Below are 134,692 nucleotides of genomic sequence, written 5' to 3' on the forward strand. Positions count from 1 at the left end.
CTGGGGCATAACAAGAGACCTGAGAGAGTCTGCCTGGCTGGTACAGGTGTAGTGAGGTGATTCACTGTCTCTGAAGGAGGAACTAAATACTTATGTGTGCCCTGGATCCACACCAATGGGAAGCAGAGGACTGCAGCTGGTAGGGAAAAGGCTGCCATGGAGGGGGTGGCAATTGCAGACTCTACATAATACTTTATTGTTTAGATGTTCGACAATGCATTTAACCAGTTTACCAATGTTGTCTGTTTAGGTTGTTCTTTTTCTTTTCATACTCATTTTGATCCTATACTTTCCATACTAGGCTATCTACTTTCTGTGTTGCCCTCTGCTGTTTCCTTCTCTATTAAGATCTGCCATGAGATCTAAACATATAGTTCATATCCCGCTCTTCTCCTGCTATGTCTACACCACTGTTTATCTCCTTTTGATGGCAGCAGCTATGCTCAGATCTGCATATATTTTGAATTCTGTGATTCTCTGGATATGAGATATTAAACACTCTAAGAAAAATTATTTTTTTCTCCAGGAGTAGAAAGGAGACAATGTTCCCGGGCCTTTGCCAATGTTCCTCTTAAGCCCAGAGTATATTTACATCTCCCTGTAGCTAGAAATAAGTCAATTACTCTAATATTCAATAAACCACCCTGAACTTTCACAGCCACTTACCTTAACTAAAAAGATTTCATTGATTTGTTTTTGCATGGTTACCTTTTATTCAGGGATATGATTTTGTTATTTTCTCTAAAATGACCTTGACATGATTCACCTGCTGGTTGATTAAACTTCAGCAGAAGTTAAAATAATGGCACAACAGTTTATCCTGTGACCCGGAACTTTTATTTCTAAGAACTTAACCAAAAACACTTTGATAAAAATACAAATCTATCTTTATTTTATAATAGTACAAAAAATAAAATAAATACAATAAAAAACCTGGAGGCAACTAAATGTCCAACATTGTAAAACTGGCTAAATAAATTGTAGAATATCTCTTCAATTAAGTATTACATAGCCTTTAAACCATACTGTACAACAATTCTTAAGAACACCAAAAGTTTTCCAGGTCAATAAATCAGGTTATCGTTTGGTTATTTCAGAATTACTCCTAGGTTAGGTAGCAAAAGTTAGAACTAGGTAGGATTTCTTGCTCTGGAGACAAAAAGAAAACAAAGCCAAGAGCAAAAATTAGAAATGTTCTTAGGAAAACACTCCAAACAAAGTACATGAAGAAATCCAATAGATGTTTCTATGTCTTATGTATTCTGGGACAAAATTGGTCTTGACACAGTGTCTTATATATTGATAACTTTCAATATTAATGTACCTTTGTAAGAAGAGCTTCCTCATGGCCACTTAACAGGCTCAGAACTTCACCATATTTGGCCTCCTTGCTTGTCACACCAAGAATTCAACCCAGAGCCTTACCAAGCTCACTGGGAGAGCCAGTCTCTTTCAGCAGTGTGTACAGTTTATATTCCTCTTCCCCAACCACCACTATTGGTCAGCTCTCTCAAACATTCTTGCTACCCAGTCTGAGGACAGTAGTGCAACGAAGGGAATAAGACAACTCTTCTTTTCATTTCCTCCAACCCTTCCTCCAGCCCATAGGCAAAGTTGGGATATATCTTATGCCAGGGGCCAAAATGATTGAGTTCTCTTTAATTAGGAAAAAGCTAAATTACACGCTTTGCACATGAGCCATAATCCACCTGGGCAAGGTAAGGAAAAGCAAGGCAGGTCTGAAACACCCAGTCTACACAACCTGTGATTTTGCAAATGATCTTTATGGTTTTTATCTTCTACTTCTAGATGACCAGAGAACAGACTGGTTAGTGCCCTTTCTGGGTAAACATGCAGAGAAAAAGATTTGCTCTAGACTGACTGCCTCACTTATATCTGCTCCTGGTCATGTCTATACACATAGGACATTAGGAATTCCTTTTCCCATTGTTCTCTTGTGTGTTTATCAAACTAGCATTGAAACATATTATTTAATAATTGCCTAATATTTTAAAAAGTACGTCTTGTAGGTGGCCAACTCTAAACGACTTATTGTTTCAATTAGTCATGAGAAAACGAACAGAATGTAGGCAGAACAAACAAGGAGATAGAGTTGGAGGATGAGTTTCAGATGACTTTCCAGAGCTGTGAAACACGTTCATTTCTGCCATTGAAGATGCCTCTGCATATTTGAATGATTACCATCTGGACACTTGTGCTGACCTGCCTAAGGTGAATGTGGCAAAGAAGTTTAAGAAAAAAGTCACTGTAGGCTCTACTGGTTTAACTCTGATGTTCATTCTACTTGTATTCGTCAGTTGCGTTTTCCACGGAGCTAGCTAATTTCTACCACTCTCTTTCCTTTGATTTGCAATTCAGATTTCTAGGTGAAAGACCCTACTGGAGTTCATCTACAATGTAATTCTGTATAATTCAATCTTTAATCCATTCTCTAGCAAGTCTTCAATAGCTGACCATAAAATGTTAACTGACAAATTATAATCAACAAACTCACCTTGTGCTTCCACCTCTTTGCATCTGGCGATTATCTTAAAGGTTATTAGAAAATTCATCTTATATTGTCCATCTTTCCATGTTTTATCAATGGGACTTTCATGGAACTTTGTTGAACTAAATACTGTGGGCATCTGTGATTTTCTTCATCTGGGCAGGTCAGTTTTAAGATTCATGGGCTTGATGTTTTTATTCAGTCACACCCCACCTTTCAAGCTCCAAACACCACTGTGAAGTAGGTTCACTGTGCACTGGTTATAAGCTTGTCTGAGTCTAGTCATACAGAACACCCTCACACACAAGTTACATGAAGAGAGTTTGTTACCTACAGATGGGCAGCAAGGCACAGCTGAAGCCTGAGATTTATTGTGAGCCAGGGGCCCAATGCTCAGGAAAGCAGCCCAGGGAGGATGGAGCCATCTGCACGTGCCCCATTTGCATTGTAGCTGTAGGACCCTGGAAAAAGCCCAACCTGGGTTTTATACCCCAGGGTGTTTGGACTCACTGGGCTAAAGCATTGAAGGACCTCCTGCTCAAAGGAAAGACTGGAACTGAGCTCAGGCTGCTCTAGCCAGAACCTTGCTCTCTCAAGATGTTGCTTTCTCAGCACATTCTACAGTTTTTCTTAAGAACATATAAACAAGAAAGAGGGAGGACTGAATCAGTCCAAGGCCACCCAGAGAACTGATCCACCACCACTACCAACACCTGAATTTGATTTAATTTTATTCACTTATTTGTAAAAGTAGATCCACTTTTTTTCTTGTTAATTTCACTGCTGATGGTATTTATAACTCATAATACAGACTCCATGACTCTGAATAAAATTAATATTAGTAGCCCATCTGGCAAATTCTGTTATTCATTAAAACTGTGGAATTTCTTGACACTATCCCCAGAGGCACCACCAACATTTGAATTTTTACCATACTTCTTAGAATGAGTTGGTCATACTTTCCTCCTTTTAAAATTTTATATTTTGGTGCACCAACTTTGCATGGCCAACCTCAGTTACTTTCCTTAATCCTAGAACTTAGCAAATGAGTCCATTTTTTATTTGTTTCACACCTCCATGTTTTTGATCATGTTTTTCTATTCTATTCATGAATTTCTATTCATGACTCAATGACCAGCTCATGTATTTTCCTCCTCATTAACTTCCAAAGCAGAGTTATTTAGTCCATTTAGTCTTATATATATTTTTTAATATAATTACTTGGCTACAGTACCTCCCCTAATATATTTTAAACTGTGAGAACAAGGACTCCATCTTTGTCAACTCTGTATTTTGAGCATCTAGTACAGTGCATGGCAGAGGGCCAAAGATTCATAAATGTTTGCTAAAAATGAATAGGTGTTCTGTCCTGAAATTACTCTAGAATCAGCTAATCCCTGATCTGAAAGAACACCTGGTTTGGATATTTCTTAGTGTTACCAGTTGCTATGGCTTGAGCGCCCCCACCAAAACACATGTTGAAATTTAATTTTCAATATGTCAGTGTTGGGAGGTGGGGCTTAGTGGAAGATGTTTGGATTAAGGGCACAGCCCTCAGAAACAGACTAATGCCATCCTGCGGGATTGAGTGAGTTCTCACTCTCATGGAAATGGAGTAGTTCCTGAGAGAGGAGGTTGTAATAAGCAAGCCCTGTCTCTCCTGAATGTCTCTCTGCACACACCTGCCTTCCTTTCAGCTTTCTGCCCTAAGTGGAAGCAGCACGAGACCCTCACCAGATGGACTGCCTGATCTTGGGCCATCTAGTTGCCAGAATTGTGAGCCAAATAAACCTTTTATAAGTTACCTAGCCTCATGTATTCTGTTATAGCAACACAAAATGGAGTAATACAACAGTCCACTGAGAGGTACTAAATTTCTCCGGATTTATTTTGAACTTGAATATGCATATTCAGCCTATGCTAATCTACTCTTTAGACTCCTGTCCTGGTCCTACATTGCATGGCTTCTCTTTCCCAGTGGGACTCAAGGATAGAGGTTTGTGGAAGAGAGTGGATCAATCAAACACAGAGACTCTAATTTCTGGTCAGGATCTGGCACAGAGTATGTTCTGAATAAACATTTGACAATTTAATTATATTCCCATAGGGTTATCAAGATGTCTAACAGTGCTTGATATATGAGAAGCAGTTACAATATCAAAATAACACAGAGACATTTGGATGCTACCCTAGCCATACTCATTTCCAAACTGTAGTACTGCTACTAAATAATCCATTATATGTGTGTGGGGGTGGGGTGGGTGGGGTGGGTGGGTGAGTGTATACCCATTTTGTAAAAGAGGAACAGGAAAGTATTCTCTTGTTAATCAGTAATATAAACAGCAGTTGTGATTTTCAGTTCCAAATTGAACTCAAATTCTATCAATCACTAATAAAACACTACTAGTAGGTAATAGACTCATTGGCTAAACTTGTAAACTAAGTTGAAGATAAACAATAAGTTTATTACTTTCTACTGGTGTTTTACTGGTGGCCAGCAGGATCTGAATTCCATTTAGAATTTTAAAATCTTACCTATTCCAGAAATGTCACAACTCAAAATCGATATGTATATCCAGTGCACCAATCACCCATAAAAGGTGAAATTTTTCGGCAAGTTTGTTGATCAAACCCGAGGAGGTGTGGGAATCACAGAAGAGGCATTGTACACACACACGCAAAAAGACATTTTAAGGTAATATAATACTTCATGTGACATTTAGATTTCACTGAAGAAAACTTTTAATATGAGATAAGATGGAAAGATGAAATTTATATCTGGAGTTGATCTATTAAAAAATTCAGCTAATGAATATGCTTGTTTTTGATAAATTTATTTCAAGTGACTTCTACTAATGATTTTCCTGATGCAACAAAACAGGCCTTACCCAGGTCCAATAAACAGCTCTCTGAGTTTAGCAGTTGAGTTCATTTTAACATTCACTTAAAATTTTATTCTTCCTTTTATTTTATCTCTTAAATTTTATGGACTTCACTGATATGAACTAGCAGAGATTTTATTCACAAATTTCTTTTCATGTCTTCCGTGCAGAATATAGAAGAAACTTGATGTGGCCTACCAGGTGGGTTGTCCCCCTGGACGGAGTAAAGAAGACAAAGAACCGGCTAGACTCAACAAGCCCATGACAGTGAGGTCCTTCTATTGCTTTAGGTGTGAGCTCAGAATTCAATTAGAGATGTCTGGAATATCTTTTGGCTACATGTGAAGTTCTGAGTAGGAAGCTAAATGTCTTGGCATCCAAGTGATGTTCTTTTATGTTACAGATAGGACAGGAAAAAAAAGAGGATACTGGGCAATTAAAAGATGATTGTGCAAAAGTTTTGTCAAAGGACAATATTTGGTCTTCTAGGCAATGAACCACATAACTGACATGTGAGCGGAAAAGAGAAAAATTAAATAATTAGTCTCAGATAAACAAAAAGAGAAAAAAAAGAAAAAAATAAAGGTACTTTTCTTAAGAACTAAGAGGAAAGAAACAGCATTATTTATGCTTCCCGTTAATAATTTTAAAATAAAATATTTATTATAAATAGAATTAGCTGAAAGATTAAAATAAAGAGTAAACTCTTTTCGAAAAAAAGTATTTCATAGATGTTAATGGTAGTTGGGATGTCTACTCGTAATGAGGCAATCAAATATCATGACCTTTTCAAAATCAATCGATTTAGAATATGTGTGGATATCCAGAAAAATGAAGGAGAAAACACCAAGGAAAGCATTTGATGAGGACAAAAGAATAAACAGGTTTGCTGCTATTGCCGCCACTGCTACCATGTATCACAAACCTTCCAGAAACAAAAACGGGATGGGTTAGTCTTTCATAATACAAACCACAATCCTGGCAAGGGAGCAACAGATAGCAGTGTTGGGGGGACTTCAATAAGCTGCACAACTGAATCAACAAGCTAAATACAGAGTACATAAAACAGTCTTTTTTAAATCCTTTGAAAGTCTTATTTCCAGTACATAGAGAAAGCAACAAAAGAACAACTACTCTGAATTTAATTAAAATGGTAGCAATAACAGTAATTGCAACAGCTATCATCTGTTGACCTCTTGCTGCCTAGAAGATGCTATGGTAATCCCGTTGTGTACATTTTCTTTACTAATCCTCAAATTCTTCTACAAGCAGGCACTGTTAAAAGTATTTTACAAAGAAATGAAGGCTCAAAAAACAGAGTAATTTAAGTAAATTTGTGATCCCATGTATGCCTGACTTCAAGTCTGTGCTCTTAAGCATTAGGCTGTTCTGAACAGGAAGAAAAGGAATTCAGTGGTTTGAAACAGAAGGAACATTGGGAAGAAAGTGGCAATATTACCCTAGAATTTGTTTTGGCCAAGGAATACAATAACGAGCATGCCCTACAATGTAGAAAGGCTAACTGGGTCCTCTTTGAAAGGTGTAGCTAGATAAAGAGGGTAAAATCACCTGAGAGACATGGCTTTAAGTTAATACGGGCATGGTTCTATATTTATGTCTAAACTTGAAGGGACAATGGACTGTCTACAGTGGAAATGAACATGTTTTCTAATGGCAAAGGCCCATCTCCAATGAACAGCTATGTATTCACAATTCCAATTTCCATATAAAGTAGTAGATATTGTGGTTAGCTACATAGCATGCTTCATACCCTCATCTTTCCCCAAGGTTTTACAGACAGTCAATCTGGTTAGAACTAACCACGTCTAGTCACAAGAATGTACTATAATAAGAATAAAATAATTAGAGAATTTCCTTACCCTTGCCTCAGTAATTCTCTCATGGCAGGGCCTTTGACCCCAGTTGGTCCAGTCAAGCTAAAGCCAAGGATTTGTGTTTGGAGATTTGGAGGGAGAGAAGAGCTCTTTTTCTTTGGACAGTCTAGTGAATGACAGTGAGACCTTGAACATCAGCAGCCATTTTGTTACCATGAGAGATGCCAACTCAAGGACAGAACTAACACGCAGAAGGGGACAGAGCTGGGAGGACTGCAGAACCGTCCTCTTGATCAAATCATGCCTGAATCATGCATTTTCTCTTAGCTTTTTTAGTTACCTATACCACCAAATTGCTTTTGTTTAAATCAGTTGGAATTATCATTTATTTTGTTAATTCGGTCCACCGCACCATGCTAGGAAATCAAGTTTAACACCATTCTACCTATTAATAAATCAAGTTTATATCCCATGATGCTAACTTCTCCCCTTGAGTGTCGATACTCCTACTTGAACTATTTCCTAGAAAATAATAATTGGTCATTTCCCATCACCCAGTGTGGTTGTTGTATATAAATATCAGACATTCTAGCCAAAAATGGGTTGTACCTCCACTGGATGTCTGGTAGATATCTCAAACTTAATATGTCTAAAACTGAATTCCTGATCATCTTCACTCAACAACTCAGTTGTTGGCAACTACATCTTTCCAGGTGCTTACGTCCTGTTGGTCTCACAAAACCTCATTCTACTTCAGCCGTACGGGCCTCCTCACTGTCCTTGAACGGGTGATGCATTCACCACCTTAGCATATTTCCACTGGCTCTTTCCTTTGCCTATAATGATCTTTCTCCTGACATCTGCCTGGTTAATTTACTTTCTTGCTTCAAGTATTTTTTCAAATATCACCTTCTCCATGAAGCCAACTCTGTCCACATTATTTAAAGTTATATCTGCCCCACACAATCACTCCCAATGCCACTTTCTCTGCTCTGTCTGTTCCCATATGACACAACACTTTCTAATGTACTATAGACTTTATTTAGCTATTATTTTTATTGCATATTTTCCATCTCTGTCCACTAGAATGTAAAATCCATGAGGTCTGCATTTTTGCCTCTTATCTTCACTGATGTATTCCAAGTGCTAGAACATGCCTGGCACATTAATAAATCTTTGCTAAATAACTAAAATACTCTGCCTTCAGCAACCTGGCACAGTTATGCAGTCCTAAGAAATGTTGGCCACACTAAGCTTTTACTTAAAGATCTTTCCACTTACACTGATTCATGGTGGTTTCCTGTAGAAATTGAACCAGGTATAAAAAGAACTGAACTTAAGTTTAGAGATTCCAAAATCCCATAAGCAGACACGCTGAGATTTGAATGACTGAGTAACCCTCATACATTAGTCCCTGATGACAGGTTAGTTCACAAGTCCATCTTCTCTGAGTCTAGTGTGTTCTCCCTTCATTTTGGGTTTGCTATAGCAAATACTTTAGGGTTTACAGTATGGGTCTCATAGGTCATGCTAGTACACCACAAATGTTGAGTAATATACAGGATCATCCTGGACAAGAAGTCATGTATTAATCCGTTTCTGTTGCTTATAACAAAATACATGGAACCGGGTAATTTGTAAGAAAATGAAATTTATTGCTTATAGTTTCAGAGGCTGGGAAGTCTAAAGTCCAGAGAGTACATCTGGTGAGGGTCTTGGTGGTAATGACAGTGACCCAGGGGGCTCATATATTGTTTCCATGATTGCAATAAACTTTTTTGAGTTTTGATAAAACTAGCTAACGCATAGTTTCTAAAGGAGAATAATTAATTCATCTTGTGGATATGGTTTGAGAAAAAGTCTAAGGTGTGTGAAGAAAGTCTTGAAAGATAAGCAGGAATTAGGGAATGAAGTAGGAAGAGTTGCAGACAGAAGGAAAAACATGATCAAAGACATGGAAGTGTTAGAGAGAATAGTTTGCACTCAGGGAGAGAGAGAGAGAGAGGGAGAGTGGATGCCTCTAGAAAGGTAGCATAGGTCAGATAATGAAGGACTTTGAATAATATTCTAAGAAGTCTGATCTGGCTTTGGAAAATGATAGCCATTGAAGGACTTCAACAGTGGCGTGACAGGATTACATGTTGACTTTAGAAAAATCTCTGAATGCAATTCTGGAGAACATTTAAGAGGGGAACAAAACTGCAGGCAAGGAGAGCAGTTGGGAAGGTACTATCAGAGAGCAAGATATGATGAATGGCAGTGGAGGGATGAGTGTAGAGACTTTTGCAGAGTAGGTAGGTAACCAACGAGATAAGACAAGAGGGGCTCTAAAATGCTCCTCAGATTTCCGTATCTAGGAAGGGCATGCTGCCTATAGAAAGAAGAGTAAATGTAGGGTGAGGTAGGGAACCAGCACAGTGGAACAAAGGGTGTGTTAGAAGATGGTTGTTGAGCTCTGTTTTGGACACATTAAATTTGAGAGACTTGTGGAATATCTAGTTTGAGATGTCTAGCAGTAAGCTTGGACTTAGTATTTGAAGTAGGGGCTAGGATTTAGATTTTTAGAACACATTAAAATAAATGGTGGTTGGATCCAGTGGCTTGAAAGAGATAATCCAGAGGGAATGCATGAAGTGAGACCAGCAGAAGGCCAAGGATGGCCACCAGAGCAAAAAGAACTTGCACAAGGGACAGAAGGCAGTTACCCAAAAGACATAATGGAAAAACCTGGAAGCCCCTTAAAGGCAGAGAAACCACAACAGATAACTACATTGTGTAATGTTGTATATACTAATTGTCCTGATTTGACCATCACTTACTGCATACAGGTATTGACATTCAATGCTGCACCCCGATGTACCCCAATGTACAATCAGTTAGGTTTCAGTTAAAAAAAAAAGACAGAGGAAGTAGCCAAGTGTTACATAAAGTCTTTATGTGCCTCTAGATATCTAGTCTTCCTAGAACTGAAACTTCTGTAAATCCTAGAAGCACTTTTATCATAACATGCCCTCTCAATGAAGAGAGGAAGTTGTCTCTTTTGTTCTGAAGTATCTGGTGCATGGCAAGTAGGCTCCTTCTGTTTTTTTTTTTTTTCTTGGTGTAAACTGCCTACCTGTGTTGACTCTGGCTATAGTGAAATTTTAGGTCTTGTTATGATCCTTCCTGTTCCACTAGTTCCTGCTCACCTTGCTGATGCTGAACCTTGGCCAGCTACTACTTTCACTTTGACTGTTCCACACACTGTCTGGCTCACATCCACTTCTGCTCATGCTCGGAATGCCACTAGGCTGGAGTCCACTCCTTAACCTTATTTGTATTGAATTGTTGCTGTGGATTAATTTTTTTTTAGTGGCCAAGTTACTTATTCGATGGCAGATCTGTGTTTTAAAAATTGCCACAAGTGATTTTTGTGATCGAACAGTTTTGGAAAATTTTGTCCCATGTAAGTGATTCTTAAACTATAGTGTTCATAAGAACCACCTGGAGGCTCTTGTTATCGTATCCCAACACTTAAGATTCCAAATCAGCACATGGTCCTTGAGAAACATTGTCCTGTAGACTATTATCCCTACTCCTTATCTTGCCTTGGAAGGACTCTTTCAAACTCTGGTCTCAGCCTCTCTCACTAGCCTAGTCCCAGGCATACTTCCTTAAATCTCCCACCCCCATTAGTGAGGTCAATGAATCACCTGTTACAGAATTATGTGCGATTCAGATTCTTGGACCTCACCCAAGAACTGAATCTAAAACTCAGAAATCTTTATTTTAAAATAAAACCACAAGTGATTCTAATGTTAAAGAGTCCAGCCCTAGTAGATGAAAACATGGAGTGGTGGTGGTGTTCATACTGACTGAAGATGCATTAGAATAATCCGAAAGCTTAATCAGAAAGAGTATGCCTCCAGCTTTTCTGTTGTGTCTTTGGAGGTTGGCAACTGGGGAACATAGTTTAAAATAAGTCCCAGAAGTTTCTGAAAATCCCAGATTTTCTCCCTTTCTCATCTCTTCCTCTCACCCGCCAGTTCCAATTATTCACCTGAAATCGTCCATCACATTTATATACTTAGGTCATATATCAACTCATCTATAAAGATGTCTCCATATCCAGATTCAAGCAAGATTAACTGCTCTGATAGCTGTATTCAAATGCTTATTAGATATTTATCATACAAAATTTCCCACATTGAATTATAGTCAGTAGCCTCTGTGTCCTTCTTGCCTCCTAGATCATGAGTTCCTCAAGAGAAGGTGCTGTGTTTTCTTTATCTTTGTCACATCAAGAGCTTGTCCAATAAATTATGTTGAAGTAATTATGAATTACATGTTTTATAAACACAAGAAACTAAATTCTTTAGTAACAGAAATAGAGAAGTAAGTGAAACAATTTCTAGTGTTGCAGTCTTGACCCTCTTGCCTCCAGTAAACTCTGTGAGGCCAGATAAAAAGTAGTTCTATCCATGTCTTCCTAAATTTCTCACTATTGGTATCAGTGTAGTACTATCATCTCCTTTAAAGGTATCATCTCCACTATGGGAAACTTTATGACAAATTCTAATATTATTTGCCTTGAAATTCAATGGGAGTAGTAAGGGTCAAAGCTAAGATTGTTTGCATATAGTAAATGTTCTTTCCTGAAAAAAAGATTACATATCCCCATTCACTGAAACTCAAGCACAGCCATGTGACATTCTATGGCCCATCACTATGAACAGAAGTGCTGAGTGTAACTACAGAGCAAAGTGTAACGAGAGCTTCTGCTCTAGAAGCCAGAAGATGGTTATCATGTTCTTTTCCCCTTTGCTATAACAACATCAATGTTCTGACTTGAGACTGTACCATCAGAAGAAAGATGCCTTCTGGACTGCAGCTGACCTGTGGTGGACAGGTAGAAAACAAAAGAAATTTATTTCTTTACAACCACTTAGCACAGTTTGGTACATCCTGATAAAACATTTTTGTATCATTGGACCCCTGAATGACCATAAGCATCTTAGTGTACCCAAGCAGGTATGAGAATACACCTGAACGTGGAAACCTTAACTATTGGATTTTCTATAGTCAGTGTATTTAGAAATATTTTGAGCTTTTCCCAGTGGAGTGTGTGACCACAGGGACAATTAAAAATGTGTTTGTGTGTGTGTGTGTGTGTGTGTGTGTGTGTGTGTGTGTGTGTGTGTGTTTAGGGGCTTGGCTGTTATAGTTACTGGGTGACCTACTGTCATGTAGTGTCTAGGGGCTATGCCGTGTATCCTATAACGCAAGAGAAAATCTTGCTCAAGATGACTTGTGCAGCCCAAATGCTCATCGCTCTGGTAGAGAGACACTGGACTACATAAATCAGTGAAAAACATGCAGATTCTGTAGTTATGTCCATAGTGGATTTATGAAAAGTATATACTGGAATTTGAACCTTTTTTCAAATAGGTTATTGCATGTATCGTTTGTCAAGAATATTTCATGTTCTTGTCAAACTCTTGTTCAGAAAGTCACTACATTTCTAATTTTGTGGTACATTCTCAAGCCAATTTTTTAATTAAAGGGTGATATCTGAAGACTTTTTTTCAGACATACAGTGTTCTCCCCTCCTGCCAAGATTTTAATTGTTACTAAGGTAGGTGTAAATTTATTCATTCCCAGTTTTTCCAGTTTTGTGTTTTTCCTGCCCTTTAGAAAATATTGATTCTCTTTTGCTACTTACCTTAACAGATGTTATACATCTGCAGTCTGACTTTATAGCTCCTTTCTCCTTTGTTCAACACTACTATATATATAGTTTGATCTTTCATCATAAGCCGATCCTGCCACATCATAGTCATTCTTGTTGCCGTGCTCTGATTTTCCTCTGTACCTTTTTGTTATTCTAGAAAGAAATGTTTCTAAACAGAATAAATTCTGTCTCCCAGAAGGGACTTTAATATTATATTCAGGAACTGATGAATCTTTTTCAACCTTATCTAATAGATCAAACATCATGTTATGTCTCTGGGTGATACCTGACATTGTAAACTCATATGCAAGTTGCTGTTTCCTGTCGACTATTGCATCCACCATTACCGTGGCGCATTTCTCTCCCTTCCAAGTTACTCTTGTGCTTTGTGTTTAATATACACATTTCTCTCTTGTATCAGGGCACTGCTGTAATTTTATTGGCCTCACTACTTTTTGCAGCATCTCCCAATTTAGTAACAACTGTGACTTTTGCTGGAATACTTCTACTCTCTTCTATTTATTTAATTAGGTACACATTTAACTTGCACCTTGAAGGTGATATCTAACATGAAGTATCCACACATTGTGTTGCAATCCAAGTATCCTGAACACTAAAAAGTCAGGGAGCCAAGAAAGCTTGTGTTATCTTCTCCATGGGTTTTTAGTATTTGGCCAGGTAGATTGGATGACTTAAAGAATTGGCTTGTCCTGACACAAAGCAAAAGATCAAATAAAGGTATCCATGACAAAATTTTAGTCCATGAAGTGAATTAATGATCCAATTATATAAATAACTACTGTCCAGAGCAGCAAAAATCTTTGAAGCCAAATCTGTTTTCTACTTTCCCTAAATCTGTATTGATTGTATATGTTATTTGAAGTCTTGTGTTGTGTTCTGAGTTCTTTATTTCATTTCTTTATTTCATCGAGCCCAAGAAAGCTGTGTGAATGTTAATATGTACTGAATAAATCTTGTGATCACTGTAGCACCTTATAATGATGTGTTCTCAAGCTGCCATATCATGGTTGATTATTATTTCTTTCTCTTTGCAATCCTTCATTTTATTTCCATTTCTTACCCTGGCATTAATATTCCTGACTATTTAAATTCATTTTAGAGTTCATGAGATGCTGTATCAAATGTTTTGCTAAATCCAAATGTATTACATTTCCCATATTGTGTTCATTCACTAATCTCGTAATTCAATTAAAAAAAAAAGCAATCAGATTTCTTTGGCATGATTTGTTCTGCGTAAACCCATACTGCTTATTGCTCAATGGTGCTTAAATGAAAAGTAGTGTTCAATGCAGATTTCCTCATCTAACTTCTTGTTTTAGCTCAGAAAAGTCTGCAGTGTTTTTCTTCATAGATTTTCTCCTGGCAAATAGCTGGTGTCTAGGTCCTAAAAACCAGAGAGCAGTAAGAGAAAACTATTTCTATTACAGTACCAATGTTTTTATATTACTCCTTTTTCCATTTATTAGCTCTAAATTTTCTTATTAGATTTTCATTTAGTTTACTATGTAAGTTATCTCTTTATTCTTATTTGCCTATAATATTGTTTTAGAAAAGGTGTTAATCAGTGAAGGGACAAGAAGACTACAAGAATAAAATGTACTCCCAGCATCTCCATTAAGAATAAAGGGCAATGCCTCGGTTATGTTTATATAATTTATTTCTGTGTATTAGTCATTCCATATAAGAAAAATGTAGTTGTAATTTATCTCTTAAGCCTAAATCTCACATATAATGGATGGTAACCATCTTGTTTTTATGGATTTTTTCACTTTCACTTGACCGTAATTTACCTGTTATGGGTTGAAGTGTGTTCTCCAAAAATGATATGTTGAAGTCCTAACCCCAGTACCTCACAGTGTGACTTTATTTGGGGATAGAATCTTCATAGAGGTAAGTTAAACTGAGGTTATTAGGGTGGGCCCAAATTCCAATATGATCGATATCCTAAAAAGAGAAATTTGGACAGAGACAGAAATAAATGCATAGAGGGAAGACCATGAGAAAACACACCAGGAGAAGATGACCATCTGCAAGTCAAGAAAGGAGGCCTGGAATAGATCTGGCCCTCAGGAGGTAGCAATCCTGCCAACACTTTGATTTTGGACTTCTAGTTCTAGAATTGTGAGACTGTACATTTCTGTTGTTTACACCACCATTTGGGCTACTTGTCACGGCAGACTTAGCAAACTAATATAGTACATATTCTATATGTACATTGTTCTGTTCCTATCATTATTCTTCTTAGATTATACTCTCTACAGTGTGAAACATATTTCTGGTTCTTTCTAATCTTTGCTTTTATGCACCTGTACCACATTAGTAGGTGTTAATATCCTGTAGGAATCAAAATCCTCTTGAAGAAAATGGAAGGACAAAAAAGATGTTCTATATTCAGCAGTTTTCCAATTCTGAAGATGGGTGATAAAGTTGTATTTAGTGACTCTGAGAAAGACTGGGCACCCAGCGGGTAGTTTTACTTCTTTTGTAGTTGCCAATTACTCGGGGTGATTACTTCTTGTCCATTGTGCGATGGCTTGATGGGACAGAAAGACAAGCCCACGTATTTTTTTTTTTTCTTTTTTACAGTTAAGAGGTGGTGACATAAACCAAGGGAAAACTCTTGGGTTCTCTCTCCTGAGCTCTGAATCTTGATTGAGGTGACATAAGGATGAAAAGATAGTTGGTGACCATTAACTTCAGCATTAGTGACCTGAATAAACTGATTATTTCCTGCTACTAGGACTTTTGTCAAGCTAAGTTCTTTATCATTTCCACCAGTTCTGCCATCTCTTCACTATCCTTCTACTAAGCTCCTTTCCTATTTAAAACAGGCAGAGTAATGTTGCATTCATTTTCATGAGGACATATCCAAAGTTTATAAATCTTAAAATCTATCCACTTTAGCTTCATACAAACCTAGATGCATGTGTCCGTGATTCTTATAAATTTTTGCCATTCTTTGACTGATAAAATACAAGATGTGGAAATATAAAAAATAAAACTTATGATAACTATTGTAGGCCAGCACAGATACTGAGGTGGAAAATGGTTAATTTTATCAGTTTCAGAAAAATTTTCCTGTCAAGGATATCTGTCCTGGAATGTTGGTATGATGATTCAATCACATACATTTCTCCTGCCAGGCAAGCCAAGAGCATTTTAACCAGGTTTTCTGATCTAGGGGGCAGGTAAAGAGTGAGTTTATTCTTAAAAGTTTGAAAGTAAAAGTGGCCACTGTAAATAACATGCTGGGACAATAGGTATAAAACCGGATTGTCCCAGGCAAACAGAGGCTGTCCCTGACAAACTGGAGTGCTTAGGCAGGAGCCTCCTGCTGTAAAACAGTCATTGCAATGGACAAGTAGATCAATGATTGGAATCACTCGGTGTTGGAAGAATCCTGTGACTCATCTCTATTGCCCTTTCTGAGCATCAGAGGTAGGGATGGGGTCGGGGGCCAGTACTTAGGACATATACCAAGAATAGCTACAGCATCTGCAACATGGGGCCTCCTGGCTTTGAAAACCTCCTAACCAGTTGGAACCAGCAAAATACAATGACCCCTTCACAATATAGAAGGGAATCCCAGTATGTACACTTACACAGCAAGTGGACATTTCATAAACACTTTCAATCAAGATGTTCAGGATCAAGGCAGCGTAGAAGTTAATGAGTCAGCAGTCTGCCCTGCCTTGATTTTTAGATAAATTTCCAACATCTTACTACATTGTGTATCATATAGTCTTTACACTTAGTAATTAAATGCTTCGTTTTATATGGCAACAGGTATGATTGAACTTAAACGCTCATATATTTGAATAAAATTATCCCAGCTTTCCACTGTTACTAGCAGTCTTAGGGCTACTTCTTTACTGTACTCTTTTTGTACAGGGTCTAGGCCACATTATTCAGCACTCAATATTATACCATATCATATGATCATTTGAGTGTGTGTTATCCAGGAGGGTCAGTCTTATTCAGTTTGATGACACGGATTGCTTTTAATAAATCTACTGTATTTTCCATAGAGTATACCTATGGTGTGGAGCACTTAATATGGGCCTAGAAAATACACAATCAACTGATTTTATACTAGTGTTTAATACCAATTTGTGGAAGATTCGTATTTGGGGATTTTGCAAAATCGAATAAATGGATTTCTTCAAATAGAAGAAATTGAAATGAATAATACAGAATCTGTTCTCACATGAGTGAATTAAGATTCACTCAGCGAATGAATCAGTGCACAATGTTTTTCTCCTTTAGGATCTAAATTATCCACATATTTATTTTCATCTTTGCCTTTGTTTTGGTTTTAGAAACACTGCCTCAGGGCTTGTACATAATTACAAATTCTTGTGAAAACAAGTAAACAGTAAATTCTGGGGAAGAAGTCTTTTTTCATTTGATTCTATTTCATGATTTTCTTAATACTAAATTTCAGAGGTAAGCATGTTAAATAATTTGAATGGCAATTTTATAGGTTATTTGTAGTATTTACTATTTACACCTGTAAAACAAGCTCTTCATGCAACAAAAAGTCAAAAACAATGAATACGTTTGGAATGTATCTCATTTCAGCCTGGTATTACATATTTGAGAAAAACGAAACATAATTATAGAATCATCTCTCTTCAGATGCCGCCCTTTCAATAAGAAATCATAAGTTTAATTCATACTGAGTCAGTCTAAATAAGGCACCTTAATCTATATGTGATTAAGTACCATATTTCAAGTAACAGATTTTGAAAGGAATTTATAAGAGATTTGGAAAGCCATGGAAAATATTCAATTTCTGTTTTAATTTAGGAAGTTCTTAGTGTTTAAACCAAAAATGTGGTGACAGGATACTGAAGACAGGCCCAGTTTATCTTGTTATCCTAATTTCACATTGATTATATACTGTTACTAGATCTAGCACATGTTTCTGGTTTGGAATTTTATTCTGAAACATGTTATTGGAAGTTATCATTGTCCTAGAATTTAACTTAATATAACTTCAATCTATTTGTGTCTTTCAGATATGTTAATCAAATTTGTCGATTTACACTAAAATAATCAAATCTGTCAATTTACACTAAAAAACATGAGCACATGAGATCAGATTATTGTTCGATGTTGCTTGTTTTAAGAGGATGTTTGTGTTTGTTAACATTTACTTAAAATACTGAGTGATTTCAAAATATCTAATAAGCTGGTTATTAAATCAACTTTTCCCCCTGCAACAATTATTGAGGCTATGCAGAAATAGTGTTTATATACGATGTTCATCTTTTTTTAAAAAATAAAGCTATTAAGCTACAGTATAAAGTCAAGGCCAACTTATTAGTAAAGGTACTACAATTAATTTAAATTAAATGATTACAAAGCATAAAGTTGCATTTTTTACATTTCAAATTCTAATATATAACAAAGTATCTCCTGAAGTGTTTTTAATAACACTTTGATTAAGAATAAACAATCTAAACATTTTGGAAACAGGTTGTTGCACAACACTGTTAATGTAATTAATGCCAATGAATTATAAAATTAAAAATGGTTAAAATGGCAAGTTTTAACCATTTTTAATTTTTTGTTTTTAACCATTTTTAATTATATGTTTTACCACTAGTTTTTGAAGTATAGAAACAATTGTTTAAAGAATTTAATATTTAGGAATATTTTAAGAATAAAGAAAAATACTTTTTATTGTCACTAAAAATAAAGCATTTTGCAATTTAAAAAGTAATATCATATGCGTTATGTTATTTTGTCTTCTCACCAACCCAGCCAATTAAACTCACACTGTTAAAATTTATATAGGACAAACAGTTTTACCAGCTATTCAGAAAATTAAAATGTATATAAGAATGTCATAGTCCCCTTTGCAGAAATATGACATTCAAAAAAAATTAAGACTTCTTTATGCTTTCAATTTTACTTTAAGAACAATTTTTTGCTTCTTTTGAATCATGTGACTTTGAATCTTCTATGCTTTAAAGTTTTCTGAGAACTATATAATTTTCAGAAGTCATATCTCATAGTATAAATAATGGAGGTAGTGTTTACAATTTTCTGAAGAATTTGATGAACTCATTTGTTTCTTTGGGGATCATTAAGCCGTACCCTTCTCCGATGGGGGGGATAAAAAAAAAGCAAAGTGGTACTTAAGTCATTTTGACTTCTAAATGCTTAAAGATTCTTAAACAAAAACAAAAGCAAAAACAAAAACAACTCATGGTTTGTTGTTGCTGTTGTTTAAATAGTGCTTCATTTCTTTTTAGACTTTTCTATAAGGAATATTCAAAAATGGTAAAAAAAAAAAAATTTAAATAACACTGTTTCAGCAAAATGTGTCACTGTTTTAGACATTTTTGTGTTAGAAATTAGATCACGGAAGTAACCAGGACCAAATAGCATAAAATAGCAGGGTTTATGAATTTGTCTGTGATTACATGACATCTTGACACAATGACATTTTGGTTTTGTTATTAGCCTCAGCTTCTCATCAGACAAAGCCAAGCAATGGTGGAGGTGGCAGCATAGGTCAGGTATCCACGCTGTCTGGCACACGGGAATTACTGAAATAATTTAGATATTTCCCTTCCCCAAATTTCTTCTCGATATCTTTATTGAAAGGATTAAGTGAAATAAGTTATCTAAAGAGATTAGCACAGAGAACTGGAAAAAGATTGATCATGTGTGTTGGTACATAAGTTAACCAGAAAGAGAATGAGTCGAAATGTTGGAAATTCTGCGAAGGCATTATTAAAGTGCCTTGATCATAAATTATTAAAAATGACTAAGATGATTAGAAGGTTGTCAAAAATTTAGATGACATTTATCAGTTTTAGATGTGACACCAGAGTGATCATGACAGTCCAATATTTTCAATTTTCGGGCTTTTATTTGAGATTTAAATCTTGAGCATATTTAATTTGCTATAATCACATGAATCTCATAGCATGTTTTCCCAACCTGTAAGTATAATTTTAATACAAGTGAATTAAAATTTTCTTCCCCATAGAAACATAAATATAATTTTAGAATGGAAGTAAATGAGAATATTGAAGTTCATATGCAAAAAATACCTACCTTACATATGAATTCATAAACCATAGCTATTGTATATACACTTTTAATTGACATTTTAAAATTATCAATATTTCTATAAAGCATCCACTAGCCTAATCAATTCTCTCTTAAACTATACTTTTCCATAAGTGGTTCTTTTTAATATGCCTTTCTGAGTGAGTCTGTTTAACAACAACAACAAAAAAATCAAGTCCTGAAGTACTGGTTGGCTTTTGAACAAATCGGGTCAAATTCTTTAGTATCATATCCCACACTAATACGTTTTAAATACGATTTTATAATATTCTCATCAAAATTGCTCAATATGGAAATTTGCCTTTTTAAATTTTTTTTACCATTATTTTAATCAATTTGTATGTTTTTTGTAACTCTATTTTCTCCCTTCTCTGTACCAAACTGCAACCAGAAAATAGTTTATTTCTTATTTTTAATTTTTGGGTTTTTTCTTTTAAGATTCCAAGTATAAATATTCAAATAGTCTTCTCCTCTGTAATGTTTTCTCATTATAAACTCTGAAAATGCTGCATGATAGACAAAATGGCTCATTTTAGAAACTCCCATGGCCAAATGCTATAATTGTTATGAATCAGGCAATTCATTTCTGTCATCATATAAAGGTAAGTTGACTCATATTTTAGAATTGTTCTTTTGAGTAACAGAGACATATTTTATATATCATTCTTACCTAATAAATAGTAATCACCAGCAAATGTTAAGATCACATAGTAACAACTCATACTAACAGCAAAAGAAATTTATTAGAAAAAATATTTGGCTTGGACAACAGAATCAACTGTGCTATTACTATTATTATCACATCTTTCTTTTTTTTTTTTTCCCCTTTTCTCATTACATAGTATTTATGGTTGGTGAGATTTAAATAGCCTAAAAGCTTTATGTGACTACCAGATGCTTCAGTAGACTAGGTGAACTTTAATATACCTAAGATTTCAAAACTATTTAGGCACAATAAATAAAGTATATCCAAATGATAAATAAAAAATGTTCTAATCCTAGCTCCCTCAACTGAATTTTTTTTTTTTTTGTCCACGGGTAAATTAATTAGTATTTTTGCTCACAGTGTCTTCATTCACGTCCTAATCCCTAGAACCTGTGAATAAATTATCTGGCAAAAGGAATGTGGTACATGCGGTAGTTAAGAATTTTCAGATGGGGAGATTATCCTGGGTTATTTGGGTATACCCTAAATGTAATCACAAGTGTCCTTATAAGAGCCAGGCAAAGGGAGATTTGACTACAATAGAAAAGGGAACGTGATCATGGAAGCAGAGACTGAAGTGATGTAGCCGAAGGCAAGGAGTGCAGCAGCCTCCTGAAATGGAAGAAGGGTCAGGTTCTTCCCTGGAGCTTCCAGAAGGAACCAGCCTATGAACATTCTAGTTTTAGTCCCTTAAGGCTCATTTTGGGCTTCTGAACCACACAACTGTAAGAGGATAAATTTGTGTAGTTTTAAGTTACTGAAGTTGTGGTAATTCATTACGTCATCTCTGGGAAACTAGACCTCTAAGATTCTTCTGTGATTTGAAAAAAATGTTCTGCACTGTCAGCTTGTGGATTCTTACTTCGAAGCAATTTTTATAAGCATAACTTAAGAAAAATCATTTTTCATTGCTTATTTGGAATGCAATATTTTTGCTGTAATTTATCTGTGGAGTATATTAGCATGTCATAATCAGGAGGCAGCAAACAACAGTGGAGATATTTGTTTTAGTTACTTTTATCAAGTGGAAGGAAGATATTATATCATTAATTGATTTCTACATTTGAGTAGCCAGCTCAATTAGAAATTAAAAACACAAGAATCTTGCAGAAATCAGCTGCCAGATTTATTTATCTACCTGAAAATAAAACCATAAAAATACAACCAAACAAAAAGTGGAGTAAAGCAGAACTTTAAAAAAAAAAATGCTTTTGATACATTTCCCAAAAGAGTTGATAATGCAATATTTTGAACCCTTCTGTATTGAAAATATATTTAATGTTGGCCAATTACTTAGTTCTGTGAGTCACTACCTTAAACACCAAAATATATAGTTTGTCTTTAAATATTATATAATTAATACCATTTCTTTCTTTGATCTCTTAAGATACCTCATGGCCCAATCTTTTCTCACTGACTGACTAAACCTAGAATATTTAAAAAATAATAAAAAGAAGAAAAAAAAAAGAACAAAGAAAAAAAGAATCCTCAATATGATCTTCATTTAGAACATATTTTAAAGACCCACTTAACATTTCTCCTTCAATTTCACCAAATATCTCAATCATATATCTCAATTCTCTTTCCAATAAAACTTTCAGTGAATATTTTAAAATCTCTTTTTATTCTAAGTGCTGTAAATGGCCACATGAGCATAATCGGGGAAAAAAGTTCTGATTCTTAAGGCATACTTATTAGCCCATAAAGGGCCAAATAATACGTGATGTATATGTAGAATAATCATTGAAATCACAGGTTATATACATACTTTGAATGAGAATATGTTTTTTAGCAAGATTAAATGTGAATAGCATGGATTCTGGTATGTGGGTTTCCTAAAAACTATTCAGTTTGGAGAAATGAGCTGTGATCTGTGTAGTGTTAGAAAAAAAATGAGTAGTTGGGGTGAACACCTTTAAACAATCTTTGCTGTGCTCATCATGGAATGCTATTATAGGTTTATTTTGGCTTTGTGTTTAGGATTTTTTTTTTAACATTTTGCTAGAGATTAAAAAAATGTTGCTCCTGTAGGGTATCGATGAATTAAACAAAATTCACATTCTTTGCTTGAATCTTGTTCCGAGCTATTCAGAGATATTATAACACCATTTACTTATGGTTTTTTCAAGGTGAATGGAACAACATATCCTGCTTTCAATATTTTCTCCAAATGCAAAACAAAAACATAGCAAAAAACTTTAAAATTCTAAACCTTTAAATCTTCTTTCAAACAATCCAATCACATTTACAGGAGTGTCCAAAACAAGATAATGGATTATATCAGTGCCAGCACTATGTCATAGAGCAACTTCCTCATATTCTTTGACAGTTTGTAAATGATTTTCCTTTTCACCAAAACTTACAAAAGTTTCCACAGTTTTCCTTAGCAAGCTGAAGCTTACTCTTCATTTGTCAATGTGCATAAAAGCTGCTTATAGCATAGCATGGTGTAAGCTGTTTTTAAGCAATAAATGGTTTGAGTCATCTATTTTGTCCTGAAATGCTATCTGTAGTTAACTGCATTGCTTATAAATGGTCATAGTAAATTCAGCATGAAAGAGAATATTACAGAAAAGACAGCAGCAGAAGCATTAGCATTATCTAATATTTATATATGTTATCAACATAACACAGCAGTAAAAGGTTTAAATGCATATCAATGGGTACCATGTCTAAAAATTACTATAGTACCTATTTAGTGTATTGGATATTTTTCTTAAAGAATGCTTGCTGTAACTAGAACAGCATAATATGTGATTTAGTACAGTTAATTCTTATTGATTAAATAATGTATTTATGTACTGAAGGAACTGAAAGGAGACAGATTTTTTTTTGCTTCATCGTGATCCCAGATTTAACATTTAAGTGAAAATTCCAAAGGACCATGACATGTCATTATTTAACTGAAATGGGTTTCAAAATATTTAAAAGACAATATGATCTGTATCTGAACAACAAGGTGGCACCAGATATGTGTAATGCTACTGGCCTGTGACTCAGTTGGTAGCCAGAGTCCAAAACTGTGCCCCTCATTTACAGTTATAGTGATTACTCAACTTCAGAGAGAATTACTCATTTTATGGTTATCCCCTGCAAGTCATATATAAAGCAAAACAAAACAAAAACCGGCAAATGCAATCGCTAAATATCTTTTTACAAGAGGTGCAAAAACAGTCATTTCTAACAATTAAACTTCCATTTACAGTAGATTGGGTTTTTTGTACACCTGCAGAGACTCAGAAATGACGGGGGAAAATGCCCAAGGCAAATAGTCTCCAAGTGGATATTTACACAATGTGAAATTAACTGTACCATAGACACCCAGAGAAAATGAACATTATCTTATGTTGTTATGAAATCAAATAGACATGATATAGCTTCATCATACTTAAAACCTGTAGGACCCCATCACAAGCTTAAGTAAAAAGTAATCCCCAAATCCCTCTGCCCATTCACCCATTATCTTCCTGCTACATAGAATAAATGTTTAGATTACTCCCACCCACCCTCCAATAAAGTGCACAGTCCATGGCAGACCACAGAATAATGCAACAGGAAAAGCCCCTTTTTGTGTATTATTATTTAAAAATAAAATACAAACAACAAAAATAAAATAAAGATTGAAGAGAATCAGAGATACTCCGTATCTTGCAGAAAGAGGAAAAGCACGAGGACACCCTGCTTGACTGTCACTTGTGTTAATACACATAGCCTTCGTTGTAGGGGTGGGGGTTGCAGCAGCCCCCTTCTGGCATGTAGGCCATGCTCTCATCAAAGTGAGACAGAGGCACCGTGTCCTCCTCGTTGATGTGGCGTTCCATATCTGTCTTCAGCAGCGGGCGCTGATTATCTGGAAAGGCCATGGAGAAAAGGGCTTCTGGATCACACACAAATTTGTAGACATATCTCTCTCCAGCCACCTAATGATAACATGGAAGAGAAAAACCCATCCTCACCATCCCCAGATGGGGAAGGACAGGAAAGGAAAAAAAAAAAAAAAAAAAAAACATAAACATGGTTTAATATACCAGAAAGGAGATAACAAAAGAAAAAAAGTAACCAAGTAATAGATACACAGAGAAGAACAAAGTCCTCACTTTGTGGAATAAACTACAGGTCAATCAAGAGAAATGCAAAATGCTGACCTTGAATAATAATTAATTCATTCCAGGTACAGCTAGAAAGCTCAGCAGTTTGCTTGCTTTTATATAAAGGTAAATCTACACTGTTATTTTGAAAAAGAAATCACTGATTTAATTCAGGTACTCCACATCGACATGTTTTTCCTCTGTTTTGAAAGGGAATATCTATACTTGTAAAAACCTGGAGCTTTAAGGCACAGTGTCTCCTTAATATGACATTTCTGAAATGGTAGAGAAAGTAAACTTTCAAACCTTAAAAGAAAAATGTGTTTTATTCCTAATAAGACTAGGCTAGTGATTCACTAATGCACAGGGTGAGCTGCTGCTTGCTGCTGCCTTTTTTCTTTTTTTCCTGCACTGTTTTCATCTAAAAAAAAGATACATAGCCTTATTCAAATGAAACATGAATCAAGAGGACAGACAGTATTATCCTGGGTACATCACTTTTAAAAATGAAGGCAAGATGCATTAGACAGAACTTAAGGATGTGTGCAAAGCATCAAATTGAAGTAAGAGGTGTAAAAAAGTGAACAGAATTTAAAATACACAATGTGTAGGGAGGAAATGAGAAAACGATATGACAACTGCCTGAAATAAAGGAGGAGTAGCATCATTTGTAGGGAATGACATTCCCAATCTTAAATTCTGAAGAGGAATGCTTTTCTAGAAAATGATAAACAGTTGAGTGAGCCAAATCTCTCTCCCATTAAAAGATAATGCTGAGAGGCTCAAAACCCATCGGGGTGGTGGACAGATAGAGTTCTTTGCATTTAGTCTGATATAACTCTGTGTGTGTGTGTGTGTGTGTGTGTGTGTGTGTGTGTGGTGTGTGTGTGTGTGTGTGTGTGTGTGTGTGTGTGGTGTGTGTGTGTGTGTGTGTGTGTGTGTGTGTGTGTGTGTGTGTGTGTGTGGAGAGTTCTGTAATTTTAGAAAACACTCAACACCTCTGTGTTTCCTCATATCAAAAAGGCATTGCTAGTTGCTAAGGCATTGCTAGTTGCTCTGTGATGTGGGGGAACAGAGTGCTCATGGTTTATAAACTGTCTGCATACATTTGGCAAGAAAAGAACAACTGCCAAAGAACACTGCTGCTCTGGACTCAGATTTACAGCATTTTGGCCCTGAATTCGAGTAAGAGGAACCACTTCCGAGAATCCAAATAATATGGATATTTTTGGATTTGAAAGAGTCAGACGCTTAGTGGTTTTTATGAATTCGAATGTGTTTCTTAATCTGCCCCTCAGTTCTCTGTTTTGTGAAATGGACACAGGAGTGGCTCGTGAGAAGCCTGGAGAGAGACGGAGATGGAGTCTCCAGCACAGCCCATGGCTAATGGAGGAGCCCGATGGAAATCCATCGACTTTAGTCCTTTGTACAAAGGAAAGTAAGTTCCTAAAGATGAAATGGTGAAATTACCATAAAAATAAAAATAGGCAATATCAGAAAAAAAGCTGAGATAATACATGCTAGTTTTCCCTTGTTCAAAATATTTTGAGAAATAAAATGAAATAAACAGCCTGCATGCCTCTGAGCGTTTTATAACCTGTTTGTGTTGTTTGGGGCTTCAGAGAGAGAGACACTGCTTTTGGTTCTAGATTTTTTTTTGTCCAACCTGTTGCTACTGGCTATAATTAGAAATGATGTGATAAATGAAAAACTTTTCACTGTGGGAAATTAAAATATATAATAAGCAATCAAGATTATAAAATCTCTTAGACTCTGCCTTTACTCACTGCAACCTTCTGTTTTTCTTTTGAATAAACATTTTTAGGGCTGCTACTATATTTATTAGACCATGTTAAATACTGCTGGGTTTAGAACAAGGACTGAAAACCAACCAAGGGAAATAATGTCTTCCATTATTAGTAAAGCAGTTACAATGCGGAAAATGCTGTACACTAAGTATTCCCAAATTGAACACTGAGATAGAAAAACAGGAATTTTAGAGGGAAGATGAATCAGAAGTAAACAAGGAGGTAGTTTTTCTGCTGTGCTTTCAAAGTCTGGGTATTTAAATCATGTTTTAACTTCTAAAATTTTAAAAGTAACTGAATACTAAAATTAGGAATTATAGATTATATCATCCAAAATATAAATACTGTGAAAATATTGGTATATATTTTTCTAGGTATTTCTAAATTTTGAAATAGAAGTACACACATGCATTGCCCATAAGGTATAATAAGCATTATTCTACCGTTTCTTATTTCTTTTATAACTACTGAAATTAATTACCACTTTTTAATTTTTTTACATGTTGAGACCTCCTACTTGGTTATTTTTTTTTATGTGCTAATCTTTTAATTTATATTTTTACACCACATACACCCATATAAAGTCTTAAACCAATGGACAAATTCGTTCATACAAATATTTTCCCCTACATGTTGAAATATATAATTCCATATCACAAGTTTTTTTTAAAGAACTGCATAGTATTCCTCTGAATGATGATAATAGAATTTACTTAACAAGCAGACTGGTGCATATGTTAACAGGTAAAGATGACTAGGGCTGGGCACTCTGCGAAGAACATGAGTGGTGCATTGAGTCAAGGTATGCCAGGGAACAGCAAGTAGAATGCTCCACACGTATCAACAAGAAGAGTAAACGTTGTGAGGGGCGTTGATTGTTGTTCTAGGCACATTTAGAAAGCACGTTTGCATGTTTGGCTATAAAACAACCTGCCCTTTCTTACATTACACAGTGACATCCCAAAAGGTCTGCCACACAGAGCATTTTATTTTCCTTTATTAGCTGATAAGTGAGCTGTAAATAGTTTCCTTTGGCAGTTACAGCCTAATAGAGAGAAGTGTGAGGAGCAACATTATTATCTGTAGTTCAGTGTCAATGTCATTATGTAATAGCATTTTGCCTTATTAATTTATTAAAACAAGAGGATACATAAATGGAATATGGATAAGAGAATAAATAAATGGGAATGTGGAAGTGGTGATAATAGTAGTAAGTTTAAACACATTTGAGAATATTTAAGTCTGGGCATGACATCCTGGAGATACCCTTATCAACCACTTTATCTAAAAGGTGAGGTATAATAAGGAACTTTATAATTCTTAGCTTTCTGTGAGTGCTCACTTTAATAAGGGACTTACTTAACAGTCAAGACACACAGGCCAAATATGCCTTTGCTTACCCTGACTTCAGGATGTGAGATGCATTAAGAGATACTATTTACTGGAGACTTTTATTGTCCCAGTATAACACAATGCAGCTCAAGTACATTACTTCATTTTAAAATCACAGAAACTTTAATGAGGTAAGAATATCACCATTTAGGAGAAGAAGAATCTGTTCAAAATGTGAACCCGTGAGAAGCTAGTATTCAAACCTAACTCATGATTGCATTATCTTTTACTGCTGTGCAATATATTGCTCAGGGAAACTGCTGAGAACCTACGGTGAGAGCCCAGCAGGTGTGTCCCTGCACTAGGAAGATGCTGGTGAAAATGAAGGAATGGGAGGTATTTGAAAGGATATGGCTACAAATGAGTGTGGAGTGTGAGAAAAAGAAAGGAATTAAAAGTGAACCCAGGGTTGAGCTGGAAAAGACAAGAGGAGCAGGTAGTGTACAGTTACACGTTTTGAAGGTGAGACTCAGGCAACAGGAAGCAATTGAAAATCTAGTTCAACTTTATCTTTCAAGGATCTTGGAAGTTGAAACATCTGAGCTGGCAAATTCCAGAGCACTGTGATTCCTTATGTTCCAGGAAACTCAACAGTGCTATTTCCCTCTGTTCTATTGTTTCATGTGGCAACTGGTCTTGTTTTTCTTGGTATAAGTATGGTGACATAAAAATATGTCATAATCTATAACACATAACTATGTTCATGAACCCCCAAATAAACAAAGGATACATAATAAAACTGTAATGTCTGCAATGGATAAATTATAAACTTGTTTCACAGTTAAAGCAATTAGATTTTAATACCCATACAAGCCTAAAGATATAATAATAACAAATATTCATGTGTTTTTATTTATTCACTGATTCACTGTCTTCTTTAAAATTTTATATTTTATTATAAGTATAATTCATTTGTTTTATCTCTACCCTTTCTTAAAAAGCTACTTTCAAATACTAAGGGAAGCACATGTGAAATAAAATATATTGAACTTTGTTCTACCAACCAAATAAGATCAAATATTTCTTTTTAATAAATGATATAAATGTTAAACTGTCAAATAAAAGATTTCAGGCAAGAAAAAAATGTTTTTACAAATGAGAATAAGAATGTTATAAGAGTCAGAACAAGAAAAAAATAAGAATTAGTCTAAGATTCTTTATTTTCATTGGAATCTATAAACAAAAGCTTTTCTAAATTATATAATTGTGCAACATGCTACAGAATAATAACTTCTGGAGATACATAGATTAGATGCAATATTAATACTGAAATGACTTTTTTCTTTAACCATGTGCAGCAATGGAGGAACTTCCAAAAAGCCTGGTATTCTGTACTGAATATTATTAACCATTTGTCTACAATGTCCATGAACTTATAAATAGAAAGGCTTGTAATACCAAAACCAAAAGATAAGCATTTGTTAAGATGAGATGTGCGGATTAATGTGCAGCATTTTAATGAACTTTAATGCTGTATTAGCTGCTCACCTTTTGCATGATTCCCTTCTCGTAATAATAGCGGAGTGAACGGCTAAGTTTATCATAGTTCATAGCTGGCCTGTTTTTCTGAATGCCCCAGCGCCGGGCCACCTGTCACCAAAACAGAATTACACTGTAGTGTTAAGTATTAACTTATCAGCATACTGTATAAAAAATTAGTTAATTAATTATTTCCAAATCCTCCAAAACATGTCCAAATCAAAGACATAAGAAAAGTAGCAAAAGCTTTCGTGATCTGAATTTCCTGTGTCCTGGTTTGCTTTTGAAGCCAGGCGTGCAGTGATCATTCTCAAACATCACAATAGAATTCTTTGTCACTATTGTTTTGGATACAAAATTAAATGGAAATAAGGGAATGTGTTTACAACGGGAATGAACAGGCTGTGATTCACCAAAATGTGGCAAAAGTTTTGTATTCTGAAATATGCTGTAAAGCTGGAGGGGATGTTTTCGCCTTCTTAGTTTTTTAGACAAAAGCTATATATTAAATACAGCTTAGAGATCTTTTTGTAAAGTAGTTGTATTGAGGTTACCATAAACCAAAGAAAAAAGATACCCTGCTCCATACTATATAAAAGAGTAAACAAGTGGTGGAGTGTGTCGCAGAGGAAACAGTATACAAATTAAAAAACTGAACTGCAAATAATTTTTATTGCCTGCAGCAGCCTCAGAATAAAATTGTAGCCAATACTAAACTGGAGAATTAAGCATTCATTTAGAGAACAGTAATTGGATGCTAAAAATAAGAAGGAATTAGAAAAGGTCATCATGTATAAGAATCTACAAACAAAAATCTCTGAAGCAGAATGTCTACTTTGTTGTTTAATAAAAAAAAAATCTGAACTTTTTATTATGTGGCTTTTGAGGAGCAACATATCTGGCTAAGACAGAGTGCTTTAATAGAGCTTTAAAAAAACCTCCTCCCTCAATGCATATATATATATATATATATATCCCTACCTCATTACCACCCAGGGCTAGCAGAAGCATTATAAAGAATAGTGTAGCTGGCTTTTATGCTATCCCAGCTAAAGTCACGTTCTCATTAATTTCCACTTTTTATTAGTCTGAACAGAAACTGCAGCTGCCATGCAAACCTAGGTAACCCCAAGAGAGCATTATCTAATAGGGTTAGTGTGTTCCTTCATTTCCAAGAAAGTCCAAGTTGTTGCTATGTCACATACACTAAAATAGAATACTTTTCAAAGAGATCATTCTGTCTCTCTCTACTTTATTAACAATAACCTTTCTCCAGGGATTTTTTTTCTTCTTTTAAAAATACCAATCTTTGCTATTTTTCTCTCTCACTAATTTGGATTCTCTGAATGAAGATACAATGTGCTTTAGTCACATGAATCAGTATACTTTTTTAAGAGTAGAGAAATGTGACGTAACAGAGACAAGATTATATATCCAAGCAGACAATCACAGTGGCAGGTACATCTTAACTTTCCAAAGATAAACTTCATTTTAATGTAAATGTTTGGAGCAATACTGAAAAGAGGAGGGGGCCAATAAGAAATGAAAACATTTTCTGAATAAAACGTCTTTCAAAAACCTTACAATGGACATCAGTGAATCTTTAATAGACATGGCAGCTGAACAGCATGCAAAGCTGGAAGGGAGGTGAAAATAAATTACTGATATCTCCTTAAATTAAACAACAATTTCTGAATATTTATTCATCTCTAAATGATTCTTTTCTAGAAACTCACCAGGATGTACCTAGAAAACAAAATGCTCATAACTAACTTTAAGACAGCATTGCAGAGGCCACTGGGGTGAGAAATATGATTTTTCAATAGCATAAACAGAGTTAGACTCTGATGATGCCAGTTAATTCTCAGCATCGTGGCTATTAGTAGACATTCTAAGATGATAAAATGTATTCCTAGAGTTGTTTCAGTGTCATGTTCCTGATAAAGTTGAGGGAAATAGAACACAGCTATATGCCTGTGAGATGCAGACAGAACAGAAGTTTAAAATGAACAGGTGACATAAATAATTGCCAGGCCACATAGACCACACACCCACTAAGAAAGTCCTTTTAGCCCTCACAGATGACCCAAATTGCCACTGTATCCAGCATCCGTCAAAGCCAAGGCACAATTTTCAACATGGAGTGGGAGAGATCACGGCAACACCTCCAGTGACTTCCTTATAATACTCCTTCAAATGAAAGATCAGGCTGTGAGGAAGGAGAGTAAAAAGATGGGTGGCACTGTGGCATTCCCTCTTCCTGCCAAATGAATTAAATGGGACAGTGTAACAGTTCAAGCATTATTGAACTTATTTTTAAAAATCATGCTCTAATATGTAACAGTGAACCTGGAAATTATAGTCAGAGCCTGGATATCAGACTTCCTGGTAATTCTTCCAGATCAACAACGTGAATATCATTTTACACTGAGTTCCACAAAACATATATGTTAGTAGTTGTTTCCTGGAATAATTAATTAATTAATATGTTAGTAGTTATTTCCTAGAATAATTCCCAAGCATTCATGGTTAATTTGAAAACAATATCTCCTTATCACAAATAAATCAAAAAGAGAGAAATTAAAGAATATATGTTTGCTAAGTTTCCCAAACACACTGACCAGATAATCAGTGCAGGTCAGGGTCTCACTCAGTGACATTTTTTTTTTTTTTTTTTTTTGGCAGTTGCCTGTACAGGGAATTTTGGTGTTACAAGGTGATGGAGTTTGGATGTATTGTCCTCCCAGAACTCATGTGGAAATTTGATCCCCAGTGTGGCAGTTTGAGTTATAGGGGCAGCTCCCTCATGAATGGGTTAATGCTCTCCCTGGGGGTGAGGGTCCGGAGTGAGATCTCGCTTTATTAGTTCCCTCAAGAGCTGGTTTTTTAAAAGACCCTGGCACCTCCTTTCTCTCTCTCTTGCTTCCTCTCACCATGTGATCTGCTTGTACCTGCTGGCTGTCTGTCGCTTTCCACCATAAGTAGAAGCAGCTTTAGGCCTGTGCCAGATGCAGCTATCCCAGAATCATAAGCCAAATAAACCTCTGTTCTTTATAAATTACCTAGTCTCAGGTATTCCTGTTACAGCAACACAAAATGGACTAATACACAAAGCCACGCTCTAAACAACTGAGCTAACCAGCCAGCTCCTCAGTGCCATTTTAAACTGCAAGACGAAATATAAAGAAATGGAACCCATGAGTAATTCCAACAAGAGGGCTTCAGAGACATCTTTATGAGTTGTGTTGACACAGACACCCAGAGTGCCGCTATGTAGTAGAGGGTGACCATGGGCCAGATAGGCTGAAGACATTTCACAAACACTTTCCAAAGAAATTTAAATAAGATACCATGGTCACTGCTTGATGGAAACAGTCACAACAATGAGCATTGCAGCAATCAGAAACGGGATGTTTCATTTTGAACAAAAGCCTCAGGAGACATTCAGTGCTTATTACACAATTCCCATTGAGTTAGTGACTATTTGGAAATGGTCTGCTGACTCTGAATTACCCAGCCCTTTTTTACTTTACGAGTCTGCTACAGAAAAGTTGTCTAAATGTCAGTTTGTTGTATGGAACAGATGTAATTGCCTGTCTTTCCTGCATTTAAAAATCACAGATACTCAGAATTTGATGGAATTTAATAGTCATCTGGTCAAATCTTCTATTTTACTTATTCAAACTTGATCATCATAAAAGTCAACAGTTACCATAAAAAGAACTTATTCACTTGAGGAAGAATTTTTACTCTTCTGAGTGGATCAAGAATTACTGACATAATTCAGCAATGTCCTCTACTTAATAAATACATGACAAAAATAAAACATTCTGTTTCTGCTCAGTTTATTTTAATCACAGGTGGAGGGAAATAACTGTTTTGAAGGAAGTGCTTTTTACAAGGGTATAGGGAAAATACAGCCAAAAAGTCAAGTTAAGAAACAAGGGGAACAGAGTCAAACAGGATATCTGTGGTTATGCACCTGGGCCCCGGCCCGAGGCAAAGGGCGGATAGTTCCCAGAAATAGACAAGTCAGTTAAAGTTTCAAGAGTGCCCCTCAGCTGTTTCAAGGACTCCCACTTGACCGAAGTTCACCCCTGGCTTGATTTAAACTAACCAATTACCTTGCTTCTCGCTTCTGTACCCGCGCTTTTTGCTATAAAAAGGACCCAGGAGCTCTACTCGGCGCGCCAGTCTTTCGAAAGACTGAGTCGCCCGGGTACCTGTGTGTTCAATAAACCTCTTGTTTTTGCATCCGAAGCCGTGGTCTCGCTGTTCCTTGGGAGGGTCTCCCTGAACTGACTGACTACCCACTGCGGGAGTCTTTCATTTGGGGGCTCGTCCGGGATCGGAGACCCCCACCCAGGGACCACCGACCCACCAACGGGAGGTAAGCTGGCCAGCAGTCGTTCTGTGTCTCGTTTCTGTGTCTCGTCTCTGTGTCTGACTCAGTGATTTCGACTGTCTTTTCTGAGCGCGCGCATTTTGGTTTCAGTTTGTTCCGGGTTAGTCGCTCTGGGAGCGAAGTGCGGGTAGCGAACAGACGTGTTCGGGGGCTCGCCACCCGGCAATCCTGGGAGACGTCCCAGGATCAGGGGAGGACCAGGGACGCCTGGTGGACCCCTTGGCAGAGGATTATTGTGTTTTGGTCTCACCGCGTCTCGGGAGGCGCGCTCTGCCATCGGACTCTTTCTTCTATTTCTACGGCACTCGGTCTCGTCGCCGTTTCTGGTTTCTTTTTGTCTTAGTTGTGATAGGTCTTTGCGTCGTCGTTCCCCTATTGGAAATTTTCGAGATGGGGCAAAGTGCCCTTACGCCCCTCTCCCTTACTCTAGATCATTGGAAAGATGTCAAAGCCAGGGCTCACAATCTGTCCATGGAGATCAAAAAAGGAAAATGGCAGACTTTCTGTTCGTCTGAGTGGCCCACATTCGGCGTAGGTTGGCCGCCAGAGGGAACCTTTGATCTTACTGTCATTTTTGCAGTTAAAAAGATTGTTTTTCAGGAGACCGGAGGACACCCGGACCAGGTTGCCTGTGTCGTGGTATGGCAAGACCTCGCCCAGAATCCCCCTCCCTGGGTGCCACCCTCCAGCAAAGTCGCTGTTGTTTCGGGATCAGAAAATACTCAAAGGCCACCTACAAGGAAGCCTTCCGCCCCTCCCCAACCCCCCGTCCTCCCGACACCAGATGACCTATTTTCTCTCTCTGAAACCCCACCTTACCCGGCGGCTCCGCTGCCCCCTCTGGCCCCTCAGGGAAACAGATCGGCACCAGGCCGAGCGCCCGGTGATCCTAGCCCTGAGGGACCGGCTGCGGGGACTAGGAGCCGCCAACCTCGCAGTCCGAGAGACGGCTCCGGTCCTGACTCCACCGTAGCTTTGCCCCTCCGAGCCATAGGGCCCCCAGCTGAGCCTAATGGCTTGGTCCCTCTACAGTATTGGCCTTTTTCCTCAGCAGATCTTTACAATTGGAAGTCTAACCACCCGTCTTTTTCTGAAAAACCAGCAGGACTCACGGGACTTCTTGAGTCCCTTATGTTCTCTCACCAGCCCACTTGGGACGATTGCCAACAGCTACTCCAGATCCTCTTCACCACTGAAGAGCGAGAAAGGATTCTTCTGGAGGCCCGCAAGAACGTTCTCGGGGACAACGGGGCCCCTACACAACTCGAGAACCTCATTAATGAGGCCTTCCCCCTCAATCGACCTCAATGGGATTACAACACGGCCGAAGGTAGGGAGCGTCTTCTGGTCTACCGCCGGACTCTAGTGGCAGGTCTCAAAGGGGCAGCCCGGCGCCCCACCAATTTGGCTAAGGTAAGAGAGGTCTTGCAGGGACCGGTAGAACCCCCCTCGGTTTTCTTGGAACGCCTGATGGAGGCATATAGGAGATACACTCCGTTTGACCCCTCTTCTGAGGGACAGCAGGCGGCAGTTGCAATGGCCTTCATCGGACAGGCAGCCCCAGATATCAAGAAAAAGTTGCAGAGGCTAGAGGGGCTCCAAGATTATTCCTTACAAGATTTAGTGAGAGAGGCAGAAAAGGTGTACCACAAGAGAGAGACAGAAGAGGAAAAACAAGAAAGAGAAAAAAGAGAGACAGAAGAGAGAGAGAGACGGCGCGATAGGCGCCAAGAAAAAAACTTGACTAGGATTTTGGCCGCAGTGGTAGGTGAAAGAGGGTCTAGAGATAGGCAGACAGGGAACCTGAGCAACCGGGCAAAGAAAACACCTAGGGATGGAAGACCCCCTCTAGACAAAGACCAATGCGCGTACTGTAAAGAGAAGGGTCACTGGGCAAGAGAATGTCCCCGGAAAAAGAACATCAGAGAAGCCAAGGTTCTATCCCTAGACGACTAGGGGAGTCAAGGTTCGGACCCCCTCCCCGAACCTAGGGTAACATTGACAGTGGAGGGGACCCCCATCGAGTTTCTGGTCGATACCGGGGCTGAACATTCGGTGTTGACCCAACCCATGGGGAAGGTAGGGTCCAGGCGGACAGTCGTAGTAGGAGCAACCGGCAGCAAAGTCTACCCCTGGACCACACAAAGACTTTTAAAGGTTGGACATAAACAAGTGACCCATTCCTTTTTGGTCATACCTGAGTGCCCTGCTCCTCTGTTGGGCCGGGACATTCTGACCAAACTAAAGGCCCAAATCCAGTTTTCTACAGAGGGCCCACAAGTAACATGGGGAGATCACTCTACCATGTGCTTGGTCCTAAACCTAGAAGAAGAATACCGGCTGTATGAAAAGCCGGCCTCTCCCTCCATCGACCCATCCTGGCTCCAACTTTTTCCCACCGTATGGGCAGAAAAGACAGGTATGGGACTGGCCAATAACGTCCCACCAGTAGTAGTAGAGCTGAAATCGGGTGCCTCACCGGTGGCCGTCCGACAGTATCCAATGACTAAAGAAGCCCGGGAAGGCATCAGACCCCACATCCAAAGGTTCTTAGACCTAGGGGTCTTAGTGCCCTGCCAGTCGCCCTGGAACACCCCTCTGCTACCAGTAAAAAAGCCAGGGACCAATGACTATCGGCCAGTCCAAGACTTGAGAGAAATTAACAAAAGGGTGCAAGACATTCATCCCTCAGTCCCAAACCCATACAGCCTCCTGAGTTCCCTTCCGCCTAGTCACACTTGGTACTCAGTCTTGGATCTCAAGGATGCCTTTTTTGCCTCAAACTACACCCCAACAGCCAGCCACTGTTCGCGTTCGAGTGGAGAGACCCAGAAAAAGGTAACGCTGGTCAGCTGACCTGGACACGGCTGCCACAGGGGTTCAAGAACTCACCCACTCTCTTCGACGAGGCCCTCCACCGGGATTTAACTCCTTTTAGGGCTCTCAACCCCCAGGTCATATTACTCCAATATGTGGACGACCTCCTAGTGGCAGCTCCCACATATGAAGGCTGCAAAAGAGGGACACAAAAGCTCTTGCAGGAACTGAGTAAGTTGGGGTACCGGGTATCAGCTAAAAAGGCCCAGTTATGCCAGAAAGAGGTCACCTATTTGGGGTACCTGCTCAAGGAGGGAAAAAGATGGCTGACCCCGGCCCGGAAAGCTACAGTTATGAAGATCCCTACTCCCACAACCCCCAGGCAGGTCCGCGAATTTCTGGGTACTGCCGGATTCTGCAGGCTCTGGATTCCTGGGTTTGCTTCCCTGGCTGCACCCTTGTACCCCCTGACAAGGGAAAACATTCCTTTTACCTGGACTGAGGAGCATCAAAAGGCTTTTGACCACATAAAAAAAGCCTTGCTGTCTGCCCCCGCCTTGGCTCTCCCAGACCTCACCAAACCATTTACTCTATACGTAGATGAAAGAGCCGGTGTAGCCCGAGGAGTGCTTACTCAGACCCTAGGACCATGGCGACGGCCAGTAGCTTATCTATCAAAAAAACTGGATCCAGTGGCCAGTGGGTGGCCAACCTGCCTAAAAGCGGTTGCTGCAGTGGCACTCCTCCTCAAAGACGCTGATAAGTTAACCTTGGGGCAAAATGTGACTGTGATTGCTTCCCACAGCCTCGAAAGTATTGTGCGGCAGCCCCCCAATCGGTGGATGACCAATGCCAGAATGACTCATTACCAGAGTTTGCTGCTAAACGAAAGGATATCTTTCGCGCCCCCTGCTGTCCTGAACCCAGCTACCCTACTACCAGTCGAGTCAGAATCCACCCCAGTACACCAATGCTCAGAAATCCTTGCTGAAGAAGCTGGGACTCGACGGGACCTGAAGGACCAGCCATTGCCCGGAGTGCCTGCCTGGTATACAGACGGTAGCAGCTTCATTGTGGAAGGTAAGCGGAGAGCAGGGGCCGCCATCGTAGATGGCAAACGGACGGTATGGGCAAGCAGCCTGCCAGAAGGGACATCAGCCCAGAAGGCCGAGCTAATCGCCTTGACGCAGGCATTACGCCTAGCCGAAGGAAAAAACATCAACATCTACACGGACAGCAGGTCGCCATTATCCACTGCCCGGGCCACCAGAGAGGAAATAACCCTGTGGCGGCCGGGAACCGGAGGGCCGACGAGGCTGCAAAACAAGCCGCCCTGTCGGTCAGGGTGCTAGCAGAAACTATAAAGCTTCAAGAGCCAATCGAGCCTGCTCAAGCTAGGACCAAGCCAAGAGAGCTCACTCCTGACCAGGGAAAAGAATTCATTTAGCGGTTACATCAGCTAACACACTTAGGACCAGAAAAGCTCCTTCAACTAACGAGCCGCACCAGCCTCTCCATCCCGAATCTCCGGTCCACCGTTCAAGAAGTCGCCAATCGGTGTCCGGCTTGTGCCATGACTAATGCGACTACCACCTACCGAGAGACCGGAAAAAGACAACGGGGAGATCGACCCGGCGTATACTGGGAAGTAGACTTTACAGAGGTAAAGCCTGGCCGGTATGGGAACAGGTATCTGCTAGTATTTGTAGATACTTTCTCTGGATGGGTAGAAGCTTTCCCTACCAAAACTGAAACGGCCCTGACTGTATGTAAAAAGATACTAGAAGAAATCCTGCCCCGTTTCGGGATCCCTAAGGTGATCGGGTCAGATAATGGCCCAGCCTTTGTTGCTCAGGTAAGCCAGGGACTGGCCACACAACTGGGAATAAATTGGAAATTACATTGTGCGTATAGGCCCCAGAGCTCAGGTCAAGTAGAGAGAATGAATAGAACCATCAAAGAGACCTTAACTAAATTGGCCTTAGAGACCGGTGGAAAAGACTGGGTGGCCCTCCTTCCCTTAGCGCTGTTCAGAGCCAGGAATACCCCTGGCCAGCTTGGTCTGACCCCTTATGAAATCCTCCACGGGGGACCCCCCCCCATACTTGAGTTGGGAGGAACACTGGGTCCCGATGATAACTTTCTTCCTGTCTTATTTACTCACTTAAAGGCTTTAGAAGTTGTAAAAACCCAGATCTGGGACCAGATCAAGGAGGTATACGAGCCAGGTGCCGTGGCCATCCCTCATCCGTTCCAGGTCGGAGACCAAGTGCTGGTCAGACGCCATCGACCCAGCAACCTTGAGCCTCGGTGGAAAGGCCCGTATCTGGTATTGCTGACCACCCCGACCGCAGTAAAAGTTGATGGCATTGCAGCCTGGGTACATGCTTCTCACCTCAAGCCTGCGCCACCCTCCGTACCAGATGAATCCTGGGAGCTGGAGAGGACTGATAATCCTCTTAAGTTGCGCATTCGGCGGCGGCGGAGCAAGCCTACCAAGTAATAACCCTAACCAGCCCAACACCCTCACCTGGCAGGTACTGTCCCAAACTGGAAAGGTTGTCTGGTTCAAGACAGAAGTCCACCCCCTTTGGACTTGGTGGCCCTCCCTTACCCCTGATATATGTGCCCTGGCGGCGGGTCTCGAGGCTTGGGATATTCCAGAAATTGATGCACCGGCCTCTAAAAGAGTCAGGCCTCCTGACTCAAACTATGAAAATGCTTATAACCAGATCAAATAACTCCCCTTGGTTGACCACCCTACTGTCAACCATCGCCGGGCCCCTATTACTCCTCCTTCTGTTGTTCACCCTTGGGCCCTACGTCATCAATAGACTAGTCCAAATCATCAATGATAGGGTAAGTGCAGTTAAGATTCTGGTCCTTAGGCAAAAATACCAAACCTTAAATGGCGAAGATAACTTTTAATTCCGCTCTAAGATTAGAGCGATCCACAAGAGAAATGGGGGAATGAAGGAAGTGCTTTTTACAAGGGTATAGGGAAAATACAGCCAAAAAGTCAAGTTAAGAAACAAGGGGAACAGAGTCAAACAGGATATCTGTGGTTATGCACCTGGGCCCCGGCCCGAGGCAAAGGGCGGATAGTTCCCAGAAATAGACAAGTCAGTTAAAGTTTCAAGAGTGCCCCTCAGCTGTTTCAAGGACTCCCACTTGACCGAAGTTCACCCCTGGCTTGATTTAAACTAACCAATTACCTTGCTTCTCGCTTCTGTACCCGCGCTTTTTGCTATAAAAAGGACCCAGGAGCTCTACTCGGCGCGCCAGTCTTTCGAAAGACTGAGTCGCCCGGGTACCTGTGTGTTCAATAAACCTCTTGTTTTTGCATCCGAAGCCGTGGTCTCGCTGTTCCTTGGGAGGGTCTCCCTGAACTGACTGACTACCCACTGCGGGAGTCTTTCATTTAACTGATACAAATCCCTGTTGAATGTGCTCAGCTCCAGCATGAACCAACTCTTGCAGCGATTATTAACATCTTCCATGAGGGGAAGAGCACATATTCCCATCATGTTAAAGGGCTTTCAGATTACTTTGCTAAGTGTTTCTAGTCTCAATTTGTCAGTGCTTCACATTTCTGTGGTCCTATCACTGAATGTCATATAAGTACATCTACAGAAAAACAAAATTTTTTGACAGCCAAATTAAGCTTTAACATACTACAAATGTTCAAACATCCACAAATTCAGCTCATACTCAATAATGGGTATTTTCAAATTCCAATATTGAGCCCTCTGTATAAATGTGTTTAGTGTGTGTCAAGGGAGATACTGCAAAACAAACCCTCTGGTGCTACTAGAGTATTGATATAAACTGGAGGAGACTTAATTGAATTAACCAGCTCCTTTATTTCATACTTCTTTTAGTACATTCATGAACCAGATAATCTCTTAATTCTTAATAAGTTATGTAACCTTATCTTCTGGACATCAAATTAGGTCCCATTATCTGATTACGATTGAATAAATGGTTTAATAAGACAGAAAATTTAAGATGTATGGGCCCAGTAGCCTAGGTTGTAGATATCCAGTGTATATATATTAAACTAATAACTTTGTTTCAAATATTTTTCATCCTTACTGAATTTTTCAACTTTACTGAGTTGTTTAGTTCCTATAACCCATATAATGAGTCATAGGCATGTTAGCTAAAAATCTTCTATGACTTCCTTGACTTACACTAGTTTTATATCAATTTTAATAGTAGCAGAAAAGAGCATCTTTAGTATGATAAAAATTTCCTATAATAGTTACCTTTCCATGGAAGTCTAAAATGTTATCAATGGGTTATTTATTGTAACAATAGTAGCCTTAAGGCTAAAGTTAGTCCTGCAAAAAATAAAAATTGAGCTGAGAAATTCTTCATGGAAATTCTCCATTTGTATGTGCATTGGGAGGTGGGGGAGTGCAGGATAGAAGCGTGTTCCATTCAGCCATAGCCTCCCCATGGGCAGTCCTCTCAGTTTAATAATTTCTTATGGACTATGGCAATGTTTTAAACTTCATCACTACTTTCCAGTAGAGTGTATATGGTCCAGCTGATGTGAAACAGACGTCACTAACAATCAAAGGGAAACACTGTTTCCACCAGGCCTGTGTCTTGTAAGAGACACTTCAGGACTGAGAATTTTCCACCGTGGCCCTTGCACACCTTTATCCCACACAGCTGTTCCTCCCCCACCCTTTCAGCACACGACTTTGGTCCCTAAATATTTCTCTCCAACCCTCTTGACAAAATCCAGATTGTCCAAAGAATGATGCTAATTTCAAAGAACAATTCCTCCATCCCCAAATCTAGCTGAACTTTGGCAAGTCATTCTTTCCTAAGGACCATAAAATCTCCCCCTCTTTTCCCAACTTAGGTGCTCCTTTAAAGACTTTTCAAGTCAGGCATTTTTGAATAAAGGCTTATGCTAATAATGATCTGGTTAATTTTCTTCAACATCAATTCTACAAGATGGTGGTATGCAACTGGAAGGACCATAAAATACATTCGTGATTTTACATGCAGACATGCTTTTTATTTGCACACTTTCTAATTTAAAAAGTTTCCCTTAAGTTTCACAATAAAAATGTACACTTTGGGCACATTAATCAAATATATCAGTTTCCTTATAAACCAACCTCTTCAGGCTCAATCAGTTTAAATTCCATGCCTCGACCAGTCCAAGCAATGAAATGAGAATTTGAAGGGTCATCCAGAAGAGCTACCAAAAACTGCCAGAGCTGAAGTGATCCCCGCCGCTGGTATGTGGGTCCTTCCCGATACATTCCTGGCTCTTGTTTGATGTCCCCTAAATTAAAAAAATTTAAAGTTTCTATTATTAGCAATATCATACTATTTACATAAAATTTACATTAAATCCATCACTAAAATGATTAAACCACAATCACTTTACGAGTTTCTATGAAATAATACGTTACCATTAAATAGAAATTAAAAATAGTTAAACAGTGGAATGTAAACCAGCAATATGTACAAATTTACAGAAAACTATATATAACATATACAGGTCAATATAAATGCACACAGGTGCAGAATAAATCTCGTATCAATATAAATAACATGCAGATGTTATTTACTTACAAGTTTTATATTAACTATCTTTTTTTTCATTGATTTCGTTGAAAATCATAGTACCCAATCACATATCTTTGCTTTTACTGTTGGTGCCATTACTTACTATTCTAAGCAACACTGAAGAAGGATAATCAATTTTAAGCTCTGGGCATTTTATCTGTACAAACTAAATTCTTCAAACTAAAATTTGTAAATACCTTATTTACATGCACATGACTCACTATTGAAAATTTTAATGCAAATATTTCAAAGCTAATTTAATAATATATTAAATTCGGAGTTACGTAATTTGCACTTTATATAAATTGGAAAAAAATCGTGGGTAATTCAAGCCATCTTGGATTAACATTGTACCATCTTTCCTCCACACCTTCATATACCTTCATACTAGAGCTACCACTTTTTCAACTAGCATCAAATGAAAATTGTTTGTTATTTTCTATACCTCTTGTTTGTATTTCACTCACTTGAATTTAGCTTGCTATTCTTTTTCTATAAGTCCAGTTTAAAAATGTATATGCCAGAGCTTTCTGTAAATCGAAATTCTTAAGCAAGAAAGGTTTGTCTGTAGTACATTTATTTGGTATTAATATGTAGTGTAAAATCTGTTAAATAGATTATGACAATAAAGGTGTTAGTGTCACAATATTTTTGGTGTAAATCTGATCAGCTATCTTGATTAAAAAGAAAAAAACTCAGTTTCATGACTACTGATTATTTACTTCTATCTGCAGCCAATCATCTCAAAAAAATGTGGAATTGGTCACATTGGGGATTGAATGACTAGGTGCCTACAAGTATATCATTGTTAATGCATGAAATTCTCTTCTCAACTAAAGAGACAATTCAGACAATATATTCAAGCTAATCTATTTATGTTAAGTGAGGATTATAAAGCTTTCTAAAACTTTCTTTGTAAAGTACAGAGAAATATACCTCTTAAAATAATTACAGAAAGAACAACACTAAAAACCTAAACCAAAATATAAAATTATTCAGTCAATAACTGCTAAAAGTCATTATGTTTGGTTTTAACTAGAAGTGTACCTTAATATAGAAGGGTATATTCATATTGATATAAATGACAGTTTTATTTATCTCCATTTTTCCTTCTGAGATTTACAAATTTCTTCATGGAGGTAACTGAGCAATTATGCAGACAGAGTGAGACAGTGTTAAATTTTATAGTCTCTATATTGCTTCTGCCTATTAATGTAATAGATCGCACTGGCCACGTACAATGAAAAAGTACCTCCCTCATTTTTCTTTCTTCTTGTTTTCCATTACTTATAAAATACAAGACAAAGACTATCTTCCAAAAAATGTTTTCTTAGTATAAAATTGAAGAGTGTTTAAAAGTCAAAGGGAATAAATAATCAAGACAGCTAGTTCTCTAAACATTAGTGAGACTATGGCCTGCCAGATTATATCATAATTCTGTCTATAGTTTTGAGATATTTTTCTTCCTTACATACACTTACTAATTTTCAAGATTTCTTAAACAAGAAGCTCACCAAAAATGAGAGAAACTGATGAAGATCATTCAAAGAAGTAGAGAATTTATGCTTTGTCTCAAGAAAAAGGTATATTTTAAGAACTGTGATAATCTGCTAAAGGTGCTAAATGGTACAGTTCACACCTCTGAAACGCAAAAGTTAAAGCTAACATGTATTGTAGAATAACGCCAAAAGTGACCCCTGTTGGCATTTTAACCCTGTAACCTTGCATGAATTTAGGAATTTAAAGAGAAGCCAAGGAAGCAGATCCAAGACTTACCATCCCTTCTGAGAAGTATAAGAGTAGCAAAAAGCTCAGCAACATAGGATAGTCTTCAAGCAACTAATTAGAAATTGAAAAGCAATCTAAGCATGTACTTTGGTGTTTAAATAATGACAATTAAAAACTTCTGAGAGCTCCCAAGTCATTATAGCCATGATCCCCAAAGTTTGTACAATCAGCTAATCAGAGGGCCCTTGCTCATTTCCTGTTAAACAATCAAAGCAGGAAATATGGAGCCCATTCTGAAGAACCACTAAATCAATTAACTATTCACTTTCTACCCAAGCTTCCTTGTAGATGCCAACTCTTGCCACTCTTGTCAAGAAAAGATTCTATCTAAGTTGACACTCTTTTCTAACATCTGGGACCTTTTCATTGCAATAATGAGTGATATTAAAAAGGTAATGCTTTCCTAACTCCCTTTTAAGCAATTATAAAGTAATGCTACATTAGTAATATACATCTGCCTAGGGGGGGAAAAAAAGGACTAACAAACACTAACTAAATGGGCAGTTATGTTGTTCCTGTGTTCCATAATGCATCACTTTTCATGAACAATGAAAGAAAGGAGGCTGCATTAGTCATCACGCATCCATAGTAGCATGCTTTCTTCTCTGCTTTGTTAATTACAGGATCAGCTTTCAATAAATCTCAAATAACAAGCTGCATGTGCTCAGCAGGGCAATGGAAAGCCCCTCTTATTCTACATAAAGCCCAGCTAGAATGATGCTCTTTGACTATATCTCCAAAAATTGACTCTCTCATAGGACAAAAGAAAAACATTTCATAATGGAAGAAAAAATTTGTAATAGGTCAAGTTTAGCTAGAATTGAGTGTATGATAAATGATGTACATAGAAATCTTTCAGTGTTTTTAACTGTTTTCAGAAGAGGCAAGGGTGATCTCTCCACTCCCTCTTACAAAAATCAAAACTTGAAGTACAGTGAAAAACATACCATCAAATTTCTCTGGGACAACACAGGTGTCATCATAAAATTGCCGGGGGCCCTTTTCAAACATACAGCCTGTGGGGGGAAATGAAATGTATTTATTTGTGATAGAAATAAAGCTCACAAACACTTTAAAATAAGCCATTAACACTGAAATTGACCCTGGACACATTATTTAACTTCTGTGCCTCAGTCTCCTCATCTATAAAATAAAAATGACAGTAACACAACCTGCCACTTTATAGGGTTGTTGTGAGGATTAAGTGATTAAAAATATGCAAGTTTAGAATATTGCCTAGCACACAGTGATATAAAGTTAGTTATTTGTATTCTTACTAACCCAAGCACCACAGCTCGAGTAAACACAGTCAAACCTAGGATTTATAATGTATCACCTCCTTTTCCAGTTTCTTCTACGTTTCATTATTCAATGAGAAGAAAGGGAAATCAAAATGAATTACTGGTATTTACCACGCATTATTACTCTGATGCTAGGAAACAGATTTGTTTTACCCCCTTATTTCCTTGTAGAAATATTTAGGTAGGCTAAACTTCTCTTCTTCAATAGCAAAGATGGGGGTTGGGGGAGCTTTTCTTTTTTTTGCTGTAACATAACTAAGTCCACAGAAAAAATGCAAAATAAATCAACAGTTTTTTACAATCATTTTGTCCCCCAAATATCCTTGGCTGTGGACCTTAATCTAATTGTTATTATCTTTAATTACCGGGAAGAAATTTCATAGTTTTATTTCTCAAATGAATTGGTCTCTATGGTACGTATATAATATAAACAACAGCAGCAACAGTAATCACATTGCATTTGTGCAAAACTATTGATCTCAAATATTTTGGATTTAGTATCTTATACTATCCTTTGAACTTCTACTAACACCATTCATACAAAATAATATTAGACCTTCCTTAAAAGATACATTTAAATCAGTCTTACCAATAGAGTGTCTAGGTCAAGAATCATGCACCTATTTCCAGAAATCTGTTAATGAGGATTTTATCCAGATGAAATCATTTTTATTTGTTACTTTGCAGGTATCAACATCTGCTAGAGCAAAGCCTTCCCACCAGGGTTACTACAAACACATCCACAATAAAAACATCTTCTCTAGGCTTCTATGTGAAATCTCATTTTTAACAATTGTCCCAAAATGTAAAATCTAGGATATTTAAAGGCAAAAACCTTTAACTCTACTGTGTTTTACTTCAAAACTACAACTTAGCCTGTAAAAGTGAAACTGAATATTCCTCGAAGATACATTTCAGTAGAGGGCAGTGAGGTGGACTAATCTATAAAGCATATATTCTAGTTTAAAAGAATGTGGTTGTTGGCAAAAAAGAACACAGAAATCCACTTTTCAGCTTTTTCTATGCATATGACTCGTGTTAAAAACTAGATATAAGATATCACGAACTGAAAAATCTTCCTTTTACTTTAAAAAGATAGTTTTAAAATAATGGATTAGGGAACATAAATTATCCCCCCCCAAAAAAATGATTAATTAAGTGACCTCATACTTGGTACGCCTGATTATTTTGAAAGGTATTTACAAGAAATTTCAACAATGGAAAACTTAACTTCTGTCCTGCTGGGGTGAGCCAGGAAGCCTTCTTGCCTCATGTATATGGAGTGGCAGCTAGGCACTTCTGAAAGAGGAAACAACATTGGTCAAAGAAGAGTCCGGAGTGGAAAAGGTGCTGTTATCAATGGACAGGGTGTAGAAAGAAAAGGTGCAGAAACTGACACTAGTTCCCATGAGGGGAACCTGCTAATGTGCAGTTAACATTTCAGGAAGGTCCCACACAAGACATGGAAGAATGGGAACTATATTATGGCAAACATCATTTCTCTTGAACAGCATATGAATTCAAAGTTTTACCCAAATCAACCTTGCTAAGGTCAATTGTAACAGCAACCCTACATGAATGTGGTGTCCTCGAAACAGCATCATGTATTAGAAATATGTTTCAAGAAATTTCAGAATAAATTTGTATATGCCATGGCATTCTATGTACAAAGCAAAAATCAACAAAGGCTCATTCATAGTTTATTTCATGAACACTAACAAATTATGATGAAAAGATAAATAGCTAAATCTCTTATATTACTTTAGCCTTTTAAGATGATTATTATTTCTTTTTTTTCTCCAGATAAAAGCATGTCTGGATTTTTATTTTGTTAAGCACATAGGTCATTTTCAAAACCAATGAGGATCTCAAACAGAAATCCAACAATTCCATAGTAGACACTGTTATTGTCCTAAGAGTAAGGGCTTGTCTATGTGACCAAATTAACTCATCCCTGAGAAAATAAACTTAGTTAATGGTAATACTTGACTCATAGTGGTGGCTCTGTATAGTAACTTAAGAGATGGGAAAAAGGAAGGAAATATGGATTAGGAGACAAAAGACTAAAATTCAATTCCTTCACTTACTACTAATTAGGCAACAATTTTGGACAAATCATGTTATATCTGTATTTCTACAAAAAAAAAAAAAAAAAAAAGGATTGGGTCAGATGTTCTCTAAAGTCTGTTATAGTCCCAAAGTTCCTTGACTCTGAATATAGAGGTTCACTCACATAATCTGAAGTGGATGCACAGTGAAGCCAATAAAACTTAAACTCACAGTGAAGCTAATAAAACTTAAACTTTTAAAGTTTAAAAAGTTTAAAGTTTTAGAAGTTTTTAAAGTTTAAACTTTTAAGTTTAAGTTTTAAGTTAAAGAACTTCCACTTTTGCAAGAGTACTTTCTGAGGCCCTGTACCTAATTATGTATTTGCAGTTTCATTTTCTTTTTCTTTAAGAGGGTTTGACATATTTTAAAAGTTTCAAGTCCCACAACTCTGGTCCAGAATCTGCATATAACATATATAGGTTTTGCAGAAAAGTATAAATGCATAAGATCAAGTTCATTCTATCATCTGTATATATTCCTAAGGTCTTTTTTAGCAACATGTACAAAAATAAATTCATAAAATGCATATGACAAATGTGCTATTTAATATAAGAACATCTCCTTTCCACCACTTACAGTAAGCACATGACCCCTGAAGAAGTAATAAAGAACACTTAAATGAATTGGAATTTGAAGACCCTAATCTCTTCTTAACTATATCCATCTATAGACTTTCTTGCTATAATAGACAATGAGCAGTGTTTACTTGGCACAGACATAGTTTTCCCTTGGTCTGGAATGTTCCACCTTTAAAGTCTATATGGCTTTTATTTTATTTTATTTTTTTTGTAATTAGCCTCATGATGAACGTCAACTAAAATACGAGGCATTTTTTTCACAGTAGGAAAAAAAAGTTTATCCTACATGGTTTTAGTCAAAAATATCTTAACAGTATTCCATAATGGCAATATTTAAAAGTGTGAGAGAATTAATAGCTTACAAATAGAAAATAGTGTAAAACTTCTTATTTTATTATACCACGCTTTTTTTATATAAACTTTTATGTAGTATATGTAACTCTGACCCTACAAAATGTTTCCTGAAATCAGCATTTATAATAGGGTTGCAATGGAGTTGATCTTCAGGTTACCAAATAGTTAGCAATCCACTTTAGCTCAACTTTTTAACCAATGGTACTTCAAATTAATTTTTAATGTTATTTTGATTTATCATCAGTCATAAGGTTCCTCAAAACAGCTGGGCCTGGAAGGGACAGTGTTAATGACTCTGCCATCAGCTCAGCAGCTGCTTGGAGGCAAGCATTTTGTTGTACCAATGTTGACACCCTGCCACAAAATGCTTTTACTGACTGCTGCACACCTGGAGAGTGGCTGTAAAAACAGCTGGCTGGCTCTGGAGGCAGCTAGAGGAAAACACATAAGCTAAATTCTATTACATGTAAGTGTGACTAAAGTCAGGCTTTCCTTCCCAGAGGGGAAGAGAAGGAAAAAGAGAAGAAACATAAACATTGTTGAGAAACTCACTATTCAAAGATGAGGGAACACCTTACAAAAGTGCTCTAGCATAATATGGAATTAGCATAATCACAGAAAACTGGATAAAGATAAGACTTATGGATAATTTCACTAATAGGTACCTATTGAAATCACTGACTTGTTGTTTATTGCTGTACTTACTCTGTAATATCTTCACAAATTCAACCTACTAATCTATGATATTTAAAATATACTAATTTAAAATTCATAATAAATTGATGACATATAATAAGTTTAACACCAGAATTTCCATTATATTTCCAAGGGCCCAATTTGTGATCTAAGTTCTAAAAAAACAGCTATGAATGACAATTTAGAAAAGAAATACATATGTGATAATATAACTGTGTTTTTGCCAGTTCCTAATACCATTTATTACACTCTAGAGTAAATAAAATTAACATCTAGCTCTTGAATTTGAGAACACTTGGCTAGCATCGTTTAAATCCAGTCTATCTTTAAAACTGGTGTTCTTTATACGGTCCAGAGAAGCCTGAAAAAATATGGCTAAGAAGAGTTTATTCCCATAAAGCAACTAAAGTCATGTTATCCTAAAGTGATATCAGTTAATTTATGACTATCAGAGTGGGTCAGACTCTAATCAAATTGTAGAAACATTTCCAAAGTGATTATTCAATCAAATGACTAACATGGTTAATTAGGAGCCATAAACATTGCTCTGAAGTTCATCAAAGTAATGACTTGCCCAGAAAAATTACTGCTAATTAAATTGCCTGCTGCTTTCATTTCTACCTTATCTAATAAAAAATCCAACCAATGAAGTTTGGCATTACATTTTAACTCTTGCTAAATGCTCAGCTGAGATCCAAACTAGCTGAGCAGTGGCTTCAAAGGCAAACGGCAACTTCAAAGGCAAATTGCATTGTGGCAGGGAATGGAGGCATTGCATATGTATTCCCTTTTGTCTTTCCATGCAATAAATCTTACAAAATTCAGAAACAATGATAAACTGTAGTTTATTCTACACAAAAAAAGTTGAGATGACAGCATATTTACATTATCCTATTATGCATCTATGGATAATAATTTTAGGATCTTTAGAATAGCACAATGGTTACAAACATGTACCTTGTCATCAAATAGACCTGGTTTTGAATCTCAGTTCTGACATTTTGTGGGTGCAGCACATTTTGTTAGTTATTTAACATCTCTCACTCTTAACCTCTTCATCTGCAAAATGGGAATAACAATAGTGATATCTTTCAAAGAGCTGCTGGGAGGACCATATGGGGTAAGTCATGTGCAACATTCCCACAGTACCTGCACCCAATATAAGTCAACTTACGGTACTTATTATTAATAACAATCTATTTTTAATTGATCCTCACAAGTATTTAAACTGAGTGAACCACATTTTTTAAAACAAAAAGTAATCATGTAACTAAATAAGTTACTTTTATTATCTTAATTTGCTATTTTTAAATCACATATCACATGACATGGCTGATTTGTTCCTTATTAGTGTATTTATTCTGGAATGTTTTTCACAAATCTGTCTATTATAATCTATGACATTTCAAATATACTGATTTTAATTCATTATTAATTTATGATTTATAAGATTTGAGCTAGAATCTCCATTAGATTTTTTAAATACTTGGGGGTACATCTTTTGGACTTCTTTTCACAATATTACCCCCTGATTTTTGTTCCTAAATGATACTGGCTTAAAAAGTTTTAAATTTAATCTATAAATTGAATTATGTAAATTTGATTTAGGACAAAGGATTTTTATTTACTTCAAAACCTGTGGATCAAAGAGCTTTATAACATGATGTTAGTACTGGCCAAATCAGCTTGCAGAAATTAAACTGCCTATAATTTGTTACAGATGAGTTCATGGTGATGAAAGCTGATCTAATATACTCCAAAAATTCAAAGCATCAAAGCACTGCTGTCATTTTGATGCACTGGCCAATGTAGGGGAAGTCAAGGAAGAAGAAGAAACTAACACTCCGAACTACCCAATTTGATTAGTCTTTACCTTTAGTAACACTACTAAAGTTCTCTTCAAATTAAAATAAGTGGGCAAAAACAAAAACAAAAAAAAGAAAAAAGAAAAAAGAAGTTGCTTTCTCTGTCTCTTGACTTGCATTTTAAAGTTGTGCTGGGAAACATAATACTGATTTGGGAAGGTTTACCAAGGGTTTAACCACAAAGTGCAATTTTGAATTTGCACATGTGAAACTGTTAGGCACTCTCTGATTTGCATATTTGCTGCACAGTTGGACAGAATGAAGATTCCCCTTTAGGACACGGTTTGCCTTAGTTTCCAGGAGCTACATCAGACCAGAGCAGAGAGAAAAGGTTTGCCACGATTGTCTGAAACATCTCTAGAGATTGTTGAAATGCTTTGTTATCAAATAATGTGCAAACCTGGAATTATTTCTTGTTGTAAACTCTAAACAAGGGGGACAAAAAAATAAGCCTCTTTCATTTGTGCTTCTCGTTAAATTCCTGTAGCAATAATCAGTGTGTAACTTAATTAAACACTCAAATCTCTTAAAGTTAACAAGAAATCCAGTAAAATAGGAATAAGTTTGATGTTGTATTTTAATGTGATTTTGCTTTCATATAAGTGTACAATGCAAGTTTGGATTGACTATACACTTGACTAACTCCTTGCAGAGGTGATATGACAAAATCAAGTCCATGTAAATTTGTGTATTATATATTGATGATGGTAAAAAGGTTGGCATATTAAATATCCAGAGCCAAAATGTGTACATAAGCATACAAGGGTACTTCAAAAAGTTCATGAAGATATTCATATTATCTTTCAATTATATTTCTCCTGAACTTTCTGAAGTACCCTGGTATATCTTGAAATTTTCATGTGCTCAGTAAAAATTGAGAGTGTATACATGTGCATTTGTGTGTATACTTCAACGCATACATACCTAGTAGTTTCAACACATTTTCTGAAAACATGTATCTATTATCTAAAGAAATATTCAGTTGTATTAAGAACCAATGACACCAATCTCATTCAAGAAATTTGAACATTATGACAGATTTTATCTTTAAGTGTTTTATCGCTCTTAAACTTTGTTAATTGGGCTTTTGTTTGTCTGTTTGTTTGTTCTCATTGCCTGATAATCTCATAGTTTATGTTTAAAATCCAAAGGTTTTCTAGAGTGCATAAACAACATGAGCTTTGTAAAGATGTCTTTAAATACAAATACAGTCACTTAAATGCTACCCATTTACTCTGCTTTGGCCCTTGCCTCATGAATAGATTTGGTGCAGTCAATCGTGAAAATTATATTTTATAAAGTTTCTTAAAAAGAACGCTAATGGGAAGAAATATTTTTTACACCCATATGATTACTGAATTTTAGAACAAATCTAAAAGTAACTAATTCCAAAAATTAGACCCAGTATTAGTATGTCTGAATTCACATGAGAAAGAAAACACGTCGAACAGCAAAAAAGTCAAGTTTTATAGGATTTATTTTGTCAGCTGCAAAACTATGTGAACATAACATCTTAGTCTCTGAACCTCATCTGAAGAAAGCAGAAAAATTGGAGATAGCTTAAATTTTAAGAAAGGAGTGATAGATTTAGTATTACCTCATTCACACTTAGATGGGATCCCTCTCTTTAGGGTTTTCAGTAAACTGTGAATATAAATAACATAAAATTTGCAGAGTTATTTCTTCTGCCATAGCTCAGATATACTGAATCTATTGTCGATAGACTCTGAGGACAGGGAGAGCACTGTGTGAGTCTTTATATGCCTACCAGTGCTGCAAAATGTATAAGTAAGGGAGTGTGAAAGAAAAAAAGGAAGGAAGGAAGGAAGGAAGGAAAAGAAAAGAAAGAGAAAAAATACGTATGTAATGTAGTTACTTACACTTTTGAAATTGAGACACTTTTGAAACTTTAAGGCTACATCATGTCAAACAACAGTATAGAATTTTACCTACAAAATTACAAACTTCTCTTGTAAGCATCTGGATTGTTTTTGTGGAGAGTATCCCATATAAATAATGACCAGATCCAAACAGGATTAGCTTATGTTCTACTAAGCTCAAATTTTACAACTTTTATAAACCTGTGATGGTTTTATTAAGCTGAGGTTAAAAATAAAGTTGAAGTGACAGGAAACATAAACATGATTTCAACTTTGAGTATTTATTAGATATTACTATACTCTGACAATTAACAGAGGCTTAAAAGAAAATAATGATGCCATTAGCTGCCAAAATGAGCCACAAAAAAATTCTGAAGAGGTGGAGCTTTTAGTGTTAGGCTTAATTCTGAATTGGTCTCCTCCTGGAATCTACGTGATTTGTAAAAAACACACCACTGCCAGCTCTATCCTCCTGCCTTCTTCTCAGTGGATCACCCCTTTATAAAGATGGTTTGTTGTATTTGCTTTGAACACGTATAATTCTAGTAAGAAGTTCAGCATGACTGTTTCCCTATGTCAGAAATGGCAAAATAGTCTTGCTGGACTTGCACAATATGATTGCTTTGATATGAGAGTATTTTTCTTCATCTTATCCTCTAGCCCCAAATAGTATATTTCAATTATTAGAACTAACAATGGCTTATTAAAGGATTAGCAGTCTTTCAAGAAACCTCTAGCAGTCAAGACAAAACCATGTCAACAGAAATCCTTTCTTATTGTCTGTACACTGAATATGTGTTAGACACTGCATTGGTAACTTTACAAACATGATCATATTTAATTCTTACAAAAATATTAAGAGATGAGAGTTATTAGCCCTTTTTTATGAATGAGGACAAAAGAGGTTACAAAGCATACCAAAATGACACAAACAATAAATAGATGTCAGGCCCAGAATTTAGTATAATATTTCCATTGTCATACAAAGTGAGTGGTTTTATTTTTTTAATGCTAAGAATAAATAAAAACAGATCATGCGGATAAAGCAGTAAACTGTTGGAATCCACACACTAAAAAAAGAGTCAGCAGAATGGAGAGATTAAAAACACTTTTCCAAGTTAAAGAAAATAGTTAAATAAATCAGGATGACACATGCTTACCATTCTTTCAGTTTTGTTTTTTGTTTCTTTTCATATTTATCATTGAATTACCTATCCTTGTAAAATTTTCAAGACTGCATTAGAAACAACTAAATAGAAACTTCATACACGTACACACAAACTACACACACAATAAAAACAATAATCATCTATTTAATCTTACAAAAATTCCCTGAAAATTATTTTAAGTTATTCATATCCTAGATGAGAATATTTTATGAAATAAAATGCTTCCTTTTTCCTTTAAGCTATTAGTGAACTCACTTAAGTACAGACACCCTTAAAGTATAAAACTATAGCAGTATTCTAAACCCAAAACATACACTCAAATACATATATGCACAGACTTAAAAAATGTTATATTTTCTTTCCACTTTTGTTCACATTTATGAAACACAAACACATACATACATGGAGATAGCCAAACATGCATCTTAAATCGTGTCATTCAATTTCAAATCTCAGACCCACTTATAAAAACAGTTGTATGTTCATTTCACCCACTGGCAATAAGCAGTTCGAGCCCTAAGTGTCCTGCTGGTTGTTTCGCTTAAAAAACTAAAAATCCCACACTTTAAAGTACACTCCATCCTTTCTAATTCTTTTCTTTCCAAGCTAGTACAACTCACAAGCAGATTATTCCCCCCTTCCCCCCTTCCTGACTGTAAAATCCAAGTTAGACAAACACTGTGGCACTGAAGTGACATATCTGAATGGAATTCAGACCCACCAGTTCCTGTTTATGTTTCTGATTTGAGAATGTTGCCTTCTCATTCACTATACATTAGCAACACTGCAAGGCCATAAATAGTGTCGAGTTACACGCAAAGCAGGACCAATGAGCATTAATCATTATTTCCAGTCAACTGGCAAAAGCAGCAGCTGATGGAACACTACACCCTTCAGTTCTGTATAAATGGACATTCCAGAGAGCAAGCAAGCTAGTGAGTGTGTGTGTGTGTATGTGTGTTTCCTTTCAGTCTCCATTTTATGAATGAAACTCCAGGCTCTATAAGAGTCCATTCATGTAAGAGAAATGCTTACAGGGCTCTGCCCCCAGGGATCAATCAGTCATGGGTAAAACTGATATGATTGGTTTAAGACAAGCCTTCAGCCTTCCATTACTGACTTAAAATGCAGTCCCTGTCCATTTGACCTGTGTTAATGCATAAAGAGTAAATCCAGACTGTAGTCTCAATTCTCAAATCAAATCACTAGCCAATGCCACTTACTGTAACTGTAGATTTAGAGCATATCTAAGTATTTCTTAGAAAAAACTGATATAGTGAACTAGAGCACTGGTTAGAAGGATCTGCTCTTTTAACTCAGAAATGAATGAAACATACTAAGCAATAAAAAGCAAAGTCGAATTATGAGGCCAATCCATGAACTCTATTATAAAAACAAAATAAATTACGAAGACATCACTGTCACTTTTCACAACTGAAACACCTAAAATTCAAGAGATTAAGTGATCCAGTCCACAAATCACTGGCTGAGTAAAAGAAAATTATCTTTGGATGTTAGAGAAACAGATAGGATGCTAACATTTTCTGAAGGATCAATAACTCACTCTTTAAAATTCCCAAGTGATTCTCCACTTGAAGTTCTTCAAGCGATAGTTTTAGAATTAGGAGGGAAAAACATGTGCTGTCATGTTTCAGGAGAAAATTTGGCCATAAACAAATGATGCTTTGTAATGGCATAGGGCTAAGGCTTGGCCTTAGGGAGGGTTACATAGCAGGTACAAAAAGCCAAAGTTCATGGAACCATAATCATCACTGCACTGGAAATTACTAAAGATGGTAATGATTAAACATATCTAGAGTTTTTAGGGAGGAAAAAGCCACTTATGAGCAATTATGGAAATTATTTTTGAAGAATCAGTCCTATCCTGAACAGTGTTAAGTAGATAATGGGTTTTATCAGCTATCTGTAACTTGGTCCTTGACTTTGGAGGAAAGAAAACACTTCTCTCTTTCAGTGACCTGAAGTCATGTGGGAAAACAGTTGTGGTCAACAGTCCCTGTGTATATTTCTAAGCAATTGATCAAGGGATCATCACCATGCCTGTAGAAGAAGAGAAGAAGGGAAATATGAAAAATTGCCCAGTCTTTGGTTTTAAAACTGTGGAGGATTATCTGCTATGACATTATGACAATTTAATATTTAACTTCAATTTCTAATACCTGACAAATAAATGGTAAAGAATAAAAAAAGTTTTGGCCATATTTTAGAGCTCAAGATTGAAATACTTGACACAGGCAGGTGGGGAGAAGATCTATAAGCCAGCATCCAGAAAAAATACGGAACATAGCAAAACCACTGAAAAGAACATACCCTGAATTATTAATTCCTAACTAACATTCTTTCTTACAAAAAAAAAATTCAGTATTCTTTTAGGAATTACTCTTCAAGGTGATTCGGGGATATGTAAATAAGAATGGTGAAATGAAGCCGAATATATTAAAATGTAATATTTCGTGTCTTAAAATTTCTTAATATGTTGCATAAGTTGTATTATACAATGTGTTTAAAGTCTGATGACCATAATACATGGAATACAACCTTATAATTATAAGTGGCTGGATGTAAAATTCATGAGACTGATTTGAGAAGTATGTGCAGTATCTATACTAAAATAGTTTTTTAAGTGTTTAGAGTTCTAGATGTTCTGGTTTTTATGGTTTTAGGCCTTCCCATTTACCTGTATGAGGCAGGCAGGCCTTGAGATAGACTGTTGTAGTTGCTGAGAAGAGAAGACATACACTGGCCAGGACTTGGTGACTCTTCCACACTTCTGAGGGAATGTGAGTAGAGAAATACTATCCTACCTCCTTCCCCCCATTAGAATCCCAAATTTGATACAATTTAAACAAAATAACTAAAATAAGAAAAAGTGTTTCTTCAATGTGAAATCATCTCATTGTAAGTAACATTTGAATGTTCAAAAGGGGGAAATTATCAATCACAGGGCCTTCCATTTTGAAAATAATGAAGCCTGCAGGTTTATGGCAGGCCTGGGATGTTCAAAATAAATATTAGTTTCCTGTACTTTCTCTTCCCTGTGTTCCACCTGGCTCTAATGAGCATTTTTCAACAGTTTCCTTTTGTAATCACTGCATTTCTTGTATTTGCTGGACAATAGTTTTGGTTGTTTACATGTGTCACAATTGTCCAGAAAGCATGTAAGGATATCTATTGGAAAATATGTAGAAGGTCAGCTTCCCTGGAATATATATCTCCTCTTGTAAGTAAATAATAACAAGTCATTTTTTAAAGTAATATATCCTAATGACACAAATTCTGAGATATTGCTATACTACTAGTAGTAACAAATACAACAGCAATAGTTTAGAGATAAACCACTGGGTAATTTTAGCCTTCTTCTGAATTGTGTTATTTTTTTCCTAAGTTTTGTGCAAGTTTAGCCAGTTGATAAATTATCTCCTAACACATAGAGCACTATTTATTTATTTATATTTCTATATGGATACACAGAAGAATCATTTTGTTCTTGCTCTGTTACCCAATGATGTCATTCACTTTAAAGCCATATTATAAGCTCTGAAAGAAGCCCAAGCCATGCTTACTAGAGGCAGCATTAGGAATGACTTCACTGCTTTCCCTACTATTTGACTACGATGAGTATCTGCAACACAGCAAAACACAGAATGATATTTACAACATAACAATCTTCTCTTGCCATTTCAGAAACCCAAGAACATTTAAATCTCCTGATTAAAGTGCCAGCTTCGGCCTATGTGAATACCAGACATATTTGTCAGTTCTGATAGATGCAAGTTAAGCATATTCGAGTCTTAACAAAGCCCTTAGGTGATAAAGAAGTATATGGGAAACTTGGGAGGAGTTGCTGCGGTGAAGAATGAATGGGTTTAAAACGAAGGATGGAAAAGGTGCACCTTATTCTTTCAAAATAGCATTCATTACATCTGCTAAGATACTACAGTCCCTTATAAGCGTCCTTGTGAAAAATGGATTTAGCTGATGAAAGATTGAGAATGATGTTCTAGTTAAATTGTAAGCCACTGAGCTGTCAAGGATATTAAGAAAATAAGAGTGAAATCCAATATGAAGGCTAGGACGATTACTCCATCAAGGAATTTTAAAGTTGGTTGTTAATTTGCCGCTTTTTCTTCTAATTATTCAGCCTTTTTCAGAAGAACTATTGTAAAAGGTCAATTCTTTATCATCTCAATTCTTAACCACATTGTGGTATATTTTTACAGAGAAAGAACTCATCTTAATCATTTACTATGTCATCTGAGGTCTTGTATTTTCCTACCTCACAGCAGTGAATGCCTAAACATTAGAGTAAAATTAGGGGGCCATATGTGAAATGTACTCCTCCCAAATTAGGGGAAACACAACTAAAATTTTAAAGCTGGTTCTCTTATTGCCCTGGATCATGTGCAGCCTTTTAAAAACTTACAAAATACTTAGTCCAGATTAGAATAAAGGATCAATCATATACACAACAAATTGTAAAGTATTTCCTTTTATTGTGAACAATTATGTAGAAAGACACAACATGAACTGTGCATCAAACTAAGAATTAGAAAATCTTGGTTTTAGTTTTGGCTGTTTCACAAAATATCTGTGAAACTGACGGTAAGTTTCTTAACTTGGATTAGCCTCAGCTATTTATCTGAAAAACTTGGGTGTGGAGAAGGAATTTGAAGTAGGTGATTTCCAAGATCTTCCATGAGTATAAGGATTTATAATTCTATGAAACATCTACCTGTATCAATTTCCTCATTTAAAATAGTGCTAACAACATTTGCCATCAGATAAGTGGTACATGCCTCCAAACCAAAAGAAAAGTCTCAGTAGTAGCAGCAGGAGTAGCAGTAAGAACACAGTTAAAGAATGCAGAAACATTTCCTTCCCCAACCACATGACACCAGGCTCTCTCCCCTACTCTCTACTTCTACTTTCTCCTTTACTTAAGCTCGAGGCATGCAGCACTTTACCCTATTATATTATTTCAGTAAACTTCCTCTTGCCCCTTCTTTATTCCCAACTCTTAGATTAAACTGCTCCACCACATGTCTGGGAAGCATCTTTTAAACTAGTTAAAATAATAGAATAGCCCTCAAGGGCCAAAACCACCTTATTAATGTACTACCCCTCAAACCAACTCCTAGATTAAGATTTTGAGTACACCCCAAGTGCAAAGAAACATAGTACTAAAGGTGGAATGTGAAGCACTTGGGAAGATAAACATGAATCCCACCAAGAAGCATACTAATTTCCCCTCCCTCCTCTAAGGCAGTCCTGGACACAAATTAATAGAAAGTTATTTAGGCTTGCAACATTTGAGACTATAATGTTAATCTGTACTTAGCATTCTTTTCACTCATAGGAGTGATGTAATTAATTTGGACACGTCTCTTCAACTCTAAATGGGTTGATTTTTAAAAATAGAATACAAGTTCTGTCTGATTAGAAAAGCAGTATGTAAGCATTGTTAAATACTCTGTAGACAAAATAACAATTACCTATGATATCCCCACCCATATATAGCCAGAGTATTTCTGTACTGGGTCTTATTTTGCATAAGTCATGTATTGCATAGTTTTTTTCTTTTTCCTTTTGAACTCAGTAGTCTCATTTCATTAAATATCTTTTAAAAACCTTATTTCCAATGGCTGCATAATATTTCTCTTATGGGTATCTATAACTTACTTTACTGCTCACTTATTGTGTATTTACAACACTTTGCTCTCTGTCTGTCTGAAGCTCTCACTGTGCATGTCTCACTATTTCTCAGGATAAATTCCTGAGAGTGAAATTACCCGACAAAGCAGGTGAACATTGTGTACTGATATTTTAAGTCAAACTTTAGATTCACGTGCTTATTGTCCCACTAAAAAAACTACCCTAAGCTGTCAAATACAAAAAGCGAAGCGAAATAACAAAACAAAGCAAAATACTAACCAATCGACCAACACATACAACTCAAATAAAGTATATAGTTGTAATTCTCTAAAATATCTGACTCATTGGACATTCTGAATATGTAAAATCTCATATACAGGCATGAAAATGGTAAAACAGCCATGACTCTATGACAATGGGATATTGCATAAAGGACACTACTTAAGGCACACCAAATGAAGCACTGAACACACATTTAACCTTTTTATGTGGTCACTTGGCCATAAGGGTACAAAAGAAAAAATCATGTTAGATTCAGGAAAACCAACCAACCAACTAGAAACCTGTGTACTGCTTTGTGCAGCACTATCCGGCTAGAGAAGAGAAGAAAAACGATAAGGACAGATGTATTATACTGGACTTTTTAGGACTTAGTATCGTGATAGAATCATGTCACACTGTACTGTTTCACCAAATTGGCCCTAAATATCTATTTCTTATCTCATTACTGTCTTCTGATCCAAGATTTTCTCTCCTCTCCTGGATAAAAATATCTACTAACATAGTAGTTTTGTATTTTTTTTTAATCTTAAATATTTGGCAGTTGAAATTTCATTCCTGTAATTATAATTATAACTAATAGACCTTCCATTTCCCGTGTCATAATTAATGTCAGGTTTTATTAGAGCACGATCATGCTGCCTTCTCCTTTACAAGGCTTATTTTATTTTCACAACATTTATGGTATATTGAATTAAGCAATAAAGAGTTCTAAAGGCTTTCTGACAGAATAACCTTTGGATCATAGATGCTGAGTTAACTGACTTAGAAAAGACTTTTTGCATTGTTTTTAAACCACATATAAAATATTTCCTAATCTGCAGTTTGTTCAACATTAATAGATGAAAAAAGAAATTAGTGATTCAGTGACAAATACATCAGATTTCCTAAAAGGTTATTTAATGTACTCTCAGGAAGGATAAAAAGAACTAATGAAAACAAAACAAAATGTTTAGAGATCATACTTGTTGATTGCAATGCATGACATATACAGATGTGTCAGCTTAACTGAAGCAATTTGGTGGTCCCCACAGATTAGTTTTTCATAGGCCCTGGTTACACTGTTAGTACATTTCCTTTAAACTATACTCAAAGGACACAACTTTACCATTTAACGATTCAAGCAAAACAGAACTGTACCCTATTGTCAATACTGAAATTAGAAATATAAGTGATGTACAACTTTGGTGATTCAAAATATACTTTAGAGGAGAGAAGGTAACCTAAAACTAGCAGCTTCTCAAATATTAAAAAAGTATTTACAAGTCATTTGAGAAACAGATGACACACTTGAAAAAGAGACCTACATACCTTTAAAATAGGATGCTAGACTCTGCTTTTGAAAATGATGAGTGATTTTGTGCTTTTGAGGATTGGACAGTGAGTGACTCTGAAGTCCCTGTTATGTATGGCCCACAAATAGTACAATTAACTCTTACAGCAACAGCTCCTGTATTTTGTCCTCCTCAGAATCTTTAAATCTCTTTTCGGTTTGGTTCATATTTCTTCAAGAAAAGTTAAACATCCTTAATACCATGTTACATGTAATTGTATACATAATGTAAATATGAGGAGAAGATATACATAGAGCAAATCACAAGATCAAGAAAGTTTCGATGTCACTCTTTTTGGTATTATACATACAAAAACCATTCTAGAACACAGAACACACAAAGAAACTTTTTAAATGCTATTCTATAGAAGTTTTTTTGAATGATTATTTGGACTCAATTAAGTGACTTCCATGTAAAGTTTCTTGAAATAATGAATTATAAAACTGCAGCAAATTAAAATGTGGTTTGGGGAACAAGGATAATAGCAGTTTACAGGAAATGAAATTTAAAAGAGAAATGTATCCTATCTATAATAAAGTCCATTGTATTACAAGGTTCTTAATTATGGGCATCAGTGAACAGATATAAAATGTTCTGAAATTAAAACACTATGGGACATTTCAAGATAGTACTCAAATTATAGACCTTGGGGCAAAAATTCAAACAAAAGCCCTCATACGATATGTTTAAATGTTTAAAATTATAAAACAGTCAAACAAGTTGATATATATGTTCTCTCCTTCCCATCTTTGAAAATATGCCATAATAACAACCTGGAAGGCCAGGTCAAAATTAGCATTTGAGGAAATCTCTAAGATTAGCCCCAAAATAGGATGGTGTAGAGAGAGAACCAGTGTACAGTCTTCAGATCTTAGCCCACCTCTTTTCCTATCTCTCTTTCTATCCCTCAGTCCAACATTATACCACACTGTGGGGGCCTCACACACAGGCTATAGACACATCCAAGCTCTATCCTCATCCTCTCACACACAGCTGCCCCTTGGCCACGCCCTTGGACCTATGGGTATACACAGGAGCGGTGTGCTCTGACTATGGAAAACAGGGCCTGGGATGAATCTGCTCAGGCCCTAGAAGTGGACCTGGGGCCAGATGGGCAGGGAATTCATGGGTCTTGAGGAGCTGGCATGCTTTCTAGAAGTTTGAGACATGCCTCAGAGTGGTCAATTCCCTTTACCCTTGAACTTCTTGCACAATACAAAGGTGAGTCAAAGGATGGCCAGAGGGAGACACTCTAAGTTGTAGTACTCCCTCTGAGCAGTTAATTTTATGTAAGTTGGAAACTCAAGACCTGGAGACAGTTTTCTTTCCTCTAGAAGAACTGATATAAAAACCGAGCAGTTATTACTAGGGAAGCAATAGTCCCTTCATAAAGAATGTTCATAACTTTGCATCCAGACAAAAGGAAATTACACTATTCTCAAGTATTTCTATGTCTACAACCGTCTATTGACCACAGTTATAATAATGTTAATTTAATAATAATATTTTGCAGGAACATGGTGCCCTTCTTGTAAACACTAGCTTTTATTTCATACATCTTTTCAAAATACCTCAGACATGTGGAAAGCACATGTCACAATTCCCCAGACCACAGAAGAAAAACCTCAGCACAAATGAATTAAGTAATTCTTGTAAAGTCCAAGGTTCAAATGTTGGCAAAATTGGTGGTACCATTTGGAAGATATTTGAAGCCCTCCTTACTTTTGGGGAACCCCCCACCACTTGACATACTTCTTTGTATTACTTTCTAGCTCATTGAGACAAAGCTAAGCTCTATGAATAAACTGTGATTCTGTACTTTGTTATTCCTTTCCTAGTATGTAAGAATTCTTACTTGTTGACCCTTGGAATCTTTGCCACCAATAAACTTAACAAAAAAAGTTATAAGCAATAAGTACCCAGTATAAAATAATATTATTTTCTGTAAACATTGTTATTAAATAGCACTGCAGTAGCAAAACAAGCAAACAAATTTTTATGACTTTTTTTTTTTTTTTTTTTTTTTGTCTTTTTCGTGACCGGCACTCAGCCAGTGAGTGCACCGGCCATTCCTATATAGGATCCGAACCCACGGCAGGAGCGTCGCTGCGCTCCCAGCGCCGCACTCTCCCGAGTGCGCCACGGGCTCGGCCCGCAAACAAATTTTTAAAAAGCGAATCAAGAAAAAATTCCAGTGTTACTCTCTTAGGCTGTGGGTGTGCATAACTTTGTAAACTGAACTTTTCTTTGGGCTGGTTTCATTTCCAGACACTATTTTGACTGTCAGTTCATGACAAAATGGTTTGATAGTCCAACCCTTCACATCCAGAGATAGTTTCAAATAAAGGATAAAATCAGAATGATCCCACAAAAAAATGGTTAGGTGCCATACAGCTTGATACCCACACTAATCAAGGTGACCAGAGAGGTAAAACAATGTCTGAAATGTAATTTCATCAAAGCATGGGCCTACCTGAATCATATGCAAAATCTCTGGGCTCCTGTTTAATCATCAGAGGAGGTGGGAAGCTTTGGCTGGCTGCACCGCCAACCATGGTGTTGTGTTCATACACAGGGTCATGGTACTCCTGCTTAAAGCCTTGTGGTGGGAAGGGGATGTTTGGCTCAGACATCTGGCGTTGGTACATAGGACGTCCTTCCCTTGGCATTGTCGGCAAAGGAGGAAAGGAATTACAGGGTTCAGAAAGCTGGCGGCGAAATCTGGAGAATAAGAGAGCGTGTTTCAGATAAAATGGTAACATAAAACATTCTCTAAAACACTGGTACAATTTTTAACTGCTTACTGAATGAACACAATACCAACTGGCCCAATGTATAAATCTTTGATGAATACTAGATTTCTCTTAGTAGCACTATGTTTTTAAATCATGTCAAGAACTGTTTGGCTACTAATCAGTCCCTTGAAGCACCATTTCAGTACATTACATAAGTTAAAGGTGTACTTTGAATAGAGATAGGAGAGCACTGTACTCTTTTAAGCAAATGTGTACCCTAATGACTAAAATGCCCAATTATAAATCAATTGGATTGTTCACATAACTTCAACATAAAGAGAGTCTCAAATAATTATACTCAATAAAAAAAAAAAAAAAAACAGAAAAAACAGAATCTGATCTCAAGCTGCATCCTTTATCTTCTAATTCTGTTACCAAACTAATCAACAAACAAACATAAACAACCAAAGAAAAAACTATTTATTGTTTTTCTTTCCATTACCATCAGTTACTGAGGGAGCAAGAGAGAAATGACTCTCTTCTCAAATAGGGAGGACTTTGAATTCCTTAACAATGTCCTAATTAACATTGTGCTCTAGTGAGAATGTAACCGGATATTATAGGGACTCAAACCCGAGCTGGTTTTAAAAAGACCACCTTTTTTGCTGTCAAACAGCATCACAGAACACACTGGCTTCCAATAGCTGCAAACAAAATATCAGGTTGATAAAAATAAGCATGAATGTACAGCTGACCTCCAAAGATGAAAATAACATGTATGTGTTGCATAGATTTGGGGCAAGTCATGGTGTTAGGTCATGAGAAAGTTCTGAGACCTTGGCAGAAGACTGAAAGTGAGGCCTGTGTATCTTTGTTCTTGGTTATACTGTGTAAGATTGGCTAATCATGTAATCATTCTGTTCTGTGTTCCTCATCCATAATATTATTGATGCACCACAAAGATGTGGATTAATTAAAGATTTAAAAGTGCTCTAAAAATGCCCTAGGAGTGCTTAAAAATAACCTATAAAACATTACTATGAGCAAATATAAGCCCATTATCCTCCCTACTAAAAGCATTCCTAAGACTTTAATTTTGAAAGTTAGCATTTAATTTTGGTAATGTTAAATGAAAATAAGGTAGAAGCTAAAGAATGGCAAACCAATTGCTTTAGCATTTCTAAGAACGCTCCATCCTGTGATTTAACTCTAGGCTCACTTTTGCCACGGAAAACACTGAAATTCCACCTACACCTGCAGAAAATAAACTCAGAAACTCAGATATTGCAAAACAGTTAGGCTGACTGGCACTGCATTCATTTCCCTTCTCTTGCTTATTTCATTAGTCAAAAAAAGAAACAGAAATTATCATTAAGAACTGTCAAGGAGTGAATCAGAAAATTATAACTTGAAGTTAAAATAAGAAACCAGCTCACTTGTGAAGCCTTAAAAGGAAGTTAATAATCCTGGTACTGAAAGCTTTGTAAGGAATCAAGCCATTCGTTCTTACGAGTCAACCTGATTTCAGTTGGTACCTTCTGGGGAACGTGTACATAGCAAACACACATGCTTCATAGGAAGCTGCAAGATGTGGGTGCCATTCCTATGAGCCTCTGACCACTGGTAAGGAGAAATGATTCAAGAAGCTTCTGGAAGAGAGTTAATGAGTAAGGAGAGAATGCTGATAAACTCTTGGATAAAGAAAAACCGGGTGTAAGTGGTGGGAAATACTGAGAAAAATACAGGGCTCCTACACAGTGGGTTCAGGAAAAAGTGTCAAAGGGCTGGCCCAACGAGCGGAGTGAGGCTAAGGAAAGGAAGCAAGGTGCAAGCCAGCTGGCCATAAGGCCTTCCCAGAGTGAGGTGGGATGCCTGGGCTGGAGGGGGCTATCTGGAGAAAGGATCTGTTCCCAGAGCAAATGTGCCATTTATAGCCGAGGGACTGTCATTTGTTGGCCAGAGCCCTCTAAGAAATCCTCCCCAGAAACATACGGCTTCAGAGATTTTCCTGGGATTGGCCAGCTGGTACTGTCCTCAAAACTCAGTCGGAGGGCAGCGGGAAAAGACCCTGAGCTTCCCTCTTGTAGTTCCGGGCCGGCTGTTCTCAGTCTAAAATATTTGACTTCAAGTAGAGAAACTAAAATGAATTTGGCTAAAGTATTTCAAGTTAGGTCACCTAAAAACAGGCATACTGCTTATTCAGCAGTGATTTTCCCTAAGAAATTACTATGTCTGCACAAAGGGTAAACTATACAATCTAATTCTGCCACTCATTCGAAGAGAGACTCGATTAGCAAGAACTCTGGGAAGTCTCCAGGAGTGCACAAAATAAAGCTTGCTTTTTTTGTTCATCCTTTTTTTCCCCTTTTGCCCTGCACAATGTGCATCTGTTTAATGGCCCACCCTGTAATAAGAATTCTTTCATCTGTATTTACAAAACTGTTTACACAGATGCACATACCATTACGTTCTGACAAAGTCTCAAGTCCATGGGGTGAGAAGAGAAAGACAATAGGAAGCATTTAATAACTAAAGCACAAGAGGATTTATTGATGGAAACAAAGGTAGAAAAGATACGGTTTAGTTTCACATTAGAAATAACTCTTTCATCTTATCCCTTTATAACAAAAAGAGTTACTGACTTTGAGATTGAGTCCCATAAAATAAAGTATAAAAAGCAGATCTGAGTGCTCTTTTACTTTCAGAAAGTTGCCAGTGGCACATCTTCTGCTGAGCTAGAGGATTACTGTGGCTGAGTTATTTTTATAATGGCGTATCACACAGCCAGTTTGCACTGGCTGATTGTTAAATTTTCAGGAATTTTTCTGAGCCAATTGTTAAACATAGCCATTATTAAAAATTAAATTATATAACTGTACAATTAAAAAATATATTAAAAGCAAAGGCAATAAAAATTTAAAACTCATTACTTCCTAATTATTTTACTACATTTGAGTACCAATTATGTTCTTGAGGTTAGTCTACTGTATCTGTATGACAGAAATACTATATACCAGTCTTTTTCCAGCTCCACATACAGGGTTGCCACAGTGATAGCTCATAGTCAGTCATGGAGGAAGTGTTTACATCATAGACTCAATGGATGCTACAGAGAAGGCCTTTAAGTTTTTCTCCCATAGGGTCTGTTAAACATTTACCAACACATCACTAGTTATATATGCATACAAGGTAGAAGGGAGAAGATGGGATGCTGTAATCAACCTGTGTTCTAGGTTGTGTATGAAAGCAGTATCTCAGGATCTCTAAAGGTCTTCCATTACTTAATTTAACTACAAATTTCTTTATCTCTAGGAGTGAAGAATTAGCCAGCAAAGCATGGCTCTCTATGTCTGTGCTCTGGTTCTTGCCTTACTCCTTTCTAAGAAATACTAATTCGGTCTCTGTCTCTTTAACTGTATATTCTCAGTGTTCAGGGTCATATGTCTACTGACATTAAATACTCGTTGCTTGGAAAGGATGGCGAATAGTTTTAATCAAATAAGTTATACTCTGCAAAACTATGTACAGCTAAACTATTCAATATAAGGTAAAGAACCTAATTCCATAAGCCACCTACTAAAATTAGTCTCCTAACTTTACAGAACAAGTACACACATATGCTCATAAAAATGGGATGATCTGATTTAAAGTTTAAGTGAAGCAATTTAATTCAAGCAAAGCTAAAGGGAAATGTTCAAATGTCAGTATATAGATTAATTTTCCATCTTAGCAACCAATTTAAATGTTTATAAAAGAATATTTATAAGTGACCTTCTCTACAGATTATTTATAAGTCTAGATAGATCAAGATCTTTCTAAAAATATTTTGCAAAGATGTGCAAAATTAATACGCTCACCCTAAATCTATTATAGGTCTTCAGAACTGATAATAGGAATTTCTATCAAGAATGCTAAAACCAGTTTTTTGAAAAAATGGTGTCTGCAATTTACCTGTGGTCCATGGGGTAGCTGCTATCTGGTATGGACTGCGACGGAGGGAGGTGAGCTGGGAAGGCCCGGTCAGATTTTGGAGTGTGAGTTGAGTTTGGAGATGCATGATGTAGAGGGGACACTGGAGTGCTGGATGGTGTAGGCGGATTGGAGGGCCTCATTCCCACTTGTGGCTTCTGATCATAGGCACTACCCAGAGAACAAAAGAAAAGAGAACATTTGTTTCTTTGGAGCAGTCAAAAAGTTTCCAACCCAAGGGAAGAAAACAATATTTTTAGCTTAAGTCATAAGAAAGTTAAAATTTTATGTTTTTTTAAAAATTCCAGAAAATGCAAATTTCAAAATCCACACCCTTAAACAGAAAATACTATAATTAAAACAAACCTTATACCAGCATAAAAATAAAACATGTATTATATATATATAGATATATATAGATATATATATATTTATATGTATGCACAAATTAGTATAAGGAAAATCACTGTAAACAAAAGCACTAAAATTATTTCTATCTATTCTTGACATATCTCTTTGAGAAAGTGAGATAGCTCCTTTCTGAATCATGAAATGATTCTGGTATTGTAATTCTTCTGTATTACATAACATTTTAGAACAAGAACTAATATCAGCTTAATAAGATGGAGACTATATCTGGCTTGCCTTTATTTGTGGTGGAATTTTAAAAAGGCAATGCTTTTGCTTCATTTTCATTTTTTTATATTAAATAAATGATGCTTGGCATTAACTTCCTCATATGAGAATGAAGATTAATGAGGCCAATTAAAATGTCTCTGATATATTTAAACTTTCTTGGAGTATAAAAATGAGTATAAAATAATGTCATTAAGAATAAAATCCTATTATACTCTAACTTCTAAACACTCAGAATTACAAAAGAATAAAATGAGTAAGCATTATTCTATATTATGAATTTAAATTGTTTTCCTATGTGTAGCTTTTGGGAATGTGATTTAACTAATTTTTGTAATCTATGAAATATTTTACTAAAAACAAATTTTATTTAAATCTGAACAAAGGGACATTTCTAGGTTAAAATGCTGTATTTACTTTTAAAATAAAACACATTGATCAATATACATTTTTTCTTTAAAAGATATTTCTTTTTCAAATTGAAATATGTAATAATTTATCCTGTTACTCCATTAATACAACAGAATTATATCTTAATGCAAAAATACTTTACAAAAGTGAAGGAGTATGTGCAGCATAAGTATACTCTTGCTTTAAAGAAAACAGTAGTCATATAAAAAAACATGTATGGTTCTACCTATGTTCTTGACATATGTGAGTATTTCTGAATAAAAAGCCACTTCTTTTATAAAATGGTTATCTTACTCATTCCCATGAAAAAAGAAAATAAAAAAAGATACATTTTTTTGTCCTAAGATATTACTTTTTCCTCCATGAAATGATGTATTAAATTATATTGTCTGTATAGAGATGGAAGTTCCAGAATTTATTGCAGATACTATATGTCACTGTGGGAATTATTGGTTCCAAACAAGAAAATAAAAATATTCAGGCAATTCTTCTACTGTTAATTTATGAATGTCAGATATGTCATATAAAACAAAAGTGATTTCATAGACACAATTCTGATCAATGCTAAAATGCAATGTCAATTCTATATCAAACTGATTAATTGATTAGAAATTTCTCAATACATTAAATAATTATGCTGTGGATACACAGTAATCATAAGGAGAAAATGTAAAAATAAAACCAAACTATAAAATAAAACTCAGATTGATTAATATTGTCTTATCTGAACCCAGAATGTTTTAATAGCTAGCATCTACAAAAAGATCTTTTTTATGAAAGCTTTGCAGTTTCAACTGAGCTGGCTTGTAATTTCATGCTCTGGTGAACCTCTTAGAAAGGCAAATACAAAAAACAAGTTTGCAAAAACAAATAGTAATAGAACATCTCAGCAATGGTCAGCTGCCGTGAGATGGTACAAATCTAAATTTCTTGGATCTTATATATCTTAGATCTAAAGAATGTATGTAGTAAACTTATGAGAAAACAGAAGAACCCTTTGGATCATAATGTATTACAAGCCTGAACTGATATAACTCATAAAACAGAGTACATATTTGTAATCATTTCATATGTTTCCAAACTAACTCCTTTTAAGAACTAAGTTTCTACTTATAATTGAAAGTAGTAATATTCAATAGACAGTCAACTTTATGCAATTAGAGACCAATATGAAAAGTAACAGCATGCAATTTACTGTGAAGGGTTTTTAATGAACATATATGTTATCAAATTTTCTAACAAATGAACAATATACTTTTACTGCACCATCCTTTATTATCGTCAGAAGAACAACTGGCTTTTTAATAGATAATAGCCTCTGCTAAGCCTTATGAAATTCCGTTTTATTGCAATTGTCCATGAACTCACCTTATAGATCATCTGCAAAGCTTGTCAGATAACTAATGTACTGCTTAGACCTGCCAAATGTCTCATTTTTTTTTCTAGTAATTCTCTATCTAAAGTGTATAATGTATTCATTCTAATGGGAACTTTCAAAACTGCTTGTGCCAAATAAGACCCCTTTTTCAAATCCAAGATGCATCACTACTGTAGAAAAGCAACTAATGATCTGGATGAAAATTACTGCCTTAAAATGATTCTAAAGGTGTGTGATTGGATGGTAAACAATTCTTTAGAGTTCTGCTAAAAGCATTACCTAATTAGTTTGTGACATACCGAAGATGGAATGCATAAAATACAACTTAAGATTTTATATTAATCTGGACTTTTTGTTCCAGTAAGAACCACCACCTTATATACATATACCTGGTTACTTTACCTGACATTGTACAGGCACTTTTCTCCATAGCTGAATTTAAAGGGCTGTTCTTGACTGCAGGCAGAGCCAAGTTCTGAACATGGACTGTGGGGCTCTTTCTTTATTTTCAGTGGTAGGCCATGAAAAGCCACTAGAAAATAATACAAAAATATTCACAAAAATGAAATGCAGTTAGGAATTAAGTAGTCATCCGTTCTTTTCTAACTTAAAATGTCATGAACATTTCTTATTGACTTACATATATAAGAAAAATCACATTTGATGAATTTCAGTGGCAGAAAAGATTCTGGAGAATCTTTGTATGCTCCCTTTCTGCTTTTATCATACAACACAATGTATCTTAAATTTTCTCTCACTACTTTTAAAGTGAATCACTTGTAATTTGCTTAGCCAATATTAACAATGCTAGAGGCTCAGTTTTGAGAAAGTAAGCTTTGAAAACATTTCAGAAAGATTTCCAGTGTCTAAAGCAGAAAAAATAGAACTGATTATCCAAGAATCAACTGAAGACCAGAATATAATTTTAAGCATTATTGAAAGGAAAATATCTCAAATGCATCAGTAGTAATGGTGTAATGAAATGACAACGGGACAAAGAAAATCCAGGTGCAGATCCAGGGTTATCTGATGACACTTTGGGCAAAAAGCATCTTTGAGGCCAATGCTCATTTACAAAATAGAGAAAAGTACCTGCCTACCTACCTACCAGAATTGTGAAGATGACATGTGAGAAATATGCTAAAGTTGTTTGTCACATGTAACTCACCATAAAAAAAAAAATTCTATATCAAAGGATGTTTTCTCCCTTTTCCTATGACTTAATGCATGGTTATGATTATATTCATTTATGCTTAATGTAATACAAAGGTTATATCATAAAATAAGAATACTGGAAGAAATATATATATGGGAGGACGACAGCTTTAAAACCAATAAATAAATAACACAAAATATATATATTTCATCTTTCTATATATGACTGAAATAGATAAATATTAAGACCCTATAAGAATAACTGAAGTGCCAGTATAAATGGGGAATTGGTTAAAAAAAAAAAAGGTAAAATAGACATAAGAATGGATTTTATTTTTATGTACATTATCCACAAGTATGATTAACGAAAGGATAAACACAGAAAGGACACATGTTCAGAAGATTTATTCTAACTCGTAGAAAAACTGGAATTAAAAGACAATATGATAAGTCTGAATTCTACAGAGGAAGATATAACAAGAGAAACATTGTGATTTATGCCATTCGATCTTGATTATGCCATTACAGCATCATAAACTTGTATTAGCTGTAATGTCATATATAATTTTTAATATAAGAACTTGATAGCACAAACTACTGAACTTCAGGAAAATAAATACTAGTTCTTTAAATACACACACTATTTTGATAGAAGTGTTCAATGGCACTCAAGAGCCATCTGAGACATCCTCAAAAATAAATTTGCTAAATAAGCAAATTTTACTTAAAGAAGTTGTCTAAGGAAAACACAAATAATAGTAAAATAATCATACAGGGTGTTTTATTTTAAAGTATATTCTTAATGTAAAGTGTGTGTTTGTGTGTGCACGCACACACATTTAATATGCATATTCAAAGTAGAGAGAAAAGAAATAGAAACAAAAAAGAAAACATATGTATCTCCAGGTGTCAGGGATGCTTATGTGCATTAACTGTACCATGCCAGAAAGTTATAATTAATTATCTCTTCAGGTAGAAGAGGCTTAAAAACCTCAAGAATCAATTATAATACAAGAACTTGTTTGGACACTGACTTGAATAAACCAACTATAAAAAGACAATTTTGCAATAAATAATATATTTGCATATAGACAAAGTATTAGATAACCTAAGAAATTATTTTTAATTTTATCAGATGTGATAATGACAAAGTAGTTATACAAAAAAAAAAAAAAAAAAGATTTAGAGATTCACACAGTATTTACATATAAAATAATATGTCTGGAATGTTCTTCAAAATAATCTAGAAAAAATTACGTATGGGGGAAGGGATGAATCAAATTACAAAAAAATATTGATGAATGTTACAAGCTGATTGATGGGCAGATGGAGATCCATTACATTATTCTCGTTATATTTATCTATGTCCTAAATTTCCAAGATAAAGTTTTCAAATTGTGTGTGTGTGGGGGGGGATTTTAAGTAGTATTCTAAAAGAAAATTGTCTACCTGTGTATATGTGTTTGTGGTGTGTGTGTGTGTGTTTGTACGTGTATTATGCTTAGAATAACAAATATTAAAGACAGATATTAAATGTTGTTTTTTATTTCCTTAAACAAATAGTTTTCAACTATCTATTACTTTTGGGAGTATAGAGAGCAAAATGCAAAATGTTTATACCCAGGTTTTAGCGCTTTGGATTAAGTATTGAGTTTTACATTTTCCTAAGAAAAAGTAGTCGCAACACATAAGGAATTTAATTTTTTATTCACAGAAGTAACAACTCATATTATACCTGAGATCAGATCTAATTTATATGAATAAAAATTGATTAAGACCTTTGTAGTTAATAAATATGCAGTATGAGGCAAAGCTTATTATATTTATCAAAATATGAGGCATATCGGAGACTATCATGTTTAATATTACCATATTTTAAGTCTTGGGGATGATGGGTAGGAAAAGATTAGTAGACAGGATATAAAATGGACTAACCGTAAATGAAAAAAAAATTGACAAATTAGGCTCTATTGAAATTAAGAACTTTTCTCTATCAAAAGACATCATTAAAAGAGTGCAAAGTAAGCCATAAGTAGATGTTTGCAATAGAAAGATCCGACAAAGAACTCATTCTTCATATAATGGGAATTTAATAAGACAAGACAGATGACTCACTTTAAAGGGCAAAAGAGTTGAGCGGGCAGTTGTTTAAGGATATCCAAATGGCAAAACAAACAAATGGACAACAATAACAAAAATATATGCAAAGTTATTCAAACCCTTTACTCATTAGGAAATTGCAAGTAAAACCATGAGATTATCACTATATACCCCTAGAATGGCTAAGCTGCAAAAGACTGACATTATCAAGTTTTGGTGAAGACATAAAGCAATGGAAAATTTTATATATGCTGCTAAGAGTATGAATTAGTATAATCACTTTGTAAACTTATTGGCAGTATCTACTAAGGGTCCACATAAATCTACCCTATGATCTAGTAATTACACCTTCAGGTATATATCCAAGAGAAAGGGGCACATACGTTCACCAAAAGACATGTGTAAGAATGTCTGGAAAAGCTTTAATCATGATAGCAAAAACTGGAAAAACTGAAATATTCATCAGCAGGAGAATCAATAAATAAATCATGGCATACTCATATAATGGAATGAATACTATGCAGAAGTAACGAGACAAATTACCTACTGACACATGCAAAAACATAGATGGTCGCACAGGTGTGAACTTGAGTGAAAGAAGACAAAAGCAAAAGAGTATGTAGTTGTCCTTGCTCATAAGTGGAAGCTAAGAGAGAAAGAAGGAAAGAAAGACCACAGTGGTGTGTTGGAGTTGCAGAGAGAAAGAGCATACCTAGGGTTGCAGGGTGGGGTGGGGGAAAGAGGAAGTGGAGGGAGGTGAGAGATTAATTGGATGGGGGTCATGGGAATAATTGCAATTTGTGGTAGTGGGCATGTTGACAGTATTTGTCTGGCCATCACATCTTGGGCACAAGTAGTGACAGTCAAGCTTTGTACCCATGAATATGCATAACCAATAAAATAAAATAAAATAAAAAAGAGTATGTAGTATATGAATTTCAAAAACAAATAAAACTAATTTCACTGAGAGTGAAAGAATCCTCTTGTATTAGTGGATGAGAGTATTATGGACTGGGAAAGGGCACTAGTAACCTTCTACAGTGCTGGAAGTATTTTATATCTTACTCTGTGTGGTTGTTATACAAATATATACATTGAGTGGTCTTCAAAAATTTAATGGAATGTTTTGTATTAGCTCTTAATTCCATTTTCCACAATCTTTTTGAAGTACTCTTGTAGTGGATTGAACTATGTCCCCTCAAAACTCACTGAAGCTTGAATTGTGTCCCCCAAATTTTATGTATTAGAAATTTAGGCCCCATTGTAACTATTGAGGGTGGGAAACCCTGTTACAGTAATTGAAAGGTGGGGCCTTGAAGAGATGATTAGATTGCAGGAGCACACCATAGTGAACGGATTAAAGATGGTGGTGATGTGTGTGGTTTGGAAGGCTTTAAAAGGGGAGCACGAAGACTCTCTGCTCTCTGCTTCCACCATCTGGCAATGTGAAACTACCAGGTCACTGCTGCCACTACCAGATGGACTTTGGATTTCCCAGCCTCAGAAACTGTAAGCAGTAAATTTCATTTTCTTTATATAATACCGAGTTCTGTGTATTTTGTTATAAGCAACAGAGATAGACTAATACAACCCTCAGATGTAAAACTCATCAAGTTGTATACTTAAGATTCTTGCATTATAATAAATGTATATCTCAATAAAAGGGTTTTAAAAAATCTGATTTGCATCAATCAAAGCCATTAAGATATTTCAACATGTCTGGCTTCCTAGTCCATCAGAGACATCTGAGAAAGTGCTTCAACTTAATGGGAGAAATTATTCCAAATGGGTTGAGGTCAGAGATGGGAGAGGAATGGCAACTCTGGGGCACATCAGGAATGGGTGCTAGCATAAGAGTAGCCTCCTATCAAAATGTCCACTGTGGTTGACCTATAAGCAAAAGGCATGATCCGTCCTAGTGGATTTGCTATTTGGAGATCTACTGCTTTCAGACTGGCCCAGTGAGCTTCCTGAAAGAACCTTAGAAGAAAAGTCCGTTCAGGTGGCTACAACAAAAATACCATAGAATGGTGGCTTATAAACAACAGACATTTACAATTCATGGTCCTGGAGGCTGGGAAATCTAACATCAAGGCATCAACAGATCTGGCGTCTGGTGAGGGTCCTCTTCCTGGTTCATAGATGGCCATCGTCTTGCTAACACATCACATGGAAGAAGGAGCAAGCAAGCCGTCTAGAGTCTGTTTAATAAGGGCACTAATCCCATTCATGAGGGCTCCACCTTCAAGACTTAATCATGTCCCAAAGGCCACACCTCCAAATACCATCATAGTGGGTATTAAATCTCAACATCTGAATTTGGGTGGGAGGGCAGGGGAGAGCACAAACAAGCAGTTTATTGATGGCATAAGAATTCCCAAAGTGCTATCAGAGGCAAGTTGATCCCTGAAAACAGGACCCCCAAACCTGGCCAATCATCAAATTACTCAAGGAGATTTGAAAAAACACGATTCCCAGACCCTATGTTTTATAAGTTGACTTGAATTCCCTCAAAATTTGTAAGTTTAAGTTCTAACACCCGTACCTCAGTATGTGACCTTATTTGGAAGATTAGTTAAATTAATATGAGGTCATTAAGTCAGGCTTTAATTCAATATGACTGGCCTCCTTATAAAAAGGGGAAATTAGGATACAGAGACACACACTCAGGGAGAACGCCATGGGAAGACAAAGGCAGAGATCAGAGCGAGGCTTCTACAAGCCAAGGAAAGCCAAAGATTGCCAGCAAATCATCAGAAGCCAGAGGAGAGCTATGGAACAAATTTGCTCTCATAGTTCCAGAGCTCTACTGACACCTTCATCTGGGACTTCCGGCCTCCAGAACTGTGAGACAATAAAGTTCTGATTTTGACCCACCCAGTTTTGTATCAGGATTCTATGTCTTATATACATTTCTAGGAGATTCTCATAATTTGGCAAATGCTGAATTCACTGTGATGCTTGGCAACACCTGGGTCTAGTGTGTACTGCATTCAAATAGATCCAGTACTTGAAAAGACTTTTTTAAAAAATCTAACAATGTCTTCTTCCTTTTCCTTAGATGACAACAATCAAGGATTCTCCGAGGTTCTTGAACTCTAGTGGTTTAAAGCTCTCTCTCCGTAACATATTCGATGTGCCTCTTAATCATTATGGGCCTTTGGAACTGACTTTTTTTGTTGTTGTTGTTCTAAACATAAGCCAAATAAGTAATTCAATGAATCTGAGTTGGCAAGGACTATTATTATTATTATTATTATTATTATTATTATTTAGTTGCTGCGTGTGAGGAAAAAAAGAGAATGCCAACCTGAAGATCTTCAACTTTACGTACAAGAACTACGTGCTTCTTTATTTCCCTCATAACTTTCATGCTTCTTGGAGATTATAAGTCACAAAAATGACTTCTCTTATTCATTCTTAAGTAAGAGTGGGATAAACAGTCCCACCAGCGGGGACTGAGTCGAAAACGTGTTGGGTATTTCATCACAGGGCTGAGTCTGAGACTGCTAACAGGCGGCTTTCCAGCTCATTGGCACAGGCACGAGTGAAAGCAGCACATTCATTTTGTGCAATTTGCTTTACCTTCCCACATGGAGTTGGTGCATGTAAAAGGCTGTTAAGTACTAAATTATTCCTTATCAAATCACCATCATCTGGAGTCATGATCAACACTAATTAAATTACTTTCGCTGAACACGGCTCCAGCCTGCTGCCGAGGCTGCTAGGTACATTTCATTTCACTTACAGTACCGTCCATGCGGGGTCTGGAACAGAGAGCTACAGGAATCTGCATTGTTTGTAGTTTTAATTAAAGTGAATCTTTCTTTCGTCAAGTGTATCAAATCAAGTGAGTTAACTCCTTCATTTCATTTACAAACAAGTGATGGTTCAAAATGATATTATATCTTTATCCCTGACTTCAGACAATTCAGATAATTTATCTATGAAATCCACAGGCTTTCTTAGGCATTTCTCAAACACATTTTCCATGCAAACTTTTGTGATCCACAACAATCAGATCTTTGAGAAGAGAAGGAGAAAGAACACTCAAGAGATGTGTCTTGCATTTATTTCTTTGATGGAAGCTTGACCTTTAAAACCACATCTTGAGGCTGACTAATAATGACTGAGTTCTTCTAATGGTTAAATGTAAGAGTTACAAAATACCAGGATTTTAAAAAATGCACTTTCAAAATAAACTTAACCACTTCTTAATTCAAAAGTTTACTTGGGGTTATAGTATTCATCATTAAGTGTTTGTTAAATTAGTAATTGCTTTCATTTTAGAATTATGAGCTATGAGACATCATTTTGCTTCCACTTTTTCCACCTACATTTTAGAAAGGGGGCAGAATCTTGTCATCTTTCTACTGGAGCACGGAAATGCCCTCAGCTTTTCAAGAGCAACAGTACTGGTACACAACCACGTCTTTAGCTGAGGGGAGACACATAATATAAAATCATATTTGAACACCTGAAATCTAGATGGACATAATGAATTTAAAATTTGCTCAAAGGAGAATACTTACCTAACCAATCATGACACTGGAGCATTGTTTGTATCATTAAATTGAAAACAGACCATATTTGTTATAACTGACTAGTTAATGTTAGTGCAAAGAATGAACAATGACATCTATGAATCAAGTTTCTGTCTATATTTCTATAGTGAAGATGATGATGTCTTATAAATTTAAGAAAGATAACATGTTTGACTTTAGGTGTTGACTTAAAGAACTGTGGTTGAGTTTGGAATCCTAATAGAAAACATTAGCTATAAGGCTTTTTAAAAAATCAAATTTACATAATATTTTACAGTTTACAAAAAAGTCATCGCATACTCTATTTGATTCTCATCATTCAAGATAGGGACATTCATTATCATTCTTATTTTGCAGATTTTGTAAAAAGGCATAAAGAAGCACTATGTTTAACTAAAGACTTAAGACTAAATTAAAGCCCTGAGCCTTTGACTGCAATTCTTGAATCCTTGAACATATAATTCAAATTTATGTACACACACACAGTTTCCTTCATGCACGGGCACCACTATAACATTATATCAGATGTTTCTTTATCCATTCATTCCTTCACTAATTAATTCATTAATTAATTCTTCTATTATGCTCCAGATACTATGGTAGGTACTGAGAAGGAGAGGAAATATGGAATTATGGAATGAGGATGATGAACAGTGAGACATAGTCTTTACCATCAAGAGCTCACAGAATTTTAATTAGAGCTTTATTTAGAATTTAAAAATATATATTTTCCCTAATAAAGATATTAGTACTCTTTAAGTTGGATTAATTCATGTGTGTGCAATACATGTATCTGCATACATGACTTTGGTAATATATTCTTGGCACGTGTATCTAAATGAAAACACTTCTCAGAGCATTCATGCTTGCTTTTAAGCATTTTGCCTTCTTTCAATTTATTACCGTGACCAAACACATTTAAAAATTCACCCCACTCATATTCCACTGAAGAAAAAATGTTGCTATCCACCCTCTAAAGCTTCTCCTAGACCCTGATAACTAAAACGTCTCAAGTGATGGTGGGGGGGTCTCCTATATGTGGACAGTGAATGTAAACAGTGCTAAGTTGTCTTGGCTCTGAACTTTCACTCTGTTTTCCTCCCAACTCTCACCATAAGAGTGAAATAGAGTAGCAATTTCTGTGAGTATAAAACAATTACCCCGGGAAGAGAAACACTTCACATTTTTAATTCTTTTCTGAGAAGAAACAGGTCTTTGAATCAAATCTGCAGCTTTTGGAGGAATCCTAGCAAGGAATGAAGAGCCTTGATGAGTGTCTCCTTACTTTGATGATAAGATTTCTGGTCTGCTCAAAAATTCTGTTTTAGGTTAGTTTACTGTATGCCGTTCTAGAACACGTGTTGGCAGATTACAGCCCATGGGCCAAATCCAGCCTCCCACCTGATTTTGTAAATGAAGTTTTAGTAGAACACTATCCCACCCATTCATTTAGACATAGTCTAGGCTACACTGAGCTACACCAATCAAACTGAGCCATGGTGACAAAGATCATATGACCTGCAAAGCCGAAAACAGTTACCATCTGACCTTTTGCAAAGAAAAGTTTGCTGATCCCTATTCCAGAATATTGTCTACAATGAAAGAGGAGGAAGAAAAAAAAAATATATGAAAGTGGCTGATGGAACAATGACACCTGCTAGTGATAGGGTACAGCTAAACTAGTCAACAAAGTACATAATTTTAATTTATTAACTCTTCATTTACTGTGATTCTCAAAACCAAAAGAGTGCAGGTTTGTGTAGCCAATTTACAGGGATATACACAAACTAGCTGATGAAAAATGACACAAAATTGAGACTCTAAAACACTACAAGGTTTTGTGCTTTGAGAAATTTCAAGGCATTTACTTAGACCAGGGTGATGTATAACATGGAGAATTTCTTACACCTGTCTAAAAGATATAACTGAGAAAGTCAAAACAAATCATGCTATGGACACCAAAGAGCTTGTTAAAAAAAAAAAAAAAAAAAAATCTCTGTAAAAGGGGAGAAAAAATAAATGGTGTACATAAATTAGATTACTTAATACCAGATACAAGCATGGCATGAAAAATGCATGCAGCCTTTTATACAAGTATATGTAGTTAGAAATACACTCAGTAGATGAAAAGCATTCACTTTAAGTTACTATCACTTCAATTTCAGGTGATAAATGGATGGCAATGACCTCAATTAGTGCTCAGTTAAATTCCAGAAGCAAAGGGGAAGGCTCATGTACAAATAAAGACAATAGTGTCACACGCTTTGTAAATCCATCTTCCAAGACACACAGAAAAGCAGAGAGCACTTCAGCTGCATCTGAGCCTCTTGAAGGTTCTTTTCCAGTACATTTCCCTCTTCAAGTCCTCCCCACCCCCACTGGGTACACACACCACTCACATACACACCAACATCCATTACTAAAGGGCCTAATCTCAGCTATCAGCAGAGAGCCTTTATGGGGCCATTAAACCATTTCTCTTGTTTACAGTGCCTGAAGAAAGATGTGAATTATGTCTGTGACAAAACAAGCGATAACATTTCTAAACTGCTATCAAAATGCAAACTGAAACACATTTAAAAACAGAGACCCTGATTCGAGTTTTCAGGATTTTCCATAATTTGCAGCATCTGGAAATACATTCACCTATAATATTTCCGAGACAGGAATTTAGACCACGGCACAGCAAGGTGATATTTATTTTTTCTTAAATAATATTCTTTAAGTTGAGCAGCTATAAAAAAAGATGACACAAAGATTTTAAAGAAATATTATCATTCTGTGGAGATCCCATATCTAGTTACCCCTTGATGTTATTTTAGCCACACAAAAGATATTGCTTAGCAGTAAGGACAGGGGCAAAGTAAGGGAGATCCCTCCCTTGTTATAAATCTCAGAATTTTTGAATTGAAGCGGACGCTAGATATGATCAAGCTTTAGGGATTGAGCCAGTGTTTACTTTAGCTTCAGGAATCTTTGTACTAAAGGAATCAAAAGTGGAAGCTCAGTCTGTAAAACAGATGAAAGTGGAGCTGTTTTTATATTTTTAAATGGTGGTTAATATGCCCCTACCTTGCTCCCTGAAGTAAATCCTTAGCATCTGCAAGGAGCTTCCTGTGCAGTTTAAAAACCAGTACTGAGTCTTAGTGAGCACACCCATTTCTTGGAAGAGAGTGTCAAACTGTGTGTGTGTGTGTGTGTGTGTGTGTGTGTGTGTGTGTTACCAAACTCCTTGCACACCCATTTCTTGGAAGAGAGTGTCAAACTGTGTGTGTGTGTGTGTGTGTGTGTGTGTTACCAAACTCCTTGCAGTAACAGTCACTGCACACTGCTACAGGGATTCCTAAATGATCTTGCCAGGGAGATACCTGAATAAAGGACGGGATAAAGCTTGAAAAAGTCCTGGAGGTGACCCTGGACTCACCCCCATCTAGTATCAGGTGTCTACAGACTTGGAAACTAGTGCTAAGGATAGATCTGAAATCAGAAGCCAGGATCCCAGTCTGCAGTGTGGAGCTTTCTGATGATGCCATAGCCTCCTGAGACAGATATTTCTCAAAAGGAGACCTAAAAATTCAACCTTCTCTATTCTGCAGAAGACAATTATAACATCTTAAAAGAACAGACTGAATAAGTATTCTGGGTTTGTATCTGTCTTTTGTCTCTTCAAAGGTCACTTTTCCACCAGCCCTGATGATCTACATCAGAGGTTGCCAACTTTTCTGTTTGGTTCACAGAGTGTTTTCAAATGATTTCAGTTAGTTACAATCATTTAAAAATTAGCTTCAAAACATTTTTCTAGTTTAAAAATACAAATCCAAACTTCTTGCTTCTCTAAAAAAGACACAATAAACAGAGACACTGGGTCCACTTTCCAGCTTGAAAAATAGGTCAGCAGTTGGCTGAGCCCATTATCAGCTGCCCCTTTGGCCACAACCTGTGTTTTCCTATTTGCCACAGTCCTCACTGTCCCTACCACCCCACTCCCTGTTGTCATTTCCTCTAAATTCACTTCATTCACTTATCTGCTTGGCATATGGGTATCCTATTCCTTATCTAACACAGAACTAGGGAATTAACAGTAAATATGTGTTCACATGTGGACGTGCATGTGTATGTATCCCCCCCCCAACACACACACACATACACACACCACCTCTGACTGGCAAAAATAAATACCATAAAACTCACATTACACTTATGGCTTAGACACTAAATTACTCATCCTCAGGCAATAAGGCACAGTGGCAAAGCTGGCAGGCACTTCAATCTGCCTGTTTTCAACCTTGCCACTGCCACTTACTAGCTGGAAGATTAGGCAAGCCACTTATCTCTTCTGTGCTTCAGTTTCCTCGTCTATAAAATGGGATGATTATAGCACCTACTTCATGAAGTTGCTGACAGGATTAAATGAGATACTATGTGCAAAGTGTATAGTGAATCCTCAATAATATTAGCTGTTGGTGGTGTTGTTATTCAAACCCAGAAACATTGGGCATTAAAGCTAGAAAAGAACACATAGATCACCCAGAAACACAAAAGCAGTGATTAAGAACATGGATTCTGAGTCTTGGCTTTGCCACTTACTGGCCAACGGACCTCTCGTAAGCTAGGTGACCTTGATGTTACTCAGTTTCTACCTGTGTTATATAGGGATTATCACAGACCATCCTCACAGGGTTTGTATGACAATTTAACAAGGTAATGCACATGAGAACTTAGAACAGTACCTGGCATGTGATAAGTACTCAGTAAATATTTATTATTACTATTATTAGTCCAACCACTTCCTTATACAGAAATTAAATGGAGACTCAAAGAAGTATAGTGACTTGTGGTTAAAAACAGGGCTTCTGGCTATCGGACTGCTACTTCAATTCTTTTTCCTATTTCATCTTGTTCTCAATGTCTCATGTTAATCAACTGCACATTAAGAGTAAAAAAATTAAACATAAAGAAGAATCTGTTAGGGAAAGGTATCCTGGCAGAAGCAAAAAGCAAACAGCACCACCTGGTAGAATGAGAATGAGCACCACATTAGGAGACGAGGAATCTCTACCTAGTTCCTACCCTGCACCCCAATAGCTGTGTGACCACGGGCCAACTATACAACCTCTCTGAGCTTTTGTTCCTAATCTAGAAAATGTATATATTAAACTAAGTAATCTTTCCTGATAGCTCTAAAATGCAATGCCTGGGTATAAGTACCTGCTTACTGATGTAAAAGAGAAGAGAAAAATGGTAAAGTTCTAAGAATGCCAAGGGCATAACATTGTGAGACCATTTAGTAATAAGGGCACACAGCTTTATACAACTCAGTAATAACTGATGCCATTGCTACTGCATTTCAGCAAAGAGTGGTAACTGACATTCATAATAATGACCCTTAATCATCATGAAAAAGCAAAATCTGTTGTAAATGCTATATTTAAAAAAGGAGGGTACATAATGCACATTAGAAAGAGGTACATGAAATATGCTTAACATTTTAAAACACTGGATGCTTTAAAATTTGATTACATGGACCACCTACTTTCTAGTTGATATGGTAAAGTAAGATGCAATTATATCAATAAAACAAAAAGCAGAAAAGGCAAAGTTATATTACAAATTTTAAAAGCATCACAAGCACCATTAATTGAAATACAAAGAGACAAAATACAGAATGTGTTGATTCATTCCTCTAAATTTTAAAGCCTAAACTTAATATAATAGTCCTTCAGCAGTAGTGGTACTAAATGATCCTCATCTTCACAGTCTAATTGCCAGGAGAAAGTGCCCTGGGAGGAAAGTGGTTCTTCCATCTGGAAAAGGGTAAGAACAGAGAAAGGAAGCCTAATGTATGAACAATCCAAATCTAATCAGTTTTGCATTTTGCATTGGCTTCAGATCAGATCTTCCTACCCCTACTGGTCCAGTAGATGGAAAGCAGCACGACACTATTTTTTTGGAAACAAATTCTGTACAGTGAGCCCAAACATACAGTACTTCATATCCAACTGGCAGGAATAAAACCTGAACAAGCTGCAGCTATACGAGAAACAGATCTAATAAATTGAAATAAAGATCCTAAATCAAGATACCCATCCAAATCCACATCTCTCAAAAATGACTCTACTTAATAAATTACCTAATTATGATCTTTATGAATATGGAAAACATCTCTTCTATAGAATTGTCTCACTTTACTTTAATATGGATACTTTTTAAGCCCTGCAAAGTTGCACAAATAAAGATTATTTCTCTGCCTAGTAATTCTGTAATTTATTTCAAATAATGGACAACACGTATTTGGAAAAGACGGGACAGTATCTGTTATTATTCCTAGCTGAGTAGGGACTGAAAGATCCCAACACTTCCTGATGTTTTTCGGTCCTGCATGAAGAAGTTCTGAGGAATGCTACAACAATGATGGGCCCTGCAGAATATCCAGACACCAACAGTCCTCTTTGCTGGCTACTGATTGACCACAAAGACAGGTTCCTCCCACAGGAAGAACATGTCCAAGGTGGGCTTCTTTCCCTCCTGCCTCCCTGCCTCCTCCTGCACTCCAGAAAGAATCCCTGAGTATGAACCTCTGTGGATGATCTGAATAGATCTCCAATGAACAGTTCAAAAAAAGCAGAAAAAAGTGGTAAAAATATTCTTTGAAATTTAGTGCTACAAGAAAAGAAAGCAGATCATAAACAACAGGCAACAGTTGGTGCAGATGGTAGCATCTAAAGATATCTTTCTTAAAAGTAATAAACTATAAATGTGATCTTTAATTTTCCTTTTTTATTAAACCACAAATACAGAACCTCCAACCTAAATTTTACATTAATTATTTTAACTATGGGCCATAGTAATATACAAAACAAAATTAAGATAATACTGCATTGCCACAGACAACTGCCAAATATTAATAAGCCTTTCATCACTTTGGTATAATAATCACTAAAAAGCAGTTTCTAAGATTTGTAAGTTTTACTCACTGAGAACAAGTAGTCAAATAAATACATTTTTATGAAATAAAATATAACCATTTTCTCCAGCAGTATTTTAAAAGCATTGAAATAAGTAATTAGTGATTCAAATACTTGATTAAATAAATTTATTACTATGGTCTTCAGATCTAGAGCAGTACAATGCTAAATTTAGAATTCATCTCGCATGCATTAGCATGATCTAGGCAAGTCTGCAAATGAACCTAGAGGTAAGAAAAATGGTACAAGGCTTACAGAGCTGAGAAGACCCTTGCAAAGACAACTGAAACTCCAAATCTACAAACTGCATTCACGAGTCTAGCAAAATCCTATCACTGTTCCATTTCTTCAAATGTTTGTACATTACCTGTTTTAATATTTATGCTCTGGAGAGAATCTTTCCATTTCAATTTAGTGACCCTTTACTGATTGAAAAATTCTATTTTCTTTCAAGTTATTAAATCTTCACTTTTGATTCATAACTTCACATACTTTTCCTCCAGTCCGTACAGAAAAACAGCCTATAATTGTAATCTGCATGGTCTTAAACTGACCACTCTAGCACCAAAACAAAATGCTGGATAAGTATGAAGCAACCCTCAAATGGTTGAAGTACACCTGCAGCATTCCAATGTCACCCTACCAAAGGCATGACTGAGATCAATTCAGACATTATTAGTCACTTGGCTCCTTGTTCAAAAAGACCCCATCAGTAGACAATCAAAGCTGAAAATATGTTCTGAATACCAGAGCTAGGAAAGTTTGTCCAAAAAAAGAAAGCCAGCTGGCCAGGGCCAAAAAAAGTACCTTTTAGCAAATGCCAATAAAACTTTACAGGCTGCCAAAATAACAAAGATAGAGTAACTACAAAGGAAACTTTGCAATTTTCCTGACAATAAACACCTTCTTAAAAAGAAATTATCTGTCACCTGGCCTCAATTGTTACAGCTGCTAATATTAGCTGGGGTAAATCATGAAAGCACATTTTCTTTAAACTAACTATTAATCTTGCACAAAATTTTTATAATTTCTACCCCAAAATAAATTTGGGAAACATCCTTTAAAAATATCTTGTAATGGCCTAGATATTCTGGTGTTCATCTTAGGGGACTCAGGGTTCCCAGATTTAAAAAAGAAAAAAAAAAAAAAAACCTTGTAATATTTAATGTATATTAGAACAGTTTCCATGAGGAATCACCACTCTTACAGAAACATTTTTACCCAAAGTATTTCACCAATCAAAAATTTTCCTTTAACTCTATCAGATTAAGAATCCTTCAAAAGGAAAGGAAGGATGTAGGAGATATAAAAGTAAAAACTGTGAATGAGGGGCTCATATTTTGTGGCCATTCAAGCCCTTTTGTCATTTCTTAACAATAATTATTAACTTTAGAACATCTACAGCACAAGTGTGACATCAGAACAACGAACTATGTGTCTCTACCAACACAAGCCCAGCCTTCACCAATAAGACAAAAAGCAAACAAGCTAAATGCTGATAAAGGAAACCAAGCAAGAAAGCCCTGGGCAGACTTAAGCACGACCATGAAATAAACACTCAAGAAACAACATGTAAGATACCTATATGAGGAACTAATTTCACTTTGCAAGTACTGTAGAAACCAAATGTAAATGATCAGTGAATACAGAGATCACATTTCCATGGCTAAAGGATATAATCCCAAGAAAACTATTATTGGAATAAAGAACTTTAGAATAATATTAACATTTTTAAAGAAATTTTTGTGATTTCTTAACATACACTTTTTTTCCTTCAAGAACACATCTCTAATTTTGAGTTGGAATTCAGTTGGGAGTTATGAATCACAAATGAACCAAGTCAGATTACAGTATTTCATAAGGAGGTTAGGACATTACTCTTGTCTACTTTCACAGTCTTTACAATGAGCAGTCACTGAGAAGTACTTTAATCATGAATATACAGCTTGTTACATCTGATTTCAGTACTCTGCAGCCAGTTTATACTAAGATATATGTATACAAAATTACAATTATATTTAACTTAGTTGATATGATCTAGTAACAAATTGTTAGAATAGCTCAATATATAAAATCAAGTATTATTCAACTATTCATTAATTACAAACCTAAGATACATTCTTAATTTTCACCCTATTTATAGTCATCCAAAAGGGCTTTTTAAATGTGTAGAAAATTAAATTTTTATTACATATTATAGAACTGAAGACATAACTTCCCAGCTGCTAGTTAAAAAGATTTCTATTGTTTTTTAAATTAGTTCTAGAGTCTCCCTATTACATTACTCCTCAAGCAAAAACTCTATATAACAAAATCATTCTGATTCTCCAGGAACCAAGCCCTGTCTGATGGGATCCAAGACATCTCAACTGTTACTAAATTTGGCTCCATAGCAGTAGTGTCATGGCAACTTTCCAATGTATATCTTTTACTTTGAATTGCTAACTGCAAATAAGGGGAAATTAGATTACCACATTAAACATAAAATGTAGGGCATAACTAGATAGCAGTGGTGTACAGGTGTTATCGGAAATAGAAAATCGAAACACAAAGGCAATAATATTTGAACATTACAAATCTTTTTACTTCTATCTTGGGCAGAGCATTTTGTGGTAACATCAAAATACACATCAAATCCTACTAAACCTTGCACAATGCAAGTTTTTACGTTATTCATCATATACACATGAACTAATGTGAAAGAAGTTCTGCATTTGATTTTATTTTCACATAAATTTCACTTAAACAAATATCAGTTACTAATCCTGTAGGCTTTTAAGAGTTAAGATATGGGGCCGAGCCCGTGGCGCACTCGGGAGGGTGCGGCACTGGGAGCGCAGCGACGCTCCCGCTGCGGGTTCGGATCCTATATAGGAATGGCCGGTGCACTCACTGGCTGAGTGCCGGTCACGAAAAAAGACAAAAAAAAAAAAAAAGAGTTAAGATATGATTTATTATTATTATTATTATTTTGTCATTTTTGTGACCGGCCGCACCGCGCTCAGCCAGTGAGCGCATCGGCCATCCTTATATAGGATCCGAACCCGCGGCAGGAGCACTGCTGCGCTCCCAGTGCCCCACCCTCCCGAGTGCACCACCGGGTTGGCCCAGTATGATTGATTATTAAGTAAGGTCTATATAAATTCTGTTTGCTTATTTTTTATTTTATTTTATTTTATTTGCAGCTGGCTTATACAGGGATCAGAACCCTTGACCCTCGTGTTATAACACTGTGCTCTAACCAACTGAACTAATCGGCCAACCCTGGATCTCTATTGATAAATGAGGTAGTATATCCAAATACACTCGAGTATCCGAATGTCTAACTGCCTTCTTTTAAACTGTCAAAATTATACACTGTAAAAACTAAAACACTTATTTAAATGTAACCTTTTGAGACTCTTACATGTTAGTACCATGCCCATTTGAATGTACAGATATTATAATGCCAGCTATAGATCACAAATTAATAACAGGGATAATCATTTATCTACAACTTAATGATGAAAGAAAATGACAGACAATACAACAAACAGCACTGTTGTTTACCAACACAATGCAATGTAGATTTGTATGTAGAATGGATTTCTTTTTTATATTCCTCTTTTATTTTCTTAATTATAATCTAATTCTTTAGAACATAGAGCTCTACCACTGTGTCTGCTATAACTACAGGTGTAAGGTGGCTATTAGGTGGATCAAATACTGAAGCTGGCTGATGTACTCAGCACCTTATATTAGCACTTAAACACATAAAGAAGATTTATACAGCCTCCCTTTGTAATTGATAGTTCCAATAAACAAGAAAAATATGAAGATAAAAGAGTGCTCTCCTTCCCAGTGTGCAAATAGAAAAGATGAGCTTTGGAGAAACACATGGATACCACCTGCAAAACAATCATATGATCACAAACATAATAGGCCTGGTTTGCATTCTCCTCCCCGTCCCTTTGAAGTAAATAGGAGCTTTGTAAATTGAGGGTATGTGTAGGGATAAAAGTTAACTCAGATAAAGAAAGCCTGATTCTCCTCTTCCCTTACAATGCATGAATAAATTATTAGCCAGTGCATATTCCTTTAAATTATCACATTAGATTCCACTGACATAATTATAAAATTCTGATATATATGCAACCATTTGGTGCATATTTGTTTTAAAAATTAAGTACAAGTATGCCTACATGCTAAAATACATTTACAGAAAAATATACATTACACTCTTTTGGTTTTTTCTCTCCACTTTCTCCTCCCCAATAACGTGATGTCTAATTTCATCCTTAGAAATTTCCAGGCTGTCCCATTTGTGCTTCAGATAAACCCTAAATAAATGAATTGACTTTTTTCTTTCTTTCTTTTTTTTTTTTTTTTGGTGGCTGGCTGGTATGGGGATCTGAACTCTTGACCTTGGTGTTATAACACCACACACTAAGCAACTGAGCAACTGGCCAGCTCTCTGACTGACTTTTGCTAATCCACAAAATTTGCCTTGCTTTGACATATCAAATTTTATCACCACCACTATCCAATGTACATTTTTATCTTCCAAAACTGCTGCCATTCTCTCCAACGGACAGACAATGCTCATTCCTACTTCAGAGCAATTAACACCTGGTCTTCACCCAACCTAACAGACTTTCCCTTCATCACTGGGTAGATCATACAAATCCCAAAAAGCCAACTGATGTGTGATAAGCACAGACATATTGAAAATTAGGTACCAAGGAGAATCAAGTACCACTTCTGTCACTAACTACTTGAGCACTATTTGTCACCTTGGGCAAACTGTTTTGCCCCGACAATAGCTTTGGCACACAGCTCTGTCTGAGAGAGTGCAGAGCACGGTGGTTAAGAATGAAAACTCAAACCAGATCTACAACTTGGTTGCTGTGTGACCAAGACAATCCACTTAACTACTCTGTGCCTCAATTTGCTCACCTGAAAAGAGAAGATAACAATAGTTCCTACTAAATAAAGTTGCTGTGAAGACTGGACACATTAAGGTATATAAGCACTTAGAAGAGGAGTTAGCACACAGTGAGAACTATGCAAGTATTAGCTATTATTATCCATCAAATACAGAGGTATTGGGTGGATAATTTCTAGGTTTTTGTCATTTCTAATATTTCTTGAGTCTGGGTTGCTAGTTCCAAGTCATGATTCATTTTTTTCTTCAGGCCTTTCTCAGCTATTCCAATCTGTGTTGATCTCTCACTTAAAAAAAACAAAAAACCAAAAACACTATAGGATTTAGTGTCTGTACCTTCATTTAATTTGTAGTCACATCTTTTTTTTATTGTTAATACTATAATGGTAATGGTGTTAATAATAATTATGAATTCCCTGACTTATTTTACCCTCATTAGACCTCTACAGCATCATTATTATTCCAAGCCCCTCTGGAAGAGAAAGAATGGAAGTATAGGCAGATTAAGTGATTTACCAGGTCACCCAGCTAGGAAGGAGTACATGAGGCACTAAGCCTAACTAACAGGAGTTAGAGCCTGCAGAGCCTTCACTCTTAGCTACTAAGTTAACTCCCTCTTCTACTGGACCTCAATTATTCCCAGCACATTTCCTTTTCTTCTTCTAAATTTCCCAGTATGCTTTTTGAAGGCAGGAATCATGTCTATTTTTAAGTATTTTTTATGCATAAGAACTGTATCTCAAATAATACTTAAATATTTGTCTATCTTTATCTTGGCATTATAACTATGCAAGTTATCCATATAATTTCTAAAATGAAATGACACTCAAACTAAAACTAAAACCATGGCTTAAAAATGGTTTGATCTTTAGATCCATCATTTTTTTTTTCAGTTGGAAGCCATGAACACATTATTGATCTTTCTTAAAGGAAATATTTGAAGCACTGTGCATGAACAACCCACCACACAAACTAGAGAAAGAGCAGGGTCTTCCACAAATTCGTAATGTATGTGCTGCTACATCTGCAGGATTTTCTCCTTTTGAGTTGGTAGTGGAGCACAATGGGAAGGAGGCTGATGTTTACTTTTTGGAGAATGAGTTATAATAAATAGTCACATCTATTTAGAGAAGAAGTATTACTAGATTGTAGTACCAGGAATGACATCACAAATCAAACTCTTTCATTGCTAGATCAATCAAATACAATCATCTTAAATTCTTTTTAACTGTACCTTTGGCATTACTATTCCTAATCTTCATTACTGCTACTGTAGCTTATGAATCCTCTGGTCTCAAAACAGTATGTGTATTAAGTAGATATTGATATTGTCTTACTTCTGTAGAGCTACTGAGTTATTCAATATTCAACTATATGCCAAAATCTGACATAAAATATCTCATTTAATCATTACATCAACCCATTTACTTTTTTCTTTTACTTATGAGGCTCAAATAAGTTAAGTAATTAGCTCAAAATCACAAAAATAGTAAAACCTAGACATATAGGTTCATATAGATTTGAACCTAGATATGATGGATGCCAAAGCTCATGTGTTGCCTTGTGAACTTATAGTTAGCTACTTTAATATCTTTATTTCAGTGCTGAATAATCCTCTGATGCTATTAATTCCACTTGGGGAGTGGAGGAACTAGAATATTTTTCTTAAATTTAGCATGCAGAATCCAATTGTTGAAACTCTTAAATTCTAATTTGTTTTCTTGTGGTAGTCGACTTTCCTTGGAACCTGAAAATATAAGAATCTGCTATCATATAAGAATGATTATACTAACACTTGCAGAATACTTCGAGTCAAACATATCTGCTTCTGCAGAAGCCCAACCACTGCCTAACACTTGATTCATTGGAGAAGTAGATATTTTATAAGCATGATCTTTGGTCATTCACAATTTAAGCAGCCAATTACTTTTAAATGAGCTTCAGGAGGGCCATATCTGAAGCCGAACAACACTTCATTGCAAGTAGTGTTACAGCAAGGGTCCCGTAGATTCATTTTTATTATTTAAATAGAGATGATCATAAAATTAGCACCCTTCTAATGTAGTTCTCATCTTGATTATTGCTATTTAACTAGTGAAATTTTTTCTTCAGGCTGAGTGAACACTATAATTATTATTGCTCTGCATTGTAAAGGTTGCATCTTAATTGAAAAATCAACACTTTTTTCCCTTTCAATGAATATATCAACTTCAAAATCAACAAAAACATTGAAGATGCAAGCAATTTTGCTAGACCCCCAAATTAGGGTGTTCTTGATCAACCAGAATTCATAACCCACAATCTTAAACATAAGAGGCTAACTGATCCTATAAATGGGTCTGTATTACATGTAACTGAATATTTCCAGCTCAACTTTTTGTTTTTGAATCCCTACGGATGAATCCCATTCATGTTTATATCGTATGGCTTTAGAGTCTACACATCGATACTATAAATACCATGAATGAATATAAAAAAGTAGTATCAAACAAAATTTCTAATGTGATGTTCAATTAATTTCATCAAATGTTAGTTAATGTTTCTTGCCTAATTATATGTTGCCCAGAGATAAAGTGGCCAGACCAAAATTTAAAAATTGTCTTTTGGAGCATCATTATTTTGTTAAGCAAACTTCAGGATTCCTGAAGCTGAAGACCTATGTATACGTAGGACTTAACCACACTTCTGCAAGTCAAAGCACAAGGATAAAGATTTTCATAGAGTAATGGGAATTTAGAGGATTGCCCACTCCACCCTTGCTTTCCATATATGCATTAGTTTGTGCATTATGTTCTAAATTAGAAGAATCCAATAAATAATAAGAAACATTTTGTATGCTTTCTATTTTTCCTTTATTGCACTATGCAACCATTCAAATTTATGCATGCATACATGCATGTGGCAAAAATACTTACATGTATTTTGTTCATTTGTATAGTCATAGCAATTCGATGAACTACAAGTTAGCACATTTTGCTGGAATGCGTACAAGAGAAAACATTTTAAGACGAGTCTTGGTTCTGCCGTTCACTACCTATGAGACTTTGGCAACCACACTAAACCTGCTTGAGGCTTGTCTACTCTGCCTACATTCCAGGGTCATTGTGAGAAGCAAATGAGATGTGGATCTGAAAATGAATTCTAACAAATATAAGAGATTAATGTTATTGCTGGTATTGTATTTATCTTCCAGTGCGTGGTACTTCGCACAATGCCTGGCACTATGAATATTTGTTGACTTAACTTATTTCTCATTACAAAAAAAAGCTATGGTGGGAAATTTAACCAAAAGGACAATCTGCATTTTACCAAAATAAAGATGGCAAATCTTAAGAGTCTAAAATTGTTATCCAGTGAACAATATAATTGATATGAAAATAAGGGCATATTTTTTTCCAATTTTATAATCACAGCATTTGTGTCTATTTTACCATGTTTACAATGACTGAAGTTTTACATTAAGGGTTTAGGAGGCATTTTAATACCAGTCTTAACAAAAAAAGACTGGTACTTTATATATACAGAGAGACAGAAAGAAGTTTACTGAAGATTAGAATTTGACAAAAAATTTAAGAAAAGTGAAAATGTAATATTTTACATCAAATTTAGATGGATCCAATTGCATATAAGGGTCTGCTTATATGTACGTCAGGCACATATAACTTCATATATTCACCTCTAAATACACTTAAGAGGATAGGTCTATACATTCCATAAGCACATTATCTGAACCTTTAAAAGCCCAAGGGCCTAAATTTCCACTTTGATCAATGGGACAGTTTTATCACAAGATGGGAAGACTGAAGTTTATTGATTAGCTGATAACCTTTTAATGCACCAGCCTTTAATCTGCAATAAAACCATGAATGTAAACAGACCTTTCAGATAGGGTTTGACTATCCTGGAAGAAAACAAGAAGGTGGAGACTCTGGGGAAGGCAGTAACATCCAGAAACACAAGCAACGACATCCAGTTGCTGGAACTTCCCCACATCCTAGTGAGCTAAGACAAGGGCAAAGCCTGATATTTTGGCCCCAGTGCCAAGGACTATGGAGTCAAATCACACCAATATAATGAGGCTGTTGTGTCCACGAGGATAGAGAAAAACAACCTCAAACAGCAGTAAACTTTCCCTTCACAGCATGACGGCCATTGCAAAGGAAAAACTAGCACTACTGAGAGGTTTATTTCAATACTATCCATACATTTTGACAGGAATGAGCCATTTTTTAACTGAATCGTGTGACCTTCATAGTATTTGACAAAACTTTTGCTGGCAACCCTGTAGTTGGAAGGAATTGTAAGAGCCTCTTATGGTTTAGGACTAAATGTCAGTGTTGAAAAGTTCAGGGGAAAAGTGGAGAAACGGGAATATATATTTCTTTCTTAATGGAAATTTATCCAGAATTTTAAAAAAATTATCCAGAATTAAAAAAAAAAAAAAAAAAAACCTAGGATTTGGTACTGGTTTATAGATCTTGATCATGAGAAATGGAAAGACCTAAATAACAGTAAACTAAGAATTACCCATAGATACATTAAACTTGACAAGGCAGATAAAATCTTGGCATAATAATGTATTAAATTGAATTCACTCATTCACCCAACAAATATATATTGGTGCTAGTGAGGTAGCAGTTTACAAGTACCTTCTTTAACAAGAATTTAACTTCTTATTTCAGTGTCACTAATAGAGAATCTGATAAAGAAAAAGCCTCCAATAATCAAAAGTATATAGGTCATATTTTTCTTATTTCCTATTTTCCTGACACACAACTAAGAGCATACAATCTTTCTTCTTTTAAAATCAGAAAGAACTCAATAATGTTTACGGATTTCAGTTTTTCAACTTCAAATTAAAGGTGTTGATACCATTAATCTATAATGTCTCTTCAAGTTGCAGCCTTGGGATTTCCATGAATATTTACTACTACACTGGAAATGCCATGAATACTACTAATACCACTAGTGCTATTACTGATAGCTCTGCTGCTGCTACTCCTACGATCACCTCTGTTACCCCAACGGCTCTTCTCCCCCAGTGAGGAAAATATGCCATATCTGAAACATTTCTGAGGTTAAAATCTGTGTACAGACAACATGCAAATGTGTTGAGTCATGATAAACATCTCTCAGATTCTGAATAAATAAGAGAAAATCTTTGAGGCAGGGAAATACAAGCACTGTAGCTAGACGAGAACTGGAACAGTTCCACAGTTCCCAAATACCAAGTCCTTCCATGTTGTTTTCCCACAGCTACTAGCTCAAATGAGTTTACACAATATCGTTCTTGGGACAAACCCCTATCAAGTTTTTTTCATCTCTCATAATCCATCATACTTTGGTGAGAAGAATTTTCAAATACTATCAATGTCCTGTATGAAGAATTTTCTTCAATAGCCACATAGATTTGTTTTTTAGAGTAGAAACAGTTTGAAACTTTCACAAGTGGTCTGATTACTGGCTGTCAAGGATTGAAGTTCTCCATGGTCAGGCAATCATGAGCTGGGGATCTGAGCTGTGTAATTTCAGCTATTGTATGCCTTATTTAGTTATTTTATGACCTGGTTTCTCCTTATATAAAATGGAAACAATACCAAGTTATTTCAGAGTACTTGTGCTAAATACGGATTATTGAGAAATGTACTGTGAGATAAGAGTATCAAATAATACTTATTACAGAACCCTAATCTGATAACTGAGATTTAGCTCTACTATTACATAAATGTAAACAGTTTTCCATTATCCCTCAAAGAAAATGAGACTGGGGAAAATCAAAGCAGATATTTGCATTAGATTTCAAACAACTCAAGCCACCTGTGCATGAACATGTTTTTTTAAAAAAGATTCAAAATACCTAAGAAGCTATTCATTCAATTCAATGTTCAGTGAACATCTACAATATGCAAATCATACAAAGATGAGCAGGACATGATCTGTTCTCTATAAGCCTATTGACATAGGATTAATATTGAGATGTACATAAAGCATTTATTGGCACATAGTTGTTAATTGTGACAAAGATAGTCAAGGAATAAGTGACATCTGAACTAAATATTAAAGAACAAATATGATCTCAAGAAATAGAGTAGGACAATACTTTCTGTATAGCAATAATTAACTTCTAGAAAGCCATAGCATATTCTTCTTAGTCTCCCATCACAGGAATTTTGGCATAGGACAAGGAAATGTGAACATAGACACTGACAGTCATCCACTGGGAAATCCAGTAGCCACACCTTTGGGCAGAGTGCATTTTGTGGAAATAAACATAAAATTAAAGAAACAAAACCTAGGCACATTTTCTTCAGAATATAATAGATCAGAGTTTGAATACACAATGAGTATGCATAGATAGTGACCCTCATACAATTTCACATCACTCAACATGGGATGAGTACAACTTCAATTATTTGTGACATGCAGGAAGAATGTAAGTGTCATGACAACAGCAATATTTTTCAGGCGAGTCCAGTACCCAGAACAGAGACAATGTGCTCAAAATGTATCTGTTGAATTAATAAACTTCTAGAGTCTTCTAAACCTACTTAGCATCTGTACAGACTACAACTGTATAGCCATATGTACTCAATAAATAAGTTAGCTGGCCAGATAACTCAGTTGGTCAGAGCGTGGTACTGATAACACCAAGGTCCAGGGCTTTATCCCTGTACCAGCCACAAAACAAATAAGTTAAACTAAAACCTCATAAGTAAAATAAGAATCGTTACATCATTAAGATTTATTATTCATATTTAAAATCATAAAAATAAGGATAATAGATATGGATCTCATTTGTAAGAATGCAATCATTCCAATTTTGTAACCACTCCAGTTCAGAGATGTGGACATAGTACTACCCTTGTCACTCGCAATTTTAACCATCACAATTCAAACCTCTTCTACAGGATCTAAAAATCGCTCATAACAAGATTGTGAAGCTAAACATAAACACTAGGAGTTAACTATGAAACAAATCTCTGAATAGTTTAATAATGTTGCAACTAAAGCAAAATGAACTTCTTTGGTAAACCCTAGATTTAAATAACATTCAAAAACTCGCAAAACCATCACACAAAAGTACTTTGCTTATCTTAAAACTTAATCAGACATTGTATAAACAGAACTTTTAATCTAGTGGTTCCTGATATATTGTCAATAACAGTTCTTGAGTTACCATCACCCTCAGCTACTGTCAAATGCAAGTAGTGCTTGTTGGGGTATAATTCATTATATTTAAAAAAGCAACAACATCAAACCAACATTTTTACTTAGTGCGACACAGCACAAATTGTCATTAGGAGAAAATTCAATAACAGGAGCAAATATGCATTGTGCATCTTTACACGTGTACTCATAAAAAGAAAAAAAGGGAAAAATGATACAAATAAAAACTCATCATAAACACTAAACATACAATTATAATATAAAGGCCCACATATACTAGTTTAGGTCAGATTATTTCTTCTTTATATCCGAGTTCATGAAATTTACATATTCTATGAAATGGTGGCCCCAAAATATACTTATTTTCATGACTGCTTTGGCCTTATTTTCAGATACTAATAAATGCTGTGTTTGCTTTTTTACACTTCACAATATGTAAATATATGTATATATACTAAAAATACTGAAAGAGAATACAATATTGGGTTCTGCAAATAATTTTCCAGCCTTATCCCTTACCAAGATTTTTCCAATAAACATAATTTGGTTCTTACCCTCATAGGTCCAGTCACTGCATAACAATATATTTATTCAATATTGAGTAAAGTTCAACCAAAGATAGCACAGATCATTCTTCTAAAAATAATTTTGTTACTAATTATAGGCAGGGTGACTGGAAAATATTTGTTAAAACACTTCCTTTGAGCATGTTTCAGAAGTTAATTTCTAAGATATGTTGTTATACTAAGGGCAAAGTTAAAAAAGGATAAATAAAATAGGAAAGAAAAAGCTACACACCATGATTGAGATATATTCTTTTTGCTCTCAGCTATAATGGAAACGCAAACCCCAGTTTTTTAGGGTTTTTAATTTTGTGTTATTTTTTGGATTTCACCTTGGCGTTAAGTCTGACCTACCTACCTTAAGAACAATGAATTGGTAAACGAAAATTATTGAAAAGTATCTACTAGAACAAACTTTATTAAAACTAAGACTGATGCAATTTTCAAGCTATAATTTTCAAGCTATAGACCTTTATAATAATTTCTACTCATATATTATTCCTCCATTAATTATGTCTTTTGTAAAATCCACTTATAAATTTAAGCATGCATTCACCATATTTAGATGTTATCCTTTCTCTTTTCCTGAGTGTGAAAAAAAGTGCCACAGTATTAGAATGTGGTCTGGACCTGAGAGATTATTTATTTTCCTGCCATCTTACAGATAAGTAAAAAAAGGTTAGGTGACATGCCCGATATATATAATTTAGATTTTGTGTCTTCTGTTGGACTTGATGGATTCCTGGGAGATTACCTAAAACAAACAGTTTTGCAAGATGGATTCTATTTTTCACTGGATTTCTATTTTGATTTAAAAAATTTATTCCTTGTGAAACAATCAAAGATGAAACTTCCTTGCTGAAAGGTGGCCACTGGACTCTAAACTATAATAGACATTAAGGGCATGAGTGCACCATGGAAGAGTAGTGCACCTACTGACATGAGTCCTTACTTGGACATACACAGAACAGGGTGGGGCCATCGATGCCTTGGTTCTCTCTAATCAGCATTGGGAAAATTCACTATCTACTAGATGTATTACTCCGTTTTGGTTGCTTACAACAAAATATCTGGAACTGAGTGATTTATAAAGCAAACAAAATGTATTGCTTACAATTTCTGAGGCTGGGAAGTCCAACGTCCATCTGATGGTAGTAACAGTGACCCAGAGATCTCACATTGCAAGATGGTGGAAGCAGAGAGAGCAGAGAGAGAGAGAGACAGACTCTCTTTTAAAGCCCTCAGAACCATGCCCCTGACCACCATTTTTAATCCATTCACTACTACACAGTCCTACAATCCAATCACCTCTTTAAGGCTCTACCTTTCAATTACCATAATAGGATTTCCCACCCTCTTGACAGTCACAGTGGGAGCTAAGTTTCTAATACATAAAACTTGGGGGACACAATTCAAGCTTCAGTAAGTTTTGGAGGGACATAACTCAATCCTCTGCACTAGGTATGCTTCTAAACTCAAGTTGATTCTGGTATGACAGAGATCTATAATCAGCAATGACTTTCCTGTGGCTACAGATAAGAGAAAATAAGAAGAAAATAGTGTTTGGAGTTGGAAAATACACATAACTCCAGCAAAGATGGTAAAAATAAGAAACTACTTAAAATATAGACTTCATTTTTTGATTCCTTAGTATGTTTAAACAATAACATGACAATGTATTACTTACACAAAATTTTTCAGAGACTGATTGTATCTATTACATAATGAATTGTATATACGTATGAATAGCAGGGTGTATCTTACAGCTTAATTGCAAAAGATTGATACTGCTGTCTTTATTTTACAATTAAGTAAATGACAGGATAGGCAAAATATCTAACCTTGTGTTCCTTGGAAGGCCTGCATCAGAATCATCTAACAGCTCCTTAGAGAATTGGGAGCTCAATTCCAGAACTACAATGTCAAACTCTCACAAGGTAGAAAACATGAAACTTCAAGCTTCCCAAATAATTCCTCTTCATGCCCGAGTGTGAATAAGATTACTGGACTCAAGTGGAATTATATAGCTGGTTACTGGCAATAATATAATGAAAACTTATCCAAAATGCTTATCTATCTTAACAAGGCAAGGGATAAATTCTAAAACTGATCATCAAGAAGTTACAGTACAAGCATATTATTTAATACATAGAAAAACTAAAAGAGAAAAAAAAATAAATGATTGTCTCTAGAGAGAAGGACCATGAAATGTGAAATAGTAGGAATAGGGAATGATTTTGTGGTTTTTTTCCTACTCTACGAATATATATCTTTGATAAAATATTTAAACTATAAAAAAGAAAAAGCAAAGGACATAAGAAACCCAGAAAACAAACCAACAACAAAAAAACACACACAAAGGAAACAGTACCTTCAAGAACTAGCTATTGCTTAGATCTCAGGCATACTACCACAGGTGAGAAGGCATACAGCGATTCATCTTTGAAATGGATAGTTTGAGTCTGACCACGGTGACATGTTTACATATGCATCAAAAAATTTAAAAATTTAAAAAAGAAAACACAACACAGTAACAAACTTATATTCTCAAATCCCAGAAATGTAATTCCTTTTTGAGTGTGTACTCTCCACTGGTAAAAAAGTCAGAGGAATAAAAGATAAAAAATTCTTCCTGGACAATCATATCCAAAAATTTAACCAGGCAAAAAAGTTTTCAAAATTAATAAGAAAAAGTAAACTTTTATAAAGTACTCATTGATTGTGTAGAAAGAAACACAATGAAAGAAGGTAGCTTAGTAGAAAGGCAGAAAATTAAGAAACAATTCATAAATGGAACTTTCCGATCCTATGCAAGCATGTTAATATAATAAATTATTCAGTCACGGTCTGCATAGACCTATCTGACTTCAGTTTTTAAGAAACAAATTTGTAACAGTAATCTCTTAAGGCATTTCTTCTTTCCACTTTACTGTTAAAAAAATTAAAAAGTAAAAATACTATCCTTTTTAAAAAAGATTCCTAGAAAACGAAGTGTAGCTATGACTTTTATTTACTTAACGTGTCACCCATATAATAGTGACTTTAAGTTGAGTCCAACACAATGGTTTGTCTTGATTATTTTTGAGTGGTCCTCTGTCATACTACAAATATCAAATAAGGGGAGAAGTTTGCAAAAGATTTACTTTCATAAACATATTAGAATAGAGTCAAGGTTATTATTCCTTCAGTAACATCATTTTAATTGACTTGCATTCCAGTGTGTCTTCCTAAGCGTAAGAGAAAGGAGTAAAGTTACAAGGAAATTTTGGAATATACTGGCTTTACTCCTGGGAGTGTTCTGGGAGAATGTGAAAAGTAAATGTGAACATCATCTACACGTGAATCACTATAGAGAATAAAGACTAAAATGCACTTATAATAACCAAATGCAAACGAACTAGTTATAAAAATACTACATAACTTCATAATGAAGAAAATGAAAGGTGGTAAATTTAAAATGATTAGTGATAAACTAAAGTTAAAGCATATAATTTAAAATTTAAGATTATTGATGTAAGGGCTGGCCAGTTAGCTCAGCTAGTTATAGTGTGTTGTTTATAACACCAAGGTCAAGAGTTCAGATCCCCAAACTGGTCAGTCACAAAAAAACCCCAAAAATCCCTGATGTAACTAAATTTCAAATACATGATTTGCCACAATTTAATTTACATACTAATTTGTATTTATTTCAGAAAGATAAGGCTCATCTATATTCTAAATACTCTTTGAATTATCTTTTCTCAAGAGACCTTCTTCTTCTGGACTAAAGCATATACTAAAGTAATCTGAATTATGAAAAGATTTATTCCTAAAAAACAATTTGTTAGAACCATTTAACTGTTTCTCTTAGATTTCATCCCTTTCTCGGCATGGACTTGTAAAAAGTATGTGTTTTGTTTGCTTTTTTTCATGTTTTTAATGACTACACTTGCTTCAAAGTTTAGCATCGTTCAAAACTTAGCAAGCTATAGTGTAAAATCATTAGATTCCAGATTTCAAATTGAAATATTTTGTAAATAAAAATAAAGAATGTGCAGAAAAATTTTCAGAAAGTTCCAAAGTGTTATGACGTAATCAAATTTTCACCATGTTTGAATATTCTGTTCTCAACTCTCTACGTATATTTAAACATGTTACAGTGAAATGGATGTTCTCTAATGCAATGTTTAGCAGAATTTTGTTGTTCATTCTCCTTACCTTCATTTGCCAAAGTACTAAAGCAATAAAACAAGAACAGAAGCATCTTATTTCACTGAGGTATATAAGGAAATTTAATTATTCACATATGAAAAAAATAGCCTGTAGAATTTATAGACGGGCCATACAGAGGAGATGGCGTTTCTTTCCATTCCTAGAGATAGGATCTTTCTGCCCACAAGCATCCCCAGGCACACAAGTATCGAATATTTGTAAAAGGCATTTTGGAGACCATATAACCTCTCCATTCCAATATCTCATAAACTTCTTCATTCAGAAATCCACCTTAGAATCTAATCTGAATGTCCAATTCTTCCTTTTAAATCATCTCCCTCTGAACTCTCTTCAGGGACCTGAACTCTCTTCAGGGATCTGAACTCTCTTCAGGGAAGACTGAAATTAGCTGGTCACCATCATCTCAACAACAGCCATTTCGGGAAGTGAAAACTTGAATAAAAGCACACTTTGACTTTCTTTTTATGAGACTATTTCAGATTTATTTTTATCTTTGTTTATAGGTTTATTTTATAATTTGGTGTTTTACTCACAAGTCCCAAATTCGTATTTTTTAAACTGCAAATATTCACTAACTGAAGTGAAATAAAACTTCACCATTTTGGTTAAACTTTCATGTTTTCATCAATTTTTCCCAGAATGAAACCATACATATTGTTTTAAGGCATGATCATATGTCTTTACCTAAAAAAAGGAATTAAGACTCTGAAAATACTCAGAAGATAATAAGCACTAAGAAGCTGATTATGATCACAATGACAATTTCATGTATTGTGCTTCTAGAACACGCAAGCCATGCTGAATGTGACATGCTCCTATCTGCAGGAAGTCCACAATCTTATTGAAGACAGACATGCACTTAAAATACTATAATATAGTAAATGCAAGATATAAGCTGCTGTAGGGTCCAGCTAACTCAGCAGGGTAAGGGGGACAAGAAAAGACTGAGAAAGATTTCAGTGAGGCGAAGCCTAAGCTGAGTCTGAAGTAAGAGGTTGACCAGACTGCAAAGAAAAAGTAAAAACTTTTAAGGCAAAATGAACATGTGAGAGGACAAAGAGACATAAAACAGCTCACCCTACCTGAAGAGTTAAAAATTAGAAGGGTTAAAATGCAGATAAAAAGAAGAGACAGGGTGCTGGAGTAGCAAGAGTTAAAACCAAAAAGGTGGTCAAGGCCTGGGTTATAGAACAATTTTCTGTACAGCTAAAGAATTAGGACTTTGTTCTGCAGAAAGTTGAAGGAGAAAATTAACAAGGCTAGAGAGCTGTATTAATACCATTGCAAAGGGTGAACTGGAAGGAGGGAAAATTAAAGGCAAGAAAACCAACTGAAAGTTTGATTCAAGGCAGAAGGTGGGTGAGAAGTAAAGCAGTGAAATAGAGTTGGGGTAGAGGCCATGAAATTAAGATATTTTTGAAAAGCAGAATCAACAACTTGGTTAGCAATTGGAGGTTTCTGGTAAAGAACTGATGGGACTGAGAATAAATCACAGGTTTTCAGCCTGAGTGGTGATGCCACTAACTCAGAAAGGCAACAGAAATAGAAGAGAAATGTTGGTCAGGAAATATATGATTTCAACACTGGACTTGCTGAGCATGAATTGTCTATGGAACATCACACTGAAGAATGGGTTTGGTGTGCAAATGGTATTTTACACTGACGCACAGCTGAGGGCCACAGAGGTGAGTCCAAAGATGTTGCTTTTTCCTAATTTGCACAGTGGCCCTAGTGGTGGATCAGGTGAGGATGTCAGGTGAGCTGCAGAGGGCAGACCCAGGCCAGACATAACAATGTAGAGACATCGCTCCTCAGAACTGTGCTGGCTAATACAATAGCCAATAGCCACAAGTCTAAATTTAAAGTAATCAAAATTAAATAAAATTAAAAATTCATCTCTTCAGCACCATCAGCCAATGTGCTGATTGTCAATGTGGTTAGTGTCTACTTTATTGGAGTGCAAAAACATAGATTATTTTCAGCAACACAGAAAATTCTCTGGACTGAATATAAAATAAGAGGAAAACTTTGGGGACAGAACTCCAGGGAATGAAGAGATACACAAGGAGGACCAAGAGAAGAGAATTCAAAGAGATGAAAGAGTCAAATAAGAAAATGAGTAAAAAAAATTACCTCTACAGAGTTTATTTTACCTTGACATTTGGTATAGTATTAAAATTGTTACCAATTTCTTCAGATGTAAAAATGACTCAGTAAGATTATTTTATTCAGATAGGTTTAACTTTTAAAAAGAATAATTTACTGCCCCACAGGAAGGGAAATGTTGGAAATATGACCATTCTCTTCCCACACTTTAATCAAGAAGACAAGGCTTTGCACAGCACTCATCCTTAGCCACGGTCCTTTTGGGAGTGTTTCTAAGGGTCTCTAATTAGGGTCTGTATAATTGCTGAATAGGGTTCTTGAAAACGTGTGTCAAATACCTGTATTCTGACATCAAACAGGCCACAAAAGTTTCTTCTTAAATCAAAAATAAAGCTGATAGAATAGTAGTTACCAGGGGATAGGAGCATGGGGGAATGGGCAGTTATTGTTATATGGGTGCAAGATTTCATTTGAAGATGATGGGAAGTTCTGGAGCTGGATAGCATGATGGTTGCCCAACAATATGAATGTACTTGATGTCACTGACCCATACACTTAAAAATGGTTAAAATAATAAATTTAATGTTATGTATATTTCACCACAATCAATTATTAAAAAATAAATAAGGCTGAACTAAAACATGTATCAAGAGAATATGGAAAAAACCTCTCACGATCCTTCACACCTGGGAAATTTAAGATACCAAACGCAAAAGTTGAAAACATTGCCATAAACATGTGTTACTTGAAGTAATATAGGTATTTGTATTAGATTTATGATATTAAGGTGTGAAAACATGGATTTCATAAGTCGTATTAAGCCTCACTTGTTACTGTTGATTTTGCCTCCTCTGATACTGTCAATGGTCTGAAAAAATGAAACAATTTAGAGCTTTAAATGGCACTAACAGAACAAAAATGCATTAGGCCAGTTTCATAATCAAGATGGTATTTCCTTATTATTTGTTCCTTGGGTCAATAGCTGCAGCTAGCTGGTAGAATGGCAAAGTATAAATATCAGCAGTAAACCCCGAGGCAACCATGTTTGTAGAGGCAAAATGCTCACTCTGCAATTAAGGGAGGGTGAGTATCCCATGAATCATTCCTCATGCATTCTCTGACAGTCGAGCCCTGGAGCAAGGCTCAGGGAAAGGAACACAGAAGGGACCCTAAGACAAGACAATGGCTACTTCCATTTGTGTCATTGCAACTAGGAAGCAGAAAATTTCAGGCTCAAAATTAAATCAAAGCAGGTGACAGTTCATGAATATAAAATAGTACAATAAGCCAATGAATGTGTGGTCTAGAATCTTTTATAATTTAGACAATAACTAATCTCATATGGATTTTAATTCTGACTGTCTCTCACCAGAATCCAGACTTTTCCTTGTGATCATATTAGCAAACTGGAAGTAAATACTTGCACGTTCATGGATCACACCTGGTTTTCCCTCCAAGGATATTTACCAAATACGGAGAACAGGACCATCTTGTAATCAAATCAGTTTTCCTTGCCTTTACTATTTGTAGCTCTGCTCAGATCTAGGATTCTGCTGATGTCATAGCCTGAGAAATAAAATCCTCATGACTGTAAGCTAAAAAGGTGCTGGCACAATGCAGGAACAGACACTAGAAGCGGAAACCAACTAAACCGAAAGAAAGAAAGAAGAAAAGACAGAAAAAATATGAGAGATGAGTCATACTATACTTACAACTTTCAGCCTGATAGTCTGGCACAAACTGCTCATCATTGTCAGGTACCTGAGCTGAAGAAGAAAAAAAAAATTAAAAAAAAAAATTAAGAGAGAAACTGCCATGGCATAAGGAATGTCAAGTAAGATCTTTTTAGGCTGAGATCAAACTGATGATTATTTGCCAATGAGCTCCTATTTAAAATGGTATTGACAGCACTGCTTAGGAGAGGAAGTAGAAGAAATCACTGATGTCAACTAGAAAACATATATATGTCAGAAATATGATGGTGGCAGTTATCCCTCTGAATTCTACCTGCCAGATGGAAATAAAAGAGACACAAAATAAAAGCAACAGGATTTCTATTTCCTGCAGGGTTTCTCTTGCATGAAAGTAGCAAAAGGTATTTCACTTCACCCACTGCCACTGCCTAAGCAGCCCACCTAAATTAACCACACCATTCTTTTAAGTGATGTGCAGTTATCACACAGGCCCCTCTGCTTTTTTAAAATGTCTGCTTTTGTTATGTTCCATCTCTTGTCTCTAGTGAATGAGACTACAATAACTAAAAACATTTGTCCTAAATTTGGCCAAAGTATGCTACAAAGTTTTTAAAATGAAAGAACCGTCATTGAGTTGAGTCATATATAATAAAGTGATATATTTTAATGATTACACTCATAATAGTAAAAATAATGAACAATAAAACAAATGCCATCTCTTTATGCAAAATATTTTCCTGGCAACTACTCAGTACTAACAAAAAGAATACCGCTATTTAATCAGTCCTAATGTCAAATGACCTCCCTATTTTTAGTAAAGGAAAAAAAAAAAAATACTGAATAGCAAGGACTTAATGCATTTGGCAGCAATCAAAATACAAGTGCACTTTTTCACTTCTACAATGTTTTCATCAGTTGATTTAGACAGGGAAATAACCTATTCCAAACTGATAAAATATTACTAAAAAGAATTTTCACAAATACACACAAATATACACACTTACATACACAGAAACTACATAAAATAGAAGTTAGGTTACTTTTAATTTGATGAAAATATAATGAGTTATCCTAAATAACTTTAGCTATGATTTGATTAGCTAGTATTACTTTACTAGTTTTATATAATACTGAAACTTTTCTATCTAGTCAAGTAATATTAAAACAGATGTCAAATTAATTTTTAAAAACAAACCTATTGTACATGGGGAATGCTTTTTAAACTCTATACAAAAAAGAATTAAAGTTTCTTTTTATCAGTTTATCTAATATTTTTTAAAAACACAAATATTTGGTCAAATAATATTTGTTATATCATTAAGAGAATAACTGTCCAACGATAATCTTGCCTATTATTAAAATATATCCAGTTTGACATTCAACTGTTTTCAAATAACTTTCTTCTGCACATCAATGCTTAATGTTATTAAAGACACACTCTTTCCCTTGCCACCAAATGAAACCAAACAAACTAGGAACTTTTTCAAGTTATATCGGATGCCTATTTGATCAGTCTATACCAGAAGAAGTTTTTTCTCTTCATATTCCACTAACACCTGATACTGTGGGTAACAACTTTAAAGTCAGATGAACTTCAAATCATAGTTCTAGGACTTGCTAACTTTGTAACTTTGGGTAAGTTATTTAACCTCTTTGAAATTCATTTTACTCATCAGTTTAATAGCAAAATACAGGGTTGAGGGTGTTTTTCTTTTTTTTTTTTTTTTTTGGCTTTTGGTGTGGTTTTTTTAGTTTTTTAGTTTTTTTGTGTGTGGGGGGGGGGGGGCGGAGGCTTAAATGAAATTATCTAACAATTCCAGTCACCCAAGAAATGTTATTTTCTTCTTTCCAATTCTCCACCCTCCACCCTTTTCTTTCAAGTCACACACACAAAAAGTACTTCAATTACATTCAGTTACATTCACTACAATGTCCAGTTTAATATCTTCTAATTAATTTTATTGGAGAGGGGGAAAAAAATCTAAAATTTGTGCATTGCCATTCCCTGACCTATTAACACAGGGTATTTTTTGACATTGCAGTAAGCTTTATTTTTCTCATAGATTCATAAATTATAAGTGGAGGAATACATTTTCAAAGAAGTTTCACACCAAAAAAAAAATTACAAGTGTTTTTGATATATATTTAATACATAACAGCAAGTAAACAGAATCAAATCCTGTACATTTTTTTCATCGTATCCACGTTTTGATTTTTCCTCTACATTAATAGCTAAACAGATACAACTATTGAGATGCAAAATTATCAACCACAGCAATTACTGTGCTTCTAAAAAGCCAACATTTACAAGAATCTAATAAAAATGTAATATCCCTTTACAGGAATAGTTAAAAATAGCTGGTGAGCAACAAAATTGTATTTGTAACTGAATATGCTGATATGAATGCCTATAGGCCGGATTTTTTTCTTTAGTATCATAAGACCAAGTTTCAATTGTATAATATATATCACTGCAAGAGCGATATAATAAAAGTCACTGATGGGTGTGTGGTGTGTGTTGTGATATGAGAGAGAAAAAAGGGTAAAACTTTAAGAGCAGAAGAATCTAGAAGTTATACCTCGCAAATATAAAGGAAATAGCTGCATACTAACAATTTGTGTAAAGTATAAGAATAAGAGTAGCTATTTCTGTTCTAACTCTTTAACTTACTGAATAAATACTTCACACTTACGCCTGAACATATTACAGGATTTTAACAAAAAACATATGACTCACATTTTCACAGAAACTAATCTTAAGAAACTGAATAGGCCAAATGAAGCAGCATGCTACTTAAATAGACAAAGGCTTAAGTATACCTCTAATTTCAAGTTAGAGTAAAAGGAAGGCAGCTAACTAAAAACACAAGTTGGATCCAGGCAAGGAAAATATGACAAAGTACTGCCACACTTCTGTCATACATGTCTTTTCCTTCGATTCACGGGAATTCTGTGAAGGAGCAAACTACTGCCTGAAGATATGTGGCAAGCCATACCAACTCCAAAGTTGAAAATTAACAACAGAGGCCAACTTAAAAAAAAAAAAAAATGTTTTTTTCACTACTCTCTGTTATAAACTATGCTTGAAATGATCACCTTCGGGGAATGAAAATGCTTCTCCACAAAAGTAATTAAAGAGGAAGGGAAAGAAAGGAGAAGGAGAGAAAGTATATACCAAAAGACCAATAAAAGGCTTTCAAGAAGCTTAAGCATGTGGATTTTATTGGTAATAGCTGGAACAGCTCTATCAGTTCATTGCATGTTAATAGACAAGTTGCCATCAAGTCTCAGGATATCGGCTTTAAAAGGGTAGTATCTGCATTCTCAGCTGCTTGTTTTACCTAGATTATTATCCAAAGTTGTTTTTTGTTTGTTTGTTTTTAATTTTCTCTCTTTTTACTGCATAGCAATACATATTATGGGAAAGAAATTCATAAAAATATTAATCATTACCTAGTCACGGAATCACCAAATCTTGTTTTATATCTTATTATCCCCTTCCTAACTAACATTGCCTTGGGGTGAGCGATTTTAAATATATCTTGCCTTTATTTTATGCTAATTTTTAACTTACAGGTAAAATAATAATCATTACTCCAGAAAAGGTGAGAGTTTAAAAATTTTTCCAAGGTTGGCTGCAGGCAGGTAAAAACCCCTTTATTCTTACAAACTAGGTGCCTGTTGGGTTTTCTTTTAAAGCTAGGAAAAAAGTGGAAAAATTACAAATAAAACAAATGTCAAGTATAAAAGGGGTTAATATTTAATTAAAACCAGTTCTATCCACTGTAACAATGACCTGGAGCCAAACAAGGCGGAAGATGTATGAGTCATTCTTTCTGCCAGTGAATGAGACAGCTGATCTCCTCAGCAATTCCTCAAGACAAGCAGGCAGAACTGGAGTTCTGCCTTCATTCACAAAAAACAGTCCAGCATGAGCCATGTGGCCCAACCGCAATCTTTTCATGTCACACCCTTCCAGAGAGCTAAAGCAAGTAAACTTGAACTTGCAATATAAACACACCAACTTTATTGCTCTGCCTCAAATAGAGCTTAGATCCATTAAGGAACACATTTAAACATACGACAAGTCTACAAAGCTAAATACATACATACATATATATATATATATATATATATATTTTTTTTTTTTTTTTTTTAACCTATTCTACTTTACAGGGTAACTTGTTATACAAAACTAAGGAAGGAAGGAAGGTAGAAAGGGAGAAAAGAAGGAAGGAAAACCATTAAAGAAATGCCTTATTTTTTTTTGCCTATAATTCAAATGTTCGATCATAAGACTATATTAGATTATTGCTAAACTTTGTAGTATTTTACTTTAAGTCAAAGGGTCAGAAACAAATTTCTCTGGAAAAATTTAAATTTTATTTTAAATAAAAGCAAACCAAGAAAATCAGCCATCGTACAGTGGTATTCTGTTTAATCCTAAAATGAAGCTTCAAGCCATGGAACAAAATAATCATGAGTCCACTAAGCCTGGTTTTATACCACATCCGCTTTTAACATTAAAATGATTGTGCCAGTGTAAAGGATTAATTAGTGCAGAAGCATAAACATATTTAAACTGACGAAAAAAGGGGGCTATTTCCTTATGATAGAAACACCTTTGATACTTGATAAAGACATTCTTTCTATACCCTCTAAAAGAAAGAAAACAGCAAGTCTTAGTTGTCTTGAGTCTCAAATCAGCTTCAATTCCTAACTAAATTGACCTGCAGTGACTTCAAAACTTAAAGCAAGCTTCAGAGCCAACTAGCTGTTGCTCCCAGACAAATATTTTCTCTAATGCTACACAAGTCTGACTCTATTATTATTATTTTTGATTACAAGACTGTACACAAGTCAAAGGGAATAAAGTTATACTATGAAATGCAAGAAATTACACATTTCCTGTAACTAAACTAGAAAAACTCAGCAATATTTCATTAACATTTATTAGGACCCTCTGGGAAAACTATACTACGCTACATGAAATTCAATTTTTCGACTTTAAAAAAATTTCTGTTTTGTAAATTGACCATAAATGAAAAATATTTATATAATTCCTATTAATATTTAGAAATAAAATACAAGCACTCTACCTGCTATCTTTAAATCAAGTTCAAATGAGAAGTCTTTCTTTCATATTTTAGAGTATTTCCTGGTACAAGAAAAAGAGGGTGGTAGCCTCCCCTCTCACACACACACACACACACACACACACACACACACACACACACACACAAACGATAACTGTTGCTCAATTCTAAGAAATTGCATGGACTTCTGTAATTTAATGCTTCATTCTCCATTCCTGCTTTATGTAAATCACATATAATAATGTAATTTTCAAAGCCTCAATTCCTTACTGCACCTCTACATGGGGAAAAAAAATTCATGAGCACATATCCAATTTTATGTTCCATTTTAAAAAGAAACCAAAGTTTTGAAAAATAAAAATGAGTGCATTATGACTACTGTGTATTGTGGATTACATTACACATAGCGAGGAACAATAGCACATATTACTTAAGAAACATTAGAAAAAACGATTTTGAGCACAAATTTAGCATTAGCAAATAGAGGAGAAAGTAATGACATCTCTACTTTTAAGTCAGCCCGACTATTATTTGAAGTTCACATAAAACCAAAAGGGAAAAAAACCTTATTTGCAAAAGGCAATAACCTTTGGTGTAGAGGGATGTTCTTGGAGATAAAACTGACTCAAAGTGTGGCTGCAGCATGAAACTTGACTTAACACAACACCACTGAAAAACATTTACCCTGATGGCAGCAGATCATTGTTGACTTTTTCCTTAATATTACTGATGAAAGGGTAAGAACAACTAGACTGACAACAAAAGAACAGTCAAAAGTAGCTATGTATTTATATTAGATAAATACTGAAATGTATTACTTCTCTTTAAGTTATGTTAGTAGGTAAGCTTTCATAAGCAAGTTTAGAAGAATCCAATAATCCTTTTTTAACTCAATTTTTTATATCTTTTTATTTCTGTCCCACACACACCTTTTAGAACACCCGTCACCAAAGCACTACTTAAAACATGTTAAGAATAAGACGTTGTTAGCATGATCTTGATAGAACTGATATTTGAATTCATTATTTCATGGGATCAAATAACTGCAATTGTCTTTCTGTCAACAGCAACTTAATTTAAAAGATGATGATTCAATAAAGAATTGCACAGTAAAATTACAGAATAAAGTACGTATGGCAAAGTTTAAAATAGGCATATTCTATGACTTTTTTTTTTTTTAACTGCTAGTGTGGTCACTGAAAACATTAGCTTTCCAATTTTCTTCAGAATAAAATGATTATTTTAAATGATGGTATATATGTTAAAAAAACCTTTAAATTGCAGTGTTAGCACTTGAAAAGTGATATTAATGTGAACTTATATTCTTCACAAACATATTTTAGATTCTTGTATGGAAACTAATTTTGGGGGAGAATGCTATTGTTAGAGAGGACTTTAGTGAATTGAAAATACTGGTTCCATTCCCATCCTCAGATAGTCCTGCTTTACCTATCTCTACTTCGCCTTACAGATACAACACATTTCATAATCCATAACGATTTACCCATGCCTAATTCATATGTTGCATTTTGCATCTCATTTAGGAAAATTCTTACAGAAAAAAAACAAAATAAACATTCTAAGATATATCATGTCTCAAATATTTAAAGACTGATAACTGTTTAAAAACACGATTATCTTATCACATATAACAACTAACTTGACTCTCATGTCTAATAAGATTTTTAGACCTGTTTAACTTCCCGTGGTATTCTAAGTCATGGGAAAAACTTGGTTAATTGCCAAAGATCTTTTTTAAAAGGGTCAAGATGCCTTAAAATTCCATGGTCACTTTCTCGGCTATGGAGCATTATGAAAAGAAATATGTAGACAATTCATAGTTTGCCACTGTGGCAATGTTTTAATTTCTGGATGTCCAGAAGGACATTAAGTGGATAAATCTAGCTACAAATAAACCTGGGCAAATTTGGGATCTCTTCTTAGCTAATATTATTCAAGATGTGGAATAAATTAAGTTAAAATGTTAGTGCAAAATAATTATATTTAATTGTTAAAAGGAAAATAAATGTGGGCTCTATTAACAGTAAAAAAATTTTGTCTCACTATTAGATTTCTAAAAATAACAATAACAACCTTTTGCTTACATCATGATTAGATGAAGTATTTCAAAAATGTTTAAATTATTCTAAAATGCAATCTTATCATAGTTTGTAAATAGTTGCCCACCTGTGTATTCAATAAAACACTCAAGATTAATTTCTGAACTTAATCAAGTTTATGAATTCCTTTCTAAGCAAAATTCCATGTTTCTCCAAATACATGGGTCATTTTCCAGGTTTTATTTTATGTAAAGCTAAATCTTCAGGTTTTGTTAAATCTTCAGGTATGTTAACAATCATGGGTAAAAATATTCCATGCAGAGTTTTAAAAGATAAACTTGAATAAATTACTCAAATCACTTATCTGAGCTACAAAACACAAAACAAATCAAAAGTAAAAAAGAAAAATGTACTGAAACTCATTATAAAATAGGAAGAGTCTGTCACAGATTCCACATTTTAAAATTCCAGGAACAGAGTTGCTATGCACATTCAAAATCTGCCAGCAAGTGCAATGACTTGGAATCAATGAGATTTAAACATCTTAAGAACCAAAAACCTTCCAGAACAATTAAAATAGATATTTTAAGTTATTTTGGATACGTGAATAAATTCCCTCTTAAATGTAATGTCTTCACAACCTTAACTTTGCAAAACTAACAGATAAAAGTTAATACAAGAACCTCTGTGCAAATTTTTCATGAAAAAGTTACCTTTGAATATATGGGCTTATGTTGCAATAATAAGTAATCTACTGCAATAGGTTTCATTTACAGAGACAAGCAAAATGACCTTTTAACATAATTTAAAACTTTCACTAATACTTACCTTTCATTAACAAAGAAATACAATCACTTGTATTAAAGACTATTAGGAAAGCTATTTAACTTAAAAGATTCATAAAGATTGCAAAAGCTCTTTGGAGAACTACAATATCAGCAAAACAAAGAAACTTATTTTACATGCTAACAGCAACTTGATCAACTGCATACAAGACCGCCCGATAAAACACATCAGTCTGCCTCAAAGTAGTTACAGCAACACTTCAGTTCCATAGAGACCCTCTCTCTCCTTTTAACCATCTTAAAAATCTGTTCCAAAAATTACGTATTTCCCATATAATGTGAACACAAATAACAAGTTATCCTCAATGCTTAAATAACTATAATTTTTTCTTTGCATTCCCCACAAAACACATCATAAAATTAATGTCACATTTATTTTGCCAAATCCAAAAGAAAAATTTTAGATTATAGATGCCAACAAAGGTCCCTCAACAGTAGTCATTTCTGAAGTTGTTTAAACCTTTCTGAAGCAGTATCTCATTGTTCCTACAAATAAAGTTGCACATAGTAAAAGATATAACAGATTGCACCACAAAATTTCATCAAAAAAACCAATTCAAAATAAAAGTAATGCCTTTAAATGTCCCCTTGCTATATTAAATAAATCCTAATAAAAGTGACAAAATAGCAAAGGTCAATTTCAACAAACATCACATGAATTGTAACATAAAAAACATCTGAAAAATTCCCAAATCCCCCAAAGATTTATCTTAAATCCATAGATTTTCTCAGTACTGGATACACACCTAACGTTCTGTGTTGTGAACAAGGTGGAAAGAAGACACTTGCACTTAAATCTTGAAGCATCCCGTCCTGATGAACCCAGAGAAACTAATTTCTGCCATCAGAAAAGTCCTCCACCAGAACACCAAATAATGATATGCGCTGCTCTAAAGGAAACAGCAAGCCAGCCGGGTTCTGGCTCTAGGAGGTCTCTCGAGGTACAATAATATAAACCTGATCAATTGCAATTAAAATCTGAACAGAGGCTTAGAACTTGAAGTCTTGGTGCATTAGTTCTTGCCAAAAGCAGATGTGATTGTGAGCTGGAAGCAATTTCTCCTGGTAATTTGTGATGACACTGGGTAGTGCAGCCCCAGAGTCCCCAAAGACAAACTCATCAGAGGCTCTAATGTATGCATGACACATGAGGTGGCTCTTTTAGAGCTCAATTAATTGGGCTGAACGTTAAGACAGCAAGTTCAAGACTTTTTTATCCCTGCTAGAGTTGCTTTTTCCCCTTTTTAAAGCAATTTTTTTTGCCTTACCTTCTGCAAGCCACGTTTCCTGTAATTGACTTAGATCTTGAAAGAGTTCTAAAAAACAAATCAAAGACAAAAACATAAGATTTGCAAATCTTTAGGCTCCCTTAAGTAGAATTGTCTGTTGTGAAATTGATATTAAGTAACAACTTAATTTGGGGAGAGGGAGTCAAAATAAAAAGAAAATAGGATTCTCAACTTAAACTCTCAGTATTTCTGCCTACTTTAATGCCTATTAAGCAACACTTTAAGAAATTCTTTTACTCAGCTAAATAATAAAGTCAATCATCTTTTTTTCTCCCTTTTCTAATAAATGGCTTATTAAATAAGCTCAAAGGACACCGAACAACACACATACTCTAGGATTCACAAAAAAACTGAGGTGAAGGTGTGCCTAGTCACGGAAACCTTTCTTAAACATATTCAACTCTTGCTAAAATAGTAGCAGGGGAAAGAATAAAAAGACTGAAAAGCAGTTTATTTATATCTTCTGAATCTTATATAAAAGATGGAACAGTATAATTCTCAAAGTACTATGTTTTCAGGCTTAATGCCTCAAAACTAAAAGGGACAACTACAATACAAATTTTTAGAGAAAATTTTCTACATTACCAGGTTAACAAAGGTCAAAGACATAATTTCCTGGCAACAGTTTTTAATCAAGTCCAAAACTGTGTATTTTGTCATGTTGGGGAGGAAGGGGGGTGACTAATAAGTATGAAGATCTGAGGAAGTTTCAGAATTCAGTATTCCTCATTTAAACTGCAAACTAAACTTCGATAATTACGTCTAAGTATTTTAAGTTTATTATCAATGCTTCCATATGGCCAAAATAATTTATAATATGTTGACCTTTTATCAACAGTTCATAAAAGGAATCTGCAACCAAATTCTCCAAATAGATTTATACTTATTATGACCTAAATATGATCCAGTGAACATTTTAGGACCTATAAACAAGATATTATGACCCCACAATGTAGCCACCAAAATCACCCATGAAAATGATAATGGTATACATATTATTTATATTGTTTAACTTGTAATAAAGTAGAAAGAAAAAAAATAAGCAGTGTACATAGCTGCTTAATTTGTCCCACTGTGTTGCATATTTTAAAATTATCTTAGTGTATGGGATTAGTTATACGCCATATGGACAAGGGCATTTAAACACAAAAGAATAATTAAAAGAGGGATGTCACTGTTAAGTTTTTATTTCCTTCTTTCATTAGTTTGTGACAGACCATAAATATATTCTCCAATGTAAACTATCACGTTATATAAATTGCTCCCAGTAAAAGTCTTAGTAAAATTCAGTAATTTCAAAGTTTATATTTTTAAAGTAAGACTGAAGTGCTGCTCGTCCTTATGGGGGTGAAGAGTGTGGGTAGAGAGTGGGGATTCGGCCCAAAATCAAACCTCACCTTCTGAATCATGAGCCAGATCTCTGTTAATGAATTTTCTTTTCCTGACATTTGTTGGTTTCTCGTTACAATTTCTCCCACGCTGACTCTACAAAGGGAAAGATAAAATCCTTTAAAAGAATGTAAATCTCAGATGTCATACACACACACAAAAATACATGCATACATAAGTCTGCTGGATCCTCTCTGAATAGAAAAAATAAAAGTCCAAAGTATCAATTCTAATGTTCATTTTCTGCACGTATTTGACAGTGAAAGCTTATGCTGAAAATCCCACAGCCAGGGAGAGTTGCTTCCCAGTGCCGATCCTAACGTATTACTATTTATCAGTCACATATTCATGGTATCTCAGCATCAGAACAACATTAAGCAATTACACTTAAAGTCGTTTTTTAGGCTGGATCAATGCTAGATTAAAATACAGTGAATGTTATTCTCTCTCAGGCAGTCCCCTTCCCCCCTCCCCCAAAAGCATAAAGAGAGTGGAGAAATAAACAAAAGAAGAGAGAAAATTAGGGGAGAAAAAGAAACAAAAACACCCCATGTAAACAAAAAGTGTCAGCATTTGTCTCAACTTCATTCTTTTCAATGTGGCAGACAAACCCAGCCAAAAACTTTGAGTGCAGCAGCTGCTGCTGCCCTCCATCTCCTCTTCCACTCATCTTGGGCACTTTAATCAGAAAAAGGGGTCTTAAAAACAAAACTATGCCTTATCCAAATCACTGAAAGGTAAGCTCATTTTGAAGATTGGGCTTCTAGAAGCAGAGTCGCCCTACAGTGGCAACAAAGCAGATAAAGTATCTGCAATCCCAACCCTCTTGCCCCCTCCCTTTCCATTTTCTCCCTCTCCCCACCCCCCGCCGGAGTCAAGTTTATAAACAGCAACTTTCGAACTGATCACTCACATTGGTGACCATGTAAGGCACTTGCTGGTCATAAAATCCATCCATTCTGCTGCTCTTCGCAAATCTCAGCTCAGTATTTTATATTTTGAGCATTTAGCTGGAGATTTCCTCGCGATCTGGACTTCTATCAACCTAGAGGGGAACAAGATGGCTTTTAGGTTTAAAAAAAAAAAATCATGAATGAAGCTCTTGAATTTGCATAGCTAATTACCCTCCGACAGTCCCATTCACAAAAATAACCCTCCCTACACCGCCTCCTTCACCTGGATCCAAAGAGAGCCAAGAGAGTTCACAATTTACATATTTTCGGTAGTAGCAAAAATCCGAACAAGAGGCGATGTATTTATTTACACTCTCGATGTTTCCCTGCGCGGTCGGTGTACCCCAGGCAGCTCTGATTCGCAAACGTGTGCAAAACTAGCAATGGCGATCAACGAGACTCGCTTTGCACCTAACGGGACTAAAGAGACGGAGACACCGCTTTCATAAGGGTAGTTTTTGCAACCTACAACCATGCAATTATCTGGAGAGACATAAAAAGTTGTTGGAAAGACCCACCTGAAGGCCACGCTAGGCGAACAGCTGCAAAAAATTCCCTCCAAATTTAATAAAAACATTAATTACTGCCCAGCACTTCCCCCTTGGAAGCCGAAAGCGCCTCTGACAGAGCTCAATTCGGTGGTTTTTCCTCTACTTCTCCTCCAGGGGCCTCCAATCCAAACTGATGGATCGCTGCCTCCCATTGGCTCCGCGTCTCTTTCACAAGATCAGATTTCTGGCTGTCAATCAGGCGGCTTGTTGCCCCTGCCCGAGGGTCTCCCGCGCCCCTCTGCCCAAGCGGGTGCTCGGTCTGCAGGCGCTAGGTCCGCAGCCTGGAAACGCCACGGAGGAAATCGACTTCCTTCCTAACTCGCTGTTTATTGTTAAGGCGCCTGCGGATACTGAAACCATGTGTATGGAGTCACCAGTTCTCATTACTGGTGTGGCTGGTACACTACTGGGCTGATTTCCTTATGGCACTGTTGTGCGGCTCAGGTATATACTCTGAAGCGCGGTCCGCCAAGCCCGTGCCTCCTTCCCTCCTGCCCCTCAAGCTCTCCAACCCCCTCTACTCTTGACCTGACAAGGAGCCCACCGCGCTCTCTAGGCTCGTTCCCCCTAAGCGTTTGGCCCAAGTTTTTTTCTTGTTTTTCAGCACCCACCACCACCATTATGATTTATCGAAACATTTTTTTTTTTTTTTTAACTGCTAGCTTCAACTAAAATTAGATCCTATCGTTCAAGGGACGGAAAAATAAAGCATCTATGAGGAAAGCACCTGGAAGAATCTTGCCGCAGAATTGCTAATAGGAGGGGTTGCTTTGGAAGAGAGAACTGGGAGGACTAAAGAGCAATCTAGGTGAGGAAAAGTATAAAGATCAGATTTGTCTCTACGTGTGCACTGGGAAAAAGGTAGTTCCACTCCACTGTGGAGGTGGGAGGAGCAGGGAGGGGACGGGGTATCTCGGATATCCTAGGGACCCACACGTTTCCTGAGCTTTTGTTATGTATACACGGAGGCGGAGGGTGTCACTTACTGTACTTGACGCTTTCACTTCCTCTCGAGCTTTTAAACAGCCACAGCCCGGAGTTGGGGGCGAGCGGTGAGGGCTCGGATTTCAAGGACAATAACTAGGACGTTAGTAAGGGGGGGCTGCATATTGCCACTTGCCCTGACCCTCCTTTGGAGCTTGAAGCCGTAAACCGTCACTTAGGATGCCACGGTCCAACAAGGGAAGGGAGGCCGCGGGGATGGGACCCGGAGTTCAATGGTGTGGAAATTCACTTGTGATCCTGGTGGCGACCAGAGCTGGTGACCAAAGGACGTTTCCGGCAGCTGTTCCGCCCACTGAGAAACGATCTACAGTTCTCAATTTCTATTTTAAACTTTCCTTCCTTAAGTGGAACGTTATGGAGATGGGTTAAAATGGAGTTTGGGCGCACAAGGCTCAACTCTGGACCCACTGAGGAGGGGAAAAGTCTATGTCAAAAACAAAAAACAAACAAAACATTTATAACTGGGGGAAACAACCAATTACTGTGGACAGCAAGAACGTACATCGTGCATTCCCTCAAACTAGCAAATCAGAGTTCACAAAGCGCGCGCCTACAAGCATTTTTGAGCGGGAACTGCATTTTAAGCCTGCCAAGGAGGGTTTCCGGGCGCAGGCCGGGCCTCACGGCTGGAACAGTGAGGCTCTCGGGTACTTTCTGAGGGTGCATCCAAGCGGGGGGTCAGTAACAAGGGTATCCCGCCACCTTGCAGTCCCGGGACAGCCCAATCCCGGTAATCCGAGCAACAGTTTCCAAAGACTTTCTCTGCGGCCGGAGCTGACGGGTATCCAGGGTAACCACGAAAGGGCGGAGCTTTGGGTTAGGCCCCAGCGAGGTTCTTCCCTCAGCCAATAACGAACCGTAAATTCCCAGCCCATTGTTGTTTATTGCTGACCCCGCAGCGCTCCGCCTGGAGATTGGCCGCTTCGGGGGAGAGGGCGGAGCCCTCCCGCCCCCGCAGCTACTTTTCGGCTCCATTCACAAAATTCCGGCCTTTCTGGGTCACGTGGTTGGGGGCGTGGAGGGGCAGGGGAAATGACACAACAAAGGCCCAAGTTTCCCAAACCACAAAACTTTTTTCTGCCTCGCTGCCTTCTCTTTGTCCCGTCCCTGAAACAAATACTAGATGAGAAAAAGGAGCTTTGGGTCTGGGAGCAATAACAAGAAAGGAAAGAAATTACGTCCGAAGTTAAAGGAAGCCTTGCACGGGGATAAATCCTGGGTGCACTGCTTAGTAGAAAAGCTACTCAAGAGAGAAAGAAGAGTTTTAAGAACGGGGAGAAAGCCTTAAGAAAGGACTTGGTACTTTTGCTTGCTGCTTCAAGTCATTGTTTTTAAAAGTACAAACAATTCGATTGTAGATGGATTTCAGTTTTCTCACTTAACTTTCTGTTATTTTCATTTCTACTTTTGATTTATTCTAAGGTTTGTGGTTAGTTTTTTTAAAGCGTCTTTAGAGATACTGCATGTTTGCGCTGGCTGGCAGTTTCAGTTTCCATTTCCATAGTCCTCTCTGCTTTACAGGCCCCCACACGCTTCCGAGTCCCTTCTCCCTCCCAAGGGTGGACTGGCAGGCAGGACTTGCGCGTTTAGCCTCCGATTCTAATACATATTATGGGGGCTCCATATTTTCCCTTTTGAATTCTTTAAACGAAGTCATGTCTTTTAACTATTTGAGCTTCACAGCAATGGGATGATATTATGTGAATAAGCAGCCAGTCTCGCTACAACTCAGTTTTGCTGAAACAGCCTGAAATTTTGAGATGAAAGTGTTCCTCTTGAGAGAGAACACGATTCATCCATGCTCCTTTCTCTCTCCCCCTTTTTCTGGTCTTTTCTCTGCCTCGATACTTAGTGAGACACTTTCTCTTCGGTCCTTTCTGTGCCTTGATGTTCACTGAGACACTCGCTTCTAGTTTGTTTATCTTCTATGGTTGGCACTGGGAAAAACCAACAGACCAGTGGCTGAAGACATCGGAAGGGCTGAAAATTTGTTTTTCAGAAAATGTTATGGTCGTGGAAATTGTCTACAGAGGCAGCTGTTCTATCCACAAGAGAGGAACGTCAAAAGTTGCACAAAGTTTCCACTACTTTTGAGAATGCCTTTTAAAAATCAGCTTAGTAAATGCCAGTCCTTTCTGAATGGAAAATTTCATCTTGGCAGGATTTCAGGCATAGAATGGCAGAGCAGAGGCCAAGAGGCTTTGACATTTATTTACTTGTATTTTGAAATCCAAATTGGGTTTTGAAACAGGAGCATCTTGAGAGAGAATACCACTTCCCCTCAAAAAGTCCATTTTTTAGTTTGGAATGTTTTTAACTTGCATATAAAGCTATTTAAATCTTTATAGTTCCTTTGCTGTTATTTAATAAGTTAAAATAGTATTCATTAGTAGCTTTTCTGCAGTTAATTTATTATGGCATTACAGTGAAAATGCATGTTGTTAAATAAAGTGAATTTCTAAAAGCAGTTGAAAAGGAAACAAACTTCACATAGTACTGCTTGTTGTAAATGGTTAATATGATTAAAATCAAATGAAATATGCTCAAAATTGGGTAGATTATTAAGTAAAATAGTAACTTTTATAATTTCTTTCATTAAAATACTATATATGGGGCCAGCCTCGTGGCTCACTCGGGAGAGTGTGGTGCTGGTAGTGCACAGGCCACGGGTTCAGATCCTATGTGGGGATGGCCGGGTGCGCTCACTGGCTGAGGCTTGGTGCTGTCTGCATGATCCCCTTACCGGTCAAAAAAAAAAAAAAAAAAAAATACTGTATATGGCAAATTGTTAATGGCCTAGCTTGTACAGAAATACATCCAATAGATAAGGAAAAGATAGACAATTAAAGAGTAAAATTGGCAAAGGAAATGAACAACTGAAAATAATTCTGAAGGAAAACTTAGAGCCCTAACAGAATGGTGAGAGATAATTAGTGGCTTTAGTGGGCTCTCTGTAGGAAGGGAAGCAGGAATCTGAGAGAAGAGTGGAGCCTAACAAGAAGATAGGGGTATCAAAGAAACTGACACTGTGTAGAAAGTGTTTCCTCTCCCACTCCCAACACTGTCATTGTCAGCTGGTGAATATCTATAAACTCCCTCCAGCAGAGGAATTGCAAACAGCTTATGAACATGTGAGAAAAAATTTCTTACTGCACTAGAAGCCAGGGTTATATGTTTAAAAAATAAAATCGTGTTTAATGCATCAAGTTGGAAAAGAGTTTTCTCAAAACTGGAGATTTGGGTGTTAGGATAAGGGCAGTCACATATATTGCTGGTTGGAATGTGACTTTCATAACTTTTTAAAATAAGTTTGTACAATATCTACTAGACCCTAAAATTAGACCCAATGATCTTCATTTGGGAAATCTATCCTACAAAAATAAAAGCAATGGTGCATAAGGATGTTTATTGAAGTATTATTTATAGAGAGAAAAATCTGGAAGCAACTTCAATACCCACCAATAAGAAAATGGCTTTAACAAAGGATGATACTCTTATACTTTGGAATTCAATTATGGTTATGTAGCTGTTAAAAAGTGGCTATATCCTTGGATCTCAAATTTGAAATTACATAAGAAACTTCTTGTTAAAAAATATCAGATTCCTGGGTGGATCCATAGAGTTTCTGAATCAGTAGGCTTGAAATGGGGTGCAGGAAACACATCACATGGGAATTCTGTTGCAGGAGATTTTGTTGCAGTTGGTCTGTCAACATCTCTTTGTGAAACCCTGGGTTGAACTTCTACCAGAAGTCCAAAGGGAGGCCTGTGTGCTATGTCCAAAGGGAGCAATGTGTGCTAGTGTAGACGTGTTTTGCTTGACCCATGTAATGTTGACCCTCATGTGGGACTGTCAACATTTAACATTCAGATTACACATAAAAATACGGACTTCCCATATCATTTGCAAAATCAAAGAATATGATAATGCTGGGCCTAAAGTCCCACATTGCAATCATCAACTAGAGCTGATGTAGAGGAGCTGATGCTCCTTGTAAAGGAGCATGGGCTCTCAAAGTTTCCAGGCTCCGCACTCTCCCCCAATCCCTGTTTTTCTTAGGTTCCTTACCTGATTTCTGTAATGATTTGCATGTCAGGCATGATTTACATGTGACACAGCATTTTAAGCAAGAAAACCAGGAGACAGAATATACAGTGTCATATATCTTGTTTTTGTTAAGAAAAAGTTGTATACATGAAGGTGTGTGCCCCATATACATACACATATATATACTCCCAACCTTTTTTTCATTATTGCCTCCTGTATTAGCCTGTTTCTGTTGCTCATCACAGAATACTTGAAACTGGGTAATTTATAAGGAAACAAAATTTATTTCTTATAGTTTTGAAGGCAGGCAAGTCCAAAGTCCATAGGGCACATCGGGTGAGAGCCTTCTTCTGGGTGGGAACTCTCTACAGGGTCCTGTGGCAACCCAGGTATCACATGGTAAGAATGGCAAGAGTATGAGAGAACAAACCTTCTCACTTGTTCTCCTTATAAATCCATCAGAACCACACCCATGACAGCCCATTAAATCATCAACTCATTACTCCATGAATGGATCAATCCTCATGATCCAATCACCTCTCAAAGGCCTCACCTTTCCAATATCATGGCCTGATTACCCACCCGCCTAACACTGATATAGTGCGGATCAAGTTTCTAACACATGAACTTTTGACGCATAGTATCCTGAAGAAGTTTTTCAGACTTTTTTTTTTTATTCCTAATTGCCTCCCTCCCATTACATTTTAATATCGCAGTTATACTGTGTATCTGTTTATGTTCAGTAGTCCTTTGCAGGGTCACAAACCATTGTAATACCTAACATCCATCTCTCCAAGAACCAATTGTCAACTCCTGGGGGCAATATCACCCCCACTGGAAATGTATGATATATATCTATACATTTTTTTTCTTTTTAGAGATAATATACTTACCTATAAATATTGATTTTTTTATGATCAAAAATGGCATGGAAGAATGCAAAGTTATCTTCCATCATAAGTTATATTTACCTCTAGTCAGTCTGATTGGAGGTGGGAAGTAAAAGATAATTAAATTTTTTTAGTATTTGAAAGGATCTGTTACAACATGCATTTTTCAGTCATATTTTTTTAATCCACTAAAGAGAGGAACAAGTTAGTAGTTTAAATTAGAATAGTTTTCCAAGGACAACAGAAAACTTTATTTATAGAACAGTAATATATCTAGGTGGTCATGGGTCTTAATTTTTGAGTGATATATAAAGTTTGGAATAACTAACAAGCGAAGAATAAAACATCACTCCTCCACATTCCTTTAGAAAGGATCATTGGCATTTCTTTTAGAATTGAAGGTATGAGGTTAATAACTTTAAAATAAACAGTAAAACATGAACAGATTTCACCAATCTCCACTTCTTATAGTTGTTTTCTGGACAACCAGAAATACCTGTAAAAGATACAGGTGTGGTTGCTATGCTTTCTTCAAATGTGGAAGACAGGTTAGCAACAAAGACAAAAACAGGATTCCAAAGTCTGTTTTAGAAATAAAATTTTATTCTCCTGAGTTAAACTTGATTTAAAGTGATTTAAAGCACTAACACTAAAGTTAAGATTTTATGTGTCTTAAACGTTAGGATGAATAATATTTCCAGGCTAGCTTCCCCAAGTATCTCCTTGGTAAGGTCTTCCTGGAAGAATACTGCCTTCGTCTTCTTCAGTTCTGAAACCCAAACTAGCATTAGGGAAATTCCCCCTTGTGGGCTCTCAGAATTGGCATTTCTCCATAGCCTTATATTCTGTGTAAACGTATATTACTGTCTTTTCATTCGTAAACTCCTTACACCTTGTGTTCTTAGTCACTGGCACATGAAAGGTGTTTAATGCATGTTGTCGAATGAATTAATGAATGGATTGCATGCTTCTAAACTGCCTTTCTGTACAGATATAAGCAAATTTCAAATATTAATTGAAGCAATACTGTGGGCAATGACTGTTTTGAAAACAAATAAACAAAAAACTTACTGGACAACTAAAAGGCCTCAATGTCTGAGTACAAATAACTTTTAGATAAAAGTTTGTTGTTCTTTAGAGTAGATCTCAAGTGTTCTTAACACACACACACAGAAAAAGGTAAGTAGGTGAGGTGCTGGATATGTTTATTCGCTTGATTGTGGTAATCATTTCACAACCTATACATGTATGAAAACATCACATTCTTACGTATGTGTAATTTTTATTTGTCAATCATACCTCAATGAACCTGGAAAATGAAAAGAAAAAATTTTGCTCTTAATGTTGTTAAAAGAAAACTAAAGGCTGCACTGAGCTAAATATGAGTGTCATTCAAAAAATTCATAGAAAGGTTTGTATTATCTTTTAATTTTACCTTTCCATGAAGTTTCTGAAGTACCCTTGTATATTTCTCTAATACCTAGGTTTAATTTTCTTTTCTTTTTCTTTTTGGCATGGAAACACATTCTTTGTGATTTCTAAAGATATGATATTTATGTGACCAACAGCAAAGTATACTAAGTATGTAATTCAGAATCATAGCTTGTACTAAGGTGACTTTTTTTTCTCTTCCTCTCTCTGATTTTACTTTATTAAATGAAGAGTTTGTACCAGATGCCCTTGAGATCCCTTATAAAAGAAGTCCTCTGATTTCCTTAGTTTTAACCATTAGCTATGCTGAGTTCGCTCAAAAAAAAAAAAAAAATAGTGTAGTGGACAGAAGATTTGGCATCAGATAATCATGGATTTGAATGCTGGCTCCAACACAGACCAAATAACTTCATCAGTCTGAGACTCAGTTTCCACATCTATATAATGATTATAAAACCTATTTCCTAAGATTGCTGAAAGGATGAAATGAACTAATAATAATATATTTAAACTGCCCACAGGGTTGGTACTTTACAAAAGTTGCTGTTCTTATTCTTTAGAGCTTTTCTCTAACATCTGACAATAGACTTCTCCTCTCTGGGTCAGCCCTCATTGGTCTGATGCCATGGAGAATTATCCATATGACCTACCAGATGGCTTTTAGGACTCTGTCCTTGACACCTGGTAACAGCCTGACATCTTGCTCATGTTTAAAAAAAAGTCTAGCTTTCCATCCATGTAGAGGATAATTCCTGATCTCCAGTTCTTATTCTGATCAGACAGGGGATTGATAAATTAGAGTCTTCTCCCTGGTCTCTGGTGGTCAGCCAATGTAAGGCCTGACAGCATACTAATTATCTTGCAGTTAAGACCTCCTTACTGAGTTCAAAAAGTCTATCATAACAGGAGAATTAGTCTCAAGAAAATGAAATAAAATAGTGATCCAAAACCGAGCAGTTTCTATAAAGGGTGGAAAAGAATGGCCTCGTGTTCATCACTTCCTTAAGCCCTAGATCTCCCCCGAATAAGGGTCACCAATGATATTTAAGTCACCTTCTTGGTATTTGAAGAACAATGTATCTTTGAACTTTGTAATAGTCATTTCGCTTCTTTGTGATCTTCCTGAATTCCCTTTTATATTTAAAAATGTTCCTTTTGTCCTGAATTTCTTCTCAAGTTTAAAAATAGCCATTTGACTACAGGAATTTCATGTGGGCACATCAAAGAAAGCTACAAATCTTTGTATCTGTATGACACACTCTAAATAAAACTAAGGTTTTTGTTCTTGATTTACTTTCATAGTGCAAGTTGAAATTACTCCCTATTTCTATTGTGTCAAATAACGTCAATGCTCGTTGGATTGTTAAATATATCTGGGAGCAGCATGGTCCACCCAGAAAGTAAGTTATTTATGAATGAGAGTCTTACCCTTGGTAGGAAATATTTGTATGTGACATTGTTGACACCATTTGAGTGAATAAGGAAGGCAGCATTATCAGAAAGGCATTCAGGAAGCATAATACCATTGCTTCAGATATGTGTATGGATGTAATCTAAAAATAATCTTTGCATTTAAACTTAAACAAAGGTATTCTTTTCTATATGTAAACACACTGTCACACTCACTCCTACTGAAATCTACTCAGAATTCTTTTTTTAAAAATGTGTTAGTTAAAATAGAGGAAAAGGCCATGACATTTATTAAAAACAGCTCTTGTTATGTGACTCATTCTTGATGTATTTGGGGATATCAGCACTTGCATTCTGGATAATTCAATGTTAGAACAAGAAGAGGCATCAATAGTTCATCTAGTTTGTTATCAATGCCGTAGTACTCTTCCCATTTTCTATCACATACAGCCATACTTAATAAAGCTTGTCAATTCCTACTTAAACCTTCACTATCTGATCATTGCTCAAGAACACTCTAAATTATTGTTTCTCAAACTATTTGCAATGAAAGATCTGTATTAGTTAGTTATCTATCACTGAGTTGCAAACTACCCCAAAATGTAGCAGTTTAAATTAACCCACATTTATAATCCCACAGTTTTCGTGACTCAAGAATCCAGGAGCAATTTAGTTGGCTGTTTCTGTCTCAGGGTTTCTCTTGAGATAATAGTCAAGCTGTCCAATAGGGCTGCAGTCATCCAGGGCTGGCAAGCTCCAGCCCAGATGCTCACTCGTGATAGTTGGAGGAATCTAAGCTAACTCGTGGTATTTGGCAGGCCTCAGTTTCTCATGAACTATTGGCCACATACCTCAAGTTTCTGCCAGGTGGGTTTTTCCATAAGGCTTCTGACAACATGGCCTCTCCAGTAGAAGTAAGACAAAAGAGACAGGCCAAGGTGTAGGCCACAATCTTTTACAACCTTACCTAGGAAGTAACCTACCATCACTTCTGCCATAAGCTCTTGATCATACACACCAATCTCCCTACAGTGTAAGAGAGGGATGGCACAAGGGTTTGAATACTAGGAGACTGGGATCATTAGTGGCAACCTTGGAGGTGGGCTACAAGAACTTGTTTGTTTTTAAAATGTCCAATCCATCACAGATTGAATAAATTTATTTGCTGTCCTTATTTCCACAAAACTGCTTCCACACTTAGACCTAAGTTTCCAGGACGGGGTTTTTTATCTTATTCATAATTGTATTCCCATCACCTAGCAGAGTGGTTGCCACAAGGTAGATATCCAATAACTATCTGTGGAAGGAATTAATAAATAAACACCTTCTATTTTTGAAGCTGCTGAAACAGAGGAAATCCAGAACTTCAAATTACAATATCATTTAGGGACTTAACAACTTGGGGTGAGGATATGTTTAGTTGTAACTCAACTAAACACATTATGCTGAAGTTTGAACTTATTTCCTCATATTAAATTTTCTATTCAGTATTAATCATCTGCAGTGTTGCAGGCATTGTGTTATATTAGGAATACACAGGTAAAACAGCACTCACCACCAAATCAAGAGCATAAACCAAAAATAGAGACATAGTCACTGCAAAACACCTCTTCAGAGGGGCCTTCCATGATTCCCCTCAAGTTTCCCCAGCTTCAGAAAGACAACAGGCCCAAAATGGAGTCACTCATGCTAAGGTTCCAAGTCACCAAACCAAAATCTAAATAGTTTACTTGTAAGATTTGACCTTCCCAGAAATCAGGAGAGATGATAGCAAAATTACATTAAGCCAACCAGACTTTGCTTACATCCCTATAAGAAATGTAACATTGAAATGACCGATCCACTATTTGTTCCTTTTTCCTGCTTTCCTTGGCTTTTTTACTGCCTATAAAACACCCATTCAGTTTAGCTTACTGGAGCTCCTTTCTACTTCATAGACTGGATGCTGTCTCACTCACGAATGGCTAATAAAAAGCCAATTAGATCTTTGAAATTCAATTTGTTGAAATTTTGTTCTTTAACACACCTAACTCAGTCACTATCTAGAATATTAATCTTTTTTATTTTTGTCATAGGACTTAGCTTGTTCGAGGGAAGAGTGAATCTATTACTCTTTTCTATAACTCCTGTCTCATACTGTCCATGACAAGGTGTCCAATTCTGCTCTGTTTCATTTATACTTTCACCTCCCAACACTTTGATCATTGCTTTATTTTCACTCTAAATCCTCTCTGTCTTCCTACCTTATTATTTAGGTTGTGAAACCACAATATAAGCACAATATTCTTGTGTTCAGTGATTCTGCTTTTATAATTTACATTACCTAATTTAGTTTAGAACTAAGTGATTTAAATGGAAGTTTTACATGAATAAGAACTGCAAATGAATCTGTTCAAATTAAATGGAAATTAAAGAGACATTTTCAAGGACATATATCTAAAAATGTATCTGCTTTGCAATTAGTATTATGTGAAAGTATTTTTCAGTAGTCGTGGAAATAGCAGGTAGCCCACCAACCCAAGATGAGTAAAAGTAGACCATTTCCTTGGAATTTTGAAATATTTGGATAGGAGAAGCTTTAAAAAAAATTAGACTTTTTAAAAATTAACTTTAACTTTATTTGTAATATGTGGGAAGTGGGGAAGAGCTGGGAAAAGACATTTTTTGGAGTTCTTGTTCTGTGCTAGGCTGCGCACTGGACACTATATACTGCATAAATTCTTTCACTGGATCTTTAGAACAATATTGCCACAGCCGTACTGGTGTCCCATCTTATAGAGGAAGAAAGAGATGCTCAGCAAAGTTAAAGGATTCACCCCAAGTCATGAGCCAGCGAGTGGAGGAACAAAGTCCCTGAAGACTAAAAATACCTGGTTGCTGGATAATTGTTCCAGTCTGATCTCAAACACTTCCTAATGTGTAGTCTGGACAGCTGGCTACACAATAAACAGAACATTTTTCCAAAGTATGTCTTGAGAAAAACACATTATCTTGGATTGTTATCTGGAGAAGATAAGCAAAACAAAAAGTTGCCAGGGTAAGTTTGAAAGTTTGAGAAATGTGGGGTTGAACACAATTAAACCAATTTAAAACAAAACGAAACAAAAAGCCCTCTGTCACTTATCAGACCCTTTAATATACTAATGTTCCCCATGAATTAAATCTCAGTGTTGGCGGTTTGGAGGGGAGGGTGCCTGCTAGAGATGGGGTGGGGAGTGAGGGTGGGACTGGAGATAGAGTGCACTAAACTTTCCAAATGTATTTGATAATCTAACATTTTTTCCCCCCTGCCAGAGCATCTTGTAGGACTAATGCTCTGTGGATTATAGTTTGTAAAATACTTGTGTGAATTATTAGAGCAAAAAGCAGTGATTTTGGGGGAGTTTAGTGCTAGGACTGCTAATTATACTGATTCAATGTCACCATGTGGACAGAAAAGATGCTCTTTTCTAAGAAAAATATGTTATAAGAATAGTAGTAAGTTGATATCAATTAATATTATCTGAAATAGTAGCTGGAGACACATCTCTTTCTCTCTGATTTTCCCATCTCCATTTTTGTTTTTTCTTCTGTGGGGCACCGTCCATCAGTCTATCAGGCACCTATAGCCCTGATGAGCCCATTCAGGAAAATGGAGAAATAGTTTCTCATTTAGAATACCAGGGAGAGTCCTTTGTAGAGATCTGATGGCTTTTGAATAACTCATCAGTTTGCTCAGATTTTGGATTAATAAAATTTCCGAAAAAAACCCAAAAAACTATTTAAGGATCAATATCAAACTATCAATATCAAACTATATCACTATCAACTATTTAAGGATCAATATCAAATTAACAGTATTTTATTTTGCCAAATAAAAACACAACAACTATACCATGGTTGATAGTTAAAAACAATATATTGTATTCTTGAAAAATAGTAAGAGGGTCTGGCCAGTTAGTTCAGTTGGCTAGAGCATAGTCTTATAACCCCAAGGTCATGGGCCAGCCATCAAAAAAAAAAAAAAAGACAGAAAGAAAAATGCTAAGAGTAGATTTTTAAGCATTCTTACTACAAAAATGATAATTATGTGAGGTAATGCATATGTTATTTAACTCAATTTAGCCATCTTACAATGTATGTGCATTTCAAAACATCATGTTGGACACAATAAATATGTACAACTTTATCTGTCAATTACAAGATAAAAGAACACAACAAACGGTAGGAAAGATTACCTACCTTTCACTATCAAATTGTTTATAAAAGAATACATTTTAGACAAAAATAAAAAGGTACAAAGAACATATACTTAAAATAAGTCCTACAAGTTAAACTTTATGACCTTGTAACACCTGTGTATGTATTGTGTATGTATGTATATATGTCATTTTGCCTCACACTTGTGAAAACTTGTTTCTATACAGGCACTTGATGGTGGACCAAAATTGGGAAACTACTATTCTAACTTGAATCCTCAGACCCAAAGTACCAGCTCAGATCTCTTCTGAAACCCTTGTTTTTTTTCACAGTGTGGGAAAAAAATATGCAGTAGTCCCTCTTTATCCTTGGGGGATACACTCCAAACCCACAGTGGATGCCTGGCAGCTTGGATAGTACTGAACCCTGTATATACTGTTTTTTCCTATACATACATACATATGATAAAGTTTAATTTATAAATTAGCTGCAGTAAGAGATTAACAACAAGAACTAATAATAAAATAGATCAGGGCTGACCAATTAGCTCGGTCAGTTTGAGCACGGTTGTGTTAGTTCATTCCTGTTGCTTACAACAAAATACTTGGAACTGGGTAATTTATAGAGAAAATGAAATTTATTGCTTACAGTTTTGGAGGCTAGGAAGTCCATAGCACAGGGACACTTATGGTAAAGGCCTTGGTGGTGGCAACAGTAACCCAGGGGCCTCACATGGCAGAAGATGTCAGAGCAGAGATAAACTAACCTCTCATGTGCTCTCCTTTTAAAGCCTTCAGAACCATGCCCCTGACCACCATCACTACTGCATGGTCCTACAACCTAATCACCTCTTCAAGGCACCACATTTCAATTACTGTAATAGGATTTCCCACCTTCAACAGTTACAGTGGGAATTAAGTTTTGGGGTGACATTCAACCCCGAGCAGTGGTGTTGATAACACCAAGATCAAGGGTTCAGATCTCCTACTGCCCAGTTGCTAAAAAAAAAAAAAGAAAAGAAAAGAAAGAAAAACCCAAGAAAGAAAAAAATAGAAAAATTATAGCAATGTACTGTTCATAATTTTATGGAGAGAAGATTCGTTCTTACTATAGATTTAAGCAACCTCAGCATGCAATTTTTTTTTCTTTTCTTGTTAAGTTGAGAGAGCTTTCACCTTTTCACTTGAAGAAAGCACTTTATAGCTTCTCTTTGACCTATTCAAATTGCCAGCATAATATTTAAAGAGCATGGGACAGTACCCCAGAATCTAATGTAGTAATATTTCTGCAATAATACACAGATATTCACCAAATAATAATAATAATAATTAATAATAATAATAATAATAAATAATGTACATTATTAAAAGGCCTAATGTCAGTTCAGATCAGAATGCACCATCACAACTACCTTTTGGTTGTCAGAGAATTTGGGACTTCTGTTATTTATCCCATAAAATATATGGCTCTCCATTAATCCGGACTAGTTTTAAAAAATTGTTTTCAATTCTATACTTTGTAAAATTGACCTCAGCTATATTTTATTGCATAAGCAACCCAGGGTAGTGACTATCCCAGTCCAGCTGCTCAAGCTGCCAGGCATGCAGGCTCACATCTCCCTCCTCTTGCTTTTGCTTCTCAGGATCTCTAGGCAGTTCTAAGCATCTGCCAAAAGTAGACCAGCCAAGGAGAGATGAGAGAGGAACTCAGTCTGTCTGGATACTCTCTCTTGGGGTGACGTGGTGCTGCTCTGTTTAAACTAACACTGCCATACTGTCCTCTGCAGCACAAAGTCTTGTGCCCTCAACCCTGGTCCTCTGGCCCGACAACATCCTCTTCCTCAGTTCCTCTTTAGAATTCCCATTTATGCAAACTTTAAAAAAGCTTTCTTATGTAACTAAACATTTTTAAAAACCAAAAAACAATAAATGTAAAAAAATATTGTATTTCCATGGGTATGACACATGGAGTCCTGTAAAGGGGCCACTGTGTCCCTCTTGTCCGAGTCTAAGGGCAGAACTGCTCAGATGCATCAATTCTCTCCTATTCTCTCCTATTAACCCACACTGTTAAAAATGAAAAGGAGTGGGATATATACAGATGATATTTTAAAAAGTTCTCGGAAAGATTCATATTATTTTTTAATTCCATTTTTCCACGAACTTTTTGAAGTACCTTTGTATATTTGGTACTCATAATATCATTCTAATGCCTGGGTTGTGTTCAACAAAAGTCTCTAATTTAGTAAAGTGGAATATTTTTGATGGAAGAATTACAAAGAAGAAGACATTACATTTCCTGTTTGGTAAAATGAATAAAGCACACAGAATTTAAGAAGTGACTGCTAATATTGTCAGGAGGTGGTTTATATACATTATAAAAGATTTGTTTCTCAACTGAAGTCATGTTTGGGCATAATTTCTGAGTCTACAAAGGAAAGAGTTGAGAATTTTAAGCCAAGAATTAAAAATATGGCTATTTTAGATTAAGTCTATGTATGTACGTATAAACACATAAATATATATTTTAAATACAAAGAGAGGGGAAAAGAAAACATATTCATGACATATTTGTCTATTCATAAAAAGTTTTCCTACAGTTTGACTGCTTAGCTTATTTTCAGTAGGTTAAGGAAACCAGAGATGATTTCTTTGATGTTTAGATGTAAAAAGTTCATAGACACTTCAATAAAACAGGCTGCATCCTACCACGGTATTATCTATTTTGTGTTAATTATTTGCATTATTGTTTATTTAGGTAGTGGGAGAAAACTTGCTTTATTGGCTAAATACTATTCTTGCATTTCAGTAAGTACAAGGGTACTTCAAAAAGGTAATGGAAAGATTCATACTATCTTTTAATTCTATTTTCCCACAAACTTTAAAAAATATCCTTGTGTAATGTATATCCAGAATGGTCTACTGAGAGAATTAATCCATCTGACTTTCATTATAATATCTATCTTCTTCAAATGAAAGAGAAATGGCATAAAAGTTTTTGTGTTCTGACTTAAGATTGCCTACTCCAAAACTGTGGAATTCACTTAATGAAGACTCTGCTTCCATATTCTTAACTACAAAATGGAATCACTACCTTTCTCTGCTTTCTTTCTTGTCCCCAAAGCATGTGGACAAATCCAAATATTTGGAGTTCAAGCGAATGCCTTCGTTTTAGTATCATTAATGTACTGGAAACACAATTCCCATTAATAAAAACTAATGTGCAAAAAGTATGTATGAACATTGTGATTTTATAGTGATTAGACTGATTTCCAGCAAATATTTCAGAACTTTAAATTCAAAAGAATGCTGGTACTTTGATATTCTGGGTCTTTGCTTAGCAGGTGGCATATCTCTAATAGATTCCTCTAGAAAAGGCATCTCTTTAAGAAAATTGTGTGTAAGACAAATGTACATTCCTTGTTTTTAGTGAACTGAATACAATATATGGATTAAATAATGACACTTATTTCAAAGAGGCTGCCATTGCTTAAAGCATTTTCAGAACTCATCCTTTCAATGCTGGCTGAATATTCTTTTTGAATAATTTTATTATAAGGGAGTCTTTGAGTGTGGATTTTCTTTAAAAAAAACTTAAACCATTTAGAGGGCATCTTGTGAATAAAA

General features: G+C 36.0%; 1 protein-coding gene across 8 annotated transcripts; it reads right to left on the reverse strand.

Annotated features, from left to right (window-relative positions):
• Positions 1-24,450: 24,450 nt before the first annotated feature.
• ETV1 (ETS variant transcription factor 1) lies at positions 24,451-117,578 on the reverse strand. Of its 8 annotated transcripts, none has more exons than XM_063099627.1 (13): positions 117,514-117,578; positions 116,609-116,696; positions 115,191-115,238; positions 105,940-105,993; positions 70,894-71,023; positions 68,049-68,237; positions 63,836-64,083; positions 46,657-46,724; position 45,227; positions 45,072-45,140; positions 41,880-42,049; positions 29,529-29,630; positions 24,451-24,672 (listed from the first exon to the last, which is right to left on the reverse strand). In XM_063099627.1, exons 1-13 carry the CDS (start codon positions 117,556-117,558, stop codon positions 24,451-24,453), a joined length of 1,434 nt encoding a protein of 477 aa, XP_062955697.1. In that variant the 5' UTR covers positions 117,559-117,578. The 8 variants fall into 8 exon arrangements, with proteins under 8 accessions (XP_062955697.1, XP_062955696.1, XP_062955700.1 ...); XM_063099626.1 differs by lacking the exon at positions 117,514-117,578 and adding an exon at positions 117,184-117,270; XM_063099630.1 differs by lacking the exon at positions 115,191-115,238.
• Between the last annotated feature and the right edge of the window lie 17,114 nt (positions 117,579-134,692).

Source organism: Cynocephalus volans, chromosome 6, assembly GCF_027409185.1.
Source record: "Cynocephalus volans isolate mCynVol1 chromosome 6, mCynVol1.pri, whole genome shotgun sequence".
Taxonomy (NCBI): Eukaryota; Metazoa; Chordata; class Mammalia; order Dermoptera; family Cynocephalidae; genus Cynocephalus; species Cynocephalus volans.

Bases quoted from the DNA above. Each gene is read 5' to 3' on its own strand.
- ETV1 (XM_063099626.1), bottom strand. From the start codon at position 117,270: ATGAGTGGAAGAGGAGATGGAGGGCAGCAGCAGCTGCTGCACTCAAAG. The intron at 105,994-115,190 runs GTAAGGCAAAAA...TTTCTTCTTCAG, and splicing joins GGAAACGTGGCTTGCAGAAG to CTCAGGTACCTGACAATGAT. The intron at 64,084-68,048 runs GTAAATTGCAGA...CTTATTCTCCAG, and splicing joins AGCTACCCCATGGACCACAG to ATTTCGCCGCCAGCTTTCTG.